A 144179-nucleotide genomic window follows, 5' to 3' on the forward strand; every position below is an offset into this window, starting at 1 on the left:
GGGGTCAGATCCCTAAATCAAAATCACTTGCATTTTTTGAAAATCGCATTATGTCAATTATATCTACTGAAACGCTTACGTTTTCCGTATAGGTGTAATATATGGGTCCCATACATCCCACAAATAGGGCCAAACATACTTGTAAAGTCTGACCCCCTTACATATATACCTAGACTACTTCTGAAGCCTGAGTTAGCCCTGATAACTGAACAGTACTGGCATAAGGCAGCAATATGCCAACCACTGCAGTGGGGAAAGACAACACTCACTTAGTAAACTCTATGGAATAGCCAAAAGCTCAATAGTCTAAGAGCTGAAGCTTGCTAGTCACGACTTGTGATCTTTAGGACTCGGGTGACACATAAAAGATGAGTTATTAGAGACTCAAAGGACCTCACCCCTAATATCTACAAATTCCAAGTGCCTTACAGTCAGGTCACAGAGGAAGAGTGAATGGAATTGCTGAGACTCTTATATGCCAGATTTACAGTCTCTTTGCCGTAAAGTCAATTGGAATCTCAGGGAAAGCAAGGAAACAATTTTTTTTCCTGTACTTGTGTGTATAACCCTCATTTTATCCAAGTCAGGGTGTTTCATTTGTTATTTCAACTTAAGCCTGCACGACTTATTCTGTCTCTGAAGAGTGTGCGGAAATAGCTTGCTGTGTCTAAGGCAGTACAATTTACTATAATAGGGGCATGATGCCACCTGGTGGTCAAAATGAAGAATCAGTATATCTTTAGTAAAATACTATAATGTAGAAACCCTTTTGAAAAAAATACTGCAGACTTATTGTTAATACTAATACAACAGCTGTAGTCAGGATAGGATTGATGTGTCTTATGTAACACTTAAAGGGTTTGTCCAATTCAGACAAATAACAAGCGACAAATGATATTGAATGTACACTGAACTGTTATACTATTTACCAATATACTTTCTGTATCAATTTATCATATTTTTCTAGATCTCTGCTTTCTCTCATTCATTCTGCTTACTTCCAGTGGATAAAAATCAGTCTATGGTCATGTAATATACAGTCCATGGTCCATGTGATGTAGACACAGGTGCACAGCTGGTTATAGTCACAGTTCAGTAATCAGATACCTGCCTGGTAACGAGCTGTGTACTTGTGTGTCCATCACATGACCATGAACCATATATCACATGACCATGGACCATATATCACATTACCGGACTGATTTCTATCCATTGGATTTGTGATCTGTGCGGACTTGATAAAGAAAATATATATTGGAAAATTGTAGAACTTTTCATTATGTAAACAATAAAATTGGTCTCGGAATATTTGTCTGAAACTAGACAAGCCCTTTAAACACGACTTTAAGAGCTTGGACCCGGATAACAAAGACTTGAAATCAAATCAAGCCGTTTATGTAACTTGCAAGTTCTATTTTCTATTGTGACACATTAGCAGCATTTGTTATAGTTATAAACTCCATGGCCATGTACAAAATAAACCTGAACTAACGCTAGGTTCACACCTGCTCCAGGTAGCTGTCTGCTTGCAAACTGTTTAAAAAACAAACAAAAAAAAAACATGGTTTGGTACAAAAAGGAGTCCAAACAGTTGCACAGCGGATACCTGAATCTGTCTTATTAGATGGAATAGTCAATGGCTGTCCGTTCAAAAGAAACTGACAGCTTGGGTCAGTTTGCGTTCCATTTGCGTCCATTTTTGACCAATCTGTTTTTTTCCCCCTTCTTCTCTCTGTGCATGTGCAGAGGGAAAAATGGATTGCAAAACAGACACAAAATGATTACTAAACACTGAGTTCACACCAACGTCTGATTTCCGTTTCCAGGTTTCCGTCTTCTGCCGACAGAAGACAGAAACCGGGCATTCAGTGTCCGGCCGTGAGCGCCGGTGAGCGTTTTGTGCTCTCCACAGCGAAACTTTTTTTTTTTAACTGGACACAGTCCTGCATATCTGACATTGTGTCCGGTTAAAAAAAAAAACGGTTTCGCTGCGGAGAAAACAGCTCACGGCCGGACACTTTTCAAACCCATTCAAATGAATGGGTTTGGAAACTGACTGCAGGTGTCCGTCTCCTGTCCAGTTTCAGGCAAGAAACAGAAACTTGCATAGCAGACACCTGGGGCACAGATGTGAACGAGCCCTAAGTGTTTGTAATCACAGTTGTCAAAAACTGATTTTGCACGGATGCCAAACACAGATGTGAACCCAGCTTTAGTGACCAACTAGTACAAAAGAAGATAAAAGGGGTAAGCAGACAGTAGGTAAGAGCTGTTCACACAATATTGTAGTGACAGACTTTCCTGATGAGGTAGGTTTTCAGGTTATGATATGGGGACATATACAGTATGTTGGTTTAGTGAAAACTGTGTGTAGTCATGCAGAGTGAAAACAGATGTTCCCCTATCCCCTCTTTATATTCCCATCTTGAGCCTGATGGTTTCTAAAAACAGAACTTCCCTGGCAACAGGGAATGAACAGCACATTAGCCAGAAGGAATAAACCTAGTGGCTGGAACTTTAAGGGTCCATTCACACGGAGGAAAATGGTACTTTATTTGGCACTGAATTTTCAGTACCAAAAAAAAAAAAAGCCTCCCGTTCCATTCACATGGAGGAAAATCATGAGGGATTTGGTGTGGAATTTTCCACGCTGAAAAAAAAAAAGCCTCCAAAAAACGCCTCAAGGTCAAAAAACCGCTTCCTAATTAGGAAGCGTTTTTTTTCAGGACCAAAATAAGCCAGGCGGTTTTTACGTGTGAACTAGCCCTTAGGGTCCATTCACATGGAGAAAAATGGTGAGGAATTTGGTGTGGAAAAAAAAAGCTAGCAGAACTAGAGATGAGCGAATACTGTTCGGATCAGCTGATCTGAACAGCACGCCCCCATAGAAATGAATGGAAGCACCTGTGACGCTGACTTTGCCGGCGGCCGGCGTCACAGGTGCTTCCATTCATTTCTATGGGTGCGTGCTGTTCGGATCGTCTGATCCAAACAGTGTTCGCTCATCTCTAAGCAGAACCCCAAAAAAAACATTGCATTTTCTTCCACAGCACTTTTCACAGAAAGCCTGCAAAGTTTTCCTCTGCAGACTTCCTGCTTCAATTACACCTAGATGAAAACCGCTGGCATTTCCGTACCTACAATTGACATTCTGCTATTTCCAAAAAAACAACAGTTTTGGAAATCACAGCATTTCTGCTGCATGTATTTTTCTGCAATGTGTGGATGGGATTCGCTAAGTTCTTAGGGGGCATTCACACTACCGTTTGTGACCGTCAGCAGTGTCCGTAGCTATAGTCCGTTACAAGATTTTAGCAATGGACACTAGCTGAACAGTCAGAAATCCGTTAAAATTTCCATTTATTCCAATGGGATTTTATCTTGTGTCCGTTAGTGTCCATATGTGTCTGTTTACACCCAAGTCCGTTTTATTCCAACTGACAAAAAAATCCTACATGCAGGACTTCTCTGTCCGTTAGAAAAAAAACGGACAGCAAGTGTCCATTTTTTTTTTTTTTTTTTTTAACACGGAAGTCTGTAGGCAACGGCCTTATAACAGACAGTAACTGATAGCCATAACTTACTGTCTGTTTGTGTCAGTTAAGATAGGTGGCTGGGTTTTTCCTTTCTTTTTTAAACAGAAAGGTCATAACGGAATCCAATAGTAGTGTGAACCTTGCCTTATATTTGATTAAATTAAACAACAATCTGTTTGGAAAACACTTCAACCTTAAATGACAAAGTTGTACAAAACATTCTTTAGACTTCTAGTACCCTACAGATGCAATACATTGCTTCTATAAAACAGAAGACAGCAAGTAGAAGAATTCAGATTTCAGAGAATTTATTGCACAAGGGCAAATTAAACTGACTGAACAAACCCAAAAACTTACAATGAAAAGAAACAACATTTGTATAAGGAAAGAAACTAACAAGGCAACAGAACAACAGCCAGCTGGACAGACAAGCTGAATTTGGTCCTGGAGTAAACAAAACGGCGACAGTGATAACCAGAAGATTTTGCCTAAACACATTTGTCTAATGACTGGTAAATTACGCAGCGTCAGTAATCTTAAAATATTCATGAGCTTTGATCTGCTCAGCCTGCATGCGATCTCCGTTGCATACAAGACACGAGAGCAGAGCCTCTGCTTTGGATTCCTGAAGCAAATAAAAGAGGAAAAATACAAGGAATTACATATGACATACTGGTTAAAGGGGTTTTGAGGACAGAAAATCTTTTTTATTTTTATTTTAGATAGGTCTTTTAGTGCTAGTAAGGAGTTAATAAGTACACACATAAACCTTTAGCAGTGTTTGGAGTGATTTCTGGGTGTCTAGTTGTTGTTGCATTCTCTCCCTTTGTTTACTTGGTGTTAGCTTCCTGCTGTGCAGCTTCCTGTGAAGCCTCCTCCTCCTCTCTCATCCAGTTACAAAATTATTAATAAAATCCAAAAAACAAATACTTCAGCTCACCATATATAGGCATCAAACACCATCCTCTGGAGAGACTCGGCTGTAGGTGAACTTCTACCCAACGTATCCGTATGCAACAAAGAAGGAAATGCCAGCTACGTCCAGGGATGTTAGTAGAAACCACGGAGGTTGAATAAAATATAACTTTTATTTACGTAGTTAAAATTAGTTACATGAGTAACCGCATGGTTTGATTAGGTCAACAAACGACGCGTTTCGGGACTACACGTCCCTTCTTCCGGCTTGACAATATATTGTAACTAAAAGACTCTTTATACTAACCACTGACCAATCAAATTCCATCTCTCGTTATAGCATTTAACCCTTTATGCTATCTTATGACTTCTTTATATATAAAATATAATATATCTTTAAGGGTTAACATAATTGCACTTTATAACATTATACCTAACCTCCGTTTAATAAAATGCAGATAAACTATAAATATTCGAAAAATTTCCAAAATACAAAAAAATATATATACAGACAAAAATACTAACAAAAAATCGCACAAAAATCGCATGAAAATGAACAGAAAAACCACCTCATTGCATGTGATAAGAGGAAAAGGCAGATATTAAATAAATACCTACATAGAACATACGCCCATACAGCTTAGTACTGGAACTTCACTACTTCCGCGGGAATCCAGTCACATGACCGGAACCATAAGTTGAAGTTTAGATGCTATGAGCTGCATCTGAAAATAGTATCATGTGATATCTGATCACATGATCGGACCTCTTGCCTTGTAATATTGTGTTAAATTCCACTTATCTCCAAGAGTTATTAAACTAAAAGATAAGTAATACTATTTAGATGTAAATATAGTTTTACTATTGCTTGTTATACATAGATATGTTTTTACAATCGATTATACATGATGCACCGGTTTACAGTCACATCATAAACGACAATATCAATAAATATAAGCCAAATCCATTCTAGTATTGAGACCTTTGGGCATGCGTGTATCCAATTTTTTTATCCAAAAAGCTTCTCTTAAGAGAGTCTTTTTTCTCCAATCTCCACCACGTGGTGGACGATTGACCTTTTCAATGGCATAAAATTTAAAGGTGGAAAGATCGCATTTGTGCATGTCGATAAAATGACGGGCTGCACCTGATGTGTTTCCAAAACGATGATTTATGTTAGATATATGTTCGGAAATACGTAATTTTACTGATCTTATTGTGCAGCCCACATATTTCAACTGACACAATGTGCATTCTATTATATAAATGACGTGGTCACTCATACAGTTTAAAAAAGTTCTAATATTGTATTCACTAGTACCATCAACATTTGAAAAGGCAGAGGTCTTTTTAACATACTGGCATTGATTACAACGGGATTGTCCACATTTATAAAAGCCTAGCAGATTTAACCAAGTATGAGTTGTTGTATTTTTGCTGGTATATAAACTAGGTGACAGCTGTTGGCCCAAACTTCGACCCCGGCGAGCTACAATTCGTACTCCATCATTTAAGATTTTTTTAGTTGTAATATCATGAAATAAAATTGGAAGGTTTTGTTGAATTATTTTTTTAATTTGCATAAATTGATTAGAGTAAGAAGTAGAAAAGGTTAATTTGTTAGAATTAGTTTGATCATATGTTTTAACTCTGGTTTCCCCGAGTAAGGATTCCCTTGTTTTGCTGTCAACTATATTAACAGCTCGTTTAAGGGACCATTCGGGGTACCCTCTATTACGTAACCTGTTTAATGTTAAAATCTTTTGATATTGATAATCTAATGGATCTGAACAGGCTCTACGTGTACGTAGGAGTTCCCCGACTGGTACCGATTTCAAAGTATGGGTTGGATGAAGGCTTGTAGCCATAAGAACACTATTGCCCGATGTTGCCTTGCGGTAGAGGGTCGTATCAACCTTTTTAGTATCTATATTGCTACGTAGTCCAATATCCAAAAAAGATACTTCTAAAGGATTGGTGGTATACGTAAATTTTAAATTTAAATTGTTATGATTAAGGTAACTAATAAATTCTTGAATTTGTGACAATTCCCCTCCCCAGATCATCAGCAGGTCATCTATGTACCTTCCATACCACACGATGCTACCGTGGTACGGATTATTTAAAGAATAAACATAATACTCCTCCCACCAGGATAAGAATAAATTGGCTATAGACGGAGAAAAGGGGGCCCCCATAGGGGCTCCCCGATCTGTAAGAAAAATTGACCGTCAAAGCTAAAAAAATTGTTTTTTTTAACAAAAAGGTGGTAACTTCTACAATGTACTCTGACAAGGTGGGGGAGTAATTACTATATCTGGAAAGATGATATTCCAGAGCGACCACGGCAGCATTGTGTGGTATACTCGGGTACAGCTGTTCAACATCACTAGTAATCCACCTATATTGTGGTTCCCAGACAAAATTTTTGAACACATTAAGAACAGTTTTTGAATCTTTCAGAAAACCCGGAGCTCTTCGTACTAGTGGTTGGAGAAGAGAATCCAGCCATGAACAAATCCTTTCGGTAATAGAGCCGATACCGGCTATTATGGGTCTTAACGGGGGTGGAATCTGGTTTTTATGGGTTTTAGGGACCCCATGTAATATAGGTATTTGAGGGTGTTCCGGTATAAGAAATTTTGATTGACTTTCTATAAAAATCCCTAACTCAATTCCTTTGTGAACTAAAGTTTTTAATTTGTTTAGGACTTCTTCTGATGGATCTTTAGTTAACATTCTATATGTGGTAGCATCTTTTAATATATTTAGACACCCCTGTTGGTAATCACTGCGGTCTAAAATGACCACCTTGCCATCCTTATCTGACTGTTTAAATATAATATCCTTCCGGAGTTTTAGTTGTTTTAAAGTAAAAAACTCTTCTTTAGATAAATTCTTGTTATAATATGTGGGAGCTCTAAGGGATTTGTCTAGGGACTCGAGATCAGCTTCCACAGCTTGTTGGAATAGGCCGTAGATCTGGGCTCGAGACCCAAGAGGGTAAAAGTCTGAATTAGTGCCTGAGGCACCTACCTGATGTATTATATTTTCTTTAATAATGACATTTTCATTTTCTAATTGCATTAAATTTAATAAAGATTTTTGTTCTTTGAAAATCATATCCGAAAACATATTAATATTCCCATCAATTTCATCATTATTTACAACAACCAATTCAGACCCAAGATCATTATCACAAATAGATATATCATTATCCTTATTGAAAAAATGTCTCTTAACAGTTAGAAGACGAATGAATTTATTGACATCAAGAATGGTAGAAAAGATGTCAAAGTTTTGCGTGGGTACAAATTTCAATCCTTTTGACAAAATGTTCAGTTCTTGTGGTGTGAACGAAGCTGTAGATAAATTTAATACTGTATCCTCATAGTTGGTACCTATTGGAGATGACGATTTGTCGACTTGTTGGACCTTGTAAAATATCGAGTTGTGTGATTTGTGTTTTCGACCTGCTCTCCTTGGTCGTTTTTTGAATTATGTGAATGAGACCTTTGTTGCTTCTTGCTGTTGTTACGATAGGGAGTGAAAGAGTTATTGAAACAATCAGACGTACTGGTATCATTGTGAGAAGAGATGTCCGATCCTGCTTCAGATGAACTAAATGATACTCTGCGTTGAGTCTTGCGTTGTGAATATTTGTTTTTCAATATAGATTTAGGTGTATTCACATTTCTTTTAGTAGCATACACATAACCAGTAGTATAATCCTCCATGTCTCTTGAGAACTTTTTCTTTTTGACTGTCATTATTTGGTTTTCAATAGTATCCAACTTTTTATGTATATTAGCAAATACATTAGTATATTTCTCATCACTTTTCAATGATTTTACTTGTATTTCAAGTTTGGCTATATCGGATTTCACTTCTTCCAATTTGATTTTTTCTTGTTCCACTTGAAGTTCTAGTACTAAGCTGTATGGGCGTATGTTCTATGTAGGTATTTATTTAATATCTGCCTTTTCCTCTTATCACATGCAATGAGGTGGTTTTTCTGTTCATTTTCATGCGATTTTTGTGCGATTTTTTGTTAGTATTTTTGTCTGTATATATATTTTTCTGTATTTTGGAAATTTTTCGAATATTTATAGTTTATCTGCATTTTATTAAACGGAGGTTAGGTATACTGTTATAAAGTGCAATTATGTTAACCCTTAAAGATATATTATATTTTATATATAAAGAAGTCATAAGATAGCATAAAGGGTTAAATGCTATAACGAGAGATGGAATTTGATTGGTCAGTGGTTAGTATAAAGAGTCTTTTAGTTACAATGTATTGTCAAGCCGGAAGAAGGGACGTGTAGTCCCGAAACGCGTCGTTTGTTGACCTAATCAAACCATGCGGTTACTCATGTAACTAATTTTAACTACGTAAATAAAAGTTATATTTTATTCAACCTCCGTGGTTTCTACTAACATCCCTGGACGTAGCTGGCATTTCCTTCTTTGTTGCATACAAAATTATTAGCCCGTCTCCTTAGCTAACCTATTCCACCCACTGCTAGAAGACAGGGAGGAGCTTGGATTCAGGAAGGCTTGGTAAGTATTGATGGGGATTGGACAGGGGGACAAGTTTATTTTTCAAAAAAAAAAAAGCCCAAAAAACATTATTATTCTTTTATTAATTTAATCGACTGTAACATTCAAAGGGTTCATTGGCAGACATCAGAGGAACTCTAAAACTAGCTCCTATATGGCCTAGCTATCTTACACCCATGTTAGTTCTTTAGATTGGAAACCTAAATCAATGCTTGTCTGATTTTTTGGGAAAATTATAGAATTCTAACCTACGGGTTGTTTTTTTTCAGGATATCTATAGTAATAAGCATACAAGAATAATGCTATATAACAAAATGATATAACGTACCAAGTCCAATTTCTTAAGATCAGGAGTTCCATCAGATTTGTGTACAATATTTTTGTTTCCTGTGCAAAGCTGAAAAATATAACAAAGTGTTGAATATATTTAGACAAATGTGTAATACTTATACATTTTGATTTAAAGAGGACCTTTCACCACTTTTGGGCACAGGCAGTGTTATATACTGCCAGAAAGCCGACAGTGCGCTGAATTCAGCGCACTATCGGCTTTCCCGATCTGTGCCCGCTGTAAAGAGCTTACGGTGCCGGTACCGTAGTGCTCTATGGTCACAAGGGCGTTTCTGACCATTAGCCAGGAACGTCCTTCTGCCTCGCGGCGCCTATCCCACTGTGCTGTGGAGCGTGGAGGAACGCCCCCTCCCTCTCCTGATAATACTCGTCTATGGACGAGCTGTGTGAGCAGAGGGAGGGGGCGTTCCTCCCGGCTCCACAGCACAGCGCGATAGGCGCCGCGAGGCAGAAGGACGTCTCTGGCTAATGGTCAGAAACGCCCTTCTGACCATAGAGCACTACGGTACCGGCACCGTAAGCTCTTTACAGCGGGCACAGATCGGGAAAGCCGATAGTGCGCTGAATTCAGCGCACTGTCGGCTTTCTGGCAGTATATAATACTGCATGTGCCCAAAAGTGGTGAAAGGTCCTCTTTAAGTATAACTATATGTGTAATTCATCTGCATATAGTTCACTTGTAAGATGTCCTCCTAATTCCTGTTTATTAAAGCTGGAGATGCTTTATATGAAGCACTTCTGAACTAACATCTTTACTTTACATAGCTTGGTATGTGAGGGGGCTAGGGAACAGGGCCAAGAGTTTTACTGTTCTCAACTCCATGTGGCATCAACCAGCTATTCTGTGTCCATCAGAAACGCACTTGGTTTCAAATTAAATCAGTGCTTAAAAAAATCCTGGTTCAGCTACTTGTACATCTTCACATGGTGTGATTATGGGTATACCAATTCACAGGTCTATTCCTTTCCACTGGCTATCTACTTTGGTGGACCCAAAGAGCCTCTATGTGGGTGTCCAAAGCAGGATTACATAATGCACCCCATGTATTGGTGGCTCTGTACTGCCCACCCCCTGTATTCTGGTGATATTCTAAGAAAGGTGTTGACCTTTCCCTGACACCCCAATACTTATTGTGGCTGACTTTAATAACGGTTTTAACCCTTACTAGGACAGATCTCATAATGGTGGCATACCAGAGTCTACTGATACGAACATGGCTAAGCTATTGACTGAAGTGGGTTTACATGGCCTGTGGCACAAATGCAATCACAAGGTTAAGACATTAGTCATGATACTCCGTTTCGTTTTAATGTTTGTTTCTATGTGTATGAGGGGGGAATGTCTTCAATGTCTCACTGTGTTAAAGGGGTATTCCCAACTCGTCTGTTTACCAATTTGCAGGCTCTATGCTCTGTTCACTTGCTGGATTTCTCGGTAAATTGGTGGGCGGGGTTTCACTTGCTCTGCTATCTCTCTTCATAGCAGTACATGTTTGCAGTCAGTAATGCGGGATGGTTGTAAAATTAGCACAGTATCACTGGAAGATGCACAATATGAAGCTGATGTAGCAGAGGTGGATTTGATAGGTGATGAGAATCCAAACTTACATGCTACAGGACCAAGAGTCAACTTGCAATAAACTCAGTTTTAGGTCTGTGTTACATACAGAGGTAACAGACTCCCTATCTCAGCCCTTATCAGCAAAATTCAATTAGCCAACCTGATAACTGGAAGAAGGAGATAAACAGCTCAGAAATACAAGCTCGCTCCAAGCACTGAACCCCCCTCCCCTCCTGAGATCAGTGAGCTACATCACTTGTCCTGGGCGGAGAGATAAGATCATCCCCAGGTCCGTGGTTATGGAAACGAAATGTAAATAAAGAAGTGAATAATCTCAGATAGCAGCCAAACAAAGCAGTTTTTCTGAAGCAATGTATTTAGGAAAAGTCTTATATCCACATAAGCTAGCAGTATAGATAGGATCCTTGAGATGGGACAACCCCTTTAACTATAAATGTGAAACATCTTTTCAATAAAAGCTTTAGACATAGGGTTGCTATTACTAAGCCAGCCTACATATATTTGGTTTTGTTTTTCTCAGATCATAAGGGGTTTTTACATTCTGTGGCAAAATAAATATGTTCTGATCAGCAGCAGCAAAATAACAAAGAAAGGTGACAACATAATGAAGCAAGTAAACAATTCAGGTCAGGAAAGGTGTTGGAGCCTCAGTTCTGGCATTTGGGGGAGCCTTTTCCTCGTCTATTGCTTTCTTTTCTCAGGTGAACTTGCCATTGCTTTGTGTGGTAGGTTGTTTGATAGGTAAGTGCTGCTGAATTCTTCCTTCAGGTTCCAGATAAAGGCTTTTGCTAGGCTACTTCAGTACATGGGAACTGCCAGGATGCAGAGTCTGGCGACTTCTATGCTATTCTCTGGCAGTTTCAGGTTCGGAGCCTGGGAGCCACCATACTGGTATTTAAGAGGCTGGCTAGGACGTTGTGACGCACAATATGTGTGCCCCATATGTTTGTTCTGGTCTCTGTGTATCTGTAATTTGTAGAGGAAGACTGCCATGATTTTGGGGGGGAGGGGATTTTAAGTCTTCCTCTTTCTATAGGAGAGTATAGTATGTTCTATGGGGATATCTTCCTCCTCCTCCTCCTACTGTTGAGCCTGATTGGATTATCAGAGTGGGAGGAGCCTGCTGATCATTTATAGCTGCCTTTTGCAGACTGGTTGGTACCTAGGTTTACTCTGCACAGGTGGCTGACCTCTTCAAAGACAGTAGAAGGTTTTTCAGTGGGCGTTTTTTTTTTTTTTTTTTATGCCTGCTGTTTTTTTTTGGAGAACATATTGTTCCGCTTATGTTCAGCCAAGAAGCAGACGAATCCAGACAGATGGAACATAGAAGGATTGCTTCTTCAAAAAGAAGGCAGTTAGCCTGCAGACATTGTGATGATCCACTACCTGATGGCTATCAAGATAGCTTATGTAGAACTTGTTTAGGTTCTGAAAAAGAATATTCTACGATGTCACAAGAGATGAGGACCTATATTAGAGTAAGTATTGCTGAATCTATTAGGACACTTGGATGCTCACAGTCCAGGATAACATCTCCCCATACTCGTGGTCTTCAGGGCAGGCATGAAAAAGATGATGGTTTCCATTTATGCTATGGTAACCTACATGTTCTTTACTAAGTTTATTCCTGAGAATTTGATATGGAAAAAGAAGCCAACAGAATGAATGTGAGCTGTCAGGGCAGACAAATCAGTGCAAAGACTCAAGGATCAAGAAAGAAAAGAAGAGACTTTCTCCATTAATGATGCATCTAAAGCATTTATGAAAAGGGAATGAAACTCTCTGGAAAAGGTTCTGGTATTAAATAATTGCTACAAACGTATGTTCCCCTTTGATGAGCACCAGATAAAGGAATGGGAAATATCACTTAAGGTGGACATAGTAGTGGTTAAATTATCCACTAGAACCCTTGCAACTGGAAGATGGCGCTGGGCTCAAGGAGCCTCTTGATCAGAAGGCAAATTTGGCCTTTAAAAGGTCGTATGAAAGATGTAGCACAGACTAAAAAGGCAGTAGCTTGCTCTGGGGTGAGTCTCACAAATTGGCTGCACCCACTACAGTATAACACTCTAGATCAGGGGTGCCCAATACGTCGATCGCGATCTACCGGTCGATCGCAATGGACATATGGGTCGATCGCGGGATGCAGCCAGGCATCCCTGCTGTCTGCTTCTTCACAGCGCAGGCTGAGTGTTATCTCTGGACACTGGCAGGCTGGGGCTGCAGCAGCCCCGCCTGCCAGTGTCCGTAGATGACTCTCAGCCTGCACTGTGAACAAGCAGCACCCTGGCCCCCTCCATCCCTAAGAGCGGCCTGCAAGTGCTTGTTCACAGCGCAGGCTGAGAGTCATCTACGGACACTGGCAGGCGGGGCTGCTGCAGCCCCAGCCTGCCAGTGTCCAGAGATAACACTCAGCCTGCGCTGTGAAGAAGCAGACAGCGGGGATGCCTGGGCAGCCACCTCTCACGATCCGCCCGGCCACGCCCACATGCCCAGCCCCGCCCACAAACACACCCCACCCGTCTACAGGCCCACCCCCGCCCACAGGCCCACCCCGTCCCCGCCTACAAGAAGTGGGTAGTCGATCTTAGGGCTTGGTCATTTAAAGAAGTAGCTCACATGCTGACAAAGTGTGAGCACCCCTGCTCTAGATGGTGTCCAATGGAATGACATACTGAAATCTTTTCGATATCTGAAGCTGGCTACAGATTTATTTATGTAATGCTACCGGCCAAGTATTAGGATTCTAGCCAGAAACATTTCTCTGTCTGTATTGGGAAGAAGGGCTTTATGACAAATCTTCGGTGGTGGATGTGAAATCAAGGAGCGTGTAGTATGCAGTATGGAATTTAAGCCCGGCAGATTATTTGGCAAAGAATTGGATGAATTTATGGAGAACCTGTCAGACAAAATGGAAAAAGCTTTACCACTCCCTCAAAAATCTTGAAGAAGGGTCCCTCTAGTTGATTCAGGTTCCAGAAATCCTGGGGACAGATTTCACTACAAGGAAAGAGACTAAACTTCTCAGAGGGAAAATTTGATGCAGAGGATGACTTAAATCAGTCTTTATCAAATTCCCACAAATTTTAACGCCTGTTCTCTGACAGGGGGCGGCAGGTTTTTACCACCATTTGGTAAGAAGAGATTTTCGATCTATGGGTGTAACATCTCTGCCTGTTCGGGTCACTGCACCACCCTCTGCTTGCGTGCTGCGGCGCAGGAAGCGGGTGCAGTTTGGTTCTTGGATTAAAGTTTTTGGTCGCACTGTGTGAACTCTGCTCTAGTTCTGTGATTGCTTTTGCACCACACCCGTCTTCTGCCAATGTTGCCTCTGTCCATTAAGTGGTTAATCCGACCTTGCCCTGTGATTGACAGCTGCCTTTCTGTGAACTCCATGGGCGGGTTCTTCCTCCCTATTTAGCCTTGGTTCCCATTCACACCAGTGCTTGTTATTGCCGTGTGCATACCTGCTCTTACTGTCCCTGTTTTGCTTATACTATTTTCCTTGACCTTTGGCTTTCCTCTTGACTCCGATGTGGCACTGCATCGCTCTACTGTTACTGACCCCTGGCTAGCTGACCTCCCTTTGTTGTTGTTCGTCTTGTCTGCGTTTTGTGTTTCACATATTCAGGGAGGGACTGTCTTCATGGTTGTCGCCTATTACCTAGAATAGGGTCTGGCAATAGGAAGGGAAAGTGAGGGGCTTCAGCTTAGGGCTCACTGTCTCTTGTGCCCCTCCCAGGGTTTAACAGTTCTGGGAATTGCTGTCCGAGTAATTTCTCAAGGTTACGCTATCACATTTCCAAGTACCCCTCTGGAAAAATTTTTGGAGGCTCATATTCCAAAACAGACCCAGGCCAAGAACACCTCGTTGGAAGCTACAGATGACTTTATTCACAAAAAAATGCTGGAAGAACCCAGAATTGTAAGAGGACAAGAAGTATACTCTTTGTTATTTTTAGTTCCAAAACCAGACAGAAGGCTTCAGATGATCTTAGATTTAAGATATCTAATCAGTTTTGTAACAAAAAACTACCAGTTTGTCACCCTACCAAAGGTGGTGTCAGCAATGATGACAAACATGAGATTGAGGGGAATAATAATACCATACCTGGAGAACTGGTTCTTAATAGCCAAAAAAATAATAGAACAACTACTAGGCCTTCTTCAGCAGGTGATTGAGTTTCTAACCACTTTAGGTTAACTAACTAACATTGAGAGGTCCAGTTTGATGCCTGTTTCGAGGATGCATCTTAAGACTCCAAGAAGATTGATGTTGCACACATAGAGGTTGTCGTGTAGGAAAATGCACAAGAAGAATAAACATTTCCTAATTGTAGTTTGATTAACATTTAATTGTCTAGAAATTTAAATAAGGTTATGCTTGTGGGGAAAATCTCTTTAGATATCCTCCTCTTACCCATAACAGAAGAATTCCATAGGCATACACATCTGAGGAAGCTGAAGCAGGTTGCCCCAATTTTACTTCCGGTGCAGTCAACATCGGGAAGCATATAGAGGTGGCTGAATGACGCTGCTCCTAGAAAAGCATTAAAAGTTAAAATAAAACCCTGCGTTCATCTCAAAAACGAGGTCCTGTCTGTCCCCAAAAGTAAAATGGGGCTATACAAACATCTCTCATAAACTTGATAGAAGTTCTGGAAATGGCCAAAGCTGCCTGGTGAGCCGTTTCCGTAACTCCTGTACAAGTGAATGGAGAGACTAGCATATGCGTGGTCCTTCTCCATTCACTTTCAGGAGAACAGGGATCCCATTCTCAAAACAGATGAAGGACTTAGAGGGAAGGTCGACGTCTATATCCTGTAGATATAGCCATAATAACAGATGGAAATAACTTTGTAAGGGTAAAAAATACACTAATTCAAACTACATTGTAGTGAAAATTGATAAAAGCTTGGGAAAAATGTTTGGCTAGACATGGCTCCCTTTTAAGGTGATCTTTATAAGAAGATACAACAAAATATAGTGAGTACATTGCACCTTCAAAAACTGAATTCTTTTATTTTCCACCTGGTAAACACTAAAGCAGGGGAACAATATTTCATGCATGTTGAAGTTTTGAAGTTCCAGAATTATTCTGCTTTAGTTACAAAGGAACACTAGTGCGTATTCAACAAGTGAGCCCAAAGCTACACCTCAAATGTTCTACATTCACTGTATAGGTTAATGCAAATATAACAGATCAGAAAGGTCCAAGAACTGTCAATAAAAAAAAATCTGGGGCCACTCGGTGGCTCAATAGTTAGCACTGCAGCCTTGCAGCACTGGAGTCCTGGGTTCGAATCCCGCCAGGAACAACATCTGCAAGGAATTTGTATGTTCTCCCCATGTTTGCGTGGATTTCCATCCCATACTCCAAAGACATACTGATAGGGAAGAATATACATTGTGAGCTCTATGTGGGACTCACAATCTACACATATACAGTCCTATGAAAAAGTTTGGGCACCCCTATTAATTTTAATCATTTTTAGTTCTAAATATTTTGGTGTTTGCAGCAGCCATTTCAGTTTGATATATCTAATAACTGATGGACACAGTAATATTTCAGGATTGAAATGAGGTTTATTGTACTAACAGAAAATGTGCAATATGCATTAAACCAAAATTTGACCAGTGCAAAAGTATGGGCACCTCAACAGAAAAGTGACATTGATATTTAGTAGATCCTCCTTTTGCAGAGATAACAGCCTCTAGTCGCTTCCTGTAGCTTTTAATCAGTTCCTGGATCCTGGATGAAGGTATTTTGGACCATTCCTCTTTACAAAACAATTCAAGTTCAGTTAAGTCACCGAGCATGGGCAGCCCGCTCTCAAATGATCTGAAAACAAAGATTGTTCAACATAGTTGTTCATGGGCAGAATACAAAAAGTTGTCTCAGAGATTTAACCTGTCAGTTTCCACTGTGAGGAACATAGAAAGGAAATGGAAGACCACAGGGACAGTTCTTGTTAAGCCCAGAAGTGGCAGGCCAAGAAAAATATCAGAAAGGCAGAGAAGAAGAATGGTGAGAACAGTCAAGGACAATCCACAGACCACCTCCAAAGAGCTGCAGCATCATCTTGCTGCAGATGGTGTCACTGTGCATCGGTCAACAATACAGCACACTTTGCACAAGGAGAAGCTGTATGGGAGATTGATGAGAAAGAAGCTGTTTCTGCAACCACGCCACAAACAGAGCCCCCTTAGGTATGTAAAAGCACATTTGGACAAGCCTGTGGACTGTTGAAACAAAGACTGAGTTGTTTGGTCATACAAAAAGGCGTTATGCATGGCGTCCAAAAAAAAAACAGCATTCCAAGAAAAAACACTTGCTACCCACTGTAAAATTTGGTGGAAGTTCCATCATGCTTTGGGGCTGTGTGGCCAATGCCGGCACCGTGAATCTTGTTAAAGTTGAGGGCCGCATGGATTCCACTCAGTATCAGCAGATTCTTGAGAATAATGTTCAAGAATCAGTGACGAAGTTGAAGTTACGCCGGGGATGGATATTTCAGCAAGACAATGATCCAAAACACCGCTCCAAATCAACTGAGGCAATCATGCAGAGGAACAAGTACAATGTTCTGGAATGGCCATCACAGTCCCCAGACCTGAATATCATTGAACATCTGTGGGATGATTTGAAGCGGGCTGTCCATGCTCGGCGACCATCAAACTTAACTGAACTTGAATTGTTTTGTAAAGAGGAATGGTCCAAAATCCCTTCATCCAGGATCCAGGAACGGATTAAAAGCTACAGGAAGCGACTAGAGGCTGTTATCTTTGCAAAAGGAGGATCTACTAAATATTAATGTCACTTTTCTGTTGAGGTGCCCATACTTTTGCACTGGTCAAATTTTGGTTTAATGCATATTGCACATTTTCTGTTAGTACAATAAACCTCATTTCAATCCTGAAATATTACTGTGTCCATCAGTTATTAGATATATAAAACTGAAATGGCTGCTGCAAACACCAAAATATTTAGAACTAAAAATGATTAAGATTAATAGGGGTGCCCAAACTTTTTCATAGGACTGTATATATATATATATATATATATATATATATATATATATATATATATATATATATATGTATATATATAAATCAAATGTATATGAGTTGTTCAGTGTCAAAAATATAGTTTATATGATAAAAAGTTCTACCATTTTCCTATACACGTCCCTCACAGATTTCTGGATCTCTGCTTGCTGTCATTCATTCTGCTTAGTTCCAGTAGATAAAATAAATAAATAAATAAATCAGTCCATAGTCATGCAATATACAGTCCATGGTCATGTGATGAACACAAAAGGTGCACAGCTCATTACCAGGCAGTAGAGATCAGCGAATATATTCGATACAATACCTCTATCGCATAGCTCCCGGCGCCAGGGAAGGTGGGAGGGGCAGTAAAAATTTGAAGCCCCGGAAGTGTTTTTGCAACGGGAGCTATGCAGCGGAGGTATTCGATCGAGTATATTCGTTCATCCCTACCAGGCAGATCTGATTACAGTCACAACAGAGTAATGAGTTGTACACCAGTGTGTCCATCACATGACCACAAACAGTATATCACATGACCATGGTTTGTTTATCCACTAGAAGTAAGAGTGAACGGCAGCAAGCAGAGATCTAGAAATCAGTGAGTAATTGATACAGAAAGCATATTGGAAATATGTATAACTTTCATTATACAAACAATAACATTTGTCTTTCAATATCTGTCTGAAAGTGGACAACCCCTTTAAGAATTGTAAGTATGACTGTCTCTAAACTTCAGCCTTGACTACACAGAAAAGGTTTGTACACTACAGGATTTGATACCAGTAAATTAAAGTGACAATCATCCTGACAAGAAACAATGATTAGACCAAGAAGCAATGATGTTAACACCAGGGAAGAGGTGACATCTGATCATACTTGCATTTTACCCGAGAGTCTTCCAAATCTTAAATGTTAAAATATAACAATCCCTGCACTTGTCAACACTTCAGTAACTGAACTTTTACTTACAGCATCTCTTGTGAAGTCAAAATCTCCAACGATGCCACGCTCACGATTTACAGCAAACACATTGTTTTCATGTAGAGATCCAATAATTATATTGGAGGCATGCAGGGTATGCAAACCATGTGCGACCCCTCTCATCACTCTTACAGTTTCCTACAAAGAAATCTCACAATAAGTAAAATCAACTCAAAGATGAAACATAAATAATACAACAAGGCTGTCACATCTTATCAAGTCAGCAAAGTTATAAAATGTAATAAACCTAAGTTCAGATACAGTCTGTGTACATGTAATGTCCCAGGCACAGCGATGTGGTAATGCCGATGAGAGCAGACATAGTAAGCCCACAATGTCTTCTGTCATGATGGCTCTGTCTTTCCTGCCAAAATGTCTTGCAGGACCCTAGGGCAGCAGGGTGATGAAGGGAATGCACCGCTGTACAAGATGGCAGTAATAGTGTACCATGGGGCTTTGGAGTCCATAGTCTTATATGCTTCTCACTAGCTCTTCTAATCCTCTGCCACTTTTCTCAATGTCAGTTAATAGGCGACCCCGACTCCAAGTCTCCCCTCTAGGGCACAAACTTGTTCCTTAACTTTAGTCACTATTAATAATTTCAGCCATGGATATAGGTCTTCATTTGGTAGCAGTTCACATCTTTTCTTCAGCATCATAAGATTGCATGAACGTTTTTTGGGTGCAGTGTTGTAGGACAGCCTGTCTCCGGGTAAACTGGGGAACACAACTGCTCCAAGTTGTCTCTTCAACTAACTGGCCTAGACTGACCTAAATGGTAAAGGGGTTATTAAACTAACAGCTAAGTTCCTACCTCAAAATGAAAAAATGCCACACTTGTTCACAAAGAAAGTGCCATAAACTGGCCTTTTCACAGTAAAACCTGAGAACATTAGTACAGCGGTGGCCAAAAGTATTGAGGCTGGGACAAATTTTGCTGCCTCTGTTTTTAGCTCTCACTTTTATTGACCGATGCATCAAGTTTTTCTCGCAATATTTCACTGCGGGACACAGCACCATGGGTACAGACCTGGCCACTAGGAGGCGGACACTAGGGAAATGAAAGAAGTTGGCTCCACCCACACAGGCTATACCCTCCCACTGACCGTGCACTCAGTCAGTTTTTAACCTAGTGTACTAGACCCGCACGTCCTCGGAGTTCCAGGTCGCGCGGCCACAGCCTCTACTTGAGGCCGTGGTTTCGCTGGCGGGTAGGCCGCGCTAGGTGCCACGATGTTCCCGGGCCTCCGGGGTGTGTGGCCGGCGCCGGGAGCCGCGTGGTGGCCGCGGCTTCGCCGGCGTGTAGGCCGCACTAGGCCCCGGGCTTTCCTGAGTCCGGGAGGCCGCCCATGGGGCGGAGGGCGGCCTTGGTTGTTTTTTCCCGCCTCCTTTGTGCAGGAACCCTGTAGGGAGGGTCTTGTTTTTATCTCACTTCCTGTTCTGAAGCCTGTTTGTCTGTTGCAGTCTGGTGATTTTTCAGCTTGTCCGCAGCGGTTGGGGATCGTCTCCTTCCAGTGGTTTGGTAGGCACCCCTTTGGGGGTTGCTTTTTTTGTTTTTACTGCTATGTTTTCTCATGAAGTATCTCCCTGGGTCCTTGCGTCCCTGCTGTTGTCACATTTATGTATGCTCCAGCTGCCAGCTAAAATGTCCTTGGACAGGCTGTATCTATATCTTCTTTTTGTAACTCCGCTCAGCCTGCTGGAATCCCCTGAACTCTTTGTTCCCCCTCACCGGTTTGGGCGTTTTTCCCCCAGGCTTGGGTAACTTGGCCAGACTTAATAGTCTATGGCGGTATTTTGGAGCGGCTGTCTGCCAGTTGGCTGCCTCGGTCTGCACAGTCAGCAGTTGTGGTTGAGGCCCTAAGAAGTTTTCAATCTCAGGGGCCGCTCTAGGAAATCGTTTAGGTCAGACGGAGAATATGCGCACAGCCTGTCTAAGACAGGTGCATCTGGCTCTCCTCCTGTTTACATCTGTTTAGTTTGGGGACGCCTCTGACTCCGAACGGAGTTCTAGTCAAGCACATTGGTAGCAGCTGCTATGCAGGAGCTTGTCCGTGCAAGTTGTGATATTTTCAAATAATGGAGAACCCTACGGCTGTGGCTCAGGTTTTTTCTGGGGACGCCACTGACTCCTAGCCGGAGTTCTAGTTAAGCACATTGGTAGCAACTAATATGCAGGAGTTTGCCCATGCTGTGTGTGATTCTCTTCAGATTCGGAGAACTCTAGGGCTGTTGCTCAGGGGAATGTCTCCTCCTGTTTGCTCTATTTCTTTCGGAAGACACCTCTGACTCCTAGCCAGAGTTCCAGCCAGGCACATTGGCAGCAACTACTATGCAGGAGCTTGCACGTGCTGTTTGTGATACTCTTCAAATAATGGAGAACTCTAGGGCTGTTGCTCAGGAGGATGCTCCTCCTGCTTGCTCTATTTTTTCTGAAGACGGTTCTGACTCCTAGCCGGAGTTCCAGCCAGGCACATTGGTAGCAACTAATATGCAGGAGCTTGCCTGTGCAGTTTGTGATACTCTTCAGATACGGAGGGCTGTTGGCTTCATCCGGTCTGTCCCCTTCTTCTGTCTTCCTTCTTTCTTCTTCTGTTCCTTAGCTGCTATGGACTCCTAGTATATCTTCTCTTCTCAGCTTATGTGTGTCTGCTTCCGTAATATATTACTGTGTATTATCCTGTATCTGTATTATCCAGGCTGCTGTAACACACTGAAATTTCCCCACTGTGGGACTATTAAAGGATTATCTTATCTTATCTCAAATTCAATAGAATTAAGGTAATACTTCTACATAGACTATGGAAGTTTTAATGGGACAGGGCACATGGCTTCCAGTTCACACCAAGTGTGCTAGAGAATCTGAATATACGTATAATGAAGAAATGTATGAACTAGAAATGATGTACTTACATATGAACTCAATTTATTGGTGGCTTGAATACACCCCAAGCTTTCACCAGGATAGAAGGGAACCATCAGGTATACCACAGGATCAAGCTGAGAAAAATATACAATAAAATAAGTATTTTTGAAATACTTGAAAACAGTTATCACACGTAACAGTTATTCTAATATTAAGCTTTGCCAAAATTAAAATGCTATACCATTGAACTCTAACTGCTGTCAATTTTTTAGTTTACACAAATTGAAACACAATTTGAATTTAAAAAAAAAAAAAAAAAAAAAAACAAAACCACTTTATACCCCACATTCATAAATTTTCTTAGATTTTAACACAGATACCTGGCACGATATGAAACACCAATGCCCAACACTTAATATTAAAATTTTCGCCAACTGGGCTTGTTCAGGCTTTAAGCTTGACAGATTCAGGCCACTATATCTTAATGTCTCTACATGCTGCTAAGCATGACTGAGGTAGGGTGAGGTCTGACTATACCACACACTGAGAGCCTTTGTCTGGAGCTGCTAGAACTGGGGAGATGCCCCATTCCTTTATATGTTTGGCAGAAATGAAATGGGAGAAAGGAGAAAAGAACATCCCGGAGTCTGCTGCAACTCTTTAAAGAGAATTAAAGAGCAGAGGGACATACTTACCTTGCAAAAAAACAAGTAAAGCAGCTTCATAATCCCAGATTCCTCCTTTTGTTGCAACCAAGCCTTGTGATACTTTGATGCCCTCACAATGACTTGTTCTTCTGTATCCATGCCTACTGAATAGCCCTAAAACACAAAAAGTTACAAAAATGATATACTACACGGCTTATACATTCAAATAAACTTTTGTAGTACAATTGTGTGAATATAATAGTTCTTGATATTGCATATCAGGATTAGCATTTTATTTGTATAATATAACTGCTTATAGATGCCATAATCTGTCAGTAATGCCTTCAATCAGAATCCGCTTTGAGGCTGAGGCCTCAACCTTGCAGGAACGCAGCTTTTGTTGTGGTTTTTTGAGCCAAAGCCAAGAACGGAAACAAAATCGAGACTAAATAAGACGATCTTATGTTTCTACCTTTTGCTCAATCAACTCCTGGCTTTGACTCAAAAACTGCAGCACAATCTGCAACAACAACAACGAAAAAAATAGCTGTGTTTTTGCAATGTGAAGCTTTAGCCTGAATGTGGGCATTAAGTACGTGCGATCCACCTCCCTCCCAATGCCAGCACCCCTTTCTTACTTTACAATGCAGGAGAAAGTCTCATGCACTAAGAATAGAGCAGCTGGCTGGCTATGACATGTTTTGGGTTTGTTTGTTTTTTTTAACACAAAACATAGTATAGTCTCGAAAAAAAAAATAAAAAAATAGTTTTGCTAAACAGAGGTAAAAAAACAATGTGAATGTTTTCTTCGACAATTTTATAAATCCTAACACAAGTTAATATAGGAATAACATAAGGAAATATTTACTATACCTTCAGTAAGATTTTTTGGCTCTGGACTTCTGTGCAGACCAAAGGACGTTTACTGCTAAGTTCCTTCAGTGGTTCAGCATCGAACAACATCCTCTCTATACTACCAGACAGAAGACCTCCGGAATTCTAGGAGACAGAAAGCAGGCCTAGGTATTACCATCTATATCACAACCACGAGGTCTCCATGGAAGTGCTTACTTAGACTTACCATGTAGCTTGTTATTCCTACATCTGAGTACAGCAAAGGAAGCTCAGGAAACCAATTCTGGACCAAATTGCTTAATATTGCCTAAAGTGATAAAAAAAAAATCCATAACATTAACTTGTGTAGATGAATAAAGGAAACTTCAACTGCAATTTAACCAAATCTTTCCCACCAACCTTCTAAACAATCCCACTTTAAATACATCCATCACGGTTATTCCAATTGTTATTCCAATGTATATGTTGTAGAAAATCATATACATTGGAATAAGGCCTAGTAGTGACGATTAGTCTTCCATTTGGTCACCAACAGCTTGAAGGGGTTGGCCACTTTCAGACCAATATTGACAAACAAATGTACAATAAAAAGATATACAATTTTCCAATATACTTTCTGTATCAGTTCCTCACGGTTTTCTAGATCTCTGCTTTCTGTTATTCATTCTGTTACTTCTAGAGGATAAAACTCTGACCATGGTCATGTGATATACGGTCTATGGTCATGTGACTAGCACACAGGTGCCGCTCGTTATAGTCACAACACAGTAATCAGACATCTGCCTGGTAATCAGCTGTGCACCTGTGTGCTAGTCACATGACCATGGACCGTAAATCACATGACCATGGTCAGAGTTTTATCCTCGAGAAGTAACAGAATGAATGACAGCGAGCAGAGATCTAGAAAACTGTGAGGAATTGATACAGAAAGTATATTGGAAAATTGTATATCTTTTTATTGTACATTTGTTTGTCAATATTGGTCTGAAGGTGGCCAATCCCTTTAATGATTTATGCTGTAATAGAATGAACTGGACAAATAGATTAGAAAAAAAGGTTCCACTAAAACTCACATATTCATCTTGTTCACGTTCTATCTCACTGAATATCTTGTTCCTGATGGTTGCCATTTCCTGTTTCACTTCACTGTGAGCAGTCGCGTTGTATTCATCAGACTGCAAAATCGTTAAATTTTTTGTCAATTTTAACTATTGACATATTAAGACAAAACACCAACTGCAATCTACAAAGTTAGGCACCGTTCAGATCACATGTTTTACACCCAAGTAGTATTGCATCTGAGAAAATAAGGGTCAGTTCACACGTGAACTGCCCGCGCGGGTTTTGACACCGAGAGAGACGCGGTGAGCCAAATGAATGAGCCGACATAGGAGGGAGCTGCCGGGGGCGGAAGCCACACGGCTTCCGCCTGAAGAAAGGGCATGTCGTTTCTTCTCTCCGCTAGCGGCAGCCCGCTGCTAGCGGGAAAGAAAAGCCCGGTGGTCTACATAGACCACCATTGTAAAGGGGTGGATTTTGAAGCGAAATCTGCTGTCAAAATCCGCCCCTTTGCCTACGTGTGAACTAGCCCTAAAACTTCAAGCTGCCACTGATGTTCGAGGGCGCAATACATGGTATTAAGAACTGGGGATGTGAACTTTTGCACAGGGTCATTTTGATGTTTTTGGTTGTCAGAGAAAACACAGAAGTTTGACAATAAATAAACCCAACCACTAACCATGAGTGGAGAAAAAGGTTTTGTGTTATCATTCATATTCTCTCAAAAAAGGCCAAAAAAAACTAAAAAAAAATCTGCCAGGGTATGTAAACATTTTAGCACAACCGTACAGATACAGCAATTGCCAAAAACAAATTGTGTTTTAACTAGTGAATTCTGTTCCAACTGATATACAACACGAGCAGCACATGTAACAGTGATACAGCTATTAGAAGTGACCCCCCCCCCCCCCCCAACTTTAGCAGTTGCCATCTCTGTATATACTGGGAATATAGGGTGAATATGGAGCGCATCTCCCAAACAGAACTACCGTATATACTCGAGTATAAGTCGAGTTTTTCAGCACAGTTTTTGTGCTGAAAAAGTGCTCCTCGGCTTATATTCAGGTCATTACGGTAATTTTCTGCTAGCAGGCCAGGATAGCAGACCCCGCCCCCCCACCGCTCCATCACACGCCGGGTGACGTGGCCACGTAAGCTCAGGCCCGCACCCGGCGTGTGGCTGCTTCCTGGCCTGATAGTAGAAGTACCGTAAGTACTTCTGCAGATTTTAATGTACAGCATCGCCGCGCTCCTGGAAGGAGCGTGGTGATGCTGTGGGCCCCGGCACCCGCCCCGGTGTCTGGATGCCCGGTCTGTAAATGCAATGGCGCCGCTCTGCAGAGCGGTCGCCATAGAAACCGGCACCTCCGCTGTATTGCTTACAGCAGAGATGCTGAAGCTTATGCCTGCGATCTCTGATTGTAGGCAAAAGCTATGGCATCTCCGCTATAAGCGTTGCAGCGGAGGTGCCCTCCAGAGATGTCCTCCCCCTCCGGAGATGTCCTCCCCCCATTTCTGCCTTCCCCATACCTTTAAAGTTGCAGGCCGGCTCCTGCGCAGCGAGCTCGCAGGAGCTGACCTGTTCCGACGACAGACGGGAGCCTAATGAAGGCTCCCAGGCCTGTCATCGCTATATTACTATTACGGCTGGTCTATGACCAGCCGTAATAGTAATGTAGAGATTCTCCCATAGACGGCAATACACTTGTATTGCCGTCTATGGGACTTGCAATCAAATGACCGGAGGTTCAAGTCCCCCAGGGGGGGCTAAAAAAATTGTAAAAAAAAAAAAAAAAAAAAATTAAAACAAAATATATATAATAAAATAAAAGTTCTAAATCACTCCTTTCCCTAGAATACATATAAAGGCGGGTTCACAGCACCTGATCTCTGTTATGCAGGTTTCCGTTTTCTGTCGGCAGAGGACAGAAACAGACATTCAGTGTCTGTCAGTGAGCGTCTTCTGCTGCCCATGGCGAAACCGTTATGCATAACGGAGATTGGGTGCTAGTGTGAACCTGCCCTCAAAGTAGAAAATGACTGTGACACACATACACATTAGATATTCCTGTGTCAGAAAGTGCCCAGTCTACTGAATATAGGGTACCTGTAGTGCTTCTATTCCGTCTGGAAGGGGTTAATAGGCGCAATGCAGATACCCTATATTCAGCCAGACTGAATTCCAACTGGGGGTAAAAAACCCAGTCCTCAAGCTCAGGGAAGGGGCAGACAGACAACCAAAACACCCCCTCCCCTTCCCCAGCATTTACTGCACCCAAGAACTCGGCCATCTTAATTTTTGAAATTTTCCAGTAGCTGCTGCATTTCCCCCTAGGCTTATACTCGAGTCAATAAGTTTTCCCAGTTTTTTGTGGTAAAATTAGGGGGGGTCGGCTTATACTCGAATATATACGGTAAGTTACAGTGTTGATAGGGAAAACTTTAGAACCTGTAAAAGGTTAATAGAGTATATTACAAAAATATTGAGAAACCCCTCCCTACACAATAGCAAAAAAGTGAAACTACAGGAATCTATCATACATGAATATTGCAGTTCAATTGGGAGACGGCATATTATAGAGCAGGAGGAGATGAGTAGATATTTAGATTTCTACTTCCTTTATGTCGAGAAGTCAAGGAGGCGGTCCTATCAGTGACTGACAGTTTTCCCCTCTATGACTTTGCATAGAGATAGCTGTTAATAACTGATAGGACCGCCTCCTTGACTTCTTAGCATAGAAAGAGCTGAGATTTTAATACATCAGTGATAAGCTATAGCAAATCTTTTCCAACACACTTTATCTCAATCTGTTCAGATTATCCTGCTCTAGAACATACTGTATTTTACCATATTGAATTTTTTTTTTTTAATGTAGATTTTGAGCCCCATATAGGGATCATAATGTACTTTTTTTTTTTCCCAATCAGTATGTCTTTGTAGAATGGGAGGAAATCCACGGAAACAACATACAAACTCATTGCAGATGTTGTCCTTGGCAGGATTAGAACCCAGAACTCCAGCGTTGCAAGGCTGCAGTGCTAACCATTGAGCCACTGTGTTGCCCCTATCATATTGAAATTTAAACAAAAAAAAACATATTGCTTGCCATATGAATTCCTCCACCTCTCCAGCGCCAAAGTTCTGCTTCTATTGACCTGTCCTGCAGCAATGACATACTGTACAGCTGTTAGCGGTGACACATATGTCTCATGAGAGTGCAGAGGGCAATAATAGGCTGCAGCAGTCAAGTGTGCATGTATGGTATTCCATTATTGTAGGACATGACTGGATTACACAGAACAAGGCGGCTCTTTTGTTAAGAATAAAGAAAATAAAGATAAACATAATACCTCTTCCATGGTGCTGCTCACATGCAGTTTCCATCTCAGCTCTGCCTTCAAACTCTTAATACTCTTCTTGACCGTCAATAAATTGTCCACATTTGGGTTTTTATTAATCCATTCAGACATGTTCTTTTTGAACTAAAACATGACAGACATTAGAACGAATTACACATTGACTGTTAAACAGGTAAATAGTAGGATATTTCACAATGCATATTTTTTGAAGCAATTGAATTAAAGTTTTTATGCACAAGCTAGGAAATAAACTATAAAATTTAATGTTTTCCTTTGTTGACCACTTGAGGGAACAACGCGCAAAATTACAGCAAGGTGCATCGGGTAAAGCAACACAATTTATTGTTACCGTAAATGTGAGAGGGGAACACTACCTACTAGTAACCTTCTTTTCTTATTTTACACCACCCCCTACATACACTGATAGAGAAGACTGCATATACTGTATAAGCAGCTTCAAAGACTGTACTCAGATTGAAACCGGTCTGTGCACATCATTTTACATATTCTGACGCAACTTAATTTTTTTTTGCCCCTACTGTTGTCAAGCAATTGATGTCATTACTTTCAGGGACTGATACACTGTCTACCAATAAGTATTTGGACAGCTGTGGTAGAATAGAAAACATTTATTCCTATTCAATAGCTGGTAGAGCCTCCACGAGCGGCAATTGCAGCCTCAACCCTCCGGGGCATGTATTCCACAAGTCCTTGTATGATATTGCAAACACACAATATTTTTGAAACTGATGAGATAACATTATTTCATTGTCAGAATAAAATAAGATTTTTTCTGCCTTGGCATAAAGATACGTGTACAGAAAAAGGGGGCGTTCACACTACCGTCGGTGTCCGACATGTAGTGTCCGCTCCTAGTGTCCGCTCAAAATCTGTCACGGACACTAGGAGCGGACACTAGATGTGTCCGTGACACCTGTCATTCAAATGAATGGGCATCGGGTGCGTTCTTTTGCACTCCGTGCCCGTCCTTCCCTGTCCGCAAGAGAAGATGTCCGACTTCTCAAGCGGACAGAGGAACCCTGCATGCAGGGCTTTTCTGTCCGCTTGAGAAGTCGGACATCTTCTCTTGCGGACAGGGAAGGACGGGCACGGAGTGCAAAAGAACGCACCCGATGCCCATTCATTTGAATGACAGGTGTCACGGACACATCTAGTGTCCGCTCCTAGTGTCCGTGACAGATTTTGAGCGGACACTAGGAGCGGACACTACATGTCGGACACCGACGGTAGTGTGAACGCTCCCAAAGCATGTATAAATCAACGGGGTGCTCAATCAAGCCCTCAACAACCCTTAACCCCTTAGTGACCAGCCTGTTTTGGACCTTAATGACCAAGCCAAATTTTTGAAATTTGCCCTGTGTGACTTTATCAGTGAATAATTCTTTAACAGTATATTGCATCCAAGCGATTCTGATATTGTTTTTTCGTGACATGTTGTACTTTACTGAGAAGGTAAAATTAGACTGATATAACTTGTGTAAATTTATTAAAAAACTCGCAAATGCTGAAAATTTTGAAAATTTTTCAATGTTTTCCATTTTTAGCTGCGATATCTCACATATACACAATAATACAGGGCAAAAAAGTTAGTAGTTATATATTTCCAAATGTTCCTTTTGTGTTTCAAGCATATTTGAGATAATTTTAGCATATTTGAGTAACTTAGACAATTTACAAGTTTATCAAGTTTATAAGCAAATTTTGGAAATTTTGAGTGTGTGATTTTTTCCTGTACCAAGCTATGTTTGCAGACAGGAATAGGTGGCATAATGACAGAAACTCCCATTAAATGACCCAATTTGGAAAACTAGACCCCTTCAGGTATTCTTTGAGGGGTATAGTGAGCATTTTGATCAAACAAATATTGTTTTGCAAGAATTATTACAAATGACAAAAAAAATTTCATTTTCATTTTCTTCAAATATGTGTAATTTTAAAGCCAGTTTTTTTGCACACAACACATCAAAAAGAAGAAACACACCCCAAAATATATCACCCCACTTCTCCCGTGTTAAAAAATGTTCACTTTGTGGCCTTAGTCCTATGTACGCACATACAGTAGGGCCTAAGAGGTCGGGAGGGCCAAATGGATTTCAAAACACAAATTTTGCTTGCAGATATTTTAGGCCCATTGCACATTCAAACAAGATTTGAGTTACCAAAGCATTTGAAAACACCCATAAATGACACCATTTTATAAACTAGACCCCTTAGGGTATTCATTGAGGGGTATAGAGAGTACTTTGACCCTATAAGTTTTGAGAAAATTTGCGTCAAACAAAAAAAATTTCATATTTTTTACACAAGTGTCATTTTATAGGCCGTTTTTTTTGCACATAACACAAGAAAATGAAAACACCCCAAAATAGATTACCCCATTTCTCCCGTGGTCAAAAATCTACACTTTGTGGCCTTAATCCCATGTACGGATGCACAGTAGGGCCCAAAAAGAAGGGAGCACCAACTGAATTTCAAGACACAATTTTTGCTTCTAAATGTTTCAGGCCCATTGCTCATTTAAACAAGATTTGAGTTACCAAAATAATTGAAAACCCCAATAAATGACCCCATTTTATAAAATAGACCCCTTGAGGTATTCATTGAGGGGTATAGTGAGTATTTTGACCCCATAGGTTTTAAAAGAATTTGCGTCAAACAAAAAATTCTCATATTTTTTACACAAAAGAGTAATTTTAAAGGCAGTTTTTTTGCACATAACACATGAAAATGAAGAAAAACACCCCAAAACAGATGGCCCCATTTCTCCCGTGTTCAAAAATGTACACTTTGTGGCCTTAATTCTATGTACGGACGCACGGTAGGGCCCAAAAAGAAGGGATCACCAACTGGATTTCAAGACACAAATTTTGCTTGCAGATATTTCAGGCCCATTGAACATTCAAACAAGATTTGAGATACCAAAACAATTGAAACCCCCCATAAATGACCCCATTTTATAAACTAGACCCCTTAAGGTATTCATTGAGGGGTATAGTGAACATTTTGACCCTACAGCCGTTTCACAGATTTTACTAACTTAGGGATGTGTAGGTTAAAAATTAGTAAAATGTCCATTTATCCCCAAAGTTTTCATTTTCACAAGGGGTTAAAGGAGAGAAAGCCCCCACAGTTTGTTACACAATTTCTCCTGAACACGGCAATACCCCATATGTGGCCATAATCTGCTGTATGGGTACATGGTGGGGCTCAGAATGGAATGAGCGCTAATTGGATTTTGGAGGGCAGATGTTGCTGGAATAGTTTTCAGGTGCCATGTCGCATTTGCTGAACCCCTAAAGTACCAATACAATGGAAACCCCTCAAATGTGACCCCATTTTAAAAACTACACCCATCAAAGAATGTATCAAGGGGTATTATCATTTTGAGCCTAAAAATGCTTCCCAAAAATTAATGTACAAAATGAAAATTGAAATTTTTAAAGAAATATGCCATTTCGGTGCCCAATACGTTGCACCCACTTTGTGTTGTCAGAGACCTGCACTCCTAAAACTATTAAGGGGCCATCCCGAGGGGCAAAAAATTATATATGTGGGTGTAAACTGCTGCTTGGGAACACAGCAGGGCTCAAAAGGGAAGGGGCAGTGCGCTTTTTAGCTATTGGGGTACAGTGTTAGAGGGACTTTCGGGGCGCCATGTTGCTTTTGCAGAGCCCTGGAGGTGCCAGTAAACTGGAATTCGCCAAGAAGTGACCCCATTTTGTAGGGGAAATTTTAGGGTCTCAGCAAATATGACATGGTGTCCAAAAACCAACAATCTAAATCTGCACTCCAAAAGCACATAGCGCTCCTTCACATCTGCGCCCTGCTGTGTACCCAAATGGCGGTGTATGCCCACATGTATGACACTGGTGTACCCCGGATAACAGACTTAAAGAGGACCTTTCACCACTTTTGGGCACAGGCAGTTCTATATACTGCCAGAAAGCTGACAGTGCGCTGAATTCAGCTCACTGTCGGCTTTCCCGATCTGTGCCCGGTGTGAAGAGCTTACGGCCCAGTACCGTAGCTCTTCTATGGTCAGAAGGGCGTTTCTGACCATTAGCCAGGAACGTCCTTCTGCCTCGTGGCGCCAATCGCGCTGTGCTGTGGAGCGGGGAGGAACGCCCCCTGCCTCTGCTCACACAGCTTGTCCATAGACTAGCATTATCAGGAGAGGGAGGGGGAGTTCCTCCCGGCTCCACAGTACAGCGCGATTGGCGCCGCGAGGCAGAAGGACGTCTCTGGCTAATGGTCAGAAACGCCCTTCTGACTGTAAAGCGCTACGGTACCGGGACCGATAGCGCTTTACACCGGGCACGGATCGGGAAAGCCGACAGTGCGCTGAATTCAGCGCACTGTCAGCTTTCTGGCAGTATATAACACTGCCTGTGCCCAGATATGGTGAAAGGTCCTCTTTAATGCCATATGTAGGTAGAATCGGCTGTTTGGACACAGCCGGGCACAGAAGGAAAGGAGCGCTATATTGGTTTTTGGAGCACAGTTTGGTTTTAGGACACCATGCCACTTTTGCAAAGCCCCTGAAGTGGAATCTGCAGACATGTCACCCCATTTTGGACACTACCCCACTGATGGCATTTATCAAGCGGTGTAGCGAGCATTTTAACCCTTGAGGGTTGCATTTATTTGGTTTCCAGAAATGAAATTGCGGCTGATAATGAGAAGTTAAAAATGAAGTTTTCCAGAGATTCGCCATTTCAGTATCTGATATGTTGTGCCCAACTTATGTCAGCAGAGATACACACTCCAAAAACTGGTAAGTGGGTATCCCGGGCACAACAGCTTTCAGAGCGTTCATCTCTGATACGAGTCGGACACAACATATTACGCACTGAAATGACCGATTCTTGGAAAAATTGGCATTTTCACTTCTCACAATCAGCTTTGTATTCATTTATGGATAATATGTTATAGCAACACTTGGGGGTTAAAAATGCTCTCTGTACCCCTGGATAAATCCTTCAGGGGTGTAGTTTCCAAAATAAGGTCACATATCAGGGGATTCCACTTTACTGGTGCTTCAGCTCTGCAAAAGCGTCATGGCATCCAAAAACCAAACCGTCTGTGCTCCAAAAACCCAATAACCGTTCTTTTCCCTTCTGTGTCCGGCTGTGCCCTAATATCAGTTTATACCCACATATGACATTATGTCCGTTATCCTGGGTACACCAGTGTCATACATGTGTCATACATGTGGCATAAACTGCAGTTTGGGCGCACAGCAGGGCGCAGAAGGGAAGGAGCGCTATGCGACTTTTAGAGTACAGATTCAGATGTTTGGTATCCGGACGCCATGTCATGTTTGTAGAGCCTATAACGTACCAGAAAACTGGATTCCCCAAAGGAGTCACCCCATTTTGAAAACTGCACCCCTGAAAGAATATATCAGGGGGTGTAGTGAGTATTAGTACCCCGGACGTGATTGCAGAGGGGATGGCGAAGGGGAATATATAAGCGGTGTGGAGAACATTGCAAACACCACATTCCCTACTATGTCCCATGATTGGGGGAGTCACTCTGGGGGTCACTTAGGGGGTCACTTCCGGTGTCTTTTCCCTCGTAAGCTGTAAATCTGGGGTGTCCGCTGATATTCACTCGCACAGCTTATATATTCCCTACCTGACGCAGCCAGTTGTATTCTAATGATTTGGCGATTTTGGGGTTGTTTGTCTTCACATTACTAGATGCTATATTTTCTTTATTTTTCTGGTGACGTGGCCATATAAGGGCTTGTTGTTTGCGGGATGTGATGCATTTTGTAATGACACCATTTTTGGGTGCCTACAACTTACATTTTATTAACCCTTTTTTGCAGGATTTTTTAAAGAAAAATCAATTCTGGCATTGCATTCTACCTTTTAAATTTTTCGCCATGCAGCGTACAATATAAGTAACATGTTCCCTTTATTCTACGGGTCGGTACGGTTACGGCGATACCTCATTTATAGTATTTTTTTATGCGATACTAATTCTGTAGAATAAAAACACATTTAGGGACATAAATCAATGTTTTTTGAATCGCCATCTTCTGAGAAGCGTAACATTTTTGATTTTTCGGTTGACAGTGTTGGTTGAGGGCTTATTTTTTGCGGGACAATGTGCGCTTTTTATTGGTACTGTTGTGGGGTGTATATGACTTTTTGATCACTTTTTATAGCATATTTTGTAAGGTGAGATGGTGAAAAATCACTACTTCCGGCGGGTTTTTTCCGGGTTTTTTTTTCCGACGTTCACCGTATAAATTAAATATTGTTGGAGTTTTATTGTTCAGATTGTTACGGACGCGACGATACCAAATATGTATTGTTTTTATTAAGTTTTAGGTTTTTTTTAATATAATTCATTTTTTATAGAAGAAAAGGAAATTTTGGGGCTTTATAAGTTTATTCATTTTTATCAGACACTTTATTTATTTATTTTTCACTTTTTATTTTTTACTTTTACACTTTTTACTTTAGGACACTTGGATTAGTGATGCTTTGATAAAAGCATCACTAATTCTCTATCAGACGCTGCAGGACACAGCTCTCAGTGTCTTGCAGCGTCTGGAGGAAGTCAGACGCAGGGGCTGCCTGCGTCTGACTTCCTCTTACCCTGGGCAGGATCAACCAGGTATTGTTGGTCTCTTGGAGCTTGGGGTCACTGGCCAGACCCCAGGCTCCATGTTAGAGACATTGGCACCCCTCGATCTCGCCGCGGGGGGTGCCGATTCGGCCGGCACCGTCACGGAACCGCTTCAGTTCCGTGATCATGTTTGATCACGGAACTGAAGGGGTTAAAACCCCCCGATCGAAGCCCCCTCCGATGGGGGGTAATGGAGCAGGGTCTTAGCTGTCAGATACAGCTAAGATCCGCTCCAATTACATCGGCACTGACAGGGAATCCTTCCCTGACTGCCCGACGTAATTTTACTATAGGGCAGTCAGGAAGGACCTGTCAGTGCCGACGTAATTTTACTATGGGCCGGTCGTTAAGGGGTTAAGGTATTTCTGATGCCCCCAAGATGTGCCAAATCAGCAGTCCGACATGTTTTTGCCTGACTGCTGATTTGGCATATGATAACGTACATTCACTGACACCTTATTAGTAAGTCTTGAAACGCCACAAAAAAGACAGATAAAATATAATTTGGATCACAGAAGTTAGTTCACACCAAGTTCTTACACTGAACATGTCATGAACCTGAATCTTATCCTAAGCAGACAGATCTAAGATCTTATATGTCTAAGGTTTCCTTCCCAGAATACGCTTAAAAAAATGCAGAGATAAAAGTCTTGCAAGTAGGAGTTTTCTCTCCGCATTTTTAGGGTGGAAACCCAGTGGACCCCATTATGGTTCATAGGGTACCCGCTTTTTAAGCGGAGTGGGTTTCTGTTTTTCGGGTCCCCACGTGGACCTGAAAAAAGGAAGCCCAAATGGAGATGTGAACCTAGCGTCAGAGAGCCTTCAGGAATATTATATTTCATTGTAGTGTTATGTCACAATTTATTGTTCCTAGTACAACTACTTTAGTGTAGTATAGCCACGAGGGTTTCTAAAGCATGTAAATGTTTACTTAAGCTAGAACACTACTCACACCCTGGTAGAAAGAGTAAGATTTATTTACGGATTATTGGACAGCCTATAAGGATGCAGCGGTGCTTTTTGATTCTTTGTACGAGGACCATGCTTATCAGTTTGTAACTATAAAGGAACCCTAAAGAGCATGAAGGGGCTGAGCGGAATTCTGCTGGCTGCTTAAATGATTTATTGTCTCATTCTGTGTATTATCAGCTTATTACTTACAACTTAAAAGTGTTTTAAAAAAAAAAAAAACCAACAACAAAAAAAAAAGTAACAGCAGCAATTATTTGAGTGTCTATTCTATGGCCCTCCTCACTTCATAGACTAATATGGAGAGTAACTTATTAAAGAAACATATTTCTTTAATATATTACAACGTTTCTAATTTTCCCCTGTACTGCCGGTATTTCTGAAAAATTGTTTAGAACTGGAGGTTTTCATGTTATAATCTCATTGAAAACTTATAAAAAAAAAAAAAAAAAAATACCGTTGCCGATGCTCTGGTTTTCTCCCAGCACGGTCCCATCCTGCTGAAATGTCTCACTATCTGTGGCGTCACAGGTCCCATCTAGCGGAAGTCTCCACCGCACGTGACCACTGAAGCCAGTCAGCAGCCTCAGCAGTCGCATGTAGCAGAGACTTCCGCTGGAAGACAATGGACAAGCCAAAGAATAAAAAATGGGGCTGATGCAGAATAGGGAATTTTTTTCAACCACTTCAAGTGTCTTCTTTTGCACTTTGCCACAACACTTACCTCAACACTGGCCACATATTTTGACTGCAAAGCGGAGATGAGACAGGTCTCTTCGAAGATCAGCTTTACTACTCTGTTATATGCATTTCTGATTATTTTACGGTCATTCTCATCTGGTTCCTGTAGTTAATGGTAAAAAGTAAAGGAATGATTGCCAATCATGATCTTTTTTTCCATAAAAACATACCTTAAAAAACGTACCTAATCTTTCAACAAACTGTGCATAAATCAACAGAGTCTGTGTACGAGTAATATTATTTCTGACCATTACATGACATATACTTTTAGAAACGTTGCAATTTTCCTCTCTACAGGCTCCATTTCTACATCTCATCACATAGGTGTAACAGAAGCAGTAATATTACATACCACAAGAGAAATTTCCAACTCCTTAGAAACGCTGTAGTCAACTTTCTCCAGGATTTTATCAATGTCCAGCTCAATGTCAGAAGACCCACATGAGTCGTTTGACTTTAGGTTAAAGAACTTTAGGAAAAAATAGTAGAAGTTGCTGTAACTAGACAGTTGCAAAGATATACCAACAAAACAGTAATGAATATTAATGCTACATATACTAGGTGGTCAGTCAGTAATATAAGCTATGTCTTTAGGGGGAGGGATACATGAACTGTGCTTTGGAATAGGCAGCAGATTATATGATCATAGCTGGGTGGTTTTGCATAAAAATAAAATCATGATTTTTATGAAACTAGAGCTATAAAAGTAGAATAAGACATATTTGGAATGTGGAGAAACCGCCCTACAAGGTACTGTTATTACTTTGACACCGATATTCCACTTAACTGACTGCACTGAATCCTTTAAGGACGCAGGGTAGTTTGTATGTTATGCTCGGCAACTTTTTTCATATTTTCCCTACCAGTTTTCCAAAATTCACATTTTTTTTATTATTATTTTGTGGACATAGCTATGTGAGGACTTATTCTTTGCGAGCACTTTTTTTCACAGTGCAACGGTCTGAAATAGACCAAAAAACAAAGAAACACAAGACAGGGATACACGAATAAACAAACAAAATAAAACATCTTTGGACCGCCAGGGAGTCTCAGGACGGTCCGGCCATATAAGGTGCTAAAGGGGAGAAGAAGAATGAATAAAGAAATAGGTAGAACCAGGAGAATAACAAGAGAAAGGAGAGAAAAAAAAAACAAAGGGAGGAGGTGCAGTTAGGGAAGTGCGAATAGGGGTTGAGCGAAAGACAAACCAACTAGGAGGTCCACACTCGACGGAGCGTAAAACCAAGGATACCAAGGAGCAAAATTCAACAAAATTGCGGGAGAAAGGGTACATCCGCCCGTGACAACCACAGACAGAATACACCACGAAAGTCTAGGAGGAAGGTCCAGAGCCCAGGAGCATTTGATATTCCCCCGAGTGTTGAAATTCAAACCAATAGCACCAGGTCTCAGTGTAGACTTCAGTTGTGCCATGCAGGAAAGAGGTGAGCTTTTCCATACACGTGATCTCATTGACCTTCAAAATCCAGAGGGAGAGAGGAGGAGGTTCAATTTGCTTCCAGTAGAGCGGAATGCAAGCACAGGCAGTGAGGACCAAGGATCAAAGCAAAGAGCGCTTATAAACTTTCACCGAAGGCTCACAGTGATTGAGGAGGAACAAAGCCGGGCCTAGGTGATGAGGAGTCTCAGTTAGTCGCAAGATGATCAGTTTAACACTGTCCCAGAATGAGGACAATGCAGGGCAGGACCAGAAAACCTGGAGCATATCCCCCTCTACTTGCCCACATCTCCGGGAAAGCAGTGAGACCTGTGGGAAGAATGTGCATAATTTCGTGGGTCCCTGTACCAACAAGACAGGATCTTGTAGCTGGCCGCCTGGTAGGGGGAACTGACAGAAGTCTCGTGTGAGAGGCGAAAAATACACCCCCTCTGGCCCTAGAAGGAAAGAAATAATCTCCCACTTCTGCATAAAACGTTGTACAAACCCCTCAGGTAGGAGTCTATCAGGAGCTTATAGGGAATGAAAGAGAATGGCAGAGGAGGCCATCCTCTACACAAATCCTCTCCAAAGGCATGGGCTCAGACCTAAATTTTGATGGGGCTGGAAGAGAGACAAGCAAACAATGGGGGGGTTGAGGGCCCGGTGTCGTACGTCAACGAGTGGTACTTTCATTTGAACCATTTTGGGGTACATGTAATGTATTGACGAGCTTTTATTTAAGTCTTTTAGGGGTCCATGAGAAATAACACACAATGCTATAATTTCTTTTTGCATTTTGTTTTTACGGTGTTTACTCTGCATGAAAAATAACACGACAGCTTTGTCTGGTGGATCATTACTATTATGGTGATACCATATTTATATTGGTTTCTATTAAGTTTTGCTGCTTTTAAAAATAAAACGTCGCTTTTTAAAAAGTAACAATTTTCCTGGTATCACTGTATTCTGACACCTAGAACTTTTTTAGTGTACCGTAGTACAGTAAAGTAGTGTAGTATAATATTCTGCAGTGTAGTATAGTATGGCACAAAGCAGGAAGGAGTTAAAGATTTTATCTCATCATCTTAATGGTAACAGTCTCTTGTCTTGATCGGTTGACAATGGAAATGACCATGAATGCAGAAACTTTCTATGGTTCAGGACTTGTCAGAAACCCATGATTTCCTTATTGTGGACAGGTTATCAGGCAGGGAAACTACATGCAAGAGAAGATAACCCGGCCACAATAAATCATGACTGGATTTCAGACAAGTGCCAAACCATAGAAAGTTCCTGCATCCCAAATTGTATCCATTGGCAACTTATCAAAATAAAAGGCTGTCACCAAGATGGTTAGAGACAATCTATAAAACTCTGCAAAATGTTTTACTTGTATTTGCTACTAATTTAAAATATGGTTATGCTTATGGGAAAAACCCCTTTAAAGAGGGCCTTTCATCACTTGGGGCACATGCGGTTTTATATACCACTAGAAAGACGACAGTGCGCTGAATTCAGTGCACTATCGTCTTTCCCGTTCTGTGTCCCAGGTGAAGAACTATCGGTGTCGGTACCATAGCTCTTCACTGTCAGAAGGGCATTTGTGACAATCAGTCAGGTACGTCCTTCCTCACAGCAGCACCTATAGCGCTGTCCTGTGTGAGCGGTGAGGAACTGGGGGGCGAGTACTGGGGGGCGTTGCTCCCCGCTCTCACAGTACAGCACTATAGGCGCTGCTGTGAGGAAGGGCGTTCCTGACTGACTGTCAAAAACGCCCTTCTGACAGTGAAGAGCTTCGATACCGACACCGATAGCTCTTCACCAGGGGCACAAAACGGGAAAGCCGATAGTGCGCTGAATTCAGCGCACTGTCGGCTTTCTAGCGGTGTATAAAACCGCATGTGCCCCAAGTGATGAAAAGTCCTCTTTAATAGTTTACAGGATAATCCTGTAAGAATCTGGTTCTTTCACCTGCCTTTTAAGCAAATATAAAGATCTGCAGTTTGATAAGAGGTAAAGCAAATAAGCTCAGACCAGTGCTTAGAACACAGTACTAGTGTAAAGTGTAAAATACACATCTCTATTCTCCTTGCTTAGAGATTAAGAGCTTTGGTTAGCTCAGAAATGCAATAATAAGCAAGGGTTCATGTAACATTATTAGCAAACCTTATTATCAGCAATTACGTAACTGATATACTTCTGGTAAATATACCTTTTCAATGTCAGATAACCACGTGCACAGAAGGTCAAGACTGCCGTCAGTGTCATTTCTGACTATACTGAATGTTTCTAGCTTTGCGTCTTTCCAATTATAAAACTTCTGGAAGGCTGCATCTGAATCTTCACATTCGCAAGATGCTCCATACACATCTTCAAGTGAAGTCAGAATAGTCTGTAAAGAAACCAAAGCACAGATAAAAATACATAGACAGACCATCACAATTAATAACTTTCAATGCAGTTCTATACGCAAAAACTCACACCCTAATAAAGTGGTATATACAAAATTTGAACTTTAAAAAGTTGCATTAAAGGGGTTAGCCAAGCAAAATTGGACAACCCCTTTAACTTTTAAATCAGCCAGAGGGCAATGAAAAAAAAAAAAAAAAAACATACTGACCTGTCCCCAATGCTCTGGTGTCCTCCCGGTTCTTCTGCTATGGCGATTTTTCCCGAGTCTCTTCCTGAGTTCCGCTGAGTTCAGCGGTCACGTGATACTACATTATCTGAGTAATGTAGATTTTGTTTATTAACCACTCAATATATAAATTAATACCTGAAGCTTGGCCAGTCTTGTTTCAAGCGGCATCTGGTCAACCTCAATAACAAAGGTGTCTACAGATGAATTTAGTTTTTCCTTGATTCTGTTCCGTCTGTCAATAAGCAAGTCTAGCTCAACCTGAGGTAACAGAATGAAGAGAATTTTAGAAAATGCATAACAGAAATATCACACCAAAACAGGTTAACAGAGGCTGAACCTACTTCTCTACTTAGTGTGAAAAAACAAACACAAAAACCTGTCCATTATGAAGTAATACAATCTTTTAGGATCAATTCCAAGACAGATTTAAAAAGGATCCTTTTCAAAAAGAAGAAGTCAAGATATCAGTATAAAGACTAATACACAGGAGTAAGGGGTGAAAGAGCTTTACCAAAACTACCGTATTTTTCGGACTATAAGACGCACTTTTTTTCCCCCAAATTTCGGAGGAAAATGAGGGTGCGTCTTATAGTCCGAATATGGGGATTTACAGCATGGCCGCGCTACTGCCACCGCTGGTTTTCTGCAGCGGCAGGAGCGTGACAATACTGCAGGCCCCGGCAGCTAAAACACTTCCTGGCATCCGCCGGTCTATTACAGCAGATGCCGGGGACTGTCTTAGCTGCTGGGGCCTGCAGGTTGCCATGCTCCTGCCGCTGAAGAAAACCAGCAGTGGCAGTAGCGCGGCCATGCTGTAAATCCGCTCCTCCTCCGCAGGTCCCGGCAGTTTAAAGTTATCCCCGGGGCCGGTCCCCACCGGCCCCATACCTTTAGTGATGCAGGCCGGCTCCTGCACGGCGAGGCCGCAGGAGCCGACCTGTTCCGATGACAGCCGGGAGCCTAATGAAGGCTCCCAGGCCTGTCATAGATATATATTACTATCGGGGCTGGTCTATGACACTTCGCGATAGTAATGTATAGAATCTCCCATAGACGGCAATACACTTGTATTGCCGTCTATGGGACTTGCAATCAAATGATTGCAGGTTCAAGCCCCCTAGGCGGGGGATAATAAAATAGTAAAAAAAAAAAAAAAAAACACTTAAAAAAAATATAATAAAAAATAAATAAAAGTTCACCTCCTTTCCCTAGAATACATATAAAAGTATAACATTACTGTGCTAAACCGCCGGGTTTTTCTCACCGTTTTGCCTCTGATTTAAATAAAAGGTGATCTAAGCAATAAACATTCCCCAAAATGGTATAACTAAAAAGTACACCTGGCCCCACAAAAAAAAAAAAAAAAAACGCCCTATACATCCCCGTACAGCTGCAGGGTCACCTGTCAATGTGGCCTTGCAGCTGTTCCAAAACTACAACTCCCATACATTAAATATTTTACCATTTTTTGCCTGAAAATTTTTTTTCCCTATTTTTCTCCTCTAAAAACTGGGTGCGTCTTATAGTCCAGTGCGTCTTATAGTCCCTAAAAATACGGTAGTTTGTTCTATTTGTTCCATGTGTTCTATTATTCCTTTTGTCATTCTTTCATCTGATTTTTTTTTTTTAACTTGTTTGTATTTTGGTGCTTCTATCTTTCGATATCAGACTGGACCTGTTGCTGTCAGGCTTTGGTGACCCACGCTCTCTATCTTAGTCTATGCAGAGCTAAGTGTTCCCCATTGCAGAAATCCCTGCATCATAGAATATTTCACACTCCAAAGGACAGGACAACAGGATCCTATCACAGCATTATAATTAAAGAGGTTGTCCACTTTTATCCACTGAAATTAAGCAAAATGAATGACAGCAAGCAGAAAGCTAGAAAACATTGAGGAATTGATACGGAAAGTGTATTCGAAAATTGTATAATTTTTCACTATCCAAACAATAGTATTCTCTAAGTACTGTCTGAAACTGGACAACTTCTTTAAGGAGATCACCTGACAGCCTCACTGACTGTATACTTCTGGAAGGTTGGATTTTGAAGGAAAGTGTAAAAGGAATGATAATCATAGTGTACAACTAGCAGGCAGAGATGGCACTAGCTCTAGCTCTTGAGTCAGTGCAAAGCAGAGGGAGAGAAAGCAGGTGAAATCTAAAATTCAAACTGGAGTCTTGAAATGAGTCTGAAGTGCAAGTAGTAGTACTGTATACATAATGGAAGTGAACAGTGTGAAATACAGTCAGGTGGCAGATGGAGACATGAAAACTGTTCGGCTAGGGGGTCGACTTTTTTAATTAAGTGTTTAAGTTAAGTGTTTTTCCTTCATATAGAACAAGTACAAGCATGACAGGACATATCTGTACACTGGTTTAGTACAAATTTAAAAACATAAATAATTTGTTTTTATTACTCTTACCACATCTAAACAATCTCGAATCATTTCCTGGGCAAAGCTGTATTCTTTCCAATTTTCCTCTAAAACATTTAAAGAAGATGGAGCAGAGAGCTGTCCATGGCCGACAATCTTTACGGCTTCTAAAAGATCATCGGCTGCAGTCACATTGCTATTGTTACATCTGCCAATATAGAAATAGATATCTATATAGAAGCTGTGTTAATGTTAATACAGAAAAGTTTATTGACCAAAAACAGAGAGCAAAAGTAGACGGCATTGCTTGCTTCAATAATCACGGCAAAAAGTAGTTATCCACTGTAAAAGATAAGTCCTTTTAGATCGGCAACCCTTCTGACATACAGTGGTGCTCACAACCCTTGGAAAAAACAATAGTAAAAATAGAGAAGTAGAGTAGTATGGGTGGGCACTCACCAATCAGTAGACGGCACTTTTTCTTCTTTATATAAAAAAATGCTTTATTTGAATTTAGTAAAACAAATCCTCAGGGAGGGAGAGATGACATAATTTGGCAGAAAAAAACAGGCAACAGCCGTTTCGCGTTGTCAAACGCTTTTTCAAGCCTAATATGCATATTAGGCTTGAAAAAGCGTTTGACAACGCGAAACGGCTGTTGCCTGTTTTTTTCTGCCAAATTATGTCATCTCTCCCTCCCTGAGGATTTGTTTTACTAAATTCAAATAAAGCATTTTTTTATATAAAGAAGAAAAAGTGCCGTCTACTGATTGGTGAGTGCCCACCCATACTACTCTACTTCTCTACAGAAAAGTTTATACTTCAAATAAAATCATCCAGTTAAATGCAATGGTTTTTTGGCTACAGGCAGTTGTTCCGGACCCCAAATACATCAGCGATGAAGTTTCAAGGATCCCAGTGCAGAGGGCTCATGGAGGTTTGTGGAAAAGACACAATCTGCATGTCTGTCTATATCAGAGGTTCTCAAACTTATTTTGTCTACCGCCCACTTCGAGAATTATTTTCTAGAGAAACACCCCCCCCCCCCCCCAATTTTTTTATTTTACTACATCTTAAGAATCACAATCGGAGTCATTATGTTAATAATTAAATTATGTGTGTCATGTGAAAATAAGACTTTCTGATGAGGGTAATGTAAAACACCATTTTGTAATATTAGGAAAACCTTTATTCATGTTATTAAAACAAACATTTCAATTTTAGCACTTTACCTAGTCGCTAAATTCACTTGTTTTCGTAATATTGTGACATGACTGGCTGTGACATGATGGCGCGTGCGCTTTTATATGAGGCAGCGGGCGGGCCTAGTACTTTCGAGAATGGACTCGAAAGTTCTCGCTTCGCATTGGAGCTTACCGCCATCTATGGTACAGTTTGACAACTTTTGGACAGGAAATAGTTACTGTCTAGTCCCCTAGATGGCGTTACACAAGGAAACGCGCGTTAAGCGTAAAGGAGCGGTAAAGTTTGTGTTAAAAGCAAAGGTGCTAGTGTCCAGAATGAAGTGAATAAAGTAAGATAGTGGACAAACAAAGCAGTATTGCTGAAGCAATGTATTTAGGAAAAGTCTTAAATCCACATTAACAAGCAGTATAGATAGAATCATTGTTATGATACCACCCCTTTAAATTAGCTATCGCCCCCCTAAACCGCTTCAACGCCCCCCAATCTTCTCTGTGCCCTTTACTGCCCCCCTATAGGCCTCCAACGCCCACAAGGGGGCGTTATCGCCCACTTTGAGAAAGACTGGTCTATATGGATAATAATAGTCCATTAACAATGGATCAATGTTACAGCGTATACAAACTTATAAAAATATTTTTCCTATAGGGTGAATGTCATATCGGGGGGAAAAAAAAAATCAAAAGTGCCGAACTGTTATTTTCGCTGTTTCTCCTCTAATTTGAATAAAAAGTGATACTACTGAGAGACGGAAGACGCGTGGAAGTGCGAAACAGCCATTGCCCATACAATTGGTGTCTATGGCATGTTTCTTGCCTGTACAATTTGTGTCTATGGCATATTTCTGCTGGACGATTTTTGTCGTGCAATGAGCAACAAATAAAGAAAAAAGTTTTTAGAGAGAAGTAATTGCCACTTTGGTAGGTCAATTTGATTAGAAAATAACCATATCAAAAAACATTATCTCACCTCACAGTCTTGAGGATATCAATCTTGGCCGCTAATGCTTTTAACTTGTTTCCGGCTGCCGATGCCAAACGCATTTCCATTTCATTGATGTTTTTTTCACACAGTTCTCTCTCATTCTATTAAAAGAACAATATATATTCAGTACAGACCAAAAGTTTGGACACACCTTCTCATTCAAAGAGTTTTCTGTATTTTCATGACTATGAAAATGGTAGATTCACACTGAAGGCATTAAAATTATGAATTACCACATGTGGACTTATATACTTAACAAAAAAGTGTGAAACAACTGAAAATCTGTCTTATATTCTCGGTTCTTCAAAGTAGCCACCTTTTGCTTTGATTCCTGCTTTGCACACTCTTGGCATTCTCTTGATGAGCTACATGATGTAGTCACCGGAAATGGTCTTCCAACAGTCTTGAAGGAGTTCCCAGAGATGCTTAGCACTTGTTGGCCCTTTTGCCTTCACTCTGTGGTCCAGCTCACCCCAAACCATCTCGATTGGGTTCAGGTCTGGTGACTGTGGAGACCAGGTCATCTAGCGTAGCACCCAATCACTCTCTTTCTCGGTCAAATAGCCCTTACACAGCCTGAAGGTGTGTTTGGGGTCATTGTCCTGTAGAAAAATAAATGATGGTCCAACTAAACGCAAACCGGATGGAATAACATGCTGCTGCAAGATGCTGTGGTCGCCATGCTGGTTCAGTATGCCTTCAATTTTGAATAAATCCCCAACAGTGTCATCAGCAAAGCCCCCCACACCATCACACCTCCTCCTCCATGCTTCACGGTGGGAACCAGGCATGTAGAGACCATCCGTTCACTTTTTCTGCAACGCACAAAGTCACGGTGGTTGGAACCAAAGATCTCTAATTTGGACTCACCAGACCAAAGCGCAGATTTGCACTGGTCTAATGTCCATTCCTTGTGTTCTTTAGCCCAAACAAGTCTCTTCTGCTTGTTGCCTATCCATAGCAGTGATTTTCTAGCAACTATTTTACCATGAAGGCCGGCTGCACAAAGTCTTCTCTTAACAGTTGTTGTAGAGATGTGTCTGCTGCTAGAACTCTGTGTGGCATTGACCTGGTCTCTAATCTGAGCTGCTGTTAACCTGCGATTTCTGAGGCTGGTGGCTCGGATGAATTTATCCTCCACAGCAGAGGTGACTCTTGGTCTTCCTTTCCTGGGGCGGTCCTCATGTGAGCCAGTTTCTTTGTAGCCCTTGATGGTTTTTGCAACTAAAATTTTTCAGACTGACTGACCTTCATTTCTTAAAGTAATGATGGTCACTCGTTTTTCTTTACTTAGCTGCTTTTTTCTTGCCATAATACAAATTCTAACAGTCTATTGAGTAGGACTATCAGCTGTGTATCCGCCTGACTTCTGCACAACACAACTGATGGTCCCAAACCCATTTATAAGGCAAGAAATCCCACTTATTAAACCTGACAGGACACACCTGTGAAGTGAAAACCATTTCAGGTGACTACCTCATGAAGCTCATCAAGAGAATGCCAAGAGTGTGCAAAGCAGGAATCAAAACAAAAGGTGGCTACTTTGAAGAACCTGGAATATAAGACAGATTTTCAGTCGTTTCACACTTTTTTGTTAAGTATATAATTCCACATGTGTTAATTCATAGTTTTGATGCCTTCAGTGTAAATCTACAATTTTCATAGTCATAAAAATACAGAAAACTCTTTGAAAGAAGGTGTGTCCAAACTTTTGGTCTGTACTGTAAAACAAAAATATTTACTAATATTGAAGAAATTTTTGTCTTGGGCATAGGTGCAAGTCCCAGATATACAGCCAATATGTTCTAAAAGTCTATAATGGGAATATACCCTTAAGTAAAAAAAACTAATCTAGGTCTTGTTTGATCTGGGACATTAACCACACAACTTTTTAGAGATCAGTTTTTGTCTGTCCAAGGCTCACCTCTTCTTCCCCCTTCCATTTCTAGAACAATGACACACAATCTTAAATGGGTTGCCTGGGCCCAAAGTGGATAGGTCATCAGTATGTTATCTGTGGGTGTCTGACACCCGCACCCCGCACAGATCAGCTGTCCTTACTGCAACCGAGTCCTGGAAGCTATAGCAGTAGACATGGAATGCACCCAGTCTCCCCTATTCAAGTAATAGGAACGGCACTGCAGCCCTATAGTAATAGGAGCAGTTTTCCGGATGACTGTATACAGGTCACCAGTAATAAAAATCGATTTGGAGCCAGACAACCCCTATAATAATAAGGTCTCACAGAAACTAGTGACTTGTCTTGCAAATTTTTTGGTGTCAAGCTTTCTACTTTTATCACTTTGCCCACAGCTCAAAATGCAGGTTATTCAGCATCAAAAACATAGAAGAGGGGATAGTGGTACATTGCAGATTAGCAATTAGATGCGGTGGAGCCAAAATATAAAATTCAATACCTGTTATCTTCAGAGGAAGAATGCTCAAAAAATTATTGCAGGACCCAGACTGCTATCAATGTGCATCAATGGGTTTCAATGATACTGGTGGTGCCCCAGCAACTGAAGGCAAATTCCTTAGCAATATAGAGAACCTGACCCTATTTTAATAATAAGAACATTTATAGAATACTCTAATCTAATAGGGTTAAGTTTTTATGATGTAATTTTTCAAGCGAAAACCAGATGTGGATCATAAAGGGTGAGAACCTATAAATCATAGATGAAATTACTACCCTCTTTTTTTCAATTTACTCCAATTTTGACTTTAAAAAAAACCAAACCAAGTAATAAAAAGGACCTGACTATGAGGGTAGTCTGAAAATTTTCTGACCTACACATGTAGATGGCAACACTCATCAACCAAAGTTGGGGAATGTGTTCCCACATGCGTTGGAATGTACTCACAAAAATTTCAGCCGTTTTGCACCAGTGTTGTGTTTTTTTTTGACAGTCGTTGAGTCAAGCGATTTTGTGAAAATGGATTGCTCACTGCTTTTTAATGCGTTCAATATTCCGTTTGGGGGTCCCCAAGCGGACTCCCCGAACAACATACCCAATGCAGATGTGAACCAGGACTAAAGCAATCCTTCAAGAACTACTGACTAACTTTAAGGGGTTAACCTTTATTTAAGGGGGGGGGGGGGAGCGGAAGTCACCTATGGCAGGGACTTCCGTTGGAGGAGCAGCAGGACTGGACCAGTTGAGGACACATGGGAACAGGTGAAAATGGTACTTAGATTTTTTTTTTCACTTTCACCAGCCTAATTGAAAAATAAAATTGTTTATCCCGGACAACACCTTTAAAGAGGACTTTTCATGTCCACATCCTCATGCAGTTTAAATACTGCTAAAAAGCTGACAGTGCGCTTAATTCAGCGCACTTTTGATTTTGCCAGTATGTGCACCAGGGCTGGAAATATCGGTGCCGTTAAAAAAAAAACACATACCTTGTTCTCAAGCTCCATTTTTTGCATTTGTAGCTCTAAAGTTATAGATTTTTGGTCCAGGCTTTCCTTTTCTTCTTTCAGTTTCCTACACTCATCCATGTGTTGGCTATTTTCATTCTCCAACAGCTTGTTTGCCTTCTTTAACAGAGTGATTTCATCCTTTAGCTGCAGGCTTTCATCCTTTAGTTGCTTGTTCTCATCCTTTAGCAGCTTGTTTTCTGCTAAGCTCCTCTGGTCACCTCTCCCACCATTAGTATCAGCAGGTGATCTGTGACAACAATTTTAAATGGTAAAGCAGAAAAAAAAACTTAGGTGTTACCTATGGAAAATCAAACAACAGAGATCCAAGGCTTTACGGTATCTCTTCTGCAGGGTTATTGTGGCTAATTAATATGGAGTTTGACTAGACGCTGAAGAGGATGAACTGAATAAAGTACAGTAAGCACAAACGTAGTGCAGCGTATCATATACAGTCTGGGAGGGATGTAGTGATGGCAAGCTACGTTTCCAATGTTCAAGGTCTTTTTCAATAAGCATATAGTGAAACATATTGAGGGAGATATGAAGTCTGGTGCTGAAAGTCTTCATATATCTCCTGTGTCAGTGAAGGGTGCGCCAGATTTATGAAGGTACACATACCACCTCATAAATTAGGTGCAATCTCTGCACGGCCTTGCACCTATGCTGAAATCTACGCCAGCTAATGGATTTCAGGCCTTTACACCAGTGAACTTCATGCCCTGTATGCTAGAAATCTGCCATCAAAGGCATAATAAACCTACCCTATTATTTACAGGCTCCCTTTGTGAAGACAAAAAAAAAATTGGCGAGTCTTATTCACATATGTAGATTTCAGAGTTTTTGGGGTTTTTTTTTTTTTTTTTTACAGAAATCTGAATTTCCACAGTCATGTCAGTCTGAGAGATGGAGGAGACACAAGGGTATAGCTTAGAGAGCAGGGAGAGGAAAGAGGTTATTCCCTACAGGAGGACCACAAATAGGAATGCTAAAGAAAAATGGGATTTTTGTACTCAGCGTAAAATCCTTTTCTCGTTGTATTCACTGGGGGACACAGCACCAGGGGGTATAAGACCTGGCCACTAGGAGGCAGACACTAGGGAAATAAAAAGCTGTTGGCTCTACCTCTAGGCTATACCCTGCCACAGCACTGCATGAATTCAGTTTGTACTGTAGCAGTACAAAGGAGCGACACAAAGGAATAAGGAAACAACAACAACCATTAACATATCCTGAACCTGAACAGGAGCCAACACAGCTCGAATAGGAAAAAAAACTGTGAAAAAAACAAGAGTGGTATCTGTGTCCTCCAGTAAATACTAGTAAAGAATTTTAAGGGGAGTACAAAAATCCCATTTTCTCACTTATTTCACTGGGGAACACAGAACCATGGATGTCTTAGAGCAGTCCCAGAGTGTAGGAATGATACGGCCATGCAAACCATTAGCCTTCAGCCACTTGCAGAGACCTACAACCCAAACTGGCATAGGCAGAGGTCACAGAATGGATTTGGTGAAACTTAAAAAAAGTAGACTGAGGATCATGGCGAGCCTTACAGACCTAGGAAGCAGAAGGAGCTCCAACATCTCTAGAGAAGACAGCAGTCACATGGAAGGGCAGAGCCCTACCCATAAACCGACGGGTCTTAATCTCACATCAAAGCGATTGGAAGATGGAAGCAGGCAGGTCCGAGCAAGGGCCCTCATACTAGGCTTGAGAAAGCGCCTGTTGCCCGCGAAACGGCTGTTGCCCACGCCATTGTATGTCATTTCTTCCTCCCAATTTGTTTTAACTACTATGTTCTAATAAAGGAAACAAAGTTTTAAGAAATATCTTCAGATGGGTGAGTGACCCCTGCTTTTTTTCTTCTACAAGGCAGATATAGATAAGCCTAGCTAATGCTCCGGGTCAGTCAGAGGCATCCCCAGGGAAGCAGACCGATCAGGGAGAGGCAAAGAAAGGCTATGATTAAGAGACTTAGTGTCTTGAAACGCGTCAGCCAGATATGTAAACAACTAGCGTTTTTTTAATCACGTTTATGTTTTCTTCACCTTTTCACTTGTCCGTCATGGTTTCTGTACCGTATTTTTAACATGAAGTAATAAATGCCAAGTATAAATACAGATGAGATCCGCAGCTCTTGTTCAGACTAAAAAATGTCCTTTATTACTTCATGTTAAAAATACGGTACAGAAACCATGACGGACAAGTGAAAAGGTGAAGAAAACATAAACGTGATTAAAAAAACGCTAGTTGTTTACATATCTGGCTGACGCGTTTCAAGACACTAAGTCTCTTAATCATAGCCTTTCTGTCATTTCTGATGAGAGGCAAAGAACCGCCTGTTGGAGTGGAGCTGTGAACTGAGGCCCTATATGGGGAGCGCCCACTGGAAAGGGTGGAGGACCGTGATCTACAGGAAGACTTCCTCGTCCTTTTGGATGGGAACTATGAGAGTGTCCAAGAAGATCCCTAGAAGCTGCTGACAAAGCGGAGATCTAGGAAAGCTGCAATTCCAAGTTTCCAGCACTGACTGGTTAAGTCTGATAAGGAAACAATAGCAAAGGTGAGGGAAGCCACCCAATCCGGGATGGATGAATCAGAGAGGGGCCACGAGGTTCCTGACTGGCTGGGACAGAAGGCAGAGAGAGCAGATGTGCCTGCGCGACAATAAGCTTTGATACAGCGGGCACACGTATAAAAACATGATGGAACCAGAGGGCGAGTTGGCTCTTAATGTGAGGACAAGGCAGACAAGGGGGTTAGCCAACCAGAACACAGGAGATGGTCACTTGCCAACTGCTGCAGAAATGGTGACACAGAGGGCTCCACAGGTGCAAGTGCTAAGAGGAGAGTCAGTGGTGTCCCCACAAGCAAAAAAGACAAAGAAATAAATAAATAAAATAAAAAAAGTTATAAGGAGAGCAAAAGCCCTTCCCCTGGAAATTCAGGGCTCAGAGGCTATTAGGCAGGCTGGATGGCTTGCCAGGACAAGCCCTGGCCAATGGAATAACCAGGCGGAGTCTGGAGGCCAGGAAAGCCGAGGAAAGGGGCAAGCTTAGTTGCGGTCTAGTACACAGCCAGACCTCAGGCTCGGGCACAAACGCGGCCGGCCATGAGGCACCTGCAGAAAGGAGGCCCGGCTGGAAACACTGGAAGGCCCAACGGAGGCCTGGAAAAGGTACCAGGAGGCTAAGAAAGGAGGTCCATACACCAAGGAAAGTGGAACCGGATGTCGCCCCTACTCCCGACGGCCGCTCTTTGGTAGGAGCAGCCAGAAGGCCCAAAAGAGCCACAGAAAAAAAAGGGGCTTATCTAAAAATCAAGGCCCAACTCTGGGTGTCCCAGTGATGGACCCTAAACAGGACCTATGTATTTTTACCCCTGCGAGAGGAACTGAGGCTAGGGAGCTGGTGCGGGCTGAGATGGAGGAGGAGAGGGGCTGAGGTAATTTTCATAGTTGCCTGCCTTCCACTCTTCTCATACTCACCTGACTGGCATCTTCAGGCGCCACAGGGTCAGCCCCTTGGGAGACTTTACAAGAAGGAGTAGGGTCACCGGAAAATGGTGAGTGGGGACTGGGTGACCGGCAAGGCGCAGAGAAGAGCGCTGTGCCCGCAGGGGCATACGACTAGTGTGGCGTACACGCTGAAGACCCCTCTACACCTAAAAGAAAAACAAAAACGATGCAAGACAGAAGACCTGAGTCAGGTCAAGCCTGCCTTCTAAGGGTGCATTCACACTGAGTAAACGCTAGCTTATTCTGAACGTAAAACACGTTCAGAATAAGCGGCGTCTAAAGCAGCTCCATTCATCTCTATGGGAGCGGGGATACGAGCGCTCCCCATAGAAATGAATGGGCTGCTGCTTTCACTCCGAGCAGTCCCATTGAAGTGAATAGGGAGTGCCGGCGTGTACGGCAAGCTCTGCTCATGCCGGAGCGTACACGCCGGCACTTCCCATTCACTTCAATGGGACTGCTCGGAGTGAAAGCAGCATCCCATTCATTTCTATGGGGAGCGCTCGTATGCCGGCTCCCATAGAGATGAATGGAGCTGCTTTAGACGCCGCTTATTCTGAACGTGTTTTACGTTCAGAATAAGCTAGCGTTTACTCAGTGTGAATTCACCCTAAGGCTAAGTTCACACGCGAATACAGTGTGGAGTAATTTGGTCCGGAAAAAAAGCGCTTCCTAATTAGGAAGTGGTTATTGGACCTTGAGGCGTATTTTGAAGCGGTTTTCAGTAAAAGCCGCTTCAGAAAACACCAGGCGGCTTTTCCCTCCCGGTCAGTGAATGGACCGTAAAAAAACGTGTCACTGTTTTTGGTTGCAGTTTTTGCAAAATAATGCGCCAAAAACCTCGACACGGTTTTTGGCAAAAAAAAAAAAAACCGCAACGCAGTTTCCGCCTCCCATTCACTTCTATTGACTTCATGTCGCTTCTTTTTTCCGCTAGAGGCAAAAAAACTGCTAGCGGAACACTAGCGATCTCCATAGACTATCATTGTGAGGGGGCGGATTGTAACGTGCATTCCGCGCCATAGTTCACCCCTTCTGTGCCCGTGTGAACGGGCCTTAAGACACTAGGTTCAAACTGAATTCATGCAGTGCTGTGGCAGGGTATAGCCTGGACAGCCTAGTGTCTGTCTCGTAGTGGCCAGGCTTATACCCATAGTGCTGTGTCCCCCAGTGAAATAAGCGAGAAAATATTGAAATATATTATTGAAAATAATAAGTATACAAAAAAAAAAAACATTATACAGAAATTAGGCCATAAAATACCTACCTTGAGGCTTCAAAACTGATTTTTACAAAACTTTCTTTGTTTGAGTCACTGATCGATCGATTGAACATAGGTGAAGTCTTCGGTTCACGCAGTTTTTCTACACTTCTTGATTGCCATGGAAAATTTGGCTTTATTTCGTGTGGTGACACATCCATGGTTTCCATAGTACCGTTTGGAGATAAAATTACTCTACACTTCAAAGCAAAACCCTTTTTAGCCACTTCCTCTCCAATGTCAAGATTATCATGTGACACCTGCACAATAGCAGTCCCATCATGGTAAACCGCCCTCCGGAACACAGATACCTGTTTGTCAGCAACAAGTTGGCTTAGAAATTTCAAGCCCTAAATATAAAAATTTTAAAAAAATTGTAAAAAGGCACCAGAGACAACATATCATCAAAACCATTTCATTATCTACATAACATAACCAGGATGTCACTGCATGTCACTTATTTTATATATATTATATATATATATATATATATCCTAGTGTGTCATAGAATGAGAGCAGCAGACACACGGCAGTCTCATGTCCTTCTGATTTAACTCATAAAAAAACATCCCATCACTATAACTGGAATAAGATGGTGTTCTCCTCCAATAAAGGCTAAATGGCACTAAGACTGCAAAACAATTATTCACAATAGAAAACTAATTATTAATATTAAAAAAACGTAGTCAACATTGTGCTGCCATTCTAACGGGAGGTAAAATTCACCCCTAATCATTTGGACTATGTTAAGGTCTGTTCACATCATGTTGTGATCATTAGTTTAACTGATCAGTTTTGTGGATACAAAAAAAACTGATTCTAAAACCGGAATAAGGGCGGGTTCACACCAGCGCCTGATCTCCGTTTTGCGGGTTTCCGGTTCCTGCCCGAGAAACTGGACAGGAGACGGAAAATGAGTTTTCAAACCCATTCATTTGAATGGGTTTGGAAAGTGTCCGGCTGTGAGCGTTTTATGCTCTCCACGGCGAAACCAGGGGTTTTTTTTAACCGGACACAAAGTCGGACATGCAGGACTTTGTGTCCGGTTAAAAAAAAACGGTTTCACCGCGCAGAGCACAAAATGGGCGCTCACGGCCGGACACTGTCTGCCGGGTTTCAGTCTTCTGTCGGCAGAAGACGGAAACCTGAAAGCGGAGGCCGGGACACAAATGTGAACCTGGCCTAAAGCAGATGGAAACTAATGACTATCCTTTTACATAGAGTCAATGTTAAACAAAAATGGATCCGTTTCTGTAGGTAAAAAGAGTAGGACATAGAAGGATGGAACAGCACTCCAGAACTTTGTCAGAAATTTGGATTTTACGTCAGTGGGCACATCCAATTAGAAGAAAACATACAAGAGTAACGCTCAAAGACTATATACCGTATTACAGAAAAATGTGCAATGTTTCAGGAATGCTCCCTTCATCTGGCGTGCCTTGACAAGACTAAGGCTATAAGCAAGCAGGGCAGAAGTATAGTACTATAATATCAGGTTTGAGAAGGTGAAAGTTAAAGTTCAGCCCCAGATTCCTGACTAAGGGAAAGTTCACACAGAGATTTTTGGTCAGGATTTTGAGGCCATATCCGCCTCAAAATCCTAACCAAATAGATGGCTCCCATTGAAAGGAATGGGACCCACATAGGAGTTTTTTTTACAGGAGCCGTTTCTTCCAGTTCCCCGAAAAAAGAAACGAGATGCTCATTCTTCAGTCCAAGTCGCCTCGAGATTCGGCCTGAAGACACTCCCTACTCCGGACTAGGCCCATCCATTAATCCTAATCCGGAGCGGAGTGCACGGCTGGATACCGATGCAGTACACCGGCTTTCAGTAGCGGCTACCCGGCTTTTGGACCGGAACCTGAGGCGGCCTCCGCCACAGGTTCCAGTCCAAAAAACCCCGTCTGAACTTAGCCTAAGGGTCCATTCACACGGAGGAAAATGGTGAGGAATTTGGTGTGGAATTTCAGCGCTGAAAAAAAAAAGCCTCCCATTGACTTCAATGGGTTCAGCTAGCAGAAAAAGGAACCCATTGAAGTCAATGGGAGGCTTTTTTTTTCAGCGCTGAAATTCCACACCATTTTCCTCCGTGTGAATACACCCTTATGTGTGGTCTAGGGAAGGTCTGGAGTAGGCTTCAGCCCCAGGTGTGGGTCATAGGTTCATTTATGGGCTATAAAAGCCTGAACCTCAGGGCAGATCCTGGGAGGAGAGGAAGTGGCTGGATCTGTCCTGATACTGAGAGCCTTGTGATACAGTATGGTGGTTTTTTGGTTGATTCATGTGGTTGGTAGTAAGGAAAAATTACAGTTAGTATTTTTCAGTTTAGTTAGCGCTCAGACAAGCAGGATTTTGGTTTGAAATTATATTGCCTGAAGATAAGGCTATATTTTATTTTGCTCATTTTTGTGCCTGACGTAAAGGTTTTTTTTTTATTTAGCTGTTTTTCTCAAATAAACCACTTTGCTGCAAGATTTGTGTCCTTATCTGACTGGTTGGGTCTGCATCACTGCTTCTACTGAGCTACATTCCCCACACAGGCCATAATCAGAAAAGAAGAGAAAGATATACTTCACTCTTGTATCTCCCCCCCCCCCCCCCCAAAAAAAAAAGGTGTACATAAAATTATGTTTTTAACATTGACTCTAAAGAGAGATGGTCATCAGTTTCCATCATAACCCTAAACGAATCCTACTATCCTATCCTATTAATCCTACTTGTTTGTTCCTCAATCACGCAAAAATGGCTGAATGGATTTGCATGAAACTTGCCACATACGTAGATAGGAACCCTGATTAAAACATAGGCTACTTTTTATCCCAGTAAATGACGCACTACATGACTGCAGTGAAGGAATTTAGGTTCACACAACACAAAAAGAACAGGTCATGGTCACATAACAAAACCCCTATAATCACAATTGCTCGATGTAGCAGAGCTTACACGGTGCTGTAGTACAGCTCAGTAGGCTCTCCATGTGCAAACATGTACATACAGCTGGGTATCCTATGCATATGCAGCGATGTAGCAGAGCCGAGACGCGGGAGCATGCTGATCGAACTCTGGCACATTTCAGCAACATCCATTCAGCCCTTTGTAACACAGAAGCTGCTCAGACAGTCAAATAACCAAACCGCTGTAATCACAATTGCCCGATGTAGCAGAGTTTAGGCAGCGCTGAAGCACACCTCTATAGGCTCTCCATATGCAAACATGTACATACAGCTGGGTATCCTATGTATCTGCAGCGGCAAATTTCTGCAACATCCGTTCAGCCGTTTCCACCACACAAGCTGCTCACACACTGACATAAAAACACCCCTATAATCCAAATGGCCAGATGTAGCAGAGCTTAGGTGGTGCTGTAGCACAGCTCAGTACGCTCTCCATATGTAGAGATGTACATACAACTGAGTATGCTGCGTATATGCTGTGATGTAGCAGAGCCGAGACGCGGGAGAAGGCGGATTATCCACAACAGCAATTGGCTAAATATAAGCAGCTCAGCACCAACACCAACCCACAGACGAAGTCGCGGGCAGATGCTAGTGTATTCAGTATGAGCTACTCAGATCAAATCATCCATTTCAATCCATTTTCATCTGCAAAACTGATCATCAAAATATGATGTGAGCGGCTCCTTAAAGAGGTTGTCCCATCACAAAGATCCTATCTATACTGCTTGTTAATGTGGATGTAAGACTTTTCCTAAATACACTGCTTCAGCAAAACTGCTTTGTTTGTCCACTATCTTACTTTATTCAATTCATTGTTTACACAGCCCTGACTTATCTGCTCAAAAGTCAAGTGATGCATCTGCCTGCTCTCAGGGGGAGGGAGGAGGGGTTAAGTGCACGGGAGCGAGCCTGTGTATCTAGCTATTCCTGTGTCTACACCACGTGACCTAGCTTCCTGCTATCAGATAGGGGAGAGGAGCTGCCTTCATTTCTTCTGTTCTCCCAGTTATCAGGCTAGCTAATTCAATTGTGTTCATTATGGCAGAGACAGGCAGTCTCTGTATGTAACACAGAATGGAGTTGCTGCTGCCTGTACTTCATAGTCCAATATGGGTGGGCAGAGCTAAACGGCAGGTTGCATGTGAAACCCCGCCCACCAAATGGTGCAAGAAACCAGGAAGAAAGAAGATTTTACAGCAGTAAAGACTGGTGAGTATGCAAGGTGGGAATACCCCTTTTAAAGCGGTATGGGCCTGAGGCATGGTTGTATACAGTAGCAGCGCCCTAGCCAACAAACATGACTATAGCTCTATTCCATCTTTCCAAGAAATCCTCCGCCTTGTTTTTTGAGTCAATGAGAACAGTTGCACACAGAGGGAGGTCCGTCTGCATCTTTCAATCTACCACTTTTAATGTCAGTTGCTGGTAATGCCAATGTCCCCTAGGAGACAGATGACCTATCCTTAGGATAGGTCATAAATATCAAATCAACAACATTTACAAACCTGGGAAACCTACAAATCAACAGTTCAAAGTAGTGCGTCACTTCACAGAGTCCAGATTTTGTATCACATGGTAATATTAACTTACCTGTTCAATATCTGAAGAAGGCTGAAGCTGAAGCCCCCATAGTCGATACTTCTTTGCAATAGGTGGCGACTGTAATTCCTCTGGAAGTTCAACAATGCTGGCTCTATCTAAAACCTCTGTATTTCCATAGTCAATATAAGTGACTGTACACTAAGAAAATTAATCAATTTAAGCATTTAATTTCGTTTTCATTTATCAAAATTCTAAGTTATAGGATTATACTTTTGTCCAAAAGTTTAGCTTTACACAACAAAAACTATATAAATTCGGTTTTGTCCATACCGTAGAACATAGCTAATGTCAATTTGGATGAACAGTAAAAAAAAAAAAAAAAACACAGTGCAAATGCAATATTTTTTTCAAACTCCATCCCATTTCTGAATCTTTTCCAGCTTCCCAGTACACAATACGGAATATTAAATGGCACCACTAGGAAGCACAATTTGCTCCACGAAAACTAAAACCTTGTACGGGTCTGCTACTGGAAAATTAGAAAAGTTATGGATTTTGAAAGGAAGTAAAAAAATAAAAATAAAAGCTTAGAGAGAAAGGGTTAAAGGCCTGTACATGGTGCAATAATTATTTTGGGAGAAATTTTGAACCTTCAACATACTGGCTCTAAAGAGAACCTTTCATCACCACAAACAAGTCCAACTCTTTAGATCATTTAATAGCTGCTACATTGATTTTGGCACACTTGGAATTTTTCTCTAGCCCCCCACTGATCCTAAGCAACCAGAGCAATCAATGCTGCTATTTTTGCTGCCTAATATGCTATTTAGACTTTGTCAGATGGGTGGTTTCAGGCAGGAGCAGACAAGGGGTGCGATTCTGAGCTCTGACACTGGCTGCCTCTGCATCACATTCCCCTGTCCATTAGCGTAACAAATACCAAAACTAATGCTTGTTGCACATGGTGGGGGAATGATGGGGGCTAGAAAAAAAAAATCCAACTGCACAGGAATCAGTGGATCAGCACCCATTAAGTCAGGGTTCACACTACCATTGAATTCTGTTATGAAGGTGTCTGTTTAAAAAAAAAAAAAAAAAAAAAAAAAAAAACGGACACCTATCATAGAAACATTAATGGACACTAACTGATGATAGGGCGGGTTCACATCTGTGGCCGTGTCCATTTTAGCCAGTCCTGCTGGTTTCCATCTTCTGCCCAGAGAAACTGGACAGGAGACGGAAACCCAGCAGTCAGTTTTCAAACCCATTCGAATGAATGTGTTTCCAAAGTAACCGCCCGTGTGCGTTTTGTGTCTCTCTGCGGCGAAACTGTTTTTTTAAGCCAAACACAAAGTCGAACATGCAGGACTTGTGTCCGTTTAAAAAAGAACCTGGTTTTGCCGCGGAGAGAAAAAAAAACGCACACAGGCGGTCACTTTGCAAACCCATTCACTTGAATGGGTTTGAAAAATGAAAGCCAGGTTTCCCTCTCCTGTCCAGTTTCTCGGGCAGAAGACGGAAACCCGCAAAGCAAAGACTGGGCGCATTTTTTTTTAATTGACACTAGCATCACTTAGTGTCAGTTAGCATCAGTTACTGTCAGATAGTGTCCGTTATTTTTTTGTTTTTGCTCTCTGAGCGTGCGCAGAAAAAAAATGGGCACACAATAATGGACAGTAACTAATGGCTAATCGGCCGGATTAGCTAAACCGGAGTCGGGTGAAGATGTGAACCCGCCCTTACTGTCCATTTTAACTCCGTTACCCATAGACTTCAATGTTTAAAAAAAAAAAAAAAAAAAGGTCAAGGGCACTTGCTGTCCTTCAAGAATCTGTTTTTTTGAAACGGACACAAAAATCCTGCATGTAGGATTTCTTGTCCTCTGGAAAAAAAAAAAACGGACTTCTGACAGATTGGGTGTAAACGGACACAAGCAGACGCTAAAATCTTGTATCGGACAATAGCTACGGACACTGCTGACAGTCACCAACGGTAGGCGATGTTAAATACTTGAATTGGTGGAAGTGGTGAAAGATCCTCTTTAAGGGCTTATTCAGACAGTATCCTGATAACTGTTTTGCATCAGTATTTGTAAGCCAACACTAGGAGTGGAACCAAAACATGAAATTTTTTCCAATATATCCATTTTCTACTACTTGTGTTCCACTCCAAATGCAAAATAGTGACCAGAACACTGGCATCTAAATGAAGCCTTAGGCCGGAGCCCCATGGGCCAGAAACATCGCGATTTGCCTGTGGTGGAAATGCCATGGGAAAAATTGTGGCGAATGAAAAGTAACTGCAAAGTGGATGGGATTCTTGCAAATCCCATGCAAACTTTGCAGTAAAAACTGCAGCGCAAGACAAGCCATGATTTCAGAAACCAGCATTCCCGCCGCGGTTTTTCCAGTAGTGCTATATGGCTGCGAGATGTCCCGAACAGAAGACAGAGAAAAAGCCTTGAGAGCAAGTCAGAAGATTTCTCTTATGGAGTTCTCTCCAAATAGGACATAGAAGTCTGCACAATATGGGAAAAGTGCAAGCAGATTAGAGGGGCTATATCAGCAAAATTATGCTGTATGAGCCCCACATATGCGTGAATAGCCTTTAAAAAGGCTATTCAGGCACCGTTAATGTTATTTTAACACACACACCCCCCCCCCCCCGGCTTTATAATAAAACCATAAAAACATATATGTAAATTATACTTATCGTGCAAGCTGGACGGTCGTGTACTGTCCAACGTCATCTTCTGCCACGCCGTCCTCTTCTTTCCGCGACGCCCTCTGGTCCTGGCTCTTCCCTGGCTTCATTGTGCTCTACTTCCGGCGGGATTGGTTCAAATCCGGCGCGTGTGCAGTATCGCTCCCTCCGGAGCACTACTGCGCACGCTCCGGTGCCATTTTTCTCAATGGCAGTACACTCACGTCCTTGAAGCTAGCGATACTGCATACGCGTGGGATTTGAACCAATCCCGCCGGAAGAAGAGGACAATGAAGCCGGGAAAGAGCTAGGACCGGAGGGTGTCACCAAAAGAAGAAAGAAGAGGAAGGCATGCCAGAAGATCACGTCGGACAGTACAGACTGCCCACCGTACACGAGAAGTATAATTTACACATATGTTTTTATGGTTTTACTGTAAAACGGGGGGGGGGGGAATAACTTTAGCGGTGCCTGAATAGCCTTTTTAAAGGCTATTCATGCATATGTGGGGCTCATACAGCATAATTTTGCTGATAGAGCCCCTTTAAAAGTGGTTGCTCCCCAGACTACATTTGAGGGCTAATATTTCTTTTATAGGTTTGTCAAAATATAAACTACAGCAATGTAGCTAGCAATTTTAAGAGCTCATTCTTAAGACTCATCAGCAAAAGCAAAATACTTACTTGCTCATCATTGACCACATGTAGGAGTTTGCATCGGTACCAGCATTTATCGGCTGAAAACATACCACCATAAACCTGGAAAATACATGTAAGACATACTACATATATTTCCAAAAAAACGAATACTGGTACAAGAAAATGGGATTAAAGGAGCTGTACAATTCACCTAAAAATAATACTTTAATACAGCAATGTGTTGGACTATTAAAAAAAAAAAAAAAATCCGTTTTTGTACCACTTAGTAATTACTCTGGCGGTGCGGTGATCTTTTTCTGCACAGTTTGAGAGCAGGTAATTACTGCAGCCAATCTGAGGCCTCTGTGCGGACCTCTGTCCTCAAACACATGCGGCATTTAAAGTAACATTTTTGATCAGCTGGACGTGTCCTTTACACTACTTCACTACAAGAAGCCTCATTAGCAGAAGTCACAGTGATGCCTGCAAAAACAACTTTACGCAACTTTAAAGGGGTTGTCCAGGATAAATGGAATCACTACAGTAATCTAAACACACATCCCCCTCAATTTCTAAATAAACATAATGTCAGGGTCTGGGGTTGCTAGGTGGGGTGGCATAGACACACAAGTCGGGTTTCTTTATTCCAAAACAAAAGTAGAGCTTTACAAACCAAAGGGTTCATGTACAGACAAAATGAGACATTACAGTGTAAAAAAAATCAATTCGCTCAATAGGAGAGAAAGCCCTGCTTACAATCTATGAGGTAGACAGAGGTGACACAAGAGGTAGAAATTTTAAATGGACAGACATTTTTTATGAAAAAGGTTACTATAGTCAGTGCCTGGACATACAGGGTTACAGACTGATAAAGGCATCACATTCCGTAGGATAATGGGGGGGTGCTGAACAGATGAGCGTTAGTTTTATGGAGCAAAACTGCAGAAGTGTTTAGACTGGGAAACATGGTAGGACTGCCTGAGCAATGTGGTTTTTAAAAAGAACTTGAAGAAGCTGAGAAAGTTGAATGTTAATCTGATTCTCCTGTGTAGAGCATTCCAGAGAACTGCTGAAACTCAAGAGAAGTTTTGGATACGGGAGTAGAAGGTACTGATAATAGAAGAGGTTAGTCTTACCTTAGATGGTAAATTTTGCCTGGTAGAAGGACTCTAAACATTATAGTTATTTATGATGCTAGGAGTCCCTGCGTCCTAGTGACATACTGTCCCATACTGAAACGACCACAGGACAGCATGTCTCTGGGAGGCAGGGACCCCCAGCAGCACAGATAATTATCCAAAAAATAGTGTCACTCACCTCCCCTGGACTCCAGCATGACTCCCCGTCTCTTTTGGACCTGTTCGACCTCTGCTTGGTGACCTCCCAAAACCTAAGTTGAACCTAATCCACTTAAAAAAGTGGTTACCTTCAGTAACCCGCAGACCCCATAGACTATAATGGGGTACTCTGGGTTTCCGCCCTGGATTCAGCCTGAAAAGGGCAGACTTTTTTCTTTGCATTTTAAAAGTGGAACGGAGAATGGAATCCCCAGGCGGAGATCGAGCGCAGGTCTGACCCGAGCCTTATTTTGTAAATAGTTATTTAATAAAATCAATATTTAAACATTTAGAATGCATGAATGAATGAATAAATAAATAAATAGAAAATTATGCAATGATTGACAACTACAAGTGATTAAAGTTTCATACGCATGGGACTTCAAATTTGCTTTCTTTTCAGCTTCCTTCTTCCTGGGACTGAACTGCAGCATGGCCATGTGATATCACTTAGTGAAAAGCAGCCATGTTTTGTTTTGTTTTTTTTAACTTGGATAACCCTTTAAATCTGATCCTGGAGATGGGAATACTCAATCAAACACTAAACAGTGAGGAGGGTTTAAGTCATTGGCTAGACGTACTTATTTTTTGAATGATTGCTATGGTTGGTTATCTGCTTCATTGCTATGGGCAAGAAAATGGGGTTTTGTTATGTATATATTTTTTTTTATAAATCTAACCCATTGCCTACAGTAACTTAAGTATTTATGGTAACATACTTAAAATGAGAAAAAAAAAATTAATTCACATTCAATCTTACCTTATCAAGATCAGGAGTTCCAAAAACTGTACTCATAGTTGGGCAACACTTTGCTAAAGATTCACTTATTTTTGATATGTCATGAATTCTGCTCAGTGACTGTTTCAGAAAACAAAAAAACTGTGAAAATCACATCCATTAAAATCGGTATATGTCATACACAAATGTTACTAAATTAAGGGACTATCGAAAGGGTCGGACTGGCCCTTCAGGGAACCAATGAATCCGCTGGTGGGCCCCGAGCCCCAACTATTACCGGTAATCCTCCTTTTGTTAATGCAAATGGATTGGTCGGGGGCCCGATCATGCCCCTCAGCATCCCTATCGGTCCCTTAATCAATGCATTTGCAGCACAGGACCTGCATATATTAAGAGCAGAGGGAGTGTCCTTTAGTGCTACAGCAGTGATATAGGACACTGTCCCTTCTCTTGCTAGAGAGAGAGGAAAGTCCGAGGGGCGGAGCTCACACTGACCCTGCCGTCTGCATCCTGCAAAGAGGAGGAGGAGAGGAAGCTCCGTACAGAGAAGTGAAAGTAAAACACACCAGGCACCTGCTGGGGTTACTATGCCTACTAATGTCAGGCATTTGGGATTATAATTTAGTTTTAGTAACTCCATGTGCGAAAACGCCGCGTATACGCTCATAGTAAAAAAACGCCGCGTAAACGCGACGTAAACGCTACCCTCGCATTTCTACGCCAGTAAAAATAAGCACACATTGAGCCCGGCGTTACTCCGTGTGAAGGCTCCCTAAGGCTGAAGCCCCTTGTTGTGGAAAGACAGCGTTTTTGTGGCAGATTTTGCTGTGTTTTTTATAGGCAAAGCCAAGAATGCTTATAAAAGGAATGGGAAATATCTAGAAAGCTTCTTATAGGTCTCTCTTCTGCTCAATCCACTCCTGGCTTTGTATCAGAAAAGCACAGCAAAATCTGCAACCAAAAAAGCTGCGTTTCTATAACGTGGGGCCTCAGCCTTAGGATGTTTCTTTTCAGGTGGTGACACGCTGTGTACCCAGATGAGACTATAATCCAAATCTAGTTTATGGACGCCAGTGCTGTCACTTTGGGGTAAGCTTGACACCCATTAATTCCTGGCTGTGGTTTTGCTGTTGCCGCATCACCAGGAATTAAACGTGGCTGAAATTAATCTGCATTGCACTAACAGAAAAGTGAAAGTACCAGTGGCCTGGGATGCAGCATCCAGGTACATAGTGTGTCGCCCCCTACAGGTGTTATCTCCCTCTGCTCCCAGTCACATACATTTACCACTAATTGCAGGTTACACATCTACTTACATTGCTTCTAATGGAAAAGTACATGTGTATCAAGGCAAATAGCGGTAAACGTATGTGGCTGGGAGCTCAATATGGCAGCACCTCTGTATTATGGTTTGTGCTATATGACTATAGTGTAGGGGTCGTCAGCCTTACAATTATTGGTCAGCACTCCAAGAACCTAATCTTTGATTTTTTTTTTTATTTAAATTGGTACGCTGAACAAAAAAGGTAGCCTACCCCTGTTCTAGACCCTCCCCCTGTATCCTGGTGATGGGCAGCCACTGGAACCAGTGCAATTGCAACTTGATGCTGTAAGCATCTCTGACATCTTGATGCTGAGCTGGGTGATGGGTTTCTACAGAGGACTAGCATTGTGGAAGCCAAGTACTACTTACCCACACAAACAAAAACAACTTTTTGCCCTATTTTGCCCCCTAATCTTTTAATTTCACTGACCCCTCTGAGAACTACAACTCCCAGCAGCTTCAGATGCCCTTGATCTGTTGAGAGTTGTACACCCCCCTCCCCAAGCTAACTTCCCACTAAATTGTTATGCTACATTGCAAGTAATAGTATGAACATAAAACCACATGTCCTATATACAATACCCATTTGGCAGCACTCCATATACAGTAAAGCACATAAGACATTATATAACATTGCAGAATATATGATCATCTTTTTAAACATACATTAAAAACTAGCTGCAAAACAGGTGATACTAATGTGTGCAGCTCTCCTACCTGCCCCCAAAATGTTACGGCATCTTCAATGTGTGAAACATAAACCTGCTCCACTGTGAGAGAACAAAAACAAAAAGATATTAACCATTTCATGATCAATTTGGGTGAAAAAAAAATGCAGATGACAGATTTGCATTCCGATTTTGTTTTAATGGCGTGCAACAGTGAAAAGGACATACAGCATATATTCTGCAGGTCACTGCCACAATAGCAATGCAACATTGATATATTTTTTTTCTGTTTTAAAAAATAGCGTTTCATTGCAGCATCATTGTGACACAATATTGTAACTGGAAAAACGGGAAAGCTGACAGTGCGCTGAATTCAGTGCATTCCAGCGGTATGTAATACCACACTTCTTTGAAAAGATGAGAGGTCCTCTTTTAGTAGTTAAAGTGGTTGTCCCATCTTAAGGATCCTATCTATACTGCTAGTTTATGTGGATATAAGACTTTTCCTAAATACATTGCTTTATCAAAACTGCTTTATTTGGCCGCTATCTTAATTTATTCACTTCTTTGTTTACATGCGTTTCTATGACCACGGGCCCCGGGCTTAGTTGCTCAGTCCCCAAGTGACCTAGCTCCATGCTCTCAGGAGGGGGGGGGCTGAGTGCTGGGAGCAGCTCTGAATTGTGTATGTCTGACAAGTAATGGAGCTCCTCAGATAGGGGAGGGGGAGGTGAGAGCTCCAGGATTTTTGAGCTCTTATCTCCTGTTCTTACACTTATCAGTCGGTTTAATTGAATTTGGCTGATAGGGACTGAAATAAGGAGTCCGGTACCTCTGTATGTATTACAAACTGACTCAAATCCAGCTCTGCTACATCAGCTTCATACTGTGGTAATGCATTTACAACCAATCCCTCATTACTGACTGCAAACATAGCCTATAGAGCAGGGGTAGGGAACGTATGGCTCTCCAGCTGTTGCAAAACTACAACTCCCAGCATGCATACTGGCTCTGCTGTTCTTGGAACTCCCATGGAAGTGAATGGAACATGTTGGGAATTGTAGTTTCATAGCAGCTGGAGAGCCGAAGGTTCCCTATCCCTGCTATAGAGGAACAAGTGAAACCCCGCCCACCAATGTGCCGAGAAATCCAGGAAGTGAAGAGAGCACACAGCCTGCAGGTTGATGAACAAGCGTGTTGGGAATACCCCTTTAATCTATTTAATGGGGTATCACAAGCAAAATTATTCCCAAGGCCACTGGATATGGTATAAGCAGGCGTGTCAAACATGTGGCCCAAGGGCTGCATGCGGCCCTTTACAGGCATATCTGTGGCCCGCACAAACGTCTCAAACTTTGTCTCTAAACTTTAGAGACAAAGTTTGAGACTTTTGTGCGGGCCGCAGATGTACAAGGAAAGTGAGCGGTGGATTGGGGCAGCCCTGCTGGACGCAGCACTGCTCCAGCGGCCGCCTCTCACCCTTCGCAGAGAGCAGGTCTCCCTGCCTGCTCTGCTCTGCCCCCTCCTCCCTCCACTCCGCCCCCTCCTCCCCACATGCCGGGTGACGTGGCCATGTAATCAAGCCCGCACCCGACGTGTGCCTGCGTCCTACGCGGTCTCACAAGACCGCTGCGCAGGCTGAAGAGCAGAAGCAGGTAAGCTTCTGCAGAAGAAGGTAAGCTTCTGCAGAAGAAATTGTGATTTTTCAAGTATTTAACCCCTATCCTACGGATAGGGGATAAATACTAGATTTATGATGATGGGGGGGTTGGAGTGCTGGCGAAGGGATGGGGTGCTGGAGGAGGGGGGCTTTTTGATGTCTGTCCAGCCCCTCCTTGGGCTTGAGGACTGTTTTTTTTTCCCACCCACCTTGTAATTCTTTCACTTGGGGGTTAATTGGAGCATTACAGTCTGTAGTGCTCCTATTAACCCCCAAGTGCAAGAATTGCAAGTGGGTGGGAAAAAACAGGGAGGGCCAGACATCCAGAAGCCCCCCTCCCCCAGCCCCCCCCTTCCCCAGCACTCCAACACAATAATGGTGTCTGCCAGCTTCAACTGAGGTGCCATTTTACCGGCAATCGCAGGCACCCAGAGCAAGATTCGGGGCCTGCGTGCATTTTTATGGCAGCTGGGAGCCTTGTGAGGCTCCAGCCTGTCATTCTATACTTTCTATTGTAGGCTACTCTATGTAGCCTGCAATAGAAATGCCGGATTTTTGCGATGCATGGTATTAGTGATCAGTCCCCTAGGCCCTAGCCATTAGCTGCTGTGTGCAGCCCTCGCAACAACCTCTTGTTGCTCATGTGGCCCTCGGGGTACCCTGAGTTTAACATGCCTGGTATAAGTACCCAATGGGTTGATGTTTGACTAATGAGCTCAGAAGAGGGGACAAGTGCACACTGAAGCACAGGTCACATATATATCTCTATGATACTGCTGAAGAGAAGCAAAGTACAATTGGCCACATCACAGGCACTCCTCCATCCAAACTGGGGGTTTCAGGACCTCTGTTTCCATCAGTGTAGGTAAGAGCACTCAATCCCACAATCAGGGACTTTTCTCCTATTTTCTAAATAATATGGTAAACCCTTTTTTTTTTTTTTTTTTTTTTTTTTTTTTTTTTTTTTTTTTTTTTTGAGTGCCTTGGTTAAAGTCTTCAGTAGATTTACCTTTGTTCGGTGACGCATCTACTTCCATTGTGATTCACTACATGAAAGACACAAAAGAAACAAGAGAAGTTTATTATAGGCATGTTCAACACAAACCAGCTTTACAGATTACAGGTGAAGCTGTAATCCAGAGAGAGCATGTGATGATGATGAGCCTTGTTATATTAGAGCAGACCACTACAACACCCACTGACCAATCCCCTTTTAATTTTGAGGCATTGTGTATTACATGGAACTAAAAACAGGCCTGGTGCACTACTGTAATGGTTGGCACTTGTAACACGACAGGAGGTTCTACTGCTAGATATGTGTCTTAAAGGGATTCTACCATTAAAACCCTTTTTTTTTTGTAGAAATGCTATTTGTCTTTTACCTTTAGATGTGATCTCCGCCGCGCCGTTCCTTAGAAATACCAGTTTTTATTGGTATGCAAATTAGTTCTCTCGCAGCTATGGGGCCGGGCCCCAACGTTGGAAATGTGATGGGGGCGTCCCCACTGCTGCTCGAAAACAGGCTCCAGCGACGCCTCTATCTTCTGCTGGATCCTCCCCTTCTTTCTGTGGCATCACCTCCGACGCCTGCGCAGTTGGCTCTGCCAGTGAGACACTAGTAGAGCCGACTGCGCATGCGCGCAATTTGCAGCGTCAGAACTATGGGCGCGGGCATGCGCAGTCGGCTCTACTAGTGTCTCACTGGCAGAGCCAACTGCGCAGGCGTCGGAGGTGACGCCGAAGAAAGAAGGGGAGGATCCAGCCGAAGATAGAGGCAGCGCTGGAGCCTGTTTTCGAGCAGGAGTGGGGACGCCCCCATCGCTGAAAGAACTAATTTGCATACCAGTAAAAAACAGAATTTCTAAGGAACGGCACAGCGAAGATCACATCTAAAGGTAAGAGACGAATAGCCTTTCTAAAGGCTATTCCGACGTCTTATCTACAAAAAAAAAGGGTTTTAACGGCAGAATCCCTTTAAGGAGAAAAAGCCCTTTCCAAGTCAAATTAACCCTTCCATACACAGAAGAGGAACCTTCTCCCCACCTCCATTCCACATCTGTCAAATGTGACCAATATGCTGAATCCATGTACCTGCATGTGTGCCCATCAATAACTAACAATAGAAAGTAGGTAGAACAGGAAAGGGAGCAATGCCTTTATATATTCAGAATATATACTCCAAATTCTGAAAATATTTATTTTTTCAGTCCATAGGGCCATAAAATTTCAGAATGGGGTGATATTGTAGAAAAACTGTTTTGTTCAAATTTCTTATGGGCTTTGTTTTTACAGCCTTCAATGTGCAAAGAAATTGACATGTCAACTGTATTCTATGGGCTGGTATGATTCCTGGGATACCAAATTTATATAAGTTTTTTTTTTATGCTTTAACCCCTTTTAAAAATTACCAAAACTTTGCAAAAGAAAAAAAAAAGAATTTTTTTGCAGTCGCTATATACTGACACCCATAACTTTTTTATATTACCGTATTTTGCGGACTATAAGGCGCATTACCCATGAGCGCCTTATAGTCCTGTCTAGGTTCATATATAAGGCGCACCGGTGCGCCTTATATGTGATTGAAAGCGGCGGCACGCAGACTTTGCTGGCGCCGCTTAACCCCCCACGTGCCAGCCGCTTCTATTCAATTCAATGGCACGCTTCCATTGAAATGAATGGAAGCACTCGGCACGCGAGGAGGTAAGTGGCGCCGGCAAAGTCTGCGTGCCGCTTCCATACATTGCAATGGGAGCGTGCTATTCGAATAGTATTCGCTCATCTCTAACTTCAATTGTAAGAAGTTACAAGTTACATATATAAGGCGCACTGGACTATGAGGCACACTTTCGATTTCTGAGGAAATCGTAGGATTTTATGTGCACCTTATAGTCCGGAAAATACGGTACTGTATATGGGAATAGTTAGTGTGTCCTGTTTTGTGGGGCCAGATGTACTTTTTGATGCGCCATTTTGGGGAAGGGTCGCTTTGATCGATTTTTATTTCATTTGGCATCTGATGGCTATGGTTGTTTCTTCTAAGAATGAAGCACGTCTTTGAACATCAGGGTATTTTTTCAAGCAGAATCCCCCACAAAATCCACCTTAGAAAATGCTTTCTATTCACTTCAACGGGAGGAAAAAAAAATCATCCCACACCATCTTCAGGCAGATTCCACCTTGCAATGAATTGGAGGTAACAAAGCTTTCTGGTCACGGTGGGCAGTCCTCCAGGGTCCGACATCATTTTCTGGCACGTCTTCCTCTTCTTTCAGCGACATCCTCCTGTCCTCACTCTTCCCCGCCTTCAACTTCTTTTCTTCCAGAATGAAGAAGTTCACGAGCGCACTGTGCAACTCTAAAGGGTACTTAAAACTACAACAAAAATGGCGCCGGCGCGTGCGCAGTAGCGATCCGGAGGGAGCGCTACTGCGCACGCGTGAGATTTCAACACAACCCGCTGGAAGAACAGAAGATGAAGGTGGGGAAGAGCCAGGATAGGAGGACGTCACTGGAAGAAGAAAGAAAAGGAAGGCGTGACCGAAGATGACGTCGGACTGTGCACGATATGGTATGATTTACAAATATGTTTTTATGGTTTTATTTTAAAACGGGAGCGGGGTTTAATATAACATTTGTGGTGCCTGAATGGCCTTTTTAAAGGCTATTCACGCACATGTGGGGCCCATACAGCATCATTTTGCTGATAGAGCCCCTTTAAATCCTCCAGTGGTTTTTTTTTCTACCTGCAAAAAACTATTACCCTAGGGCCCAGCACAATAGTCAGGTCTAGGGGGCAGAATGAGCTGTAGCCATTGGCCACCATTATTTATGGGGCTGGGGTCACAGGCAGCTGCTATACAGGGGTAACCCAGCCCTATTTTCAGGATCCAATGACTAGGGGGAGGGGGTAATACAGACGAATTTCTAAGGAAAATATTTACAAAGCTTATTATTTGTCCACTCGGAAAACTTCTAGTGTATTTTCAGTGATCAGGAAACTGCTTTACGACATAAGTGTACCGTATTACGGGGCTCAGTCCCGTGAGGCCGCCGGTAAGGCGCGGCACCACACCACATGTCTTATCGCTGATATAAGCGTCTGCCGCGGCACTGGCCACCATTTACTCACAATCGCTCGTCCTCACCGAAAGAAATGGCCGAGAATTGTCTCCACTAAGATCCGGCGATCCTGTCACAAGTCCCGGAGAGACGAAACTCACGACGAACGTGTACGGCATATGGAGGCCCCGCCCACGCGGCCGGAACCCGCATCCCCCGGGGCGTCCTGGCGCCAAGTGTGCAGGTGTACGTATGACCGGCAGGTGGCGCAGTGCAGCGCTTATCCCGTCATAGACATTATGGAATAGAGGTACGTATATGATGTATATGGTATAGATATACTTTACCGTCTTATGGAGGGAGGTCTGTACATTGTCACTCCTAAGCCAGTTCTTTGTAGGGACAGTCTCCACAGGACCACAAGTGTGCGTAAGCTATGACGGGTCAGACGTGTATTTTAGCACCAAAAGCACATGCACCACTGTACCACGTTTAGAACGCGCATTTAGGGAGGTGTATAAGGAGATGTATTTTTTTTTTTTTTTTGTAAATCAAAGTTTTATTGAACATTTTTTTTATACAATAGAAAGAGATAACGTAATAAAGATAAGAGAGAATAGTAATGCGAGTATTAAATTCTACATATGGTGAGAAAGAAAAACAGGAGAATGCAAACATCAGCGAACCTAAGCAAAAAACAAGGGGCATATCAAGCAAATTATTGCTTCAATACCGATTAACAAGTGTTTATAAGTAGGGAGATAATAGAAGTCCTTTGGGAAGGGTAAAGGTGGAAAAAGTGCAGGAGGGGGGGGAATGGAGAGAAATGAGAAGGATAAAATAAGGGCTCGTTCACACGTGGGGCAGGTTTTGACACCGAGAGAGACGCGGCTCGCCGCGTCACTCTCCAAAACCCGCCTGCCACGACCATCGCGGTCGCGGTTTTCCCCTCCGCAGCCAGCTCAAATGAATGAGCCGACACCGGAGGGTACTGCCGCTAGGCGGAAGCCGCGGCTCAGCGCGCCGCAGCTTCCGTCTGAAGAAAGGCAGCTCACTTCTTTTTTCCCGCTATTGGCAGCTGCCGATAGATGAAAAAAGAAAGCTAGTGGTCTCCATAGACCACCATTGTAAAGAGGCGGATTATGACGTGGATTCCGCTGTCAAAATCCGCCCCTTTAGCCCCGTGTGAACTAGCCTTAAAGCAGAATGAGGTAGACTGGGGGAGGGGGGTGGTAGAAGTGATGTAACGTTCTAAGCATATTTGATATTAAAGACATGGGGATAGACACTAGCACGTTTTGTCCGAGTGAACTCGGGTGTTACGGTAGCGGATCCAGGAAGTCCAAATCTTACTAAAACGATCGTGAGAGAATCTGCTCCAACTTAATAGTTCCTCAAATCGTGATATTTGATCTGTCTTGTTCAGCCAAGCCGAAAGTGGTGCAGGTGCGGATTGGCGCCAGTACAGCAGGATAATAGATTTGGCCGCTTCCACTAGAAGAGTTGTTAGGTTGTCTTGACGGTGTGAAGTTTTGCTGGGGAATTGACAAAAAGAGCAGGGACGGTGTCAGAGTGATCTGTGTCTTGGTAATGAGCCTAATCACTTTCTGGACCTCCTCCCAGAAGGGCCGAACTAGTTTGCAGTTCCTCCATATGTGCAGGTAGGAGCCCTTAGATTTGCTACAGCGCCAGCAGTTAGCAGATGGAGATAAGTTGTAAGCGAAAAGCCACTCTGGGGTCTTGTACCACCGCAACAGGAGCTTGTAGTGCATTTCCTGCAGCCGAACGCAGGTCGAAAATCCTTGTGAGTGCTTCAAAGCAAAAGCAATTTCTTCCTGAGTAAGTTGAACCCCCAGTTCTTTTTCCCACGATTTAACATATCCAGGTGTGCAAGGGATAGAGACCGAATCTATGTGCATTCTGCAGCTAGGTAATTTCCTGGTAGAGGTCCCCTGTATAAGGAGATGTATTCTCAGCAGCTGATGCACAGACTGGAGTCAGAAGCAGACAGCGCTGTTCTCTGTGTAGCGGCTTCACCGAGTCACTGCAGCTTAGCTCCCATTCAAGTGAATCACAGCTGATCTGCAATACCCGGTCGGACCACTACACAGAGAACAGCGCCGTTTGCTTCCTGCTCCACTCTCATATCAGCTGTTGCAAACAATGTGCCAAGAATCACCTGGATGAGCTGTGTGTGCACTGTATCCCATCTGTCAGGTACCAAATGTGTATAACACTATAAAAATGTCCCGAATGCATTATTTCACTACTGGTTTGCACTATTATTTGTGAAATAGATGTTACTTCTCAGTATATTACACTAATACTTTTAGGTCACCATTTTGCACGTATAAAGTAGGGTGCATTTACTTTTACATTGCTCAGATATGTTAAAAGAGTTCTTTATATGTTATATAAAGACACTGATCCATTTGTGTCCATTTGTTTTTTTGCATATGCAAAATCAAGTCCTTAAACCACCCCCTTGACAAAATTCTGCTATACCCTGAATACAGTGTTCTTACAGTACAGGGATAATACACACAGTGATGTGATGGTACAGGGATAATAAATACTGTGATGTCATAGCATACCTCCTAAAATTCAAAGGACAAAGCAAGTGTAATGTTCCCCATGATTTAATGTTCCCTTCCAACTTGCACCCAGTTTAATGTCATGGTCTTTCTGCCCCTCCCCCTCCATCTGCCCCCAGTTTAATGTCCCCCTTCATCGGCCATCAATTTAAAGGGAGTCTGTCATTAGAAAAACGCATTTTTAACTAATGGTATGTTGGAATAGCCTTTAAAAAGGTTATTCTACTCCTACCTTCCATTCTTTTCTTCTCCTCGCTGTTTCTGATAAAATTGCTTTCTTCTGCTATGCAAATTATGATCACGGAGCATCAGGGGTGTGTGTGTGTGTGTGTGTGTGTGTGTCCCGCGTCATAACTGTCCACTGCCCCTTAGCTGCTGATGTTTACTCCCTATTCTCAGGCATCGGACTCAGTGCTGTACGTTTATCAAGTCTCGTGCATGCACAATTGGCCCTGCCAGTACGAGTTTGGGCAGAGTCAACTACACATGTCCGAGCGGCCATTTTCCGGTGGTCTGCTACATGAGTGTATTGCACCTGCACGAGATTTGATATACATACAGTGCTGCGTCCAATAAATCAATCTCCCTTTATGAATCGGGGCCTGCCTCTCCTGCGGACATATCGCAATTTTTGTCAATATGTAAATTAGTTTTTTTTGACCAATAAGAGTGTTACGGCTTACTTTATTGGAGCAATGGCAACACCCTCATTGCTCCAAAGAGCAAATGTGTAACCTGATGCTCCTTAGCCCCAATGCAAAAGGGCCCCCTAACTATAAAGTATAATAGTACTGATCACCTTATATTATGAAGAGACACCTTATGGGCCCCCTAAGGCTTCTGGGCCTGGGAGCGACCACACCCTCTACACCACCTGAAGTTACCCCCCGCCAAAGAATTAATTTGCGTTTTGACAAAAAAAAGGTGATATCCTGGCAACAGAGGCAACAATTTACAACACTATTTGATTCAGGTGACCATAGCCCATCAATCTACAGGGTTTGGGTTGATATGTTGGGTTCTGCTGGCTCCTTTCAACGCCTTCCTGACATCTGCTCTCTGCTAAAACCCAATCTGCACCCCATATGTTATGCTGCTGTAGACCCCTTCAGAACTAACCCCACCCAGGATGGTGATGCACTTAGGTCTCTTTTATACTCTAGAGTGCATCCAGCATCAGATATGCCACGGTCTCCGAATACGAGGTAAACTAAGCATAAGGAGACCTATTATGGGACTCCACGGGTCTCAGTTCATAAAAAGCCATTACTGGAAAGGGTACAAGGCCTGAGGGTAGGTGTTTGCTATAGTAGGACTATGGTCCTATCTGGAGAGCGAGAACTTCTGTAGGGTTAATGTTAAGCCTAAAAGGATTTTCAGGCTGTCCAGGTAGTGATGGAGACCCTGCTGCTGCTCCCCACACAGGTGGGTATAGTCAGAAGTCAGGACACACACCAAGGCTGATACAAAAGAAGGCAGAGGTAACATGTGGGCAGACACTGCCACTAACTCAGCTGCACAAAGCCTAGGGGACATGCCTAACCACAGGGGTCACCATACTAGACCCAAACCTTTTAGCTCTCTTTTCAGCTTTTACAACACTGAAGCACCAAAAATTGTCCAGGAGGAGAGGAGACTTGGAAACAGCAAGGATCAAAAGAGGATGCACAAGTCCTGATGTCTGATGGTAAGAGACTATGTACTGAAAGCACTGTCCCCACTGATGGCAGCTTATTACTAAGTTCACTGTTTAGGAGTAGCCATGTGTGACCTAGTGAGCGGAAGATGGGCAGCTGCAGGATTTAGCATCACTACAGTCAGAGATATGTGAGCCTGCATGTCATGTGTTAAATGCAATGTAGGACAAAAAGTGAAAAGTTTTTCAGAGCCAGGCCTGAAGCCCTTGTACCTGTTCCAGAGATTGCAGGTTAACTATATGCAGTTACTAAAGGTGAAACAGTATGAGTACGTGCTTGTGTGTATAGTTATCTCTCTTCAGGATTGCCTGGGGCATATCTGGTGAGGAAAGCCATCACAAACAGGACTGCTGATAGACAAAGTGATAATAGAACTCACTGGACAGGACAGGTAATGAGAAAAATATATACTATTGGGTATAACAAGTGTTTCATACCCCCATACTCTTCCCAAAGTATCGGAAAGTATCTGTCACTTGTCACTTGTATTTTTTTTTTCCTGTAAGGTACATTCTAGATAGGAGAAATTAGCCTTAGACCTAGATTTGGATTATATTGTTCATAATTGTCCCAGATGTAGTCTGATGTGCTGACTGACTGTGATGAATCATCAAAAGCATGTGATTAATGGATATTTTCAGTTTTCTCCTTCCTTCCAGATTCTGAGTTAATGGAAGGAACTTATAAGGTATAACGCAAAGATTGGATGGTGATAAGAGACTTATGAGATTCAATGGTCCCTTCCAGTTCCTGTTGATAACCAATACAGCTGTGAGATTATAAGGAAAGTCTTGTTGAACTGATAGAGGATAAGGATCCTGAGAAGAAAACATAAAGGACTATTGGACTGTTGGATCAATTGGACTATATCACTGCCGACAAAAAGGGTTGTCTCACATTTTTAGGACATTGACCTGATGAAAATTTATAATGTGAATTGTGATGATAATATTGAGCATCTTTTGCTTGTTCAAATTATTACTTTGTTTGAAAATGTATGAACTAACATGAACGCAAATATATATATACTAATAGATGATTTGTGAAGACAAGATGGCTCAATATTGAGGTTAACATATCACAAGACATTGGGAATCTCTCTGAGGAGAACCTACTAACTGGAGATGAGATATGTTAAAATGGGGGAATTGTGGGGGGAAGTATATCTGTGTAAAGAGAGAGATTAGCATTCCGCCATCTTGTCTGTGTATATTCCATATTGCTTTTATTAATGTCTTGTCCTTCTCACGCAGCTACTGTGAGAGATTTGCAATTGTGCTTTCTTATCATATTTAGGAAATATTTAGGAAAAGCTTGGAATGTTTCTGAGTTTCTCATAGCTATTACTTAGTTTCTCATGTTCCATAACAAGACACAGAATGTCCATTAGATATGAGAATAGTCTAAACTAGTTCTAAGGATCAAGGACCTGCCGTCCATCTTAGAGCACTGTGCTAGCATGATTAGAACTAAAATGGATGACACGGACAACCATGTGTTAACTTATGTATTGCTTGTACACGTATTCATAGTTTGTAAACGCCCATTTTGTACTCTGACCAATGATAATTCATATTTCTATGTGATGTAGTTTGTTATGCCTAAATTAGCATCCAGCCATTATTCCTCTATAAAGCTAAGTAACATGTAATAAATGGCAGAACATTTGGGGGCGTGGCCTAGGACATGGCGCTGTGAAGACGTGGTCTCTCTGAGCTCCCGGACCCCGTCGGCAACTCACCTCTTTTCTCCGGTCCCAACGTTCTCCTGACTCCTGCCACGCGATGGTCCGACGGGTGGGCCGAAAATCCTCCACTCCGGCCCGCGTGGATCCTCCGATAGCGAGGTTTCTCATCGCTGCGGCCTCTTCCAGCTCTCCGGCGGGGACTTCCAAAATGGCGCCGGCGCGCGCCCCCTGCCTGCAGCCTGACGCTCCGGCTCGCTCCGTCCGTCTGGGTCGGCTCCAGCTACGGACCTGTCCGGCTCCTCTCCTGCCTCCGCTCTGCTCTCCCCTGGCATGGGGACTCCTGGGGCTGCTACTGACAAGGTATGCCCTACTTCTGGGACTGTCTCCTCTGACCGCATGGCGGCCCCCCTCCCCCACTCACTCTCCACTGTGCCTGGCCCTGGCTGTCCCTGGACGCTCCCTGCTGCCCCTGTGCCCCAGTGTGGTGGAATGCCCCAGGAACATGGCTCCCCTCTCCCTCTGGACACTGTTGGTTTGCCTCCTCTCCTGGCCCCCTCCTCAGCTCTGGTCCCTGGCCCTGATGATCCCTTGGCTCCGGTGGCCCAGGTTCTGACCTTCCAGGACTCCTCCACTCTGCCTGCGGTTCTCCCTCCTGGGACCCCCCCTGGGTCAGCTTCCCTAACTCTGCACTCCTCCCTATCCACCTGGGATGACCCCCATAGGCCTCAGCGACCCCCGGACTGTGCTTTGGATTTTTCTTCTACTCCGGCGGCCCTTCGGGCCCCCGTGGACTCTGATTCCTCTGGTTCTTCCTCACATGCCTCCCTGTCTCAGGGGAGACCTAAACGCCCTAAGTTATCGGATATCTTGGAATTGCTCCGTGCTATGCCCACTAAACAAGACATAGAGGCTATGGTGCGCAGAGTGGAGGAGAAACAAGACAAGATTCTGACAGGGTTCAAGGCGGACCTTCACTCCCTTTCGTCTTCTGTTACGTCTCAACAGCAACGCACGGATTCTATCGATCAACGACTCCTTGCAGTGGAGGACTCTTTATCTACTCAACGCACGTTTAATCGCCATCTCATCCTACAAGTAGACGATCAGGAGAATCGGGGTCGCCGGAACAATATTAAACTGAGGGGCATCCCTGATGCTGTTGCCACCAAAGAGCTCCGCTCTATTGCGGTTTCGGTTTTCAACACCGTTCTGTCCCGACCGATGGATACAGAGATCAATATCGATAGGATCCACCGTGTGCTCGGACCTAAAAGAACCTCCTCCTCCGATCCTAGGGATGTCCTATGCCGGGTGCATTTTTACAAAGAGAAAGAGGACATTCTTCAGGCGGCCTGGCGCCATGGACCGGTTCCGTTCCTAGACGGCTCTATTACCCTTCTCCCTGATGTTTCCCGCCGCACTCTGGCGATGCGGCGTCTTCTGAAGCCTACTCTCCGCAAAATCCTGGACTCTGGAGCTACTTATCGGTGGGGTCACCCCTTTCATCTCCTGATCCGCCGAAATGGCGCCAACTTCGCTTTACATTCCCCTGACCAGGTGGAGGATCTCGCCCATTTTCTTGACATCTCTGACTTAACTTTGCCGGACTGGCTGGAGTTCCCGCTCCCGTCCCCTCTATCTGCTGCTGGCCCTTCCTCACCCCCACTGCCTCGACAGGGACGCCGTGGGATGGACCCCTTGGGGGCCCCTCTGGAGAACGTTTCATCTGGGTCGATAGTCTAGACTGTGCTGGGTCCTCTGAGGCCACCTGACTTTCGTTGTTTTATGCTCTTTTGTATTTCATCGTTATTGTATCTTTGTCTCTCCCGCGATTTGTTCCTCATGCTAAGTTTTGTGCCATGGGGGTGCATGGGGTGGATTCCTGTCCCCCCCCTCCCCCCTGTGTGTTCACGGCGTTGCCCGCCCTCTTTCCTGCCCCCCGGCCTGCCAGGGTTGCTCCGTGTATGCTTTCCCTGCGTCGTTGTCTCTACATTTTGAGGCTTCGCCGTACGGTGGCCTGCTTGGGAGTGCTCCTTTTATTTGCCTCTTCCACGGGGCGCCCGGGTTGGCCGGGGTGTGGGCTGTTTGCTTCTCTATAATTGTGGCTGGCCCCCTCAGCTGGCTTTCAATTGCGACCCCCTTTTCTTTTTTCATTTTTGCTGTGTTGCCGGTGTGGGAATGGGTAGCTCTGAATTCTGATCTACCTCTCCCCCACTTAGTTAGTTCTAGCGGCTCTCTGGGCGCATTCTGCGGCGTGCCCCTGAGACCTGCTCTAGTGGGTTTTCTCCCACTGATTGGTGTTTGCCCGAGCTTGGGCTAGCTAAGCTCGGTTCTAGCAGGTGTTTGCTTTTTGTCCTCCTGTTTTTGTTTGTTTGTCTACTTTTTTCCCTCTCGTCTTTTTTCGCTGCCCCTTCCTTTTCCCCCTCCCCCCGCCCATTCCTTCCGCTTCTCTTCCCTGATTCCCTCCCTCCCCCTCCCTCATCTGTTTATTCCTTTCTCCTCCCTGTTGGCTTCCCCCCGTTTCTCTTTCCCCTCCCCCCCCCCCTAGCTTACCTCTTGTCCCCCCCCTCCAGATGGTTTTCTCCTGTTTCATTCCGTTCCCCCTTCTTCCTTTTTCATTTTATGTAGTGACGCTGTGTCGGCCGCTCCTCCCCCGTATTGTTGGTTGTGGTGAGGTCCGGCCTTTGAATTTGTCGGGCGACCCTCGTTATGGTAGGGTCCCCCGTGTTTTGTTATGTGATTGTTTTTGATTCATATATCTTTTATTTTCTCTCCTCTGTGACCTTGTTTCCATAAATAATTTACAAAAAAAAAAAAAAAAAAAAAAATGGCAGAACATTTAGATATACATCTGAGTATGTGTGGCTTTATGTTCTCACGAGCTCGGCAACCATTTTGTTTTAATTTGGAACCTACAGCATGGGCTCCCTGGGGTGTTTCCCCCAACACACTTAAAATGTGGAATTGTCATGCAGGTCGCAATAGGTTGCACTAGGTCTCTATATATCTATATACACTATATAATATATACCCCACATGGCTTCAAACACAGCCTGTCTGCACTCCCAGCTACAAGTGCCTTATATAAGATTTGTGCTAGGACTCCATCTACTGGCCACAACACAAATATGCAACAGCTATATAAACAGTTTGTAGAACTTCACCATTGTTTGTACCCATTTTAAGGATGTGCCCTTATACTCTTTGTTGTCAACGGTATTGAAGTTACCATTAGGAATCAGATTTTGGCAAAAAAAAAAAAAAAGTTCTATTCTGTTATTTTCTTACTAATACAATGATGGACAATATAACAAAACAGGGTGGACCCCATTATAGTCCATTGAGAACCATTTATTAACCTCTTTGCTCTGCTTAAAAATGGATTGCTTCATAAGATTGGTCAATACTAGATCTGCAAGGGTCCGACAGCCAAGACCCCCACAGATTTGCTGTTCATGGAAAACATGGCTCCTGGTAATGTTTACATGGCTGGAGCCATGCTGCCCACTCACCATACAGCATATTTTTGGTAGTCTGTGTGGCAGTGCTGCAGTATCACTGATCCATTGTGTCCTGCAGGAGGCCCGGGCCACAAATGGACAGGAATAGGGCTTGCCCTGAGTTTTAGCCCTGCACTCACGGCCCCATACATGGGACTGTAATAATACATCAACATGGGGGGGGGCTGGGGGTCATCAGAAAAAAATAGGTCAGTGTGCTGGCTGGTAAAAACACACTGACCATTCCTGTGAATGAAGCATAATACTGATGTAAAGTACTGACCAAATCTATAAAGTAAACAAGGCCCAACAGGCAAGAGGATATAATAGGTTGCAGCGTATAAAAATGGACTAACACTGCTAGAGAGCACTTGTAAAACTTTCTAAAGCTCATATGTATGTCATGTGCATGTCTCATTGGTGACTTGCTAACTTTGAACATGTTCTTGAGCATCTTGTAGAGCTTTAATTTTACTTGTGAACTATAAAGTTCACAGTGACATCTTGTGGTTATTCTTGTGAATTGCATCTTTTTTTGAGGAAATTTGTTACTGACATTAAAGGGGCTCTGTCAGCAAAATTTTGCTGTATGAGCCCCACATATGCATGAATAGCCTTTAAAAAGACTATACAGGCACCGCTAATGTTATTCTAACACACACACACACACACAACTGTTTTAAAATAAAAACATATGTAAATTATACTTATCGTGCTTGTTGGGCGGTCATGCATGATCCGACGTCATCTTCTGGCACGCCTTCCTCTTCTTTCGGTGACGCCCTCTGGTCCTGGCTCTTCCCCGGCTTCATTGTCTTCTTCTTCCGGCGAGATTGGTTCAAATCCGGGCTACTGCGCATGCTCCAGCACCATTTTTCTCAATTGCAGTACACTCGCACCCTTGAGGCAAGCGATACTGCACACACGCCGGATTTGAACCAATCCCGCTGGAAGAAGAGGATGATGAAGCTGGGGAAGAGCGAGGACCCGAGGGAGTCGCCGAAAGAAGAGGAATGCATGCCAGAAGATGACGTTGGACCGTGTATAACCACCCACCGTACACGATAAGTATAATTTACATATATGGGGGGGGTTTTGTCATTAGCGGTGCCTGAATAGCCTTCTTAGAGGCTATTCACGCATATGTGTGGCTCATACAGCAAAATTTTGCTGATAGAGCCCCTTTAAAGGGGCTATGCCACCAAGAATTATTATCCTCTGTTCATAGGATACAGGATATATATCTAATCAGTGGGGGTCTGACATCTGAGACCAGGTGACCTCTCCCCAATTGTGCATTCAGCCTGGCAGCAGCCAAGTTCAATAGGTAATAGGTGTGACACTAAGGGCCTGTTCACACAGAAGTAAACGCACGTGTATTTTGGCAAAATACACATGTAAAAATAAGACTCTCATTGAGGGCCCATTCACACGGAGTAAATGTGCGTGGTTTTTGGCTGAATACACGTGTAAAAATAAGACTCCCATTGACTTCAATGACATTTTACACATGTATTTTGACGTGTATTTTAACGTGTTTTTTTTTATACATGTAAAAAAAAATGTCATTGAAGTCAATGGAAGTCTTATTTTTACACGTGTATTTTTTACACATGTATTTTGGATGAGGCCGTGTGATGATATGGGCATGCATGGCTGCTAGTGGCACTGGGTCACTAGTGTTTATTGATGATGTTACAGAAGCTGCCGGATCAATTGATTATTCACTGATCTCAGTAGTCACATGGAGCAAGGACTTTAGTATGAACACGCTCCCAGGCTGGGGATACCAGCGCACTGAAGACAGACGAGTATGGGTTTTCATTTATTTTTCACCATCTCCGACCTCCTACCCTAGTTCGGGGGGGGGGGGGGCACTTGTGGCATAATTAAATGAGGCATTATATTGATTTAAAGGGGCTCTATCATTGGAAAAAGTCATTTTTAACTAATCACATACTTGCATCACCTTTAGAAATGCTATTCCACACCTACCTTTAGTATGTAAATTGCCTCACTGGTTTCTGAATAAGTCCATTTATATTCACATGCTAATTAGCTTCCAGCCAGCACAGGAAGTTCCCAGCAGCCTCCTCTCTTCTATTATCTCCTATGTGCAAACAGGAAGCTGAGTCATCAGCAGCAGTAGCCTGTGTTGTATACACCCATAGGAAACAATAACAAAGAAAGTGCACGATGTATCGTGCACCAGTCTAATTAGCATATTAATAAAAACGGACTTATTCAAAAACCACTGAGGCAATCTACATACTAAAGGTAGGTGTGGAATAGACTTTCTAAAGGCTATGCAAGGATGTGATTAGTTAAAAAATGACTTTTCCCAATGATAGAGCCCCTTTACAGGAGTATTATTAGGGGGATGATCCAGTGCAGGAACAGAAGGGAGGCTGCAGGTTATTGTCAGCCCATTTTTATTTATAACCCAGGCCTGCTGCCCAATCCCTTTAAGTGGCACACAGGAGGTGTTAATTAAGGGGGCTCAATGGACATTATTCATTTAAAGATATATATGAGGGTATCGTTAATTTACAGGGGATTTTTATATCATGTATTTTATACTTGGGGTAGTAGCAGGATGGGGACTTTGTATAGTTTAGGAAAATGTGGGTCAGGTGCTTGGAAAAGTAAGAAGCCAAAAATGTCTGTGTTGCAAACTTTACAGAGGGAAGTTGAAAGAAGTGATGGTCCGGACGGGAGAGGCGAAAAATGTTGAATATTAAGGTCAGAGACGTCACCTGTAAGCCTCATTCTGACTGTACTGTATTTACTTAAACTATCTGCAGAACCCTGTGTAGAGCCGGTATCTACAACTATACGGTCACCATGATAGTACCAGCATACCCAGGTAAGGGGCCCACTTGGATATGTTTGAAACCCCCATCCCCCCTCTCCGGGCCAAACCCCAAACTACGCCTATGTACAAGTTACATATAAATTATATGAACAATGGTATAAAGACGTACACATGCACAGGGTATGTACAAGTTTTGCAGTGTAAGATGTGATGCTGCAATAACAGGGTTTGCAATTTTAGATGTATGACAATGTTGTTTTGCAAATCTGTCTTCCATGATGTAATTAGGAAGTCAGGTGCCTCAGTGTTGCAAACCAATAGAGGGCGCTCACTAGAATGTGCAAGCCTGTCTTCCCTGATATCTCAGTGATATGGCCCAATAAAGATTGCTCCTTTTAACATCACTTTTTACCAGGTATAGTCTCTCAACCGAGGACGGCCGTATCGATGTTATTGCATCTCTTTAAAAAGTGACAAAATACACAAACACACAATAAAAACATTTTAAAAATTCTAAAAGTTTAAAAAAAAAAAAAAAAATATAATGTAAGCAAAAATAAACAATGCTAAGGTATCCACACATGCGTATAAGTCCCCACTATCCAAAAAAAGAATTAATCATCCCATATGGTGAAAAAAAATATATACCACAATGCATAAATTAACCTGTTTTGGTCACTTTGCTTTCCCCAAAAAATAGTACTGTCAGTGACCGACTACTTCACCCCAATTGTGAGAAGGAGTATCGGAGATCCTTCCTCCCAACCGCGGTCAGGCTGTATAATCAACATCAGGCTAAGCAGAGATCACAATGCACAGAGAACTAAGTGATCCTGAGTCTTTCTTTTCTTTTTAGCTGCTATGACTCCTAGTATCTTTCTATCTGATATGAGCTTGTATGTGTCCTTTGTTGTAATATATTACTGTATTATCCAGGCTTCTGTAACACACTGATTTTCCCACACCGTGGGACTATTAAAGGACTATCTTATCTATATGGAAAATGTATAGGTTTCCGTAGGTATATTTGACATTCTACACATGTTTTTGAAATCGCAACATTTCTACCATTCAGATTTTTTTTCTGCAACGTGTGGATGGGATTAGCCGGAATCCCATCCACTTTGTAGGTGATATAAAACACCGTGTTTTTTTGCTGCGGTGTTACATTTCTCTGGCCATTTTCAAGGAGCTATCAATAGATTCAAGTCTATGATGGATCTTAAAACGGATTACCTTCTTAATGAGATCCATCAGGATTGGTTAGGACCTGTTTTAAAACAGATACAAAAAGACTAGAATAGAGCCATACTGTATATCAATATCCCTTTCATCTCTGAGACTATAACTCTCCTAAATTAATCTACTAAATAAGTAGAAATTTCCCGCCGGTATAAAAACTTCTAATGTCCTAATTAATTCCTGCTATTTTTATTATAACAAAACTATAAACTGTACATTAATCTACTTAAGTAATAGGATCTACCAAACACCTCAGGGAGATCTTGTCCTACAACTAATTGGTGCTGTACTACGCTGTTAACATTTTGCTTACTTCAACAAAACTTGAACTTTTCGCTTAAAGAAAATTACATTTTATTTTATTTTTTTAAGTTTAAAAAACTCCAGATCTTAAAGAAGTAATCCAACTTAATATGGTTAAAAAATGTAAAAAAAAAAAGACTGCAGATGTAACATACAGGAAATGATGGACACAGACACAAGCAACCAGTTATGCTTAACAGTTTTACTAGCACAAACTCAAGGTACAATAAGTGTTGTCAAATATAAAGAGCTTGCCATCTTCCATATCTGATATATCTTCACTCGACTTTTAGAACTTTGCACACTGTTTCATCTACCATGACCAGAATGACCTGCGTTGCCTAGTCGGCTGCCAGATACACAATGCCATAAAAAAAAAAAAAAAAAAAATTAAATTCAGTGCTCACCTCCCCTTTCCCTGACAAAACATAGCTGGACTTCTGCTGGTTCTCCCTGTTCCTGTTTAAAAGCAGACACTATTGACTGCCTGCAGCAATCACGTTCAATACTTTGGGCATTGTGGCTCAGTGATAGCAGACATGTCAGTAATACAGGAATCCCCAGCACTGCATTTCGCATGCTGTCCCATTGTTTTGGATGGCAGGGAGCAATTGTCAACTCTGTGTCCTTAGGACACAGATAGAGTTGAATATAGTAGTAGAGCACGAAGCATAGCTTTTCTTTTTCAATTTGTATGTAATACTGGCGACTGAGAGGGAAAGAAGGCCCTATGTGGGGGGCTACTATAGGTAAATTATGTGGGGAATAGACATACTTATATAGACACAGTCATTAATGACTGTGTTCCATTCGGGGAATCCGCTTGGGGAACCCCAAAATGGAATACTGAATGCATTAAAAAGCAGTGAGCAATGAAACCACACGGACCCCATAATGGGGTCCGTGTGTTTTCTGTGCACTATCCGCACGAATCATGCAGAAAGAAAAGTACTGCTTCAAACAAATGAGGTGCAAAATGGCCGTAAAAACTTCAGTTTTGATGGCCAACTTGATCCCGAGGCACACCTGTTTTCATAGATCCCTTATGCATTTCAGTGTATGGAGGGATCTGTGAAAACAGACACAAATTGGATGTGACCTATATTTTGACAGTCTGGTACAATGGACCATCAGAATAACGGTCATGTAAATAGCTTCCATTTGCTGACATTGAAATCAATGCAGCTGTGTAACGTCTGTTATAAAAATGCATGGACGTCACATAGCCATTAAACTCTGATGTGTGAATGTAACCTTAGAATCATCAAAAATGTCACTGTCGTGTGCAAGAAGCCTTAGGAAAGGAGGCGAAGAGCCATGCTTATGTTTAAAGGAGATGATAAGATCTTGTCTAATAAACATCATTGGCTTACTATTTTTATTATAAGTTCTGGGCTGTTTACACAGTTCCTAAAGATACTTTCTTCTTAGCCAAGTCCTCTATCCTGACTGCAAGTTTCTTCGGTCCTGTAAATGGGGCATGTGATTCAACAATGGCCATCAGCAAATCCCATTGAAACATGCTATCCCATGCTAATTTCATGAATGCCCAGAAGTGGTGTAGGTGCAGAAGAGATAGGTATAGTATGTTCATGTGCAACTGCACAGTTCCTGAATGTACTAGTGCAGGCATAATGTGTTTCAGTGTGAGGTGCCAATGGCTGGGTTGCATCACATTCCAGGACTCCATCAGCAGCTATTTTCAGAACTAGAAAAACATGCTATACCCGATCTGATATTGGCTATAAAGAAAATCTGCTGCATGTCAGGAGAGACCATTGCTAAAGAAACAATCTAACAGCCAGCAAGTAAAGAGTATAAGGGATGCAATGAATTCTTTACTCTGCGTGTACATTATGGGGTGGACATTTTAGACTCTATATAGTTGAATTTGACCACAAAAAGTAATTTTAATAAGACTATAAATGATAAGGTCTATAGTGATTTGGAAGTTGCTGTTACTTTGACATTATTTTTCTTATTACTTTTATTTTGTAATATTTATATCGAATGTGTAGATCACTTAAAGGAGAGGTGGATGTGACAGACATATTGATCCTTTACTTCACGTGTCAGCAGGTACTGGATTTTGACAAATATGGCACACAGTTTAACGTAAGACAACAATCCACTTCATGCAGCCTGATGTAAGAAATCCAGATTCTTTGTTTGCACAGATGCAGGTAGAGAATACACTAGTAAAAGCTTTATTATCTGTTCAGCTCTATCATAAAACATTTATATTGTTGAAGGTAAACTAGTAAGTTTACAGCAGCTTCAGAGATTACATTATACATGTGTACTGGAAGTGCCACTTTATGTTTTCATGGTTATAAAGTACGGTGTTATAAGTATATAATGTTCTGTGCATACAATTACGGTAAATAGGTCTGCTGTATTTCCTCAGCCTCATCCACTTTCATTTTTAATATACAATTTTAGCTGCCATTCCAGATAAACGTCGCTGTTACTGAACATGTGAGCATATTGTTGCACAGTGTAGTCGCAGAAGAAAGCTTGAGAGTAGATTATATGGGATAATCTGTAGTTTACTTCACAGAAGATGAGGTAACATATATCAGCATGTCTATACAGCAACACACAAGGAACACACTGGAAAAGAACCAACCATAGATAGTGCAGCATGGTGAGATACAGACAAGTCTCCATAGCATATCATTACACTGTGTTCAGCATGTAACAATAATAACATCGCCATCTAATATCCGGAAGCTGTAAGTTCCTCCAACACAGTATAATACAATAAGTCTATATCTGTTGCATATATGTATATACCAACAGATATCACAGGTGCACAACAAGGGGATGATCCTAGATATTGAACTCTGGTACCACAGGTGACAGACAGCTGTAGAGACTTTACAGTCCATCCAGAGATGTCATGCTTTCCCCAATAACAAGTGATGGACTTCTCATGTCTTTGCGGACATTGCTTGGCCCACAGGTGACACCCCATGGTGGGCCCCTGAGTAAGGTGGGCCTCCATCCAGTTCACACTGGCATGGCAGAGTGCACTCATTATAATTCATACAGATACTCATCATACAGAATCTCAACCAGGCTGTGTCAGTATTATATACTGGGTAGGCCATTTAGGAATCTACACAGTTTATTTTTATATACTGGGTGGCTGAGTCAAGCCAACCATGATCCTTCTTCCCTGGGCCTCATCTTCTCAATAACATTGTAGGAGTCCCAATCATCTTTCAGCATTTTACCTGTTCGAGGTCTGCTACTGTGCGGGCACATATCTCCAGCGCACACAGATAAGAGGGTCCTACTTCAAGGCAAGCAGAATCATAGCTTAAATAAGAGATTGTATTTTTTCGTCCCAAAACACGTAAACTCAGTTTTTTTTCTGTTTTTAAACTGGTATGGATCCGCTTTGTAAATGTTTTTTTTTAACTATGTGAAGTAAAGGTTATATTTTATTAGACATACTGGAGAATTTTTTCTTGATTTTGCAGTCTAGAACTATGCAATTTGTAGCAAGATCAAGCAGGATGCTTATTTTTTCAGCGTCCTGCTGCGATCTCTACCTCCCATTGAAAACAATGAAAGGCAGAGTCTGCCACTAGAGATGAGCGAGTACTGTTCGGATCAGCCAATCCGAACAGCACGCTCCATAGAAATGAATGGATGCACCTGGTACTTCCGCTTTGACGGCGGCCGGCCGCTTAACCCCCCGCGTGTCGGCTACATCCATTCATTTCTATGCGAGCGTGCTGTTCGGATCGGCTGATCCGAACAGTACTCGCTCATCTCTATCTGCCACGGATTCTGGGGGGTAATCAAACCCCAAATCCGTGGCCAATTCCTCTTGAATAGAGATGAGCGAGTAGTATTCGATCGAATACTACGGTATTCGAAATATTCGTACTCGATCGAATACTACTAGCTATTCACAGTAAATATTCGATTCAGAACCAGCGTTGATTGGCCGAATGCTGTACACTGGCCAGTCAACGCTAGTCAATTCATTCCTATTAGAAAAAGCAAGTCCCTCGTAACAGCAAGCTGTCAGCTCTCCCGACTAGCAAAGAAGAGCCTGCTGCAGAGCCAGCATTGATTTGCTGCAGGCTCGTCTTTGCTAGTCGGCAGAGAGCTGGCAGCTTGCTGTTACGAGGGAGCTGATTTTTTTTTTTAAAGGAATGAATTGACCAGCGTTGATTGGCCAGTGTACAGCATTCGGCCAATCAACGCTAGTTCTGCCGGAGGGTCGTCTGTGAGGAGGCGGAGTCTAAGATCGTACCACAGCAGTCTCCATTGTTGTCCGATTTTAGACTCCACCTCCTCACAGACGAGCCTCCGGCAGAACCAGCGTTGATTGGCCGAATGTTGTACACTGGCCAATCAACGCTGGTCAATGCAGTCCTATGACAAAAAAGTCGGCTCCCTCATAACAGCAAGCTGCCAGCTCTCCTGACTAGCAAGGACGAGCCTGCTGTAGAACCAGCATTGATTTGCTGCAGGCTCGTCCTTGCTAGTCAGGAGAGCTGGCAGCTTGCTGTTTATGAGGGAGCTTACCTTTTATCAGCGCAACTGCAAGCGCTGTGCAGTTAAAGCGCACGGACCCCATAGACTATAATGGGGTCTATGTGCTTTAACTGCACAGCGCTCCTCCTAAACACTCTCCTCCTGCTATTCGTGGACTTGGTGACTCTCCTTTAGTCAAATAGTGGTTTCCCCTGGAACGAGCACTTTTTCCCATAGACTATAATGGGATTCGATATTCAAATGAGTAGTCGAATATTGAGGCTCCACTCGAAACAAATATCAAATCCCGAAATTTCACTGTTCGCTCATCTCTACTTTTGAATACAAGTTAAATTTGTCAGCCGCTAGGCTGCACTTTGACACAAGTAAGGTTTTATCACTACGCCACTAACTGGCCCTACAGTAGCATATTGCAAGTGGTTTAGAAGCGGTTTGGGTAGGGAGTCTGTCAGCAGTAACTGGACTATAAAGCTAATTCCAGTAAATTGTAGTGGTGATTTTACAGTTTCCAAATATGCCTAAGTTATTCAGTTTTGGAGCCCCTATTCATGTAAATTGCCATTTTATTCATATGCAAATGATAGAAAATGGTTTGGGGGTGTCTCAGCTTGTCTAAGCTTCGGCCTCAGCTTTAGATTCCCAGGCAAAGTAGATTTCTCCTGATTTGCGTATGAATAACACATTGATTCACGTGAAAATGGGTCTCCAAAGCTGAGTAACAGAGGCATATTTGGAAACTCTGGAATTAACTCTACAAGGTACTGTGATTAGGTTGATAACAAATTTACTACTGATAGACTCCCTTTAACCCCTTAAGGACCAGGCCATTTTTTGGTTTCGCATTTTCGTTTTTCCCTCCTCACATTTCAAGAGCCATAACTTTTTCATTTTTCAGTTCACAGAGTCACATGATAGCTTATTGTTTGCGGGACAAATTGTACTTTGTAATGGTACCATTCAATATGCTGTGCAATGTACTGGGAAGCTGGAAAAAAATTCAGAATGAGGCGCAATTGGAGAAAAAATGCATTTGCGCCATTTTCTTATGGGTTTAATTTTTACAGCATTCACTGTTTGGTACAAATGACATGTTACCTGTGTTCTACGTGTCAGTACAAACGCGGTGATACCAAATTTATATAGTATTTGAAATTTTTTGATACTTTTAAAAAAATGATAAACTTTGCAAAATAGAAAAAAAAATTTGTGTCATCATGTTCTAACACCTGTAACTTTTTCATATTTCCATGTATGGAGCTGGTTGTGGTGTCTTTTTATGCGGGACAAGATGACGTTTCTATTGATACCATTTGGGGAAAGATCCGATGGTTTGATCACTTTTTATTCAATTTTTTATAGGAGGCAAAGTGTTGAAAAAAACGCTTTTTGGCTGTTTTTATTTTTTTTGCCGCTACGCCGTTCGCAGTACGGGATAAATGTTTTAATATTCTAATAGTTCAGGCATTTTGGAGCGCAGGGATGCCTAATATGTTTATGTTTAATGTTCTTTAATTACTTTTATAGCTGATCTAGGGAAAGGGGGGTGATTTGAACTTTTATATTTTTTTTATTTTTTTAATACTTTTAAAAACTTTTTTTTTTCTTCTGTTACATTTATGATCAGACCCCTTAGGTACCTTGAAACCTAGGGAGGCTGATCGCTCATACTATTCACTGCAATACTACAGTATTGCAGTGAATAGGAAAATCGCAGCACTTCTATTAGACGATGCCTCTGGCATCGTCTAATAGATCTAGTGCAGAGACAAGCCTGGAAGCCTTCAATAGGCTTCCGGCTGTCATAGCAACCGATCACCGCCCTCTTGTGACGTTCAGGAGGGCGGCGATCGGCAAAACATGGCGGCGCCCATGCCACCGGCGCCGTTTACACACTGCGGTCACGTTTGACCGCAGTGTGTAAAGGGTTAACAGCAGCGATCGGCTCGGGCACCGACCGCTGCTGTTAGTGGCAGGTCCTGGCTGTATTATACAGCCGGCATCTGCCGTGTATGGAGCGAGCTCAGCGTGTGAGCTCGCTCCATACATCCCCATGCGACCCATGACGTACAGTTACGTCAAGGGTCGCTAAGGGGTTAACACCTGCAGTTGATCAAATCATTAACCCAGCTGCAATGAAGGCACCGCACTTTGTGATCATATGTGCTGCCACATTGCAGAAATGCAACTTTTTTTGTTACAGATTTTGTTGTGTTTTTTGAGTCAAAGCCAGGATTGGCTGCAGAAGGAGTGAGAAATATATAGGAAACCCTCATACTTCTACCATCTGCTCAATCCACTGCTGGCTTTGGCTCAAAAAAAAAACAAAAAAAAACCCAGCAAAATGTGCAACAACAAAAAAAGCTGCATTTCTGCAACGTGGGGCTTTAGCCTAAATGCACATTTCTAGAACTTTGATACTGATAGCCCATCTTCAGGATAGGACATCTATATAAGATCAGTTGTTAAATGACTGAATCAGCCATGGCTTTCTCATAAATGCATGCGTTTTTTATGTATTTTTAAGTTTACAATTGAAGCATGTTAAAGGGGTCGTGCAGGACCCAAAAACATGGCTGCTTTCTTTTTCTAAGAAAGTGACATCACAATACCACATCTTTGTCCTATTGAAATGAATAAGACTGAACTGTTGCATGGCCTTGTGACCAACGGACATGATGTCACTTCCTGAGAAGAAGAAATCAGCCATGTTTTCAAAGTCCTGCACAATCCCTTTAACTAATGGTGATTCACCTAAAAAAAAAAAATGCAGCTACGTCAAAAATGTGCTTTTTTGGAATGTGGTTTTTGATGCTGTTTCATGAGGGTGTGTTTAGACGTCCAGGCTTTCAATTGCAAAATCAGGTGTGGATTGAAGAAAAAAAAAAAAAAAAAAGTGGTGTCTCTCCTGTATACTTTCACTTGCTCTATGGTCCAGCTGGTTGTATAGTCTCTGAATAACTGACCATGTAACCACACCCTGTTGTTTTGCAGTGCTCTGGGCACTGACAGGTGTGTCTCCTTTCCAGTGAAAACCCTGCTGACTACAATTTTGCCTCAGGGATTTTTTTTTATTTTTTTAAGTAAATGTTTGTTTAGAGATATCTCTATGCCACGTTGGCAGAGCATGAAACTGGCCTAGAGCCTAAAGCATGAAATGCTTGTGTGTAGTGTGAAATGAAACCATAATAGCACATAACATTTACACACAGCGGCCCAGATTTACTAAGGGTGCATTCATATGTAGGAACTTCTATTGGATTTGGGGGCACATTCCACCCAAGATTGCATAGGATGCCGAGAAAATGAGCTTCCTGCTCGTTCATGTCGCGGATTCCACGGCTCAGTTAGTGGCTCAAGACTCTCTACTGTTCAGGCCAATTCATCTAAGGGATGGTTCACACTAGTGTTTGTATTCCGTCTGGAAGGAGTCCGCATGGACACGCCCCAGACGGAATACAAGCGATGTGTTGTCAAAGCACATGGACCCCATAGACTATAATGGGCTCCATGTGCTTGCCCCGCACGAATCAATACAATACAATTTTAGATCATCTTAGAGCACGTAAGCCATGCCTCCTTGGTTCTGAGAATCCACACTAACATGTCTATAGCAAGTTGAAAAATTAGCCACGCTAAAGTTGCACCACATTTATGCCATAGTTGTAACCACAATAGTAACTCAGGACCAGATAATGGAGGTGTTCATGCAGTGCAGTTTTGACCAGTTTTGAACTTGCATTCAGTGTGGTTCACTAGTACAGGCTAATGCTAGGTTCAGACTAGCGCTTGAGTCTCAGTATGAGACACCATCCCCCATTCTACTTAAAGAGGACCTTTCACCGATTTGGGCACAGGCAGTTCCATATACTGCTGGAAAGCCGACAGTGCGCTGAATTCAGCGCACTGTCGGATTTCCCGATCTGTGCCCCGGGTAAAGCGCTATCGGTCCCGGTACCGTAGCGCTTTACAGTCAGAAGGGCGTTTCTGACACTTAGTCTGGGACGCCCTTCTGCCCAGCAGCGCCTATCGCGCTGTACTGTGGAGCGGGGAGGAACGCCCCCTCCCTCTCCTCACACAGCTCGTCCATAGACGAGTATTATCAGGAGGGGAGGGGGCGTTCCTCCCCGCTCCACAGTACAGCGCGATAGGCGCTGCTGGGCAGAAGGGCGTCCCTGGCTAAGTGTCAGAAACACCCTTCTGACTGTAAAGCGCTACGGTACCGGGACCGATAGCGCTTTACCCGGGGCACAGATCGGGAAAGCCGACAGTGTGCTGAATTCAGCGCACTGTCAGCTTTCCAGGAGTATATAGAACTGCCTTTTTCCTATCTGATGAAAGGTCCTCTTTAAATAGGCAGAGAGAAAAGTCCTGTAAGCAAGACTATTCTCTCTGCTGTTTTGCAGAAACTGGGGTTGAAAACTGGAGGACCCCATTATAATCCATGGTTTCCGTGGATAACTGCTATTTAAGCGGATAGGGCTTCCTTTTTTTTGGGTCCCCAAGCAGACCCAAAGGAGGGAAACCCGATCGCTAGTGAGAACCTAGAATAAGCCTCCAAAAACTACACAGCAAAACCTGTGCTGTTTCGCTGTACGGATCTCTTTAGCACAGGAAAAAGCCCTACATGTACAAGTAACCATAACCATTTCACAACTAGTCCATTTTCCCTGGTTCATGACTGGACACAATTTGTGTTATTTTTTTTGGACATGAAGTTTTGTATTTTACAAATTTTTCTTTTGTTCTGGTTGTCCAAAAAATTTAGCATCGTTTGTTGATGATACATAGGCAGTTATTTATAATGAAATTAATTTATTTTTGAACATAAGAATAACTTCTTTTATTTTTCATGTAGATTGTGAGCCCCATATAGAGCTCACAATGTACATTTTTTCCCTATCAATGTCTTTTTGGAATATGGGATGGAGATCCACGCAAACACGGGGAGAACATACAAACTCCTTGCAGATGGTTTTTTGCCCTTGGCAGGATTTGAACCAACGACTCCAGCGCTGCAAGGCTGCAGTGCTGACCACTGAGCCACCGTGTGGCCCCTTGAACATAAGAATAACTGTAGGGAAAAAAGGGAGAAAGTTTTATAAAAAAAAATAAATATAACACTAAATAAAAAAAAAATAGTTATTACTCTTTACCATGGAGATTTTTATGTAGATGAAATGTACCGTATTTTTCGGACTATAAGACGCACTGAGGTTTTAGAAGAGGAAAATAGGAAAAAAAAAAATTTTGAAGCAAAAAATTTGTAAAATATTTATTAACATAATAATATAATATTTCACCAATGTAAATAGAACCGGGGTTACACAGGGATACCTAATGTGTATGTGTTTCACAGTAATGTTTTTGTTTCATATGTATTCTAGGGATATGGGGGTGATTTGAACATATCACACACACACACACACACACATACACACACACACACATATATATATATATATATATATATATATTTTTTTTTTTTTTTTTCTTTATATTTTATTTGCCCCCTCCTAGGGGGGTTTGAACTTGCAAGTTGATTGCAAGTCCCATAGACTGCAATACAACTGTATTCCTGTCTATGGGAGATGCTCTATATGCTGGACATAGACCAGCCGTAATACTAATAACCCTATGACAAGCCAGGGGTGCCTTCATAAGGCTCCCGCGTGGCATAGAAACAGGTCGGCTCCTGCAATCTCGCCCTGCGGGAGATGGCCTGCAGCTGTACAGGTACCAGGGGCGATTTCTTAACTTTCTAGGGGAAGGTGGGGGAGGGTTAACTCCGGGGGTTAACGCTCTTAAGACTTGTGGCCGCTCTTGCAGAGTGAGTGCCATAGGTATCGGGTCTCCTGTACAACGGAGACCAGGTAGCTATGGCAACCGCTGTGCAGGAGCGGCCGCCATCTTTAAGACCCGACATCTACCGTATTGAAACGGCAGATGTCAGGAAGGGGCTGGAGTGTAGGGGCAGGTACAGGCGCTACAGGCTTTCTTCTGCCTGTGCCGGCTGTAGCCTCTCTCTGCTGTTACGGAACCGCCTTTTGCTTCACACAGACGGGACACATTCGGACTATAGACGCACCCTCTTTTTCCTACCATATTTGGAGGAAAAAAAGTGCGTCTTATAGTCTGAAAAATACAGTAATTTGTCACTGGGTTGGGCACACAAAAGCACAGACATTGTGATAAACTCCAAGCACTGAGTAGACAGGAATGGGTTGCCTTCAGTCAGGACCTGGCTCAGAAGCTGTTATCTAAAATGCAAAGGCAAATTACAGAAGTCTTGAAAAATAAGGATCGACACTGTAAATATTGAGTCTGTCAAAAATGTAAAAACCTCTTGAGATGCTTATAATTGTATTTCAGAAACCCCAGAAACATCTGACTAAGGGTCAGTTCACACAGGATTTTTTGGAATCCGCTTCAAAATCTGCTGCCAAAACCGGCTCTCATTGACTTCAATGGGAGCCGCTCGCTTCTTTTTTCCACTACTAGTAGCAGAAAAAAGCAGCAAGATGACCCTTCTTGCCGCAGATTCTGCGGCTGAATTAGCCGCGGCGCAAGGCTTCCTCCCGATTAGGCCCATTCATTTGGGCCCAATCCGGAGCGGAAAACCGTGACGGCATGCGGGTGTACTGCATCGGCATCCCGTCGCGGCTAGCCACATGTAATGTTCACACGCGAAATGCTAATTCCGCTGTGTGACCATACCCTAAAAGATCTAAAAACTTCAACATTTGTGTCGGTCTCAGAACTTTTGATCACGACTGTAGAATTGCTAGTGGAGGCATCTAGGAAACAGAGCAGCTCAGCCAGGAAATGACAAACCACAAAGTTACTGAGTAGGGGACTCCAGGTGCTGAGGCATATAGGGGCTGATTCAAAAATTCACTGTTGTTCAAAATCTGCACCTTTTTCATGACTTGTAGACTAGTTTTCTGGCACACAAGCCATTATAAATCAGACCCATCATAAAAAGTCACACTCTCTCTACTGACACAGTACATGCAGTGCTCCAAACCATCTCAGGCATTAACACCAGTACCTAAAGTTGCACCAGGAGCTTCACCTGGCATGAGAATCACCAAGCACAATGCCAAATATTTAATGGTTTGGTGCAAAGTATACTGCAGGACTCTCGAGTGGGGGAAAAGTGTTCTGTAGAGTCTATTGGATAAGTGTGGTTTGGCAAATGCCAAGAAATTACCTGTCTGCATTGAGCCAACTGTAAAACTTGGTGGAGGAGGGATGATGCTATGGAGATGTTTTTAGGCCTAAGCCCTAGTGAAGGAAACTCTTAATACCTCAGCAAGCCTTACCAGAAGAGTGCAAGCCATTTGTAGCTGCAAAGCCAGCTTCATATTAATGCCTATGGATTTAGAATGGATGCCATAACCGATCCTGTAGATATAATGTGCAGGTGCTGGGGTAGGATTACAATTTTTAACCAGAAGTTGAAGCAAAGCCCAGGGGTGAAAAATTTGCAATTGTTGCCATTGCTCCAAAGATGTAAGTGTCAACACTGTCTTGCTCCAAAGAGCTCATTTGCATATTCAACAAAAAATGCAATCTCTCAGCGACAGAAGCACCATATTCACAATGGGGAGACACTTTGATACAGGTGACCCCAATCTATGTATCTACAGGCTGGAATGAATATATATATATATATTGAGTTTTGGTGACACTCCCTTTAAAGGGGCTCTATCACTGGATTTTTGCTATTTTAGATAAACATATGCCTGAATAGCCTTTAAAAAGGCTATTCAAGTCCTGCTAATAGTTTGTTAAAAGACCACCCCGTTTTAATGAATTACCTTTTAAACGTATATGTAAAGGAGCCCTCCGTACACCCCTCACGTCATACTCTGTTCACGCCCTCCTCTCTTGGTTGTTCTATGTAAGTCCCTCCTCCTGCTTTTGATTCATCAGCTCGAACTGTCTCTTCCCCGACGACTGGAAAAGGACCTGTGATGACATCACTACAAGGTCCTTCGTTGTCTTCTAAGTAGTGATTATGCAGAGCAGGGGCTGCAGCTCCCTGTGTCTATCAAAAATCTCCATGTGCACAGTAGATCTATGCTATGATAGACACAGGGAGCTGCAGCCCCTGCTCTGCATAGATCACTACTTAGAAGACGACGAAGGACCTTGTAGTGATGTCATCACAGGTCCTTTTCCAGTCGTCGGGGAAGAGACAGTTCGAGATCCTGTGCCACTAGTAGGGAGGAGACAGTTAGAGGCTGTGAATCAAAAGCAGGAGGAGGGACTTGCATAGAAGAACCACAGAGGAGGGCATGAACAGAGTATGACGTGAGTGGCGCAGGGGGAACGCCCACGTTGCACGGAGGGCTCATTTACATATACGTTTAAAAGGTAATTCATTAAAACGGGGTGGTCTTTTAACAAGCGATTAGCAGGACTTGAATAGCCTTTTTAAAGGCTATTCAGTCATATGTTTATGTAAAATAGTGAACATCCAGTGATCAAGCCCCTTTAAAACAGATATCATTCAAATAAAAGTGGACATTTTTCTTTTCTCCAACCCAAAGTTTAAAAAAAAATTAAAAATTCCAGAAATACTTTTTATAATAATGCACGGTTCCTATTCTTTTTATTGGTCATTGGTGAGCTTACATAAATAAGACAATACAGCAATTCATCTATGGTTATATTATGCTTTAACAGTGCAAATAAATACATTCTTTGGGTCACACGTTCAAAAACCTTAGCTTCAAACATAAAATTTTCTGTGTAGCAAAATATAATATACAAGTATAGGTTTTTACAACAGATTCAAAATAGTTTCTTTTTTTAGTACTAAATATTATATTCTAGAACCAACTAATAATAAATTCACACACGTAGAAAAACATATCCTTTATTTAAGAAAAAAAAAAAAATATGGCCAAGTATCGACAAGTGTGTAACACTTGATATTACAGCAGTAAGTCTTCATATTAAAGCTCTCGACAAGACTGTTTGCAACTATTCTTCGAGCTGGAGTGGTGACAATGGAGTCCTTCTGTAAGCTCAAGGCGGTGATGTGATTTCTTATCATCGCTTTCCAGAGGTATTGACACGTTTGCTTGTGGTTAGAGGAACCAGATTCCCAGTGGTGCTGTTAGTGCTGTTACTGGATGATCCATTCAATATAACATAGTCAATTTTGTTCTCTAGTTTTCCTAAGCGCAGCAGGATGTCATCTAAGAGAACCGCAATTGTCCTCTTCAGATCGGCTGTTGGCAAATAAAATATAAACTAGGGTTAAAAATATAAAAGACATGTATACACAAAGTGACCTTGTACATAGATGGAACATAAAAGCCAGTTTCCAGCAGTTTTTACTGTATGGCCGAGAGGCGAGCAACAGCATGAATTAATATCTGAAGGCCCATTCACAATAGAGAACAGTTAGCCGAACCCCAATTTTGTATTGTATTGAGGCCTCTGATCCTCCTTCAATAGATGACATTGGGGAAAGGAAGGAACAGGAATGATGAATCTTATGCCTAAAACTTAAAGGGATTCTACCATTGAAATGAATTTTTTGGGCGATCACACTTCAGAATAGCCTTTAGAAAGACTATTCGTCTCTTACCGCTGTGCCGTTCCTTATAAATACCGGTTTTTACCGGTATGCAAATTAGTTCTCTCGCAGCAATGGGGGCGTCCCCACTGCTGCTCGAAAACACGCTCCAGCGACGCCTCTATCTCCGGCTGGATCCTCCCCTTCGTCGTCTTCCTTTGCGTCACCTCCAACGCCTGCATAGTTGGCTCTGCCAGTGAGACACCAGCAGAGCAGAGTGCGCATGCCAGCCGGCGGCCATTTTTGAGAGGCCACTCTTGCTCTTGTAGTTCAATACAGGAGCAGCCTCCCAAAAATGGCCGCCGGCCGGCATGCGCACTCGGCTCTGCTGGGGTCTCACTGGCAGAACCAACTGCGCAGGCGTTGGAGGTGACGCAAAGGAAGACAACGAAGGGGAGGATCCAGCCGAAGATAGAGGCGGCACTGGAGCGTGTTTTTCGAGCAGCAGTGGGGACGCCCCCATCGCATTTTCAGCGCTGGGGCCCGCTGTCAGCGCTACGAGAGAACTAATTTGCATACCGGTAAAAACTGTTATTTCTAAGGAAGGGCGCAGCGGAGACTACGTCTAAAGGTAAGAGACGAATAGCCTTTCTAAAAGCTATTCCGACGTGTGATCGCCAAAAAAATTCATTTCAATGGTAGAATCCCTTTAATATTTCCAACTTCGATCTAAGGCTAGGTTCACACTAGCGCTCAGTTTCTGTTCAGGAATTCCATCCTCAATTCTGCTTGAAAAATGCAGAGAGGAAAGTCCTGCAAGCAGAACTTTTCTCTCTGCATTTTTTGGGCAGAAACCTGGCGAACTCCATTACAGTCTATGGGGTCCGCAGGTTTCTGCAGGTGACCACTTTTTAAGTGGATTGGGCTTCCGTTTTTCGAGTCCCAAAACGATGAACAGAAACCCGAACAGTAGCGTCATCTATAAAAATATAGGCCATACATTTTTTATTTATGTGTGTTAGTTATACAATGAAGGGTATATTTTGGTGGGATTTTGCTATATATGAATTACTAGCTGGTACCCGCGACTTCGTCTGCGGTGATTGTAGAAGTGGGTATATGCAGGCGTGGGTAAGGTTTTCGCACTGTGTATAAGGGATGGGATATGAAATGTAACTTTGTATCTTGTTTTTGCTGTAATGCAGACAATACATGAGACTTTTGTGTTGAAGCTAATTTGTATTTGAGCTGCTATATATACGGTGTTGTGAGAAACTTTACATAGTGACTTTGGGACAGAAGTATTTGAAGTTAACCCTTTCCCGCCGATGGCATTTTTTGATTTTCGTTTTTGACTCCCCTCCTTCTAAACCCCATAACTTTTTTATTTCTCCGCTCCCAGAGTCATATGAGGTCTTAATTTTTCCTGGGACAAATTTTTCTTCCTGATGCCACCATTATTTATTCTATATAATGTACTGGGAAGCAGGGAAAAAATTCAGAATGGGGTGGATTTGAAGAAAAAATGCATTTCTGCGACTTTCTTACGGGCTTTGGTTTTACGGCGTTCACTGTGCAACCAAAATGACATGTCCCCTGTATTCTGTGTTTCGTTACAATTCCGGGGATACCAAATTTATATGGTTTTATTTACATTTTGACCCCTTAAAAAAAATCCAAAACTGTGTTTAAAAATGTTTTTTTTGAAAAGTCGCCATATTCTGACAGCCGTAACTTTTTTATACGTGCGTGTACGGGGATGTATAGGGCGTCTTTTTTTGCGTGACCGGGTGTACTTTGTAGTTCTACCATTTTCGGGAAATGTTATTGCTTTGATCACTTTTTATTCAAATTTTTATCAGAATCAAAACAGTGAAAAAACAGCGGTTTGGCACTTTTGACCATTTTTCCCGCTACAGCGTTTACCGAACAGGAAAAATATTCGTATAGCTTTGTAGAGCGGGCGATTTCGGACGTGGGGATACCCAATATGTATGTGTTTCACAGTTTTTAAGTACTTTTATATGTGTTCTAGGGAAAAGGGGGTGATTTGAATTTTTAATCCTTTTTAATTTTTTTTAATATTTTTTTTACTTTTTTAAAAAAAATTTTTTTGCATTTTTTAGACCGCCTAGGGGTATTGACATGGGTGGGGGGTGTCGCGGATTGTCAGAGCGGTGGGGGTCGGCAAACATGGCTGCTCCGGAGCGTTAAAGAGATCCTCCTGGAGTATCGCTAAGGTGAGGGGCAAAGTGATAAAGTATATGTATATGAGATTGTGTGGGGTTAGGGGCGAGGCTGTAGAGGACAATAGGAATTTTGTGGCTTGCTATGGTCCAAAGTGTGTGAGATTGCAGAGATGGTGGTGTGAGTTTGGGTTTTGTGGGGGTCCTGGCACAAACATATGTGTGCTATTGTCACAAAAAGTAGCCTATTATTTAATCGGGTGTATTAACTATGTTTGTGGAAAATTTCAGCCGAATCGGTCGAGCGGGTTTTCCGTGATTGAGGAACAAACATCCGAACATGCAAACATCCAAACACACAAACCCACAAACTTTCACATTTATAATATTAATAGGATGGTTATTTTTATGATTTATCTTCCTTTCATTAATCATGTGAATTATCTAATGTGTTATATATTGTTCATATGTATAGTTTCTTTGGACTTGGTTGTATGTTATCTTGTACTATTTGCAGGCGTGCAGTGTATCTTTTGTTTTGTATTCTTGTGGATAATTTATGTGCACACGTGTGCGATTGAGATGCTTTTTGTCTTGGGGGTGTGGTTCATGGTTTTATAAGATATGGTCTATGGTGTAACAAGTATACTATGACTGAGCCGTTCAGCCTTGAAACGCATAGGCTTGCTTGAATTGTAGCCCACAAGATGGATTTTCTATGGGCTATTCCCATCTCAATGATCCTATGTCTACTGGTAGTTTAGGTAAATTGAAGACTTTTCCTAAATATATTACTTTAGAAATGCTGCTTTGTTTTCCTGCTTCTATACTGTGCAGGCCTCACGGGTACTTCCGGTCTTGGCGTAGTGACTCCAGCCTGCACACAGTGAAGAAGAAAGGAGGAGGAGCTGTCTCCCAGATTGGAAGCTAGGCAAGTATGGTGCGTGGGGGGTGGGCTTAGTTAGTTACTTGTGAAGGGCTAGTAGTGGGAGGGATAGCATAAGTTAAGGATTACGGTAAAAATTCTTCTGGGCAAGGACTTGTTTTGTCTCGCAGTTTGTATTACATGCCATTTTACTTGTGTGATCTTCTTATATGTCAAGTGCTGCAGAATATGCTGGAGCTATATATATGAAGACTAGTATTATAGGTGTAAGCAGATGCCTGCCTGGATAAGTCAGAATATCTACACATGACTGTCTTTTATGAACGGAGAATTGTATTACATAGAAATGAAAGAAGAGGAAGGCTGCTGAATAATATATTGAGATGAGCTTGTTTCTATTAAATAGAGAAAGGAATCATTATGTAGTAAACGGAACTAATTCTTTACAGGGTATATCATTACTCAATTCCATAATCCTAGATAATAGGAGAGGCTCATCCATGAAGGCATGTACAATCGATAGATGATTGAGATAGATAGATAGATAGATAGATAGATAGATAGATAGATAGATAGATAGCAATCCCTCTGCAGCGACTGCTTAGGCCACCGAATGGTCTCACCACCAATGTGCCGAGAAATCCAGGAAGTAAAGAGAGCACAGAGCCTTGTAGGCTGCAGAACAAGAGTTATAGGAATACCCCTTTAAAGGGATCCTATCATTAAAACTAATTTTTTTCTGCCTACCACGTAGGAATAGCCTTAAGAAAGGCTATTCTTCTCCGACCTTTAGATGTCTACTCGGCACTGCCATTCGGTATATAATCCAGTATTCGACGGTATGCAAATGAATTCTCTCGCAACACTGCCTCCATCTTCTTCAGGAACGGGTCTTCTTCGCGTCTTCTTCCGGTGGAGGCTTCAAACTTCTAGGCCTCAGGCCTAGGGCAAAGCCAACTGTGCATGCCCGCCGGCCACAAAAAAATGGCCGCTTACACAGTATTGTAAGCAGCCATTTTCTTGGGCCGGCAGGCATGCGCAGTCGGCTGCCAAAGGCCTAGAAGTTTGAAGCCACCGCCGAAGAAGACCCATTCCTGAAGAAGTTGGAGGCGGCGGCGGTGATTTCTCTCGCAGCATTGGGGTCGCCCCGATTGCTGTTTGAGCGCTGGGGTCTGCCCCCAGTGCTGAGAGAGAACCGATTTGCATACTGACGAAAATCAGGTTATATACTGAACGGCAGCGCGGAGAAGACATCTAAAGGTAGGAGAAGAATAGCCTTTCTTAGGCAGAAAAAAAAAAAAGTTTTAATGATAAGGATCCCTTTAACTGCACCCAACCCTGCTGTGTGAATCTAATACAATCTAACATCGCTCAAGCTGAAAGCAGGAATGGTAGAAGGAGATGTTGGGCCTTTGTGAGGCTGAACTCAAATCTATGAAGCTGTCCACAATCTATTCTTGTATTAATGGTTCTCCTACACAGCAAACTCCCTACCCCGACTTCCCCTACAGTGACCTTTATCCTCCACCATCACCATTTCCCCAGTTGTCACACCAGGCTTTACCCTCACACTATGGACTCATCTCCCTATTTATTTTTTAAATACATTTTTATTGAATTTTCACAAAACAGAGCATATTAAAAAATTTGGTAAAAAAAAACATATACAGTGAAATAAAAAATATCTCCCCATTTTTTAGCAGGTAGTCAGTTTAGAGCCTCAGATCTAGTGATCAGACATTGCCAATATCTGACTTGCTGAAAAGGACACATAACATGACAATGCCATGATGAAAGACCCTGAGCTTTTGCGGACGTCTCATCCTACTGCTAATGACTGACTATGGAAATTGATGACAGTTTATGCCTGAATTCATGAATCTTTTAGCATTGGGTGCAGGGGATGGTGCTGAATTTATGCCCTCACCAAATGCTATGTGTGCACAAACTTTTGACCATGTAAAGTACAGAGTAACACAAAACCGCGAGGACCCAGCATTCACAGGTCTGAACAATGATTATCCAAGCCACTGCTCATTTAGGACAATGTAACTTTAAGAGGAGCGGTTACCTCTCCTGTCCTTGTTAATAAAAGCTTGTATTCCCTAAAGAAATAGTTCAGAAGAATTTTTCTTTTTTTTTTTTTTTTTTTTTTTTTTGTGCATTATGTTGCTAACAATGTTGCTAACAACGGGGCACGTTTACCAAGGAACTCGAGTTGGAGTAAACTGCACCTTTATTGGGGGCTTGTTCCCTTGTTTCACTTTGACGCATTTGCACCTTTTTTCCAGCTTTTTTTTTTTCTTTCCGCTTTTTCTTTTTGGTAAGTGAAGTTTCTTGTCCTATCGTATTTTTAACAAGGTGCAAAAAAGGCACCAATGTGCTCCAGTACATGGGCAGGGTACAAAAGGTCATCATGTCACACAGCAATGGAATCACAACACTATGCGGTACATTTTGTGCAAAATTATTTTTACACAAGTGCGTGAATACGGGAAAATAAAAGCATTCCTCTTCCTGGTGATCTATCATAGCACATAAGTAGTTCTGGGAACGGTCACTGTGAGTGTAGTAAAGCAAATAGCGCACTTCTTCTTTATTTCACATAAAACTTGCTTTGGTCATTTTACACAATTCCACCCTGGAGGACTTTCAGTTCTCTTCATATTTTCAAGACACTAAATGAACAAATAGAGGAAATTCCTCCTTATACCTTCCAGACACAACTGCATTATACCAACTAAAAATATCTTTAGCTAAGATCTAAAGATATTTAAGGGCTAGTGAAATCCCAGTTTTTACCGGTAAAATGGCAATGGGGGCGTCCTCACTGCTGCCCAAGAATTCTCTCCAGCGACGCCTCCTTCTTCAGCTGCATCCTCCCCTTCTCTGTCATCTTCCTTCTGTGTCAGCTCCGACGCCTGTGTAGTCAGCTCTGCCAGCAAGACACTAGTAGAGCCGACTGTGCATGCCGGCGGCCATATTTTTGAGGCCGCAATTGCGCGCACGCGCAGTACACTCCTCGAAGTTTCCGCCAAACAAGAGCGTACTGCGCATGCTCAGTAAGGTCTGTACAGACCCTCCGAAGCCTGGATGACTTCACTCGCGTGTCGGAAGTCTGTACAGACCTTAGTAAGCATGCGCAGTACGCTCTGTTCAGCGAAGAAGGATAACGCTGGGTTCACATCAGCGTTCGGGTCTTCGCTTTCAGTTTCTGTCTTCTGCATGCAGAAAATGGAATCCTGTGATGCACAGTCCGGCTGTGAGCGCCGGTGAGCGTTTAATGCTCTCCGCGGCTAAACTGTTTGTTTTTTTAAACCGGACACAAAGTCCTGCATGTCCAACTCTGTGTCCGGTTAAAAAAAAAAAAAAAACTTTTGCCACGAAGAGCATAAAAGGCTCACGGCCGGACACTTTTCAAACCCATTCAAATGAATGGGTTTGAAAAATGCCTGCAGATCTCCGTTTGCTGCCCAGTTTCGGGCATGAAATGGAAACCTGAAAGCGGAGACCCCGGGTGCAGAAGTGAAGGAGCCCTATGCTGTATTTAATTGTGGCAATGAGTAGAACAAGCTACCATGTATTTTACCTGTGTGCTAGCAACGAATACACCAAAGGTTTGCAGTTTAATGATTGTTCGCATACAGGTAAAATACATAGTAACATGTGATACTCATTACTACAATTACAAACTACGCACACTTCTTTAGCAAAACAAAAGCGCTCTGTAAACCCAGCCTCACTGTGATGTTTTGCTTTTAACGACGCTAGTAATTGGAATGGCCAATGTCATGAGACTGCGTTACTAAATATTATGTCCCCTGACAAACCAGATGACACTGGGGAAACACATAGGGACTTTATGCAGCTCTGATTCATGATGAAGAGAGGAGGAGGGGAACTCTCCAGTATTTTCAGAGGTTTTGAAATCCCTTCTGCACACTACTGCAGAGGGCGCACTTCTCTCTACCACACTGCACTGCAGAGGGCGCTCTTCTCTCTCTACCACATGGCACTGCAGAGGGTGCTCTTCTCTCTCTTCTCTTCTCTCTCTACCACATTGCACTGCGGAGGGTGCTCTTCTCTCTCTACTACACTGCACTGCGGAGGGTGCTCTTCTCTCTCTACTACACTGCACTGCAGAGGGTGCTCTTCTGTCCCTCTACCACATTGCACTGCGGAGGGTGCTCGTCTGTCCCTCTACCACACTGCACTATAGAGGGTGCTCTTCTGTCCCTCTACCACACTGCACTGCAGAGGGCGCTCTTCTCTCTCTACCACATGGCACTGCAGAGGGTGCTCTTCTCTCTTCTCTTCTCTCTCTACCACACTGCACTGCAGAGGGTGCTCTTCTGTCCCTCTACCACATTGCACTACGGAGGGTGCTCGTCTGTCCCTCTACCACACTGCACTATAGAGGGTGCTCTTCTGTCCCTCTACCACATTGCACTGCGGAGAGTGTTCTTCTCTCTCTACCACATTGCACTGCGGAGGGTGCTCTTCTCTCTCTACTACACTGCACTGCAGAGGGTGCTCTTCTGTCCCTCTACCACATTGCACTACGGAGGGTGCTCGTCTGTCCCTCTACCACACTGCACTATAGAGGGTGCTCTTCTGTCCCTCTACCACATTGCACTGCGGAGAGTGTTCTTCTCTCTCTACCACATTGCACTGCGGAGGGTGCTCTTCTCTCTCTACTACACTGCACTGCAGAGGGTGCTCTTCTGTCCCTCTACCACATTGCACTGCGGAGAGTGCTCGTCTGTCCCTCTACCACATTGCACTGCAGAGGGTGCTCTTCTCTCTCTACCACACTGCACTGCGGAGGGTGCTATTCTGTCCCTCTACTACACTGCACTGCGGAGGGTGCTCTTCTCTCTCTACTACACTGCACTGCAGAGGGTGCTCTTCTCTCTCTACCACATTGCACTGCGGAGGGGGCTCTTCTCTCTCTACCACATGGCACTGCAGAGGGTGCTCTTCTGACCCTCTACCACATTGTACTGTGCAGGGCGCTCTTCTGTCCCTCTACCACAATGCACTGCGGAGGGAGCTCTCTTTAGTGACGGCTCCTGTGTCCTTAGAATTGACTGCAATTATAACTGTGTTCAGTACATAGCATTTCACCACACTAAAAGGCATAAAATCCACTGCTCTTACTTTGACTTTTAAAAAAAAAGGGATAAACGTCTTTCTAATATACTTTCACTAACAAGAATCCTGCAACACTTATAAATATACCCGATTCACATCTGCCTATTGCAAGAAGTCACCTGTATCAAATTTTCGCCCTGCTTAGAATTTCCTTTGCTGTCAGTCCCCAAGATCTGCTCTTCTTACTGAGATTGTACCCATTGATTTACATGGGCTCCACTGACATCAAAGACATTAATTTATATTAATCTTTATCTCTAGTATATGTATAGTAAGGCTACAGTGTTCTGCCCTTGTGCAAAAAGAAACCCTAAGGCTACATTCACATCTGGACTGGAGTCTCTGTTGGACATTCCATCACAGTGTCTGCCGAAAATCATCAGAGGAAAAAGTCCAGCAGATTAGCAGACGTTCCCCATTACAGTCATTGGGGTCCATCGCACTCCATGTGTTACCACTGTAACAGGACATTGGGGTATACACCACTTGTGGTTGGACTTCTGTGAATGGCTGCAGCTTTTTTTCTCCATATCTCTTTAACCTAGATAACAGACTCCCAGACTGTGGGTTGTGATACCTAGGGGGTTCATGTACAGAACTCTGGGGTAGTAGGGAGGGTGAGCCAAGCTGAGAGTCTTCTTCACACTGCAGTGCGGATAGCAATGCAAACTGTCAGTGATACTAAGTGCCGATAATTCACAGGCCCTGTAATAGAACCCTTCATGATGTCATAATCATATAACCAGTCACATGTATGAGCAGAACTTGTACAATAGCTGCAGATGTGGTAGAGCAGGGGTAGGGAACGTACGGCTCTCCAGCTGTTGCAAAACTACAACTCCCAGCATGCATACTTTCTCTGCTGTTCTTGGAACTCCCATGGAAGTGAATGGAGCATGATGGGAGTTGTAGTTTCACAGCAGCTGGAGAGCCGAAGGTTCCCTACCCCTGTGGTAGAGGCATGTCTGCCTATAGGGGAAAGAACACGGAGGTAGTGGTGCTAAGCGTGGGGGGCACAGTGTGCAGGTAGCAAGGAAATGTAGAAGTAATAGTGCCAAGTGTAGGGGCAACATGAAGGCAGCTGAGCCAAGTGTAAGGGGAAAGCATGTAGGTAACTGACGAACAAGAATATAGCAGAGCTGTGTGTACAGGTAGGAAAATATAGCAGCAGCAGTGTGGTGTGAAGGGGGAAACATGAAGGTAGCAGAGCTGTGTGTGTCTAACAGCTATGTATGAACAAAGAAGTAGGACAGAGGCAGTATACAGCTGAACAATAGAAGAGGGAATATATGGATATAGCTGTCTTTTTCAAATGGGACTAAAGTATTATTATTATTGTTTATTTATATAGCACCATTAATTCCATGGTTCATTACATTTGGGGGTAAAGTAGTGGGGGTTCTTAAATGAAAGTATCACGCACAAGAGGATCCCTCTTTCAGAAGTTTTTGGGATTCACAGTTCTGGATACTGACAACCTGGTCTGGTTAAAGTGCTTTTAATGCGGTTTTCCTGCCTAAATCAAGTTATGGGACATTTTACTAAAGTAAGTGAACAAAGAAAAAGGAAGTCCTTTGTATGTGCACAGCTTACCATATCCTGCCATGGAGCTTCCACTCCCTCCATTTACAATGTCTTTATTCTCGTCGGCCAAGGCTTTCACATATCTTCTGCTCAGGTCCAAGATCTGTTCTCTGAGCTCAGTGCTGCTCTGATGTCTGGGATACTGGATTGTGTATCGTAGCAACATGAGCCCCCAAATGAATCCAAAGGCAAGTAGTAAAATGCTCAGTTTCTGAGATACCGACTTCTTGGAGAATGTTAAATACATGTTATTTCAACCTCTGCTCAGCTTCAGCTAGAAACTTATTTCTTCTTAAGGCGTCAGACACAAATAAAACTGGAGATCACACGGTCACTTGTACAGTTCATTTTAAGGAACTTCTCTTCCTCAAAAAGCCATCAAATTGCATCTGAAAAACAAAAAACAGAACTTAAATGTGTTTGCTGAAAATTTAGGAATCAAAGGATCATAACCTAGAATATACCCGGCAGTTTGTCTCATAATATATACTTAAAGGGATATTCGTTTCTTAAGCCTCATGCAAATGAAGTGTGCGTGAGGAGTGTGAAATCCGGGGAAGGGGGATGGGTCCATTCTGAATATTATGGAGCATGTCCTGTTCAGCTCCATGAAAACGGATCAGAACATAACGCCCTCAGTGAAATCAATGTAACACGGAAGGCGCTTGGATGTTATGACTTAAAATCGGAACCCCCTCCGAATACACAATCTGTTGCGAGCATGAGGGCCTCAGACACTTAGGATATATCCACAGGCTTAAAATGACTCCCCTGCCTTTGTGGCCACAAACAAATGAGTAATGTGCAGATCATCATCTTTTATGGATATGTAAATCAACCTGTAAGTGCACCAGGCGACGGATGTTATATTTGCCTACAGACAGCTCCAAGTGCTATAGTTCGCCTCTTGAGTAGCATCTTCCAAGAAGACAGCCCCATGTTATTAAGGAAGGGGCTACAGAGATTGGTTGAAATGTCACAGCAGCACCTGACCCCGGGCGTGAGATTTCATTGAAGGGGAGACTGGAGAAGGGAGGGGGACAGAGTGAGAACAGGCAGATGAATCATGGGAAATGTAGTTTGTCCACAGATTCACTGCATGTAAATAACAGTAATACAAGGAGCAGCAAGTAAAATAAAGCCAAGAAAAGGGAGAACAAGGGAACAGTGAGTGAATAGCATTGCTGTGGATGTATTTGCAAAGAATTTTTGGAAGCTGGAGAGCCATTTTGAAAATTTACCGATACTCTATCCATATGAGCTTTGTTTCTAAGGAAACCAACAAAACACATGTGAACAGAGCCTTAGACCTCTTTCTTTGCAATTAGCAACCCCAATTTTAGTCATTTAGTCCACTTTTTACTTTGCCTGCCCACCCCTGCTCCATTATGCTTTTTATTATAGTTAACATAAGAATTTGTTATCTTGAATTTGTCTGGTCACTACAAAAAAAAACAAACTTGATAGTCTTCAGTAGTTGATACCTTTTTAATGGCTAACTAATAATGATGACAGATTACAACGTTTCGGACCTCTAGGCTCCTTTCTCAAGTAAATTTAAATCATTTCTGAAGGATACATATTTATATACAGTACACAAAGGACACATGGGGATAGAATTCTAGAATGCCAGGAGGAAGGGGGTGGAGTGTTGTTAGTAATTGGTAAGAACAATGTAAACACTTCCAGGTCCTTATCAGTTCACAGGTCAGTGATTTCTATAAAGTGACATAAAACCATGTGACAAATTTAACCCCTGGAGAGAAGTGTTTGAAGCAGGGTCATAAATTTACACTCATAAATGCGCCGTTCTCTCTTTGATTTGAAATTCCCTCCCAAAACCAAAACGTTCATGTGATCGGTGATATTATGATCCTCATTGCAGAAATGTTTTGATACAGGAAGGTCAAGTCTTCGTTCTTTAATTGTATGGCGATGTGAATTCATACGCATTCTGAGCTGTTGTCTGGTCTCTCCAACATACAGATTTTCAGTGGAACATTTGGTGCACATTATTAAATACACTACATTGGGTGTGCTGCAGGTGAATGTACCTGGGATTTTATATTCCCTGTTAGAGTTTGGTATCTCTATCCTGTCTTTCACTACATTCATATTTGCTTCGGAGTTTCCATTGTTATGGTCTGTTGCAGGACCCAAGAAGGGAAAAGATGGCCCGTCTTATGGTGGACAGCAATGAATCCCGAAGGACCCCATTGAAAAAAATGGGGTCTGTTGGGTGTCTTCAGGCATCACTGGATGAAATAGACGAGTTTGTGGGCCATTTTTGTCCAAGAGACTTCAATGCAGATGTGCCTACTATTAATGAATGGGGAAAATCTTGTTTCCACCCCGACAGAAAGCTCATGGATGGAACACGAGTTCAGTTTTTGTGGCCATTTTTTGACCCAGAATACAAATAAAGAACTTCTTGCTGGATTCACATCTGGCTTTGGCTCTAAACCAGGGGTCCTCAAACTGCGGCCCGCCAAGCACTTCTGTCTGGCCCCGCCGACAACGCCAGCAGGCGTGCATTTATAATGAAGCTCCTGGGGAGCTCGGGCCAGGCCATGGAGCGCACTTCACTTTATCTATTGGAGGGCACCGCTCCCGATATCTGTGCGACCTGCTCTGCCTCTGGCCCACTGTTTAAAAAGTTTGAGGACCCCTGCTCTAAATAACTACATCATGAAGTGAACCTCAGACAGTCTTAAAAAGTGTATGTGTATTCCCAGCCTTACACACCCAACATATCAAAACTCAGTGTATGCCAGCGCCGGCAGGCTTCTGCAAGAGAAACAAATAAGCTATGCAAATCTCTGTTCAGATTTTTTTTCAGCAATATATCAGTGTATGTGAAATGTGTCAGCCTGGAGTCACTGTAGTATACTTTCAGCCTTAAGAAGTAGGTCAGGAATGTCTGCTGCCTCTGAATGTTAACAAGATTGGTCCCATAACCTGAGAGCAAATATCTTGAAATGCAGTTAGACAACGCAGTCTGAAAACTCACCAGATTTATCACAGTGGCTGATGCTGGATAATAGTTATAGTTAGTTGGCTAACTTGAGGCAGAATGTTATGACAATGTTGGTGTATTTTGGCGCATTTAAGCCACACCTTTTTTTCCGAGAATCCATGCACACAAGGCTAAAAATTTGAACGCCATGTTGCCCCATTATATCCTATGTTCATACCAGTGTCTAGTTGCAACATAGAAGTAAATCTGGTCCACATGTATATTGAAAAGTTGCCTAACTTCTCATTATATAACAATTTTTTTCTGTGTAGCCTCCTGGGGGAGCAGTATATCAACCAGGGACAGAAATAGACTTGACAGGCTGATCAGAAGGGCCAGCTCTGTCCTGGGGAGCCCCCTGGACCCAGTACAGGTGGTGGGTGACAGAAGGATACTGTCTGTGGTGACCTCCATGCGGGAGAATAAATCCCACCCCATATATGAGACCTTGATGGGACTCGGCAGCACTGTAAGTGACCGTCTGCTTCACCCCAAGTGTGAGAAGGAGCGCTATCACAGGTCCTTCTATATGTATATCTGCTCTGATCAGGCTGTCACCCCGCTCAGCGTTCCTCAGATAAAATGAGATTCATTCTCCGATATCTATCTCAAAATGGACTATAGGTCATATGCTAAATGTAAAGTATAAGCAAAATGTGAACAGCCCCAAGACTTGTTATATATGGGCAAATGCCCTCATAACTACCCTTTCTGCCTAATGTGGGTCATTGCAGCCCATAGAAAGAAATGTCCACTTTCAGTTGTATGTGCCATGAATAGCATTAAAGCGTTGTCTCGGTAAAATAATCTGTTCTATTATTTCACCCGCTGTTGTGCCGCCACATTCGGCGCCATTTATCGTAACAGCTGGATCCGTGTTGAAAGAAGCAAAGCCAGTTTAATGATTTAACTGCTGAACGGCCTACAATAATCCCTCCACAGTAAAACCTTTATTCCTTTCCACTCGCTTCTATTAGCTGCCTCAAAGTCATTTTGTCCTTACATACTTGTGCGTTTTGTACAAAAATCCAACCGTTACCTGCTGTGGATGGACTTTCAAGATATTACAGCTCTGGGAGAAAGCCAACTAAATGTTTCTTAAAGGGATATTGGGAAATGTCTTGCTTTATGAATGTCACAACAGATTCCTGCTCTTCAAAAGGACAGGTTTTTGTGGCTTAATTTACTCTACAGTGCTAACCATAAGGTTTACACGTTCAGGTTTTATTGATCTAGGAGCATGGCGGAAATACAAAAGAAAAAAAAAAAACTTAATTGTCCTTTTGGCCAGGGTCCCACATGGCATTTCACACTGCAGAATAATACATAAAGTGGAAATGGTACAATTTCCAAAAACTGTCGCATTTTTGTAAATCGCAGCATGTGTATTAAAACCACAAAAACACTTTAAAAGGAATCTATCATCAGAGCCCACCACACTAATTCAGGTGATCGGAACTTCTTTTATGGCATTTTCTTTGAATTAGTTGCCAAGATATTGCTCTTTTTGTCAATATGAAAAAGAGCACTGGAGCAATGAGGATGTGGCCACTTACCTCTTTAGAGCAACGACAGTGCCATCGCAGCTCCAAAGAGCTCTGCATATTAACAAAAACAACCATACCTCAGCAATGGAGGCTCCGATTCACAAGGGGGAAACACAAGGGAGAGTCAAGCAACCATAACTTATGCGCAGTGTTGGGTTGATATGCTGGGTCCTGGTGACAGAATCACTTTAACTGGAGAACAAAACACGTGATAATGCATGACTACAAAGACACTGAAGAAATACAGAATTAAAGGTGTATTGCAGGTTCAGCAAACTCTGCCACATGTGGACTGGCTCTATAACCCCACCATAGTGAGTAGGACATGCTGATGGCCTTGTCTGCGATCTGATGATGTGCAAGTCAGAAACAAGAAGGTCAAGGTTTGTAGAAGTCATGTGGCCCCTTCAGTCTAGCATCAGACCCTAACCAAAAGCTTCAGGTGTCTCAGCTTGTGACTCTATATACAAATCACATGACGTCCTATCCAAGATAGTTTTGGTCATGTCCGCACACGTGTTATACATTTGGCCAGACCTGTGTAACATCCAGGTAAGATCCTGATTATAGATTTTATTTGATGAATATTTAATGCTTGTTCTTACTGGTTGTTTTCTGTAACCACTGCCAGGCGAAGCCATTAGCGAAACGCATACTGAGCCTGGAATGTGCCTCTGGCTGTACTTTTCTTCCACTTGCTGGTGTTTTTGAGGACATTTTTTACGCAGTTTGTTGCATTTTTATATATATTGTGGCTTGTAACATTTTAGCCCACATATGCAGAAAACATCACTATCTTGTTTTGCCTTTCGTCTGAAATATTTGTTAAAAGGCGCACAAATACTGGAGAATTTAGATTTTTTTGCTCCCAGTTAGGTCTTGAATTTGGCTCCATCCCAGGAACCCATTGCATTACAGTATCTTGAAATACTGTTTAACGCTATGTTCACGTCGGCACCTGGGTGTCCGTTGTTCTGGTCTGACAGTGGATACAAATAACACACCACTGTTTTAGCAGTCTGACATCAATTCGCTAAAAGCAAAACTGACTTAGGGGTTGTACGGGATAACTGGAAATCCCTACACTAATCTAAACACAATTAATCAAAAATGCATAGTTACCCATATCCCTAGGGAAGTCATGTGACCGACCCAGGGTCATTTTTTGATTATCCAGTGACGATCCTTCTATCCTAGATCTCAAAGTGTACAGTAGATCTATGCTATGAAAGAAAAGCTATGAAAGAAAAGGGGAGCTGCAGTACCTGCTCTGCATAGATCACTAGGGTTGAGCCGATCTTGACTTTTCAGGATCGATTTTAAAATCCGATTTCCGATCATTTTTCATTCGAACCCGATCTCGATCCCAATGCAAGTCAATGGGATTTTTTTATTAATCGGAGATCGGATTTTAAAAGCAATCCTATTCACTATACAGCATGGAATCTAATAATTGAACGCTTTGTTAGAATCCACGCTGTGTAGCGAATCACTAAGTAGCCAACGGATTTTTTTTTAATCCTCTGGCTACTTAGTCCCCCCTGGTGTCCACTTACCTGCAGAGATGGCTGCTCCGGTGTTCTTCTTCGCCTCGCTGCCGCTCCACGCTGCTCTTCTCGCTGCCCCCTGCCTCCCGGGTTAGGAGAGTGTGGGCGGGTACTGGGAGGTAAGACGTCACATCTCCCCACCCTGTACCCGCCCACACTCTCCTAAGCCACAAGCCCCGCCTTCCTAGCTCTTTAAACACTAACCTGGGAGGCAGGACAGCGAGGCAAGAAGACTGCAGCGTGGAGCGGCAGCGAGGCGAAGAAGAACACCGGGACCGGAGCAGCCATCTATGGAAGTAAGTAGCTACTAGAGATGTTACTTCAGTCTTCCATTAGAATGAATGGAGGCAGCTGACACGCAGGGGGTTAAGGCTGTGTGCCGGCTGCTTCCATTCATTCCTATGGAACCGCAGCGGAGCCTTCACACTGAGTATACACTATATACTCAGTGTGAAGGCTAAGCAAAGCATTGTGGGAAATACTACTGATCTCGATCCCACCTAAAAAGATCGTGTTCGGGATTCCGATCGCGATTGTGAATTTTTCTCGATCGCCAATCAGAATCCGATTTTTTCCGAACACGATCGCTCAACCCTATAGATCACTACTTAGAAGAAGACGAAGGACGTTGTAGTGACGTCATCACAGGGACAAGTCAATCACAGAGCAGTAATGACGTCATCACAGGTCCTTTTCCAGAAGCAGGGAAGAGACAGTTGGAGGCAGTGAATTGAAAGCAGGAGGAGGGAGTTACATACAAGAACCACAGATGAGGGCGTGAACAAAGTATGACGTGAGGGTGTACGGAGGGCTCATTTACATATACGTTTAAAAGATAATTCATTAAAACTGGGGGTTCTTTTAACAAACGATTTGCAGGACTTGAATAGCCTTTTTAAAGGCTATTCAGGCATATGTTTATCTAAAATAGCGAAAATCCAGCGATAGAGCCCCTTTAATAAGTGGTGAAAGAAATAGATCTCCTTAATAAGTTGTATTACGAAGTTTCTTATATTCACATTTACTCATGGCGTAGATATAAATGTGTAGGTGCATGCCTCAGTGAAGGGTGCTCTCGGATGTCAAGAGGCGTGCACCAGGTGAACTTGTCTTCAGTGTGATCCTTTGGACCCACTAAAAAGAGCAAAACCAGATGCAGTGGAAAAATAAAGTCACTCTGCCCATCAGATTTTGATTTCACGTTTCAACAGTGTATTGAACTTGGTTTAGGGCCAGGATTGAACTCCTGGGCACCCAATGAACAGACAAGTTTATACCTAATATATCATCAGTAACCTATAACCATAAAATGACATAAATGACAGATACAGCTTCACCTTTGGAGCCCTGGCTGCTCATATCTTTGTAGTAATCCCCAGAGGCAAGAGAGCCATGTGCGTGGGTAATGACTGCTCCTGTGAACTCTATGGAGACCCACAATAGCCAGCAATTGGCAAATAGGGGTCACTTGACCTGGTTCTCCTGGAATGGAGAACTCCAGAGGAAGGATTTGTAGGGATATGAATATCAATTGATACTCTATAAATGATAAATATATTAAATACGTCTTTACGGCCAAGTTTACACACGCAATTTGATGCAGGTTTTATTTGTTTGTTTTTTTCAATCTAATGCCAAGACAAGATTTTAAAGGGCAGGAATATATAAAGGAAAAACTCAAGGGCCCCATACATGTTACAGCAATGTAAGTGTACAGAGGCTTCATGAGCCACCACCAGAAGTGTCCTGCAGGACCTTACTTGCTGCTCCTCATTGCAAGCACATGCATGCTCAGCCAAACCAAGGGTGTATGGGCATCTTTATACTGCTCAGCAGAGGTCATAACATCTGTAACCCATTTTTACACATTAAAAAAATATCTCATTCACTGTCTACCAATGAGTATTTGGACACCCATGCAAATGACGATATCTGCGGTCGTGATGTACGTCACGCTTTGGTCCCAGTGCATGGTAAACTCAACGCCGATGCATATAGATAACAGTGTGCTTCCTACAATATGGCGGACCAATGTTACTTACAGGATGACAACGCCAGCTGCCATGGAGCGAGGTACAGTGACAATCAGGTTAACCAACTGGACTAGCCTTCCCAGAGCCCAGACTTGAACCCTATCGAGCACCTCTGGGACTAACCGATGCAGCAGCCGTCCAAAATCGGTGAAAGAACTTACTGGTCTTCTCCAAGCCAAAGGGAATAAAAAACCACTAGCCATCATACAAGGACTTGTGGAAAGCATGCCCCGGAGGGTTGAGGCTGTAAGTGCCACTCGTGGAGGCTCTACCAATTATTGAATATGAATAAATGTTTTTCTATTCTACCACAGGTGTCCAAATACTTATTGATAGACAGTGTATTAATACTTCTAAAACTTCCCAAATTTCAACATCCTTGCAGACATCCGTTAAATACGGCACACTCTCTGCTTTTGACCACCAGGTCTATGTTGTTTTACACAGCAAATATCCAATGTGAATGCCCATGATCAGAGTAGTCTCTGATTGCAGACATTTAGTACATCTGAGGCTGCCCAAAACCCCCCCTTCCCAATCACACCCCCCCTTTTACATTTAGAAGCAGGAGTCATCTGTTGTCTATGACAGGTGTCTTCCCAAGGCTCCCGGCTTGTCAGAAATATATAATTATTAAGGCTTGCCTGTAGCAGGTCTCAACAGTTATACGAGTATATGATTCTGCCATAAGCTGCAGTAAGGTCGCAAGCGATCTAAATAATATCACAACCGTTTTCCGTAGATGACAAATAAAAATACACAAATCAGCCATCCTTGTGTCCGAAAATAGCCAATCTATAAAAAGACAGAAACATTTGTGCCATACAGAAAACACAGTAGTGATAAGTAGATAAAAATAGCCGAATTAGTATTTTGCTTCCCAAAAAAATATGAATAAACAGTGAACAAAATGACATTGCGACATTAAAAACATTATTAGGCCTACAGATTTTTTTTCCATGACTCCAAACCTTGCACTCGGAGGTTAAAAATACTTCTCGAAAATTATAAAAGGAGTATGTTTACACTTCCTGAAAAAAATTGTAGTGTGACCTCTGCTTCTCAGCGTTCATTCCATGTTTTGGCCAATTATACAATGCACTGTATGAACCTGGCCCAAGTGCTTCAGCTGCAGGGAAAGCAAATCAAAGCAAACAGTACAGTGAGAAGGAATCTCTCTCTTTATCCTTCATTAAACTTTAACAGGCTTGCACAATACAGCACATTGCAAGAAAACAAATATGAATAATGGAGGGGTGTTAGAATTAATGAAGCTCTTTATTGCACCATGACATTTGATTTACCAAGTAGTAGTCTGACCACATTTATGGCTCCTTCATATCCTTAAAGGGGTATTTCAGTAAACAGCAAACAATGATTGGTGAGGGTCTGACCGCTGGGACCTGCACCGATCACAAGAGCTGGAGCGACTGGTTGGACGGCATGTACCACTCCGTTATATCAATGGGAATGCCAGAGATAATACATTTTTAGTTATATAGCACCAATATATTCTAAAACAGTCTGCTATCTCCAGTGGTCACACTGAAAGTCACAAAGTGGCTATAAGGACTGGAGCAGCATGAACTACGAGACCTTTCGCTCTGCTAAAGACTGGGGTGCAACCCCAGTTTTCATGATCGATGTGTGTTCCAGTGTTCGGATCTTCAATGATCAGCAGTCTGTTGTCACCGGAATACCCCTTAAAGAGAGGTTTTCCCACCAACACAACACGTATTACCTATCCACAGGATACAGTAGGAGATAAATTTACGATTGCTATAGGTCTGACTTCTGGGACTCCAACCTATGTCAAGAACAGGGGTCCCCAAGTGCCCTTCATGAATGGTATCCAGTGTGACCACAGTTCCATGTACTTGTATAGGACTAAAGCACCACTTTACTCGACAATCTTATTCAATCCCTTAGAAATGAATGGAGCAATGGTCAAGAACGAACTACCTCTCCATTCACAGTAGAATATTGCGAACCCCAAATCTCTTGATCAGTGGGAGAACAAATGGCCCTAAAGCCAATGTTAAATAAATATATATATATATATATATATATATATATATATATATATATATATATATGATCAGTTTCTGTCCAACACCAAGAACGTATTATACCAAAAACAGAAGGATAGAAATAGATCATTTTCTTACCCCAATGATCTCTATGTAAAAGGAACGGCCATCCATTTATATCAAGTTTTTTTGTATCTGCTTAACAGACGTGAATACGACCGGTGTTGTCCATTTATATAAGCCCTAATATTACATGTTTAATTTTCAGGGGTAGCTCTCCTGGACCCGTCCTACAGTTTCCCTCCCCCCAAACTGCATTTATGTGAGGACAGTCTAAGTACAGCGCTGCAGAATATGTTGGTGCTATATAAAATAACAGTGATTGGCATGTAGTGCAGATCATGAAGCTGAAATACTACAAGTAGTCAGTGACTGTACCCCTCTAGCTGGTGTATACCAGTCATATACATATATATACCCATCTCTACATGTGCCAGCTTTATTAGTCAGCCAAGGGATGGCAACTCATTTTCTAATGATCATGTCCACAGCTGTGCAACAAGGGCAAGTATAAGCAATGCAGTGGTCTTACCAGATGGCGGCTAGTGAGGAGGGGCCCCGGGCTGTCGCCGTCACACTGGCCCTGGCTGTCCGGGCTCTGCCATCTCTCTGTGACCGCTGCTCCAGCTGCTTCAACTACTCGCTAAACAATGACAAGTGCACAATCCAGCGAGCGCAGACTCTTCCTGGGTCTGTATCAGAGGCTGCCTCTGATTGGCTGATCGCTCCTCCCCGGGATGAATGGCGGCATGTGATTGGCCAGCCTTTACGCCCCTCTCCCAGTGCCTCCACTCTTCCTGTCAGTTAGAGCTGGGGGGATTGTGAGGGGAATGTTTATGTTGGGCTGTATGGCAGGCAGCAGGGCAGGCAGGGTGGGCATGTGACTGCTGCTGTGGCGGCACTTTTATGAAGGTTATAGATTTTTACATTAGTGCTGTCCATTTAGTAGCCTGCAATGCTTACCTCAGGATACAATCCCTCTCTCTTGTCCATTCATGTGCTATCTATTATTTACACGATGGATTTGGATGCATTTCCTGTCATGATCAGAATAGAGTGAATAATAATGCAGTATATATTATTTATCACCAAGTATATTCCATGACCCATCATATTGTAATGTGCAGATAATCCTCGTCCTCAGATATTAGCAGCTACAGTGCCCCAAACAATGCCAGTCAACGAAGGGAATCCATTAAGACGACATGTTATGCCAAACTTAAAGGGATTCTATCGTTAGAAATCCTTTTTAATCTAAATACACTTAGGAATGGCTTTAAGAAAGGCTAGTCTTCTCTTACCTTTATTATTCTGATCCGCGCTGCCGTTCCTTAGAAATATCTTCTTTCTTCCTTATGCAAATGAGTTTTCTCGCAGCACTGGAGGTGTTCCGCCAGTGCTGCTTGAAAACTCTCCAGCAATGGCCTCTGTCTTCTTTTCCGCCTCCCTCCTCTTCTCTTCTTCAAAAAGCACCGACTGCGCATGTTCATCGGCCATTTTCCTGTGATCTCTCCCGTTCGGCCACAGGAAAATGGCCGACGGACATGTGCAGTCGGGCATTTTCCTGTGGCCCGAACAGGAGAGAAGAGTCAGAGGTGGAGAACAAGAAAAAGGTGACACTGGAGAGCTTTCTCGCAGCACAGAGGACACCCCCATTGCTGTTTGAGCGCAGAGGAACGCCCCCAGAGCTGCAAGAAAACTCATTACCATAATGAAGAACCCGGGAATATGTACCAAGACTTCTAAAGATAGGGGAAGAATAGCTTTTCTTAAAGGGATTCTACCACTAAAACAACATTTTTTCTATTTAAATTCTATGGAGAACTAAGGAGCATACTGCGCATGCGCGCAAGAGTGGAGTGTGACTCCATTCAGAAGAAGACGCGGTTGCTGTTGAAGATGGAGGCATCACTGGAGAGAGTTCTCTGGCAGCAGTGGGGACGCCCCCATTGCTGCGAGATAACTCATTTGCATACCGCTAAAAACTGGTATTTCTACGGAATGACGGGCCAGAGGCGACTGAGCAAGGTAGAAGACAAATAGCCTTTCTTAAGGCTATTCTGACGTGGTAAATAGAAAAAAATGTTGTTTTAGTGGTAGAATCCCTTTAAGGCTATTCCGACATGGGTTTAACTAAAAACGGGATTCTAATGATAGAATCCCTTTAAACGGGTTGTGCAGGACTTCAAAAACATGGCTGATTTCTTCTTAAGTAGTGGCATCACATCCGTTGGCCATACTGCAGCTAGGTCCCATTCATTTTAATGGCACTGAACTGTGGCTTTGCCAAATGACCAATAGACATGAGGTCACTTCCTGAGAAGAAGAAATATATAGGACCGAAGCGTCCTTGGCCTGCCCTGCTCTGCCTGTTTTCACTATGTTTATGGCAATGTATAGAATGTCATGACCCTTCGCATCCCCTGGTTGAACTTGATGGACATATTAATTCAACCATACTAGCTATGTAACAAGAAGTGTCGAGTGTGGCACAGAATGAGGGATATAGAACATCTTTGACTCAAGAAAGGGCCATTTGCCAAAGATGCTCCACAATTACACCCATCTGTACCAGAAAACTGATGCAGATGAGTTAACCCTTTCGCTGCCAGGCACGTACACTGTACGTGCTCCCAAGGTGGCACTTCAGTAGCGGAGGACGTACTTAGTACGTCCTCCCTACTAATGTCGATATCTCTGGACTGCATCAACATATCTTGATGCTTTAAAATGCATTTTAAAGAAGAGACTCTCATCTTTAAAATGATATCAAGAACTCGATGATTGGATGTACAGTCTTGGAGCAATTCACTGTTGAAAACACTATTTGGCATTGAGATCCAACTGCAGATCTCAATTCCCGACAGCGTTTTAAAGATGGCATTCTCCTCTTTAAAATGCAATTGAAAGCATCAAGATATGTTGATGCAGTCCAAAGATATAGAGCTCCAAAGTGTCCCCCCCCCCCTCCTGTCTAAGCAAGCAATTTGCGCTCTAACAAGAAAGGGAGAGGGACAGGGAGCAGTGCAGCAGAGAGAGAGAGAGAAAAACAATCTGACTCTCTGCATAACTTGTATGTGACAGCAGGAGGGGGGTGGCAGGGACTCTATTGTCCCTATTAACCCTTCTCCTGCCAATCAGAGCGTATACTATACATTTGTCTCTGATTGTCACATACAGTTATAATGTAATTCCCCCTGAGCTTTACTAGTGGGGTATTCTTATGTTATACCTCCTGAACATAACCAGGAAGTTTGTTGGCACTGTGACCCAGACGTTTACCATTGTCCAGGTCGCAGCCCCCCCAAAAAAAAAGTCGCACCAAACACTTACACAACATATACATAAAGTCGCAAATAAAGTTTACATTTCGGCCAATCCCTGTCCTGTCTATACCTGAGCTTTCTACAGTAAAATACGTCTCTAGTGATGTCCGTTACACACTAAAATAATAGTAATAACGATTATCACTAGAAATGAACGTATAGATTGCTAAAATTATTATAGGGGGATGGAAAATAACATTTTTATGTAAAGTCCTATTTAATTTGCATGCACAAAATGGGATGGCGCATTTCTGCGATTTTGGCGATTCTTTAACACCCGCCCCTGTAAATATATACATGTGTGGTATGTATGAACTCCTCACATATTGCAGTTTTATGGACAGTACATTATGTTTGCAGAAAGGGATTTCTTGAGCCGCACTTTAGTGGCAAATTTGAATTTTTGCGCAATTTTTGCTAGCAATCTCTGTTTGCGGCAAAGTTGAATGAAGGTGGTTGTATATATAAACTATTAAATTGTGTTTTTATATACGGTATGCTGTGTACTCTGAAAAAAGTTAGATTTTGGTATCACAGTCACAGTTTGGTAGGTGCAGTATAGCTTTATAACATATTAGTGAACAACAGCAAAATCCTGCTTGTCTTCTGTATTCGTGTTTTTGGGAGTCCGAGCTCTTGTTGTAGTTGATGTTTGCGGTACATATAGTATATATACACATTGTATACACCATAAGCTATTATTTTAAAAGTATTTTGTATATGAATGTAAGATTGAACATGAGTTTTAGGTGCAAATATGTGTTTTAGCGTATTTAAAAAAAAAATTATTTGTGTTGGTCGCAAAGTTGCATGAAGGTGGATGTGGCTATCGATGACCCATTAAGACATTTGTAATCTTCAGGTTGTCTACTTTCAAAAAATATATAGGGTTTAGGGGTTCACTTACTTTTCATGGTGTGTAATCCCTACATTTTATAGGATGATACTTTTTTAACATTTCCAGCTTCAAAGCAGAATTTTGTTCCTTCCAGTTCTAGCGATTTTCTGAAGACACGTTCATGCGGGTTCAGGCCATAGTGACATGTATGAACTCTGCACATGTTGAACTCTTATTTTTAGGAGGTTTGGTGCATTTAATTTTTTGTTTGGTTTCCGCTTTTAACAACTAATATACATTTATTTGCATTTTTTCATAAAACATTCACCTTAAATCAAAATTGCATGAAGGTGCCTGTTCGTATACAGTACCAAGTGGCATTCTGACAATGCTGCAGGTGTCTACTTTAAGAAAATATATAGGTATGGGGGGGTTGGATGCTTTTTTAATGTTGCAATTTAGGTTTGATTTGTCCATCTCAAAACTGTGAAAATTGCTCTGGCTACTGGAGGTGCAAAATTTCCAGAGACCCTTGGCAGCGAAAAGGTTAATAAATTCCCCCGAATATGATTAACAAGATCCTGTTACAGCCTTTCTACCCATTAGCTCTTTGTGGTCACTAAGGCTCCACCAGGCACCTGCAGCCAAAACCGCACCCATAATATTTTATCAAATAGAATACCAACTGTCCGACTGCTAAAAGATGGAGCATGTGCAGTGCATGAATGATTTCTGTTAGGAAGAATAGATAGTAAGGGTACATTCACATATAGGAACTTTCCACGGATTTGGGAGCAGATTCCTTGATGTGAACACATCCTAAGAGATTAATTGCATCCGATAATCATAATCCATTTTTTATGTATTACTGTAGATGGATGGATAAATCTGATGCAAAGTGATGTCAGTTTGCGGTCAGTGTTTTAATCAGCTTAGATAAATTGCAGAGAAAAATATATTGCATAAAAATTCAAGTGGAGCTCTGGGGTGAGCCAGCCATACATATTTATGGTGCAGTCAGCCAAGCTCATATGTATGGCCAGGTTTAAAAAGCAGAGACAATGAGACACATTTAAGTAAAAGGTAAAAATCTAAAGATTAGTGATAATAGTAGAAATGAATGCCTGAAGAGTAGGACAGTCATATAAGGCCTAGGGGTGGAAGATGGGGTAGCCCTATGATGAGACTTTAATGATGACATTAGGATTATAATGGACAATGGTTGGTTGACCACTTGTAGGATATATCAAAGGGCTTGTGATGTCACAAGGGCGATGATGTCATATGAACAATACAATCCCTGAAGTCCCCAGACTGGCTGTTGCACTTGGGGTAAGGGTGATGGTAGATGGTACTATTAATCTCACTGTCGATGACATCGATGGGACAGAGGGTTTTGTTGATGCTAATATCACAAGGGTGCAACTGTCACACAAGTCATGATGTCAAAGTGGGTTATGTCAATGACATTGCCTTTTTTCCTTTTAAGACCCCAGAATGGATGTTAATGTCACAGTTGAGAATTTAAGAATGTAGTGATGTCACAAGGCATTCTGGTGTCCAATCCCACAGCTGCTAAACATCTACAGCATCCACACTGGAGAGCAGCATTGGACCTTGCCAATGTCCATCCTGCATTATCCAGAGGGATGTGACAGTTTGGATATGACTGAGAAACAGTGGAGTCTGGTCCAGGAGACAAATGGGCTGATCTTCCCAAATTATGGAAAATAGGCCAATTAGTTGCAGTGAAATCTGTCCAGAAGACGACTCCTTTGAGAAGAACGCCACTCTGAAAGGCCAATTTTTTTTCAGTGACTGTTTTTCTTCAGCAGACCATACCCTTATCCAACAAAAGACCATTTTCTGAGCAGATTTATCAGTAGGAACCACTTTGAAATGAGCACACATTGGACTTACAGTAGGAGACTAATATGGACGCAGCTTTGTGCTGTGCCACATCCCTGGACTGCAACAAACAAAAGACTTGTAAAGAGAAATGACCAGCATCACACTGGAGCCCATGTCATAGTCAATGAAATCTGTCACTGAGCCAACAGTGCCAATATTGCCAGGACAATCTTAGAATCTGCGTCACAAAATGGGATGTTTTTTTTGTATATCCCAGATCAAAATGGGCATTCTTGGGGTGTTCCCAGGTGTATTTATTTAAATCTTATTTGTATTGTTCCAACATTCTCAACAGCTCTTTACAGACACTGTAAGTCACTGTCCCATAAAGGGCTCACAATCTAAATTCCCTATCATTATGTCTTTGGAGTGTGGAAGGAAACCTACGTAAACATGGGGAGAATATTCAAACTCCAATAAATGCCTGCTGGTCTGTTCAGACACCAGATTGCAATAAGTGGAGATCCAGGGGAAATAAACATTTATATTCACCTCTCCTGGGCGTTCGGCAGTATCACGGCATTCTCTTCATGCCTCTCGTAAACAGCACGTGCCCCAGGATCACCAGTGAGAGCCCAACATCATGACGTCAACACGTGACCACTCACTCACAGGCCTATGTGGTTCCCATATAATAGCCCCTTATGTCCCCGTGTGGTACAGTGCCTCCATATGCCCTCATATAACATCCCCTAATTCCCCATAAAGTACAGTTCCCCCTTATGCCTTACAGCTTCCCTATGCTTTATAAGTGCAGATTTCACTTACCACTTGTAGCTCCTTGGACCCTGCCTCTTCCATGCTCTGGGGACCGTGGCGGCGATGCAGCAGGGAAGAGGCGGGGGTTGCAGGAGTGGGCATCTCTGTCTTGATCTGTATAGATGAAAGTGCTTATTGCAAACCCCAAGTGAGCCCCATAGACACTCTGGGCCGCAACACCTGCTTGGGCTTGCCAGGTAATGGCGCAGACCCTGCCATAGCCATTTTATTAGTCTTAGTCTAAGTTTGGTTGGGTGTAATATGCCTATGTAAAAACCTGGTTCTGTGTCATTTGTTGAAGCATAAAATACATTCTGTATACTTATTACTTTGAGAAAACCACCCCTATTAAAGAGCATTTTGTGGGTGAAAATTTTGTTTCATTGTGATCATTGGCATCTGACAATAGGGAAACACACACCGATCAGCTGGTTGAAGATGCTGCAGCATTCAAGTGAGAAATATCTTCACCGAATACCAAGCACAGCACTGTATATATCCTAGGGAATATTCTTGGTGTTGAAGCTCAACCCCATTCACAAAAATAGCCCATCGATATGTAAGTCCCAGGAAAACCCTTTAATGGCATGGTAAAGGAATAGGGTAATGGAAAGTAGAAACGTTCATGTATAAAGCATTTGAGAATTGTTTCATGCACACCCTTCATCAACAATACTAGAAGGAAGGAAATGTATCATGCTGCTTTATCGGTGATTTTAACCCCTTAACGACTGGCCCATAGTAAAATTACATCAGCACTAACAGGTCCTTCCTGACTGTCATTCCTGACTGTAAAATTACGTCGGGCAGTCAGGGAACACCTGTTCCTTAACTCCCAACCAGAGCTCAGCTCCGATGGGGTTTTTTAACCCTTGGATGCCACAATCAAACATGATCGCGACAATCAAGGGATTGCGCGATATTGCTGCTCCCAACCATCACCCCCCGCGGTGAGATCGGGGGGTGCCGGTAAGTCTAATATGCAGCCTGGGGTCTGGCCAGTAACCCCAGGCTGCTACAGACTTCCATTACCTGGTTGAACCTGCCGTGTGATCAGGAAGTCAGTCTATGCGTGTGCATAGAATGACTTCCTGTTATAGACTGCAAGACACAGCAGTCTGTGTCTCACAGCTTATAATATTGATTATTATTAGAGATGAGCGAACAGTGTTCTATCGAACACATGTTCGATCGGATATCAGGGTGTTCGCCATGTTCGAATCGAATCGAACACCACGTGGTAAAGTGCGCCAAAATTCGATTCCCCTCCCACCTTCCCTGGCGCCTTTTTTGCACCAATAACAGCGCAGGGGAGGTGGGACAGGAACTACGACACTGGGGGCATTGAAAAAAATTGGAAAAAGTCATTGGCTGCCGAAATCAGGTGACCTCCATTTTAGACGAATAGTGGATTTCAAATCCGGGTCATATGAGAATGTGAACTTTGTGACTATGAGACAGGGATAGCTGTACAGGCAGGGATAGCTAGGGATAACCTTTATTTAGGGGGGAATGTTATTAAAAATAACTTTTTGGGGCTCTATCGGGTGTGTAATTGTGATTTTTGTGAGATAAACTTTTTCCCATAGGGATGCATTGGCCAGCGCTGATTGGCCGAATTCCGTACTCTGGCCAATCAGTGCTGGCCAATGCATTCTATTAGCTTGATGAAGCAGAGTGTGCACAAGGGTTCAAGCGCACCCTCGGCTCTGATGTAGCAGAGCCGAGGCTGCACAAGGGTTCAAGCGCACCCTCGGCTCTGATGTAGGAGAGCCGAGGGTGCACTTGAACCCTTGTGCACCCTCAGCTCTGCTACATCAGAGCCGAGGGTGCGCTTGAACCCTTGTGCACACTCTGCTTCATCAAGCTAATAGAATGCATTGGCCAGCGCTGATTGGCCAATGTATTCTATTAGCCTGATGAAGTAGAGCTGAATGTGTGTGCTAAGCACACACATTCAGCTCTACTTCATCGGGCTAATAGAATGCATTGGCCAGCGCTGATTGGCCAGAGTACGGAACTCGACCAATCAGCGCTGGCTCTGCTGGAGGAGGCGGAGTCTAAGATCGCTCCACACCAGTCTCCATTCAGGTCCGACCTTAGACTCCGCCTCCTCCGGCAGAGCCAGCGCTGATTGGCCGAAGGCTGGCCAATGCATTCCTATGCGAATGCAGAGACTTAGCAGTGCTGAGTCAGTTTTGCTCAACTACACATCTGATGCACACTCGGCACTGCTACATCAGATGTAGCAATCTGATGTAGCAGAGCCGAGGGTGCACTAGAACCCCTGTGCAAACTCAGTTCACGCTAATAGAATGCATTGGCCAGCGCTGATTGGCCAATGCATTCTATTAGCCCGATGAAGTAGAGCTGAATGTGTGTGCTAAGCACACACATTCAGCACTGCTTCATCAAGCCAATACAATGCATTAGCCAGTGCTGATTGGCCAGAGTACGGAATTCGGCCAATCAGCGCTGGCTCTGCTGGAGGAGGCGGAGTCTAAGGTCGCTCCACACCAGTCTCCATTCAGGTCCGACCTTAGACTCCGCCTCCTCCGGCAGAGCCAGCGCTGATTGGCCGAAGGCTGGCCAATGCATTCCTATGCGAATGCATACTTAGCAGTGCTGAGTCAGTTTTGCTCAACTACACATCTGATGCACACTCGGCACTGCTACATCAGATGTAGCAATCTGATGTAGCAGAGCCGAGGGTGCACTAGAACCCCTGTGCAAACTCAGTTCACGCTAATAGAATGCATTGGCCAGCGCTGATTAGCCAATGCATTCTATTAGCCCGATGAAGTAGAGCTGAATGTGTGTGCTAAGCACACACATTCAGCACTGCTTCATCAAGCCAATACAATGCATTAGCCAGTGCTGATTGGCCAGAGTACGGAATTCGGCCAATCAGCGCTGGCTCTGCTGGAGGAGGCGGAGTCTAAGGTCGGACCTGAATGGAGACTGGTGTGGAGCGATCTTAGACTCCGCCTCCTCCAGCAGAGCCAGCGCTGATTGGTCGAGTTCCGTACTCTGGCCAATCAGCGCTGGCCAATGCATTCTATTAGCCCGATGAAGTAGAGCTGAATGTGTGTGCTTAGCACACACATTCAGCTCTACTTCATCAGGCTAATAGAATACATTGGCCAATCAGCGCTGGCCAATGCATTCTATTAGCTTGATGAAGCAGAGTGTGCACAAGGGTTCAAGCGCACCCTCGGCTCTGATGTAGCAGAGCTGAGGGTGCACAAGGGTTCAAGTGCACCCTCGGCTCTCCTACATCAGAGCCGAGGGTGCGCTTGAACCCTTGTGCACACTCTGCTTCATCAAGCTAATAGAATGCATTGGCCAGCACTGATTGGCCAGAGTACGGAATTCGGCCAATCAGCGCTGGCCAATGCATTCTATTAGCCCGATGAAGTAGAGCTGAATGTGTGTGCTAAGCACACACATTCAGCACTGCTTCATCACGCCAATACAATGCATTAGCCAGTGCTGATTGGCCAGAGTACGGAATTCGGCCAATCAGCGCTGGCTCTGCTGGAGGAGGCGGAGTCTAAGATCGCTCCACACCAGTCTCCATTCAGGTCCGACCTTAGACTCCGCCTCCTCCAGCAGAGCCAGCGCTGATTGGTCGAGTTCCGTACTCTGGCCAATCAGCGCTGGCCAATGCATTCTATTAGCCCGATGAAGTAGAGCTGAATGTGTGTGCTTAGCACACACATTCAGCTCTACTTCATCGGGCTAATAGAATGCATTGGCCAGCGCTGATTGGCCGAATTCCGTACTCTGGCCAATCAGCACTGGCTAATGCATTGTATTGGCTTGATGAAGCAGTGCTGAATGTGTGTGCTTAGCACACACATTCAGCTCTACTTCATCGGGCTAATAGAATGCATTGGCCAATCAGCGCTGGCCAATGCATTCTATTAGCGTGAACTGAGTTTGCACAGGGGTTCTAGTGCACCCTCGGCTCTGCTACATCAGATTGCTACATCTGATGTAGCAGTGCCGAGTGTGCATCAGATGTGTAGTTGAGCAAAACTGACTCAGCACTGCTAAGTCTGCATTCGCATAGGAATGCATTGGCCAGCCTTCGGCCAATCAGCGCTGGCTCTGCCGGAGGAGGCGGAGTCTAAGGTCGGACCTGAATGGAGACTGGTGTGGAGCGACCTTAGACTCCGCCTCCTCCAGCAGAGCCAGCGCTGATTGGCCGAATTCCGTACTCTGGCCAATCAGCACTGGCTAATGCATTGTATTGGCTTGATGAAGCAGTGCTGAATGTGTGTGCTTAGCACACACATTCAGCTCTACTTCATCGGGCTAATAGAATGCATTGGCCAGCGCTGATTGGCCGAATTCCGTACTCTGGCCAATCAGCACTGGCTAATGCATTGTATTGGCTTGATGAAGCAGTGCTGAATGTGTGTGCTTAGCACACACATTCAGCTCTACTTCATCGGGCTAATAGAATGCATTGGCCAATCAGCGCTGGCCAATGCATTCTATTAGCGTGAACTGAGTTTGCACAGGGGTTCTAGTGCACCCTCGGCTCTGCTACATCAGATTGCTACATCTGATGTAGCAGTGCCGAGTGTGCATCAGATGTGTAGTTGAGCAAAACTGACTCAGCACTGCTAAGTCTGCATTCGCATAGGAATGCATTGGCCAGCCTTCGGCCAATCAGCGCTGGCTCTGCCGGAGGAGGCGGAGTCTAAGGTCGGACCTGAATGGAGACTGGTGTGGAGCGACCTTAGACTCCGCCTCCTCCAGCAGAGCCAGCGCTGATTGGCCGAATTCCGTACTCTGGCCAATCAGCACTGGCTAATGCATTGTATTGGCTTGATGAAGCAGTGCTGAATGTGTGTGCTTAGCACACACATTCAGCTCTACTTCATCGGGCTAATAGAATGCATTGGCCAGCGCTGATTGGCCGAATTCCGTACTCTGGCCAATCAGCACTGGCTAATGCATTGTATTGGCTTGATGAAGCAGTGCTGAATGTGTGTGCTTAGCACACACATTCAGCTCTACTTCATCGGGCTAATAGAATGCATTGGCCAATCAGCGCTGGCCAATGCATTCTATTAGCGTGAACTGAGTTTGCACAGGGGTTCTAGTGCACCCTCGGCTCTGCTACATCAGATTGCTACATCTGATGTAGCAGTGCCGAGTGTGCATCAGATGTGTAGTTGAGCAAAACTGACTCAGCACTGCTAAGTCTGCATTCGCATAGGAATGCATTGGCCAGCCTTCGGCCAATCAGCGCTGGCTCTGCCGGAGGAGGCGGAGTCTAAGGTCGGACCTGAATGGAGACTGGTGTGGAGCGACCTTAGACTCCGCCTCCTCCAGCAGAGCCAGCGCTGATTGGCCGAATTCCGTACTCTGGCCAATCAGCACTGGCTAATGCATTGTATTGGCTTGATGAAGCAGTGCTGAATGTGTGTGCTTAGCACACACATTCAGCTCTACTTCATCGGGCTAATAGAATGCATTGGCCAGCGCTGATTGGCCGAATTCCGTACTCTGGCCAATCAGCACTGGCTAATGCATTGTATTGGCTTGATGAAGCAGTGCTGAATGTGTGTGCTTAGCACACACATTCAGCTCTACTTCATCGGGCTAATAGAATGCATTGGCCAATCAGCGCTGGCCAATGCATTCTATTAGCGTGAACTGAGTTTGCACAGGGGTTCTAGTGCACCCTCGGCTCTGCTACATCAGATTGCTACATCTGATGTAGCAGTGCCGAGTGTGCATCAGATGTGTAGTTGAGCAAAACTGACTCAGCACTGCTAAGTGCATTCGCATAGGAATGCATTGGCCAGCCTTCGGCCAATCAGCGCTGGCTCTGCCGGAGGAGGCGGAGTCTAAGGTCGGACCTGAATGGAGACTGGTGTGGAGCTATCTTAGACTCCGCCTCCTCCAGCAGAGCCAGCGCTGATTGGTCGAGTTCCGTACTCTGGCCAATCAGCACTGGCCAATGCATTTCTATGGGGAAAAGTTAGCTTGCGAAAATCGCAAACTGACAGGGATTTCCATGAAATAAAGTGACTTTTATGCCCCCAGACATGCTTCCCCTGCTGTCCCAGTGTCATTCCAGGGTGTTGGTATCATTTCCTGGGGTGTCATAGTGGACTTGGTGACCCTCCAGACACGAATTTGGGTTTCCCCCTTAACGAGTTTATGTTCCCCATAGACTATAATGGGGTTCGAAACCCATTCGAACACTCGAACAGTGAGCGGCTGTTCGAATCGAATTTCGAACCTCGAACATTTTAGTGTTCGCTCATCTCTAATTATTATATTGATTACACAGTAGTGATTTTTCACCATCTTACCTTACAAAATATGCTATAAAAAGTGATCAAAAAGGCATATGTACCCCAAAATAGTACCAATAAAAAGCGCAGGTTGTCCCGCAAAAAATAAGCCCCCAACCAACACTGTCAACTGAAAAATAAAAATGTTATGCCTCTCAGAAAATGGCGATGCCACGTCACGGAAAAATAAAAAAAATATAGCATCTAGCAATGTGGAGACAAAACCCCTCAAAATCATTAGAACACAACTGGCTGCTGCAGGTAGAGAATATATAAGCTGTACCAGCGAATATCAGCGGACACCCCAGATTTACAGTTTATGAGGGAAAAGACACCAGAAGTGACCATCATTGACCTTCAGAGTGATTCCCCCAATCATAGATGCTACTGGGACATAGTAGGGAATTTGTTGTTTGCAATGTACTCCACACAGTTTATACATTCACTCTTCACCATCCGCTGCACATCAAATCTTGTTGGGCCTAAGATATCTGCAAGCAAAATTTGTACTTTGAAATCCAATTGGCACTCCCTACCTCTTGGGCCCTACTGTATGTGCGTATATAGGACTAAGGCCACATAGTGTACATTTTTTAACACAGGAGAAGTGAGGTGATATATTTTGCGGTGTGTTTCTTCTTTTTGATGTCTTGTGTGCCAAAAAAGCTGCCTTTAAAATGACACACCTTTGAAGAAAATGAAAATTATTTTTTTCATAATTTGTAATAATTTTTGCAAAACAATATTTGTTTAATCAAAATGCTCACTATACCCCTCAAAGAATACCTGAAGGGCAGTGGCGTAACTACCGCCGTAGCAGCAGAGGCAGCTACCACAGGGCCCGGGACATTAGGGGCCGGTGACAACCGCTACCGCTGCTATCATTATACTTGGGGGTCTTTTTGGACCCCCGAGTGTAATGATCGGCGGCCCATGAGAGGTAAGAAACATAAAAAACACTGTTACTTACCTCTTCATGATCCGGGCAGGCTTCGGCCTGCGTCCCGGGTCATGTGACATCTGACGTAATTGAAGATGGACTACTTCGGAGGCCAACAGCGTAGGAGCTGGGAGATAGGTGAGTAACAGTGTTTTGGTTTTTTTTATGTTTTTTGGATCTCCGATTATTATACACTGGGGTCTGAAAAGACCCCAGAGTATAATAATTGTTTATGGGTGTCCACAGTGGGACATAATACTGTGTGCAGGGGCCACTATGGGGTACAATACTGTGTGCAGGGGCCACTATGGGGGATAATACTGTGTGGAGGGGCCACTAAGGGACATAATACTGTGTGCAGGGGCCACTATGGGGCATAATTCTGTGTGCAGGGGCCACTATGGAGCATAATACTGTGTACTGGGGCCACTATGGGGGATAATACTGTGTGCAGGGGCCACTATGGGGCATAATACTATGTGCAGGGACCACTATGGGGGATAATACTGTGTGCAGGGACTACTATAGGGGATAATACTGTGTGCAGGGGCCACTATGGGGGATAATACTGTGTGGAGGGGCCACTATTTGGGATAATACTGTGTGCAGGGGCCACTATGGGGCATGATACTGTGTGTAGAGACCGCTATGGGGGATAATACTGTGTGCAGGGGCCACTATGGGGAATAACAGAGCGTGCAGGAATGCGTAGGAGGTGGTCGGTCGAAGTCTTCGGCGTTGGTTGGGGGGGCCCATGTCAAAAGTTCGCCATGGGGCGCCGCCATTCCTAGTTACGCCACTGCTGAAGAGGTCTAGTTTTACAAATTGGGTCATTTAATGGGAGGTTCTATCATTATGCCACCTATTCCTGTCTGCAAACAGAGCTTGGAACAGGAAAAAAAAATATCACATACTCAAAATTTCCAAATTTGCTTATAAACGTGTAAATTGTCTAAATTACTCAAATATGCTAAAATTATTTCAAATATGCTTGAAACACAAAATGAACATTTGGAAATATAGAACTACTAACTTTTTTGCCCTGAATTATTGTGTATATGTGAGATATCGCAGCTGAAAATGGGGGGGGGGGATTTTTTGCAAAATTTTCAACATTTGCAAGTTTTTTATTAAATTTAATAAAATTTTACCTACTAATTTTACCTTCTCAGTAAAGTGCAACATGCCATGAAAAAACAACATCAGAATCACTTGGATGCGCTATACTGTTACAGAATAATTCACTGATAAAATCACACATGGCAAATTTCCAAAATTTGGCTTGATCATTAGGGTCACATTTTTTTTGGCTTGGTCCTTAATAGAGATGAGCGAACACTAAAATGTTCGAGGTTCGAAATTCGATTCGAACAGCCGCTCACTGTTCGAGTGTTCGAACGGGTTTCAAACCCCATTATAGTCTATGGGGAACATATACTCGTTAAGGGGGAAACCCAAATCCGTGTCTGGAGGGTCACCAAGTCCACTATGACACCCCAGGAAATGATACCAACACCCTGGAATGACACTGGGACAGCAGGGGAAGCATGTCTGGGGGCATAAAAGTCACTTTATTTCATGGAAATCCCTGTCAGCTTGCGATTTTCGCAAGCTAACTTTTCCCCATAGAAATGCATTGGCCAGCGCTGATTGGCCAGAGTACGGAATTCGACCAATCAGCGCTGGCTCTGCTGGAGGAGGCAGAGTCTAAGATCGCTCCACACCAGTCTCCATTCAGGTCCGACCTTAGACTCCGGCTCCTCCAGCAGAGCCAGCGCTGATTGGCCGAAGGCTGGCCAATGCATTCCTATGCGAATGCAGAGACTTAGCAGTGCTGAGCCAGTTCTGCTCAACTACACATCTGATGCACACTCGGCTCTGCTACATCTGATGTAGCATCTGATGTAGCATCTGATGTAGCAGAGCCGAGGGTGCCCTGTGCAAACTCAGCTCACGCTAATAGAATGCATTGGCCAGCGCTGATTGGCCAATGCATTCTATTAGCCCGATGAAGTAGAGCTGAATGTGTGTGCTAAGCACACTCGGCTATGCTACATCAGATGTGTAGTTGAGCAGAACTGGCTCAGCACTGCTAAGTCTCTGCATTCACATAGGAATGCATTGGCCAGCCTTCGGCCAATCAGCGCTGGCTCTGCCGGAGGAGGTGGAGTCTAAGGTCGGACCTGAATGGAGACTGGTGTGGAGCGATCTTAGACTCCGCCTCCTCCAGCAGAGCCAGCGCTGATTGGTCGAGTTCCGTACTCTGGCCAATCAGCGCTGTCCAATGCATTCCTATTGGAAAAAATTTATGTCACAAAAATCACAATTACACACCCGATAGAGCCCCAAAAAGTTATTTTTAATAACATTCCTACCTAAATAAAGGTTATCCCTAGCTATCCCTGCCTGTACAGCTATCCCTGTCTCTTAGTCACAAAGTTCACATTCTCATATGACCCGGATTTGAAATCCACTATTCGTCTAAAATGGAGGTCACCTGATTTCGGCAGCCAATGACTTTTTCCGATTTTTTTCGATGCCTCCGGTGTCGTAGTTCCTGTCCCACCTCCCCTGCACTGTTATTGGTGCAAAAAAAGCGCCAGGGAAGGTGGGAGGGGAATCGAATTTTTTTGGAGTTTGCCACGTGATGTTCGATTCGAATCGAACACATCGAACACCCTGATATCCGATCGAACATGTGTTCGATAGAACACTGTTCGCTCATCTCTAGTCCTTAACACATTTTTTCCCGCAGCACTTTTCACAGAAACTCTGAGATTTCTTCTGCGGACTTTCTGCTCCCATTATACCTATAGAGAGACCGCCTGCGTTTCCGTAGATGTAATTGACATGCTGCTATTTCTAAAACCACAGTGGTTTTGTAAATCACAGCTTGCCCGCTGAGTGTATTTTTCAACAATGTAAAAAAGCGCTTTGCAGGGACTGTACAATGCTACATTTTTTTCCGTAGCATTTACACCATGTGGGCCACTGAGCTTAATAGGTTGAATTTCCACCAGAGGGCAGCATTACTAGACAGATAAATAAAAAGCCACTGAGGAAATATTCTCACCAGGCTTGGATTTCCACCAATCAGAAAAGAGCACCGCCCACAAACAATTAGAACTACCGATGAGGTAATAGCCTTTATGAGCTGTCAGCTGGCTTGGTTCTCCACCAATCAGAAAATGTCACTGCCCAGATTTCCACCAATCAGAGAGCAGCACTTGGTATAAATAACAACCACGCCACCGATTCCCCTCATTCTTGGTTATTGTCTTGTATGTTATCCAGTCTGTTCCTTGTAAACATGTCTCATACAGAATGTATCAGAATGTGCAGAACATCCAAAACTGGCCTGAAGTTTCCATTTGGCCGTATTCACCGCTTTCTGAAACCGTTTGTTTTATCTTTGAGTGATCTGACCCTTTGTAACCTGTAAGTAGGTAGTTAGTAGGTAGTGGCGTAAATACCGGGTGAGCAACGGTAATGGCTCCCTAGTGGCCCCATACAATATGCCCCTTATAATGTTCCCCTCCAAGTTGCCCCCACAGATTCATGTCTCCTTTAACCGCCTTGGTTACCCACACCGTGCCACCCCCAAGTTGCCCTCACCCCCCTGACTGCCTACACCATGTTCACCCCCCCCAAGTTGACCCCACTGTGTCTTTCCCCCCATATAATATGCCCCTTATCATGTTCCCCTCCAGATTGCCCCCACAGATTCATGTCCCCCTCCAGGATGCCCCCACACAATCATGTCTCCCCCACACCCCTGGCTGCTCACACCGTGTCACCCCCCCCCCAAATGCCCCCACAAATTCTTGTCACTCCACCCCACCAGATTGCCCCCATAGTGTTATGCGCGGACCCCCTTTGTATCATATTCTCACCCCAGGTTTCCCCCACAGTATCAGGTCACCCCACACTGATATGCCTCCATCAGGTTTCCTACAAAGTATCATGTCCTCATCCCAGAATGCCCCCATAGTGCCATGTCTTCACCCCAGGTTGGCCCCACAGTATCATATGCCGCCACCCGTCAGGTTGGCCCCACAGTATCATGTCCCCCCACCCCACAGGTTGCCTCATATCATCATGCTCCCCCCCCCCAGCTACGGTTGCCCTCATAGTGTCATGCTCACTGCCCCCAGTGGCCAACACAGTTTCGTACTCCCTCCCCCACGTTGCCTCCACGGTTTTATGTCCCCACTGTATATATCAAAGAACAAAAAGAAACCTTAATACTCACTTTTCCCTGTTCCCCGGTCTCTGGTTCTGGAGTCTTTAAGAGTAATAGATGCCATGTAAGTGACGTCACTACATCGTGCATCCTGTTCCCAGGACATCTGGAGCAAAGACAGTGGTCGGGTGGTGAAGCAGGAGGCAGACGGCTCCCTTCTTTATCATTGGCTTCAACACCTCTGAACGCCGATGAATTGGGGTAGCTCGGACCCATTGCCCTTGACAGTGGGACAGCAATTTTAGGACTGTCCCATTATCCAAAATGGAGCCTCCGCTACCATATGGCTTATGCAAGTGCACTGTTGGCTGTATGGTTAAAGCAGCCCTGGGTACATCAGAAGTCTCCAATAAATTTTCACTCTGACACAGTGTACTTGGTACAAACCTGACCTTACCCAGCTTTATTCTTCATTATTTTTAATTTTCACAGAAAAATAGCCTGTACATCACAGTACAAAATAAATCCTCAGCTGTCTGGCTACTAAGTATACATTCAGTGTCCCTGACTATGAGACTCCTGGCCAACTACTCAGGGTTCGTTCACATCTGCACCCGGTCTCCGCTCTGCAGGTTTCCGTATCCTGCACAAAACAGAGCAGGAGAGAAACCTGCAGGACTCTCTCACTCATTCATTTGAATGGGTTTGAAAGATGTCCGGCCATGAGCGGCGGTGAGCGTTTTATGCTCTCCGCCGCGAAACCGTTTTTTTTTTTTTTTTAAATCGGACACAGAGTCGGACATGCAGTACTCTGTGTCCGATTTAAAAAAAAACGGTTTTGCGGCGGAGAGCATAAAACGCTCACCGCCGGACCCGGTCTGCAGGTTTCCATCTTCTGCATTGCAGAAGACGGAAACCACAGAACGGACTGCCGAACGCTAGTGTAAACCTAGCATCAGTAGCACCACAAAGAAGGCAGTTCTCACCAACTCATGTAGTTCTGTCTCCCACAGGCCCTGCCTCAGTCTGTCTTCATTATGGGAAGGGTTGACACCTTACTTGTAGAGCCCTTCCCACCTGACTAATTAATCTTATTAACAACCCACTTGTTTGCAATCCAAATGAAACACACAACTTTCCAGAGACTTTTCTCTTCCACCCTGCTTTTCCAGGGTGAAATAAACATTCTCCTGTACCACCAGTGGCACAAACACGCTACTCCATCCGTCACAATGTCTCAGAGGAAATGCCTACCAGTTTCCAAATTTTAGACAATAGTCAGGACACAATGCTTATGAGGTGGGACCTGGAGGTCATGAGGACAGTGAGGCAAAACAAAACCGGAAAAACAAACCCCACCAGTCCAAGTTAAGCTTTTGTAATTTACTGAATTCAATTCATAGCCCAGACAACCAAGCCCCAAACTGTGGCGAGTTACAAAAGAACTTAAAGACGGGCTACAATGTGAGAAAGCAACAGTATTCTGAGTTAGGAAATTATTAGCAAAATTATTTACATATTATTTACATTTAATGGTTGAGTGTGTCCATTGTAGAAAAAGATTTCCAGGATATTTGAATTATTGGTCTCGTGGCCAGAAGAAAGTCCTTCAATAGATCTTTTTGAAATCGTGTCCAGAATTGTAGATACCAGCAGGGTCAGCAATGAGAGTTCAAAGCACAATAGTGCACAAATAGGTAAAAAGATCAATCAACCTCCACAAGCCTCTCATGGGTGGGGACTCAAGATTTTAGGGCATTGGAGCATAGCCAATAGAGGTCATGCAAGTGCTGTAGAGTCTTATTTCACCTGGAAAGTATTTTGATGTTATAAGTAAGCAATGTTGCCTGATCTCATTCCTGAATAGAAAAAGTAGTACCCAATTTTCTCTCCCATACTGTGTATTATGGGACCAAAAGAGTTTTGGTCCCATCTTTTTAATGAACATTGCAGCGGTATTCCATTGACGCGTATTTAAGTTGCAGAAGAGCTTGAATATCCAGAATCTGGGAGGTATGTTCCTGGAGAATAAGGTAGTGATCATTTTATGTCAAAAAGGAGTTTCTCCTCATATGCATCTGACGCTGCGCTATATGCCATTGAAATCTTGCGCATGTCCAGTCAGCTTTGCCACCTCGTGTTCAGGCAGAGCCAACTACGCCTGCTCCTTCAGCCATTTTATGATCGTCTGTTACACGATTTTAATTACGTATAGCGCAATGTCAGATGTCTAAGCACGGCTGAAGACGAGGAGAAAATGCAGGAATGAGTGAACAGGAGGCACTAAGGGGCGGCGAGCAGTTGATGATGTTGGTGTGCTCGGAGTACAGGGGGAACGCTCTCTGAAACGACGGAGAGCACAAGAGAAGGAGCTGTAGGAGTAGAATCGCCTTATTAAAGGGTATTCCAACATGCCATTACTTTAAAACATTTTCTAATTATAGAATCCCTTTAATATCCTATAGTGAACTTGGTCTGCAAAACAGACAGGTATAGGACCTGTCCTGAGTTTTTCCCAGGGCTCATGGCCCCAAATAAATGCCTATAAGTCTATGGGGCCATTACAATATAATGGGCCACTGTGCTATCCCTGAAAAGCACGGCTAGCACACTGACAATGTCCACGTTTGTGTGCATGGAGGCTTAGAACAAGTTCACACGGTGGTATTTGTAGTTGATTTTGGAGCAGACTCCCCAATAGGGGATAAGTGTTCCTAATGGCACGACCCCTTTAAGTCTTGCAGTCCTATTTGATAAAAAGAAAAACAAAACAACTGGTATAACAAGTGGCCCTCTATTTGCTCCAGGTGGAAATATAGAATTTGTTTTCCTTTACAAAATAAAGAGAGATGGAAATCTCACCTTTTTGAGACTGAGGACACCAGGGCATCCACATTGTGAAATACAGTGAAAACATTATAGATTACCAGAAAGACATTCACAGAGGTTGTCCAGGCTATTTTACTTTTTTTTTTTAATTAAGCCAGAGGAGGTAAAAAAAAAAAAAAAAAAAAAAAAGAAAAAAAAAAACATTTTCACTTGTCACGGTTCTCTGGTGTCCTCCCACCCCGATCTGGCCTTGCTACTTGGTTGTCTTCTTTTGCCGGAAGTCCTGGCTGTGATGTCCTGGGTACTTCGCAGTCACATTCTGGTGGAGACTTCCGCCAGGAGAAAAAAACTGAGCTGCAGGACCGGACCCCATCGGGAGACACTGGAACACCTGGGACAGGTGAGTATGTTTTGGTTTGTTGAAGCATGGTTGAAAAGCAATGTATGACCTTCATTTGTTTATTTTCAAAGAGACAGAAACGGTGCCGTCTGTAGCTGAAAAATTGATTTGGTTATAACCTCGCATCATGCAGTGAAGACTGTTGCAGTGAAGACTGCATGTTGTTCAGGGTGCTTGCTATAGAGGGCAGCATAACAGAGGCACTGTCTCCCTGTTTACATCTTGGGAGATAGATTTGCATATTCTTCTCATGTTCCCTTGCAGTGGAGCAACTACAGCTGTATAAGTCTCCACACACCTGAGAAGGTGGTCTCTCCCTAAGGATAGACGTTATCCCCATAATCTACTTCTCTGGTCATTGAGGCTAACATCCCACGGGGGGATAAGATAATCCCTTTTTTTTATTCAGGGGGGGCATATTAATGGGGTTCTCCAAGGTTAATTATTTTATGGCCTATGCTCAGGATAGGCCATAAATATCTGATCGGTAGGAGGTTGACACATGGCCCCATCAGCTGTATGGAGCCACTTCCATCGCTCATTCTGTACACAACAGAGGGCCAGAAGCAGAAATCTCCATCTGCTGTATAGCAGCCTGGCGCCTTCACTGCAATTCATCTCACCCTGACTTCAATAAGTGCTGAGTTACAGTGAGTTACAGTGAAGATACTGGCTAATATCACATGACCACTGATCGCAAAACCAAGGAGAACCTAGCTGTATCACCTACTTACAGTTTACTGTGAACACACCTACATTTCACACCAAAATGCCCCAGCGCTCCTTTACCGCTGAACAGGCATATGCATGTCTTACCTCTAACAGCGAATCTTCTGATGGTGCCACACTTTTTTATTTATCATCATCCTCATCAAGTCATGATGATGAGGGACCCCCTAGAAGACGCACTAGACCCACTGCACTTGAGACCCCTGAAAGGAGAGACACAACCACTGTACAAAGCCAAAGCAAAGTGTATCTGGTACCTTAGGGGCGTTACGTCCATGCCTTAGCTGATCATTTTTTCTGCTACCAAATCCATGGTCCTTTCCCATTCTGAGTCCTGCTGTGTGGCATTACACAACTGCCATATGTAGGGTATTGCCATATCCAGGAAAATCTACGATACATTTTATGGGGTCATTGTCTCCGGTGGCATGCGCTCGGCACAATATATTGGGCACTAAATTGGCATATGTTGAAAAATTGCAATTCTCCTTCTGCACCATCTGCTGTGACGTACAATTTACAAAAGCCTATAGTGTCACTATATCCCTAGACAAATATAAGGGGTCTAATTTTCAAAATGAGGTCACTTTTGGGGGTTTCCCACTATTGTGGAACCTCTAGGGCTCTGCAAATGCAACATGGCACTGTGAGGAATCGCTCAGGTAGATGCTTGTAGCTGTGCAGGAAACAGTGACACAGACACTGGATTGCACACAAGTTCAGGCTTTATTCGCATGTAGCGCATACACTGCTTTTGCAAAGCCACAGGATAAACAAAAACAAACTCCTTCCTGGCTGAGAAAACTAACTTAAACGTAAGGAAACTTTTTCCTGACTATACAGGAGACTGGCTACCAGTCTCCCACCTTGGCAACAACAACAGGTGGCACAGTACCTGCTTTGGAGGTCCGGTCTGGACAGTTCAACGCTGTCAGTGTGGTGCCACCCTGCTAGTCTTCACACTCAGACTGTTATTAGGGCCTGATCAGTCAGCTGACCTCCCTGGTGTGAATCTTTACCATACACCCTTTAGGTGCCTGGCTGGAATGTACCCGTCTTCCCAGACCACACCCTTCACTGTCTTACAGCACCTATAAATCATTTGTGTAAAATCAGAGCTCCAAAACAGAAATAACACTCCTTTGCTTATGATCCTTCCTCTGTGCCCAAACAGCAGTTTTTGACCCAAAATGCTGCATCACTGTACTTGGAAGAAATTGTATAACAAGATGGGCTACTTTATTCCCTGGTAAAAGGCAAACAAACTATGAAAAAGTAAATATAACTGTAGAAACTATATATTTTTTAAGTTCATTGAAAAGCCTGAGGGTTCCAAAATGGTCATATCACTCCTAGATGAATTCCTTAAAGAGGACCTTTCACCATATCTGGGCACAGGCAGTTCTATATACTGCCAGAAAGCTGACAGTGCGCTGAATTCAGCGCACTGTCGGCTTTCCCGATCCGTGCCCGGTGTAAAGCGCTATCGGTCCCGGTACCGTAGCGCTTTACAGTCAGAAGGGCGTTTCTGACCATTAGCCAGAGACGTCCTTCTGCCTCGCGGCGCCAATCGCGCTGTACTGTGGAGCGGGGAGGAACGCCCCCTCCCTCTCCTGATAATGCTCGTCTACGGACAAGCTGTGTGAGCAGAGGGAGGGGGCGTTCCTCCCGGCTCCACAGCACAGCGTGATTGGCGCCGCGAGGCAGAAGGACGTCTCTGGCTAATGGTCAGAAACGCTCTTCTGACCATAGAAGAGCTACGGTACCGGGCCGTAAGCTCTTCACACCGGGCACAGATCGGGAAAGCCGACAGTGCGCTGAATTCAGCGCACTGTCAGCTTTCTGGCAGTATATAGAACTGCCTGTGCCCGGATATGGTGAAAGGTCCTCTTTAAGAGGTCTAGTTTCCAAAATGGGGTGACTTTGGGGGGTTTCCCCATTGCTGTGGTACCTCTAGGGCCCCCTGCATATCACTACTGCCACCCAAGTGCTGGTGTGAGTACTGCAACTCCAACCAATTCACTTAAGGCTCCATTCCCACGGAGTAACGTGCCGCTCATTTAGACACATAAACACATGTCACAGTGAGGCGCTTCAAAACAGATCCCATTGACTTCAATGGGTGCCGGCTTACGCGCGTTACCCATTGAAATCAATGGGTTATAAAGCCTCCCATTGATTTCAATGTGTAGCGTGCGTAAGCCGGCACCCATTGAAATCAATGGGATCTGTTTTGAAGCGCCGCGCTCTGACACGTGTTTACGTGTCTAAATGAGCGGCGTGTTACTCCGTGGGAACGGAGCCTTAGAGCAGCAATAATATACAGAGAAAATGCATAAGGGTCTTCACTTACGCTAAAAAAAAAGCAGGTACATTCAAAGAAAAATAAAAGCCAGCATCTCTCCGAGGTCACGATAAAAGAGAACTTGTAGTCCATTGATCAGTCACCATGGTAACTGCAGCCACAACCAATAGGATTACAGGACAGGAATTTGAAAACTTATTTGTCTGCAGTCAGTTAATAGATGAGAGAAGACGGACGGACGACCGGACGTCCACCTGCTCCACTCTGGGAAGTGACTGGGATCTAAATCTAATACTAAAGATCTTAAAATGACCAATCATTACTCAGACTGGATTATAGATAACACTAGGGGGCGACTGTTAGTAAATGACCAGTATTGGTCTCTGTTCACATGAGCATCTCTATCATTTATATAACAGATAAGATACATTTCCATTCATGTCTCTGGTCATTATTAATGACTGTCCAATAACATCAGTTGTTATCAGTTATCTCCGCTCAGTCAGGTTTGGGTTGTTATGGGGCAGGCAGAAGAGCGCAGTCAGCTCTGCTACACTACATAGATATAACAGTGAGAACCTGACGTCCTGATCTTATATTTCTACCATTATAACCAATGACATCTGTCCTGTCTTCTATTTCCATCCATTAGGAACACTAGTCATAGTCTGTCTTCATTTAGTACATGTGGTAGGAAATGCTCTCAGCACATACACCAAATATGTCTATGGGGGGACAGATAAAGCATGGCTGCCGTATACTTGTAGTCAGTTTATAGACAGTAGGATTATTTCACCTGCGTAGTAAAGTGCAGCCAGCAGGTGCTATGTACACTGTGCAGTATGGATTCTTACAATGGTGGCTGATGGGTGATATATGCACCTGCGAGACACTCACTTGTAAGGGTTAGAGACAGCCACGAGATGTTCATAATAGAAGTATTTCCAGACATGTGTCACACAAATGCCATAGACGTAATGTGAACAGTCTTACCACTAGTTGCATGGTGCACACAGGACAAAGAACAAGAAATGCGTCAGAAGAATCCAAGTAGTACTGTATATATGTAATATCTGTGCAAGTGGTGTCCA

General features: G+C 43.0%; 2 protein-coding genes across 2 annotated transcripts; both read right to left on the minus strand.

The window, feature by feature from the left end:
- Positions 1-4053: 4053 nt before the first annotated feature.
- Positions 4054-67595, minus strand: STK31 (serine/threonine kinase 31). The gene is made up of 23 exons (XM_075269834.1): positions 67568-67595; positions 64948-65000; positions 62928-63026; positions 60876-60950; positions 57538-57687; positions 52997-53340; positions 48192-48459; positions 44771-44886; positions 42647-42806; positions 40359-40481; positions 39795-39974; positions 36494-36610; positions 36125-36244; positions 27760-27891; positions 24423-24524; positions 23576-23656; positions 23368-23493; positions 22543-22668; positions 21895-21981; positions 18970-19119; positions 15368-15487; positions 9343-9411; positions 4054-4161 (listed from the first exon to the last, which is right to left on the minus strand). The coding sequence occupies exons 1-23, from the start codon at positions 67593-67595 to the stop codon at positions 4054-4056; spliced, it is 2934 nt and encodes a 977-aa protein (XP_075125935.1).
- Positions 67596-97558: 29963 nt separating this feature from the next.
- On the minus strand, positions 97559-119212 carry CCDC126 (coiled-coil domain containing 126). The gene is made up of 3 exons (XM_075271473.1): positions 119081-119212; positions 108325-108704; positions 97559-98215 (listed from the first exon to the last, which is right to left on the minus strand). Exons 2-3 carry the CDS (start codon positions 108560-108562, stop codon positions 98034-98036), a joined length of 420 nt encoding a protein of 139 aa, XP_075127574.1. The 5' UTR covers positions 108563-108704; positions 119081-119212; the 3' UTR covers positions 97559-98033.
- Positions 119213-144179: the final 24967 nt, after the last annotated feature.

The sequence above is a fragment of the Leptodactylus fuscus genome, chromosome 4, assembly GCF_031893055.1.
Source record: "Leptodactylus fuscus isolate aLepFus1 chromosome 4, aLepFus1.hap2, whole genome shotgun sequence".
NCBI lineage: Eukaryota > Metazoa > Chordata > Amphibia > Anura > Leptodactylidae > Leptodactylus > Leptodactylus fuscus.

Excerpts from the sequence above, each read along its gene's own strand:
- CCDC126 (XM_075271473.1), bottom strand. The coding sequence starts at position 108,562 with ATGTATTTAACATTCTCCAAGAAGTCGGTATCTCAGAAACTGAGCATT. Across the intron at positions 98,216-108,324 it reads AAGCTCCATGGCAGGATATG|CCGATCTGAAGAGGACAATT; the intron begins GTAAGCTGTGCA and ends ATTTGCCAACAG.
- STK31 (XM_075269834.1), bottom strand. The coding sequence starts at position 67,595 with ATGGAAGTAGATGCGTCACCGAACAAAG. Across the intron at positions 60,951-62,927 it reads GAACTCCTGATCTTGATAAG|GTTTATGGTGGTATGTTTTC; the intron begins GTAAGATTGAAT and ends TGTATTTTCCAG. Across the intron at positions 24,525-27,759 it reads TGAGCAGCACCATGGAAGAG|TCTGATGAATACAACGCGAC; the intron begins GTATTATGTTTA and ends ACGATTTTGCAG.